The sequence below is a fragment of the Lithobates pipiens genome, unplaced genomic scaffold (genome assembly GCF_037356315.1).
Source record: "Lithobates pipiens isolate NorthernLeopardFrog02 unplaced genomic scaffold, aLitPip1_a1.2 Scaffold_13, whole genome shotgun sequence".
NCBI lineage: Eukaryota > Metazoa > Chordata > Amphibia > Anura > Ranidae > Lithobates > Lithobates pipiens.
Genome location: NW_027507718.1, coordinates 181765509 through 181909687, shown reverse-complemented (window position 1 = coordinate 181909687; position 144179 = coordinate 181765509). Strand labels below are relative to the sequence as shown.

At 43.5% G+C, this 144179-nt stretch overlaps 1 protein-coding gene across 2 annotated transcripts; it reads right to left on the bottom strand.

Moving 5' to 3' along the window:
* Positions 1 to 54283: 54283 nt before the first annotated feature.
* Positions 54284 to 127523, bottom strand: RAB8A (RAB8A, member RAS oncogene family). 2 transcript variants are annotated; one of them, XR_013272235.1, is made up of 9 exons: positions 127278 to 127523; positions 96995 to 97055; positions 92656 to 92716; positions 78861 to 78938; positions 73556 to 73645; positions 72743 to 72808; positions 69300 to 69350; positions 58789 to 59221; positions 54284 to 58714 (listed from the first exon to the last, which is right to left on the bottom strand). XR_013272235.1 is itself a non-coding variant. In XM_077475954.1 (8 exons), exons 1-8 carry the CDS (start codon positions 127399 to 127401, stop codon positions 59129 to 59131), a joined length of 624 nt encoding a protein of 207 aa, XP_077332080.1. In that variant the 5' UTR covers positions 127402 to 127523; the 3' UTR covers positions 54284 to 59128. The 2 variants fall into 2 exon arrangements, 1 of the variants encoding a protein (XP_077332080.1); XM_077475954.1 differs by having other exon boundaries at positions 54284 to 59221.
* Positions 127524 to 144179: the final 16656 nt, after the last annotated feature.

Genomic DNA, 144179 nt, shown 5'->3' with positions numbered 1-144179 from the left:
GACCCCATTTTAGAAAGTAGACACCCCAAGCTATTTTCTGAGAGGCATGTTAAGTCCATGGAATATTTTATATTTTGCCACAAGTTGCGGGAATATTACAAACTTTTATTTATTTATTTATTTTTTCCCAAAGTTGTCACTAAATGATATATTGCTCACACATGCTATGGGCATATGTGAAATGACACCCCAAAATAAATTCTGCTGCTTCTCCTGAGTACGGGGATACCACATATGTGGGACTTTTTGGGAGCCTAGCCGCGTACGGGGCCCCGAAAACCAAGCACCGCCTTCAGGCTTTCTAAGGGCGTACATTTTTGACTTCACTCCTCACTACCTATTACAGTTTTGAAGGCCATAAAATGCCAAGATGGCACAAAACCCCCACAAATGACCCCATTTTAGAAAGTAGACACCCCAAGCTATTTGCTGAGAGGCATGTTGAGTCCATGGAATATTTTATATTTTGCCACAAGTTGCGGAATATTACAAACTTTTTTTTTTTTTCACAAAGTTATCACTAAATGATTTATTGCTCACACATGCCATGGGCATATGTGAAATGACACTCCAAAATAAATTCTGCTACTTCTCCTGAGTACGGGGGTACCACATGTGTGGGATTTTTTGGGAGCCTAGCCGCGTACGGGGCCCCGAAAACCAAGCACTGCCTTCAGGATTTCTAAGTGTGTAAATTTTTGATTTTACTCCTCACTACCTATCGCAGTTTTGAAGGCCATAAAATGCCAAGATGGCACAAACCCCCCCCCCAAATGACCCCATTTTGGAAAGTAGACACCCCTAAATTTAGGGGTACACTAGTGAGACTCACAGGTAAAAAAGCACCTAGGCTGTCAGCGACTGTATCAAAACGCTACAAAAAAAACTGTTAGCGATCGCAGGGATCAGGCCTGACTCTGAGAACGCTGCAGTTATGTGTGTTGTGTTTTGTAAGTGACAGTGATCGATCGATACTGCACTTGGGTGGGCTGGGCTGGGCTTGGCGGAGGGGCTAAACGCAGGTGCTAGCAGGTATCTGGGCTGATCCCGCTAACAATGCGTTTTGGGAAACCTAAACTGCTGGCGACGCTAATATAGATCTGATCAGATACTATATTACTAAGGGAGGTGTATGCTTTGTGCGTGGGTGTTAGTGGTACTGGCACTAACCTGACGCTGCCTGGGGCGACGCAGACCTTATCTGACTCTCAAACTTATATCACCCGCCGGGTGATCAGGGGGTTAAACCTTTATTAGGTAATAAATGGCGGGTGCCCTGAAACTATAAAAAACTAACTAACCAACCAGCGTCACCTGTAATAGTTATATGGTGATCACTGGTGAAAGGGTTAACTAGGGGGCAATCAGGGGGCTTTATGCGGTAGTATATGGGGGTCCCGGGCGCTATAAAAAGCTGCGGGGAACCTAAATACCTACCTGCCTAACTAGCGTCACCTGTGACACTAATACAGCGATCAGAAAAACTATCGCTTATTAGGCTGGGTTCACACTGGAGCGATGCGGGAACGCCACGAATCCGCGGCGGGTTCCCGCATCACACTGCCCTATGCGAACTGCTGGGAGTGTCAGTGAAATGTTAATGACACCCCCAGATCAGTTCGCATATCGCAGTGCGATCTGCAAACTCGGACAGGAATCGGATCGCATGGTGTTAACACCCATGCGACCTGATTCTGCTGCGGACCAAAAAAGGGTCCCGTGCGAGTTTGCGGTGGGTGCGGCGGGTGCGATGCGAATTCAGCCATACTATCTGTATGGCTGAACTCGAATCGCACAGAGATCGGATGTGATTTGCACTGCAGTGCGGTGCGAATCACATCCGTTCTCATAAACCGCTGCAATGTGAACCCAGCCTTAGTGACACTGGCGACGGGGGGTGATCACGGGGTTAAACCTTTATTGGGGGGGTTAGGGGGGTACCCTAGAACTAAAGGGGGCTAACCCTAACTGCCCTAACAGTTATTACAGTCACAAATGACACCAATGCAAAAAAAAAAATGCAATTGGTGTCACTGTGACTGGGGGTGCAGGGGTGATTGGGGGGGTGATCGGGGGGTGAAGGGGGAGTGAGAGTGTGCCTGGCATGTTCTACTGTATTGTGTAGTGTTGGTGCAACTCACCGATCCTCTCTCCTCGGTGCCGGAACGAAAAATACCGACACGGAGGAGAGATTACATCACTTCCTCTGCCTGTGTTTACATTACAGGAGAGGAAGTGATGTCACGCTGCACTTCCATTCGTCAGGAGCGATCGCGAGGGGGTGGCCATGAACGAATGGCCGCCCCCTCATCCCGGATCGCTCCTGAACGGATTCCGACCGCCGCTGGCACCGATCGGGCCCCCCACCCGCGGGAAGGCAGGGACGTACATGTACGCCCATATGCCTGCCCGTGCCATTCTGTCGACGTACATCGTCGTGCAGTGGACGGCAACTGGTTAAAGTGCTTATATAAGTTTGTGCAAACCATACAAGAAAAAGTGCTACGTGCTTAAAAAAGTGCCATAATAACAATATCAGCTGTGCAAAAAGTGTCACGTGCTCCTAAAGATGCCACAGTACATAAATCCAGCCTTTTTTGCTTATAAAATCGCTAGATAGAAGCATGCGATTTCTTCAAAATCGCTAAATGGAAGCATGCGTTTTTTTGCACATTTGAAGTTGGTATAAAAAATCCCACGGCAGAAGAACAATAATGCTCAAATTGGAAAGTTCTGCTAAAAGAAAGTGACAGTGTGCTTCAGTATTAGTGAATTCCTGGATTGCAACGGGTGCGATTTCCGTGTGTAAGACAATTGACCGCACTCACCAGCTCCCTCTCCCCATAAGGGGTTAATGCGCCTTCACAGTGTGAGCCCCTGTGCTGCTTTACAGAGCTGATCCGGTTGTCATCCAGTAATTTTGTGTCTCTGTATATGTCCAAGTCACAGCATTTTTTGAATCCACCCCTGCCGCCGCTATACGAGAGTGTATTCACCTTATATGACACAATGGGCTAGTAATTAAGTGGCGCTTGCGCAAACCACCAGCTATACTCCTCTATGGAAAGAGAAAGACAGGAATAAAAACATTCGGTGTGTCATTATTCTAAGAGCGGCTTGATATTTTTGGTGCAGCGGAGGTGAATACAAGGTTGTTACATACATTTCAAATGGAACAGAAAACATATACAATTAAATTAAAATTGGTGACTAAAATTAAATTAAAATTAAACAAAATTAAAATGCAAGATCCCCATCAGAAATTTCCATTGCTGTACATTAAATATGAAAATGAATATAAATATGAAAAAAACACAGAATAAATAAAAATAAAAATAAATAAAAAATAAATAATAAAAATAAATGAATAGTGGCAGTTATAATGATTGAGGAAGTTGGGGGGGGGGATATGGAACCCAGAAAATGTATATCCTTGAAAAACAAAATACATAAGAAATATATAAAAGGTATATAAAAATATGTAAAATATATATGAAAACACACTATGGTGTCCCCTATTTTGCAAGCGGGACACTGTGATTTGCAAGCGGGAGATCAATTCCTACCGAAAAAAATTTTGTTGTTATATTTATGTAGGCTGAGTGATAACAATGGTACTGGAAGTTGGGAAAGAAGAGGGAAATGCCACTAATCAGATATTTATCAATTTGTATTGCACATGTTATTGTATATTTTGTGTTATATAAATTATGTGTTTTTTGGGGGAATTACCATATCAATATTAGTGTGCATAGACCTATTCCTTGTTATTACCTATTATATGATATTGTCTTTATTTAGTACTTCTATTCCTTAATTTCCATTGTTATCCAATGGGCAAAAAGAGGAAAATGAAGAAGTGAAGAAAAAAAAATAAGAAAAATGCAAACTGATATGTTGTATGTAGTAAGAATGTTGAAGTGGATATTTTTTTATCTAGCTAATATACTACATTCGACCTAGTTGAAAGAATTGCCTTCAATCCTATTCTCCAAAAGGAATATGGAGAAAAATATAATAATAAAAGTAATGAAAAATGGAAGGAAGATCTAGGGAGAAGGTTTATAAATGGGCTAATAGTTGGTTAAAAAACAGTTGAGGTCCAGATATATATATTTAGGCCTACTGGTTGTAACGTGTCTAAGAGGAATATCCATTTTGTCTCGTTCTTTGAGATTTTTATTCTTCTATCTTCACCTCTCCAATGACCTTTGATTTTGTCAATGCCATAGAAGGTTATAAGATTGGGATCTCGATTGTGGTGATCTCTGAAGTGTCTAGAGACACTGTGATTGTGGAATCCTTTTTTAATATTTTTTATGTGTTCCCTGATTCTTATGTGCAGCTGTCGTGTGGTCCTGCCGACATACTGTTTCCGGCAAGGACACTCTATCACATAAGTTACATGAGTGCTATTGCATGTGATAAGTTCATTGATTTTATATTCCCTCCCATTTGAAGAGGATACAAACTGAGTTACTTTCTTCTGAGTAGTTTTTGAACTGGTTTTGCAAGGGAGACATCTTCCACATTTAAAGAAACCTTTGAGGTTTTCAAATATTTTTGCTTCCAATGAGGAAAAAAGAAAATTGCTGGATGACAACCGGATCAGCTCTGCAAAGCGGCACAGGGGCTCACACTGTGAAGGCGCATTAACCCCTTATGGGGAGAGGGAGCTGGTGAGTGCGGTCAATTGTCTTACACACAGAAATCGCACCGGTTGCAATCCAGGAATCCACTAATACTGAAGCACACTGTCACTTTCTTTTAGCAGAACTTTCCAATTTGAGCATTATTGTTCTTCTGCCGTGGGATTTTTTATACCAACTTCAAATGTGCAAAAAACCACATGCTTCCATTTAGCGATTTTGAAGAAATCGCATGCTTCTATCTAGCGATTTTATAAGCAAAAAAGACTGGATTTATGTACTGTGGCATCTTTAGGAGCATGTGACACTTTTTGCACAGCTGATATTGTTATTATGGCACTTTTTTAAGCACGTAGCACTTTTTCTTGTATGGTTTGCACAAACTTATATAAGCACTTTAATATTGCAATAAGAGGTTTGTAGTTTCTAAAAAAATGTAAGTCAGGGTCTGTTACAGCATCTCTTTGCATATTCCATATTGGTAGAGATCCACACATTCATTTATTTATTTGTTTTTTCACAAAAAAATGTTTTTCTTTGGGAGAGATATTGTCACAAAAGCACTTAATGCACAAAAGAATTTCATTTGTGTTATACTTTTTTTTTTTGATACATACCCCTGTAAAGAATTAGGCATAAGTAATAGCAGGTGGGTCTCCTGCAGATATAATTAACAACAGGCGAGCGCCGTAACTACCACCTTAGTATCCATTTAAGTTGAAGACATGATTAAAATCCCCCTTTTACCAAGCTGGAATACTTACCTTTTTTGACCAAGTTTCACAGATGGAGTATCCACTGGAGCACCTGTGTGAGTTACCCTAAAAAATGTGCTCTGGTGTAAACAGCTGCGGAGTGTCCTCTCCTTACATTCCACTGAATCAAGTTTGCAATTCATTCTATTTTCAAAGACATCTACATAACAATGTCCTAAACTTCTTTTAATAGGACAAATTAGCATGACCAAAATGTAAGTATAACCCTGTACCAGCTAAATACATCAAATTTATTGGCAAAACGAATGATGTTTCCTACGAAAGATTACTGTGCCCATGAACATGAAAGTAGCCATTCAAACTGTACAATAGTAAAGAAAAGCACATGGAGCAGCATGCAAGTTAACCGCTTGCCCACTGTGTCCTGCACATATACATCGGCAGAATGGCATGGCTGGGCAAAGTAGCATACCCATACGTTACTTTGAATTTCCTGCCGTGCACGGGCGAGCTCCATTACTGTGCCCGCGGGCCCGCGGACTCGATGTCCGTGGGGATACCCGCAATTGTGTCGCAGAACTGAAGAATGGGGAGATGCCGATGTAAACACAGCCTCTCCCTGTTCTGCCTAGTGACAGGACACTGATCGTCAGAAGCAGCAATCAGTGTCATATCACTGCTACCCCATCCCCCAGACAGTTAGAATCACTCATCAGGACACACTTAACACTTAACTTAACCCCTTCCCCACCTCTTAGTGGTTAACTCCTTCACTGCCAGTGACATCTTTACAGTAATCAATGCAATTTTATGGCATTGATTGCTGTATTAATGCCACTGGTCCAAAAAATGTGTCAAAATTGTCCTATGTGTCCGCCATAATGTCACAGTCATGATAAAAATCGCTGATCACCGCCATTACTAGTAAAAAAATAAATTATTAATAAAAATGCCAAAAATCTATCCCCTATTTTGTAGACACTATAACTTTTACGCAAACCAATCAATATAATAATAATAATAATATAATTTTCCCAAAAATATGTCGAAGAATACGTATCATCCTAAACTGAGGAAAAACAATTTTTTTTTATATATTTTTGGGGGATATTTATTATAGCAAAAAGTAAAAAATATTGCGTTTTCAAATTTGACGCTAGGTTTTTTTGTTTTGACGCAAAAAATAAAAAACACAGAGTTGATCAAATACCACCAAAAGAAAGCTCTATTTGTGGGGAAAAAAGGATGTTAATTTTGTTTGGGAGCCATGCCATGCCGCACGACCGCGCAATTATCAGTTAAAGCGACGAAGTGCCGAATCGTAAAAAGTACTCTGGTCTTTGGCCAGTAAAATGGTCCAGGGCTTAAGTGGTTAATTATCATAAAAGGAACACACAACAAGTACTTACTTTTTTGAAGCACCTCCTCAGTTTTGTCGGACCATCACTTCCTTAATTGGTCTTTGGACTGTCGTACCCCAAACTTCTGCTCCAGGGTGTTGACAACAGTCATCATGATCTCGTCCTTTCGTAGATTGGGATGGGTGTACGGACCATGTTTCCCATCATAATCCTCCCTCTGCAAAATCCCAACCATCTCGACCATTTCATTAAAGGACATGTTGGTGGCCTTCAATCTTCTCCTCCTGGATCCGGATGTTTGGGGCTCTGGGCTTTCCTCCTCGCTAGTGGAAAAATGTGTCTCCGAAATGTTTAACCTACTACTCCTACTGTGCATCGAAGAGAGAAGAGGTGGGGAATATTCGTGAAAAAGAACGTCGGGGGTGGGCAACACGGGTGGAGTTTGACTCATGCGCAGTGTATATAAAGTTAACACGCATCTGTCGAACGTGCGATATGTGTGTGGGACGAACAAATGGAAGTGGCGAGCGAAGCTAAACGAAGGTAAAATTTGAACTTTGCCCATCACAGTGGCCTATACTGCTTCAAGATTGAAGCCTATATTGGGATAAGATTAGGAGTTTAGGCTGACATTGGTGTTTTTGTCTTATCAAGCTAACACATGTCATACATCTGATCTGTGTGCTTGGAGGAAGGATGAACGGAAGTGGTCGAGCGTCCTAAACGAAGGTAAAATTTGAACTTGGCCCATCACAGTGGCTTATACTGCTTCAAGTTGGAGGCCTATATTGGGATAAGATTATGAGCGTTTAGGCTGACATTAGTGTTTTTGTCCTGAGTATTGTCTTACAGAAAAAATTAATCACTTTAAGGACCCAAAATTTCTGTCCAGTTTTATTGAAAAGTACAGGAAGATGAGGATTCTGTGGGAGGTCAAACACAGTTTATATTACAATAAACGGAAGGCAACGCTGGAGAAACTTCTGGTATTTGTGAAGACGGGTCCCTGAAGCAAACATGACGTTTTTGTAAAATAAAATTGGGATCTCGAGGAACATGTATAAGAAGGAGCACAATAAGATCCAGGCTTCACTCAGATCAGGAGCATCAGCAGAGAATGTTTATGTCCCCAGGCTGTGGTACTTCAACAAACTGAGGTTTCTGGACGACCAGACTGAAGCCAGGGAATCTCTTTCAACCCTTCCCTGCAGCCTTCCCTCCACTCCAGCAGAGGCTTCCAGGAACAACCTGGGCCTTCCATCCTGGAAGAAGTGGATGCGCCCAGTGGAGCCAGGTATATTCGTTTTTAGACATGCTTATTGTCCTAATATTAATGATAATGTTAACTAGATGTTATAATTGCTTACAAATCAATGATTTTATAACAGAAATTAGGTATACATATCACTAGACAGTAGTGGCCAAAAATGTTGGTGACCAGCTTGAAAAATTCTGGGGTCAGAATGATAGCCTTTTCTATTTATTAACATTCAATTTGCAAGTCATGAGCTGAGAATTGTGTGTGATTGATGAAGCAAAAACTATAACTATGTCCCTTTTTTATACCCAGGATGAGCGCAGCCAGGAGTAGGGTCTGGAAAGCGTCAACCAGGAGGAGGTCGTGCCAAGCGTCAGCCAGGAGGAGGCCGTGCCAAGCGTCAGCCAGGAGGAGGCCATGCCCAGTGGCAGCCAGGAGGTGGCTGGGACCAGTAGGAGCCTCACCTAATCCCAGGTGCCTCCCCTCTGCCTTACCACCAAAAGGCTCAGGAAGGGGACAATGACGGTGGACACAGCACTGGGCCTTATTAAGGAAGCCAGCCATTTCCTCATGAGTCCCCCAACGCTGAAGAGGCCTATGCCTGCTATCTAGCCACAAGGTTGCTGGAATTGGAGAAGGGACAACGCCTCCTCTGTGAACTTGCCCATCCTCCTTCTGCCACAAGTCCACCACCAGAGCCATAGCCTCCAAGGAAGGCTGCAGGGAAGAGAAGAAAGTGATGGCCTGGGTTCAGTCTGGTCTGACAGAAGATGCAGGCTGTTGTAGTACCACAAACTAGGGACAGATATTTCATCTGCTGCTGGTCCTGATCTCTGGGATTCCTGGACCAGATTGTGTCCCCTATTATATGGACTCCTCAAGCTACCAATTTTCTTTTTCCACAGACTTGTTGATGTGTGCCATGGGGGCCAAAAGGCTTTGCAAACTCCAAACGTTTGTCCAGCGTTGACTTCCTATTTATTTTGTTACCCAGAATAAATGGATATTTTCTGCACAAAATACTTTCCTACGTGTTTTTCTTCAAAAAGGACAGTTTGTGAGTAGGCAGGTACATTTCAAAAAGACAATGCCAAATTAACAAGGGACACCAACCTCCTTGAGGTTAATAAAAAATATAAGATAATAATGTTATTGTGGTAACTTGACACTCCTAGAAACAAATTATATGGAGATCACTAGAAAATAATTTTTAAGTAATCGTAAAATAAATCTTCATGAAATAAAAAATGATAAAAGACGAGTATAAAAAATAATTGTAAACATTATTATGGATATCAGGCTTTTGAAAAATAGAATATTAGTCATGAGATGAGGATAAATAATGAAGAAAGACGTTTGTGAGAACTGTGTGTGAATATGAGCAGCAAAACAACTTCATTATTCCAGCATTCTAAAGAAGAAAAGAATGCGCTGCATTAAAAGATCACAGAATTAGCAGCGTGAGGAATGTGCTAGCTCCAATACAAACAGTAGTTTTACCACACCGAACGCTTCCGTCCCATATTTGCTTCAGAGCATGCGTCGTTTTTGGTCCGCCGGAACAGCATACAGACAAACGGTTTTCCCGATAGGAATTGGTTTCGTTGGAAAGATTTAAAACATGTTCTATTTCTAGGTCCGTCAGAATTTTCGTAGAAAAAAGTTTGATGAGACATACACACGATCGGAATATACGTTGAAACGGTTCCGTCTGACTTTTTCTGTCGGACATTCCGCTCGTGTGTACGTGACATTACTGTACAGAAGAGTGTGTTCAATTATTGGCTAACAAAAGCACGTAAGTGTTCGTGGAAGCAGACAAGGTACACGTCAGGGATCAATTTGCATCCTACTTTATGTCTCCAGCAGGACAGGTGCCATGGCAGTTTGAGGCAATTGAATAATTTGAAATCTTTATTAAAGAGTAAAGTTGTTTCTGTTTGGTAATATAACTATATACTAAGCTGTACTGAATAATAATTAAAATATGCTTTATTGATAAGAAGTCTCGTATTTTTTAAAATATATTTATTTTTATTTATTTATTTCAGGTACATTGTACATTCACATCAGTCCCTACCCCCAAGGAGCTTACAACTTAAGGTCCCTAACACACATTCATACACTAGGGTCAACTTTAGACAGGTCTGATTAACCTACCAGCATGTCTTTAGATGCTTATCTTTGTGTACAGCATCCATACAATATCCACTAGGGGTCAGAGTGTGCCCTCATCTATCTGTGACATTCTGACACCTATCTACTTGTGTGCCCCATGTAGCCTTGTTATTCTTCCTGCTGGAAGCTGCAGCGGTATCAAGTACCTGCTGAAGATTGGAAAATTATGGAGGCCTCTCTTGCACCTTCTGCTCAACACTTGGTGGAGACAGAGAGTGTGAGGGCAAGAAGTGGCACATGTCCTGGAGTAGCTGGCAACATTAATAATGTGATTGTAAGGTATTTTTTGTTTTTTTAAATAACAAACATGTTATACTTACCACCTCTGTGCAGCTGGTTTTGCACAGAGCAGTCCGTATCCTCCTCTGCTTGGGTCCTTCATCTGTACTCCTGGCCTCTCCCTCCTATGGAGTGCCCCCACAGCCAGCAGCTTGCTATAGGGGCACCATAATGAGCACATGAGCAATGCCTAGGAATATGAGCATAAACTTCTGTTTTTCTGGTGCTGAGCAAATTACTGTGTTCAAAAATAACAGATTCCTAACACCAGTAAACAATACAAGTTTATACTCATATTCCTATGCATTGCCTAGGTGCTTATACTTATATACTTACAAACAAGGAGGCAATATATTTGCCATTTAAGTTCATCATGGCCACATTCCTACACACATGCAAGTTGTGTGTACTTATATGTGGCCACAGTGAACTACAATTGCACATCTATTGTCTGTTTTCTCATGTGTATGATCATATAAGGAATGCATAGAAATATGAGCATAAACTTGTACTGTTTTTCTGGTGCTAGGAATCTGTTGTTGATGTATAGATAATGTACTAAATAACAATCATCATATCATCTCCCCATGGTGGGTTTTGTGGTTGGTTCAGTTTGCAGGGGTTTATCTTACCTTTATCATCCTTCACATGGACATTAGTGATGGACGAACTTCCGACGGGACATTTCGCGAACGCGGACCGTGAATGTGGCCGATAGTTCACGAACCGTAATGTTCGCGGCGGGCCCCATTGACTTCAATGGGAGGCGAACTTTGCAAACCTACAGGTCAAATTTGCAGCCACAAAATAATTACTAGCTGTGCAAACATAGTCCCACCACATGGCCAATGACATAACACATGTATGAGGTGAATCTGGGATCGACAACTACAAGCATTCTTTTTTTATATGTGAAATTGTTGTGACAATTCAGGACTGTGGAGCGCATGAAGGCAATGGAGGAGAGGGAAGGTCAGGGTAGGCAAAGAAGAGGGTGCAGGAGATGATCACCAGCAGCGTGACATACAGCAATGACACCTGCACCGTGATAGAGTAATCTGACACCAGCACCGTGATAGAGAGCACTGACATCAGCAGCGTGACATACAGCAATGACACCTGCACCGTGATAGAGTGATCTGACACCAGCACCGTGATAGAGAGCACTGACATCAGCAGCGTGACATAAAGCACTGACACCAGCACCGTGATATACAGCACTGACACCAGCACCGTGATATACAGCACTGACATCAGCAGCGTGACATACAGCAATGACACCTGCACCGTGATAGAGTGATCTGACACCAGCACCGTGATAGAGAGCACTGACATCAGCAGCGTGACATAAAGAACTGACACCAGCACCATGATATACAGCACTGACACGAGCACCGTGATGGAGAGCACTGACATCAGCAGCGTGACATACAGCAATGACACCTGCACCATGATAGAGCGATCTGACACCAGCACCGTGATAGAGAGCACTGACATCAGCAGCGTGACATAAAGCACTCACACCAGCACCGTGATATACAGCACTGACACCAGCACCGTGATATACAACACTGACACCTGCACCGTAAGCAGCCCCAGGAGGAAGTCAGCATAGCACAGGGATGGTGGGAGCACCTCATAATGAGCATAGCACAGGGATGGTGGGAGCCCCTCATAATATGCACAGCAGAGGTACAGCCCCAGGAGAAAGTCAGCACAGCACAGGGATGGTGGGAGCCCCTCATAATAAGCAGCCCCAGGAGGAAGTCAGCACAGCACAGGGATGGTGGGAGCCCCTCATAATAAGCAGCCGCAGGAGGATGTCAGCATAGCACAGGGATGGTGGGAGCCCCTCATAATGAGCATAGCACAGGGATGGTGGGAGCCCCTCATAACATGCACAGCAGAGGTACAGCCCCAGGAGGAAGTCAGCACAGGGATGGTGGGAGCCCCTCATAATAAGCAGCCCCAGGAGGATGTCAGCATAGCACAGGGATGGTGGGAGCCCCTCATAATAAGCAGCCCGAGGAGGAAGTCAGCACAGCACAGGGATGGTGGGAGCCCCTCATAATGAGCATAGCACAGGGATGGTGGGAGCCCCTCATAACATGCACAGCAGAGGTACAGCCCCAGGAGGAAGTCAACACAACACAGGAATGGTGGGAGCCCCTCATAATGAGCATAGCACAGGGATGGTGGGAGCCCCTCATAATATGCACAGCAGAGGTACAGCCCCAGGAGGAAGTCAGCACAGCACAGGGATGGTGGGAGCCCCTCATAATAAGCAGCCCCAGTAGAAATATGACACCGCTCAACCTCTTCAAACAGGAGGGTACGGGCATATAGTACGGTGTGCTTTTTTTGGACAAGGAAGTGAGCCAAATGAAGAAAGAAGGTCTGTGTGCTCGATTAAAAAAATAGTTTATAGACATATACATGGTCTACTGGTCACATGTGTTGAATTCCTCCGAGATCCATGCCTCATTCATTTTTAGAAATGTGAGGTAGTTAACACTGTCGTGAGCTAGGCGAGTACGCTTATCGGTCACGATCCCCCCTGCTGCGCTGAACGTCCTTTCTGACAGGACACTGGACGAGGGGCAAGCCAACAGTTCGATTGCAAATTGGGCAAGCTCTGGGCAGAGGTCAAGCCTGCCAACCCAGTAGTCCAGAGGTTCATCACTCCTCAGAGCATCCACATCGGCCGTTAACCCGATGTAGTCGGACACCTGACGGTCTAGGCGTTCCCTGATGCTGGATCCGGATGACACCTGTCGATGGGTCGGCTGAAAGAATGACCTCATATCAGAAGTCACCAACACATCTTCAAACCGGCCTCTTCTTGCGGGCGCTGTTGGATTGGTACCCGCAACTCCTTCTCTGGGAGTGGGAATTGCTCCTCTGCCAGCGCACGCAAAAGCAGAATGCAGCATTTTGCGAAGCAAGGCCTGGAAGTGCTCCATTCTGACAGCCCTCTGTGACGGCTGTAACATTTCCGCCATTTTGTGTTTGTACCGGGGGTCTAAGTACGTTGCCACCCAGTACTGGTCCTTGACCCTTATGTTTTTTATACGGGGTCCCTGTTAAAACACTGGAGCATGAAGGCCCCCATTTGCACTAAACTGGAAGCGGTGTGGTGGCCTGGCTCCTGCTCATCATCCAGGATAATGTCGTCCTCTTCATTCTTCTCTCCCTATCCACGCACAACAACAGGGATCCCAGAAAGGTTTAAAGCATGCTCTTCTTGCTCCTCCTCATCCGCCCCGGCACCATCCTCCTCTGACTCCTCTTCAGACTCCTGTTGTTGACTTGTCTCAGATAGAGTAGCCCTCCCTGGGAATTCATCCAGCATTGCGACTTCCTCATCTTCCCACTCCTGCTCCTCCACAGCTTGATCAATGACACGACGCAATGCACGCTCCATAAAGAAGGCATAAGGTACCATGTCACTGATGGCGCCATGGCTGCGACTGACCAGTTTGGTGATCTCCACAAATGGCCGCAGAAGTCTGCATGTGTCGCACATGAGCAGCCACTGGCGCGGTGAAAAAACCCCAGCTCCCCAAAACCTGTTCTGCCGCAGAGTTCATACAGGTAGATGTTAACTGCACATTTCTGCTGGAGCAGCCTATCAAGCATATAGAAGGTTGAGTTCCATCGCGTTGGACAATTGCAAATAAGACATCTGACCGGCATATTGTGTCGCCGCTGAATGTCAGCAAGGCGAGCCATGGCCGTGTAAGATCTTCTGAAATGGGCCGAGATTTTCCTTGCCTGCCGCAAGATGTCCTGGACCCCAGGGTATTTGACAATGAATCGCTGCACGACCAAGTTTAAGACGTGTGCCATGCATGGCACGTGCGTCATTTTGCCCTGTTTCAATGCGCTAAGCAGATTGGCACCGTTGTCACACACCACTTTACCAACTGTCAAATTGAGCGGTGTTAGCCACTGATCTGCCTGTGAACGCAAAGCTGAAAGGAGTGCCGGGCCAGTGTGGCTCTTGGCTTCCAGGCACAACAGACGCAGCACGGTATGACAACATCTCACCTGGCATGTCGAATAGGTTCTGGGGAGCTTGGGTGGAGCAGCGGAAGAGACGCTAGCAGCGGAAAAGGAGGAGTCAGCCGAGGAAGAGAGGGAGGAGGATGGAGTAGAAGGAGGAGGAGAAGAAGAGCCAGGCCTGCATGCAATCCGTGGCGGTAAAACCAAATCTACACGGGTGCCACGGGTTACATGCTTGACGGCCATCAGAAGGTTCACCCAGTGGGCAGTAAAAGTGATATACCTTCCCTGCCCGTGTTTGCTAGACCACGTGTCTGTGGTCAGATGTATCATGGCACCGACACTGTGTGCCAGAGATACATTTACTTGCCGCTGAACATGGCCATATAGCTCTGGGATGCCCTTCTGTGAGAAATACTTCCTTCCTGGGACCTTCCATTGTGGTGTTCCAATGGCCACAAATTTGCGAAAGGCCTCCGAGTCCACCAGTTTATATGGCAGTAGTTGGTGGGCTATGAGTTCTGACAAGCCAGCCGTCAACCGTTGGGCAAAAGGGTTATCTGGCGTCATCATTTTTTTACGCTCGAACATTAGGCCCACGGAAGCCTGCCTTTTTGCAGAAAAACGTGAGCTTGGCGTGATGGAAGGTGGAGTGGAGGACAATTGTGAGGAGAGAGGAGAAGGAGAAGGAGAAGTAGAAGACGAGGCTGGACGGTGAGCCTGGAGTGTGGCTTTGTGTGTTCTGTTGCTCCCACTGGGCTCGGTGATGGCTGCTCATGTGCCTTCTTAAGGCGGTCGTCCCTAGGTGAGTGTTGGGCTTACCGCGACTAATGCGTTGACTGCAAAGATTGCAGATGGCAACGCTATTGTCAGCAGCGGACACGTTAAAAAAAGCCCACACTGCGGAGCCATGTGCCGGTGTCATGGGAGCGCCAGATGTGACCGTACATGGTCGATGACTCGCTCCTGATACATTTGCAGTCTGCTTTGTCTCTCCTGTGCAATGTAAGTTATTCCTGCTTCTCCTCCCTATCTGCTGGTCCATATCTCCCTCTGAACTCCCCTCCTCTTCCTCTCTTGTGGGCACCCACGTGACATCACTAGACACGTCATCATCGACGTCACCTTCCCCACCGCTATAAGTAGAGATCTCGGAGTAGGCAGCAACACCGGGGACCAACCTCCTCCTTGGGCTGATCTGGGTACTGTCGTCAGACTGCTGAGTGGCGGTTGTTGCTACCTCCTCTTCCTGATCCAATACCAAGAGCGGCTGCGCATCAGAAATGTCTTGATATGGATCGGAAAATAATTCCTGTGACTCAAGCGGAAGGTATGTGGTGGTGGTGGTGTTGTTGGTGGTAGTGTCTTTGGGGGTGCACATAGCAGAAAGTGAAGAAGAGGGTGCAGATCGAGAGGATGAGGAGGGTGCAGAAGAGTAAGGCTGAGTGATCCACTCAACCAAGTCTGGTGCGTCCTTTAAAGTAATTGAACGCACCTTCTGCAACTTCACACTTTGGCTCAAGCCTGTTGCTCCTGCCCTACCCCTACCACCCCTGCGGAAGGGCCTGCCTCTTCCTCTGACTGTAATTTTTTAAATGACCCTGTGACAAAACTCTCAGTCCCTATACTGATAAAGGACTGCTGCAGTATAGGGCAGCAGTCAGCAGTAGTGCACCTCAACCCTATGTATTGTGGACCTATACCAGTCCTTACGGAATAGCAGACTGTACCTCACTCAACCCTATGTACTGTAGTACCCTATACCTTACCAGTCCTTATAAGGACCTTTGTGGAACAAGTAGGTTGTGAATGATTAGCAGACTGTACCTCAGTCCCTATACTGATAAAGGATTACTGCAGTAGAAGGGCAGCAGTCAGCAGTAGTGCACCTCAACCCTATGTATTGTGGACCTATACCAGTCCTTAAGGAATAGCAGACTGTACCTCACTCAACCCTATGTACTGTAGTACCCTATACCTTACCAGTCCTTATAAGGACCTTTGTGGAACAAGTAGGTTGTAAATGATTAGCAGACTGTACCTCAGTCCCTATACTGATAAAGGACTACTGCAGCAGAAGGGCAGCAGTCAGCAGTAGTGCACCTCAACCCTATGTATTGTGGACCTATAACAGTCCTTACGGAATAGCAGACTGTACCTCACTCAACCCTATGTACTGTAGTACCCTATACCTTACCAGTCCTTATAAGGACCTTTGTGGAATAAGTAGGTTGTGAATGATTAGCAGACTGTACCTCAGTCCCTATACTGATTAAGGACTACTGCAGCAGAAGGGCAGCAGTCAGCAGTAGTGCACCTCAACCCTATGTATTGTGGACCTATAACAGTCCTTACGGAATAGCAGACTGTACCTCACTCAACCCTATGTACTGTAGTACCCTATACCTTACCAGTCCTTATAAGGACCTTTGTGGAACAAGTAGGTTGTGATTGTGAATGATTAGCAGACTGTACCTCAGTCCCTATACTGATAAAGGACTACTGCAGCAGAAGGGCAGCAGTCAGCAGTAGTGCACCTCAACCCTATGTATTGTGGACCTATACCAGTCCTTACGGAATAGCAGACTGTACCTAACTCAACCCTATGTACTGTAGTACCCTATACCTTACCAGTCCTTATAAGCACCTTTGTGGAACAAGTAGGTTGTGAATGATTAGCAGACTGTACCTCAGTCCCTATACTGATAAAGGACTACTGCAGCAGAAGGGCAGCAGTCAGCAGTAGTGCACCTCAACCCTATGTATTGTGGACCTATAACAGTCCTTACGGAATAGCAGACTGTACCTCACTCAACCCTATGTACTGTAGTACCCTATACCTTACCAGTCCTTATAAGGACCTTTGTGGAACAAGTAGGTTGTGAATGATTAGCAGACTGTACCTCAGTCCCTATACTGATAAAGGACTACTGCAGCAGAAGGGCAGCAGTCAGCAGTAGTGCACCTCAACCCTATGTATTGTGGACCTATACCAGTCCTTACGGAATAGAAGACTGTACCTCACTCAACCCTATGTACTGTAGTGCCCTATACCTTACCAGTCCTTATAAGGACCTTTGTGGAACAAGTAGGTTGTGAATGATTAGCAGACTGTACCTCAGTCCCTATACTGATAAAGGACTACTGCAGCAGAAGGGCAGCAGTCAGCAGTAGTGCACCTCAACCCTATGTATTGTGGACCTATACCAGTCCTTACGGAATAGCAGACTGTACCTCACTCAACCCTATGTACTGTAGTACCCTATACCTTACCAGTCCTTATAAGGACCTTTGTGGAAAAAGTAGGTTGTGAATGAGTAGCAGACTGTACCTCAGTCCCTATACTGATAAAGGACTACTGCAGCAGAAGGGCAGCAGTCAGCAGTAGTGCACCTCAACCCTATGTATTGTGGACCTATACCAGTCCTTACGGAATAGCAGACTGTACCTCACTCAACCCTATGTACTGTAGTACCCTATACCTTACCAGTCCTTATAAGGACCTTTGTGGAACAAGTAGGTTGTGAATGATTAGCAGACTGTACCTCAGTCCCTATACTGATAAAGGACTACTGCAGCAGAAGGGCAGCAGTCAAGTATAATATTCTTTCTATATTTGGAAGAAAGAATATTATACGTGTACAAGCCTATTACCATACCAGTCCTGAAAAGAACCTTTGTGGACCTAATAGTAACAGCTACTGATTAAACTGACTGTCCCTCACTGCCTCACACACAGCTTCCTGCCTGTCCCTATTTAAACTGACAAAACAGAGGCTGCTGGAACAATAACTTGAATAGCACTTTTGTGGACCTAATAGTAACAGCTAATGATTAAACTGACTGTCCCTGCAGCACACAGCGTCCTGTCCCTCTCTCTACACTGACAAAAGACAGGCTGCTGCAAAAATCAGTAGCACAGCAGTGCCTCGAACCTATATCCTGAACTACACCTAACACCTATACCAGTCCTGAAAAGAACTTTTGTGGACCAAATAGCTAGCGATTTGGGTCACTGCAGTCTCTCCCTGCTCCACACAGCAACCTCTCCCTATAGTGACAGAAGAAAGAATGTAAAATGGCCGCCGGATCGGGTCTATTTATAAGTTAGGGGGAATGTCCAAGTGTCCATGTGCTGTAATGTCTCAATTGGCTGTCCTGTACCCCATGATGGATGTGTCATCATAGGTCAAAGTTCTTTTACACAGTAAACACGGAAGTCCGCAGAGCGAATGGCGGCAATAGTCCGCCGATCGGGCGGACGGCGAACAGCCGCCGGGCGAACCGTTCAGCCATCCCTAATGGACATTTCTTATGTGCCCAGTTTGTGAACACTTGGCTGGCTATCTGGTTCCATGCCCTCCTCTTGCATGCTCGCTCGCTTGTAGCTTGGATCTCTGGAATCGTAGAGGCAAGTGTGCTACTTTACCATTCGTATAAATCTTTAGGCATTTGGCTTCTGGCATTTTGGAGTGGAGATGTGAACCTTCTCCATAGAGAATAATTTCTTTTTTCCCCTCCAGCATTTTGTAGCATCAGACTTCAAGCTACAAAATACTTAGGTGTGAATGGGGCCTTAAAGTGGTTGTTAAGCCACAGCCATGACTTTGTATAATCCTGTTTGTTTCCTAAGCCTGTGTCCCCCTGTGTGTGTGATTTATTACAAAAATGCTGTATATACCGGATTTCAGTGTACCGATTGGAGCTCACATGACCGCCCGCCTCCCCCCTCTCCCGATCTGACAGCTAGAGCGGGAGGAGCCGAAAATCCCCCACTTATGTCACTTGGGAGGAGAGGAGAGAGGAGAAAGCCAGCAGGTCACGTGAGCGCCGAGCAGCACACTGAAATTAGGTATATACAGCATTATTTTTTTTTATAAAACATAGAGGCAGAGGCACACAGGCTTAGGAAACAAACAGGATTAAAAAAAACATTATCAGTTATTTCAGCAGCAGGAGGGTACAGGCACTTTCACTAGCTGACAGGCAGGGAGGGGAGGGGTAAGAGGACAGAGGAGGATGGGGGAGAGCAGACAGGAGAGAGCGTATGTCAGAGGCATGTAAATTGACCACGGTGTCCGGGCTCAGCAGCCATGATAAACCCTGGTCAGTATACAGGGCGAGGGCAGAACCAGGCAGGATCAGCCAGGTATTGCAGGGGATACAGGGGGAGCATATTATACAGCACAAGCACTGTGCTGTATAAGATGATTTAAAGGAGCAGGTTCCATTTTCTTTTTTTAGGGTAACAAATGCTTTAAGCCTGGTACACACTATTAGTATTCTTCTGTTCAACCAAGTGGATTGGAGCCTCTGTACTAATAATCTGACATTAGGACAGTGATCTCCGCCCGCTGAGCTGTTGTATTCTGACAGGGGGACAGCCCCCCTTTAGAAAACTACAATCAGCGCTCTTCAGCATTAGCTGAGAGCACTGATCAGGAGCTGCTCGGCCTCTGGTTTTCCAGCATGCGCATCTGACAGAAGCCAGCCAAGCAGCCATCTTATGTCAGTCAGGCTGGCTTACACACAGCGGAATGTGGCTGTTTTTTATTGAACTGTCCGATGTTGGCCAGCATTTGGCCCGTGTGTGCAGGACTTTACTTACACGTCCTAATACGCAGGCACCAAAAGTCAAAACATGTCAGGGCACTTGGTGTTCTATCCAATTACCCAGACGACCTGATACACTACCCATGGTGCTTCATACAATACTAAAGTGTGCACACTTGAGAAAATCTGAAGAAAAATTCCGTACGAGGCATGATTGTTTGATTTTGTATAGTGGTAGGGCGTCCCAGAGAGAGCTGCAAAAATTCCTGTTTGGGATTTATACATCTCCCAGGCTCCTCTCATACAAGCTCATAGATCTCTGATCCATAATTCAAGTTGGATCTTGGTCCTCTTCCTCAGGCCAATTTATGCTCACCTGTGACAGACAGTGCTCTCGGCCTGAGAAAGCAGACAAGTCCTGTCTGGGAATGTAAGAGGTTGGTAAAAGCTAACAAACTGTATATGTGGGAGCTGACAATTTCAGTCTGTTAATTAGGACCTGAATTTTGTATACGTAGCGCCAAGACATGGCTAGGTTTTTATTTTGCTATTATTTTTCCTGTTTACAGCACCTGTATATAGACCTTGTAAATATCACAAATAAACACCACACTGTTTTGTCACTACCATCGTGCCTGAGAGACTGTTTTTTCCAGGAAGCTTTGTACCTGCTACCTTTTCCCCGCTCACAGTACACAACTCTTGAAATCAGTTTCAGACTTTCCAAACAAAAATTTAGGAATGGACAAACTTTTCTCGGATGTGAACAGAACTAATGATTTTTTTTCAAAAATAAAAAATAAACAACAAAAAAAGACTTTGTCGTTTAAGCCTTTGTCGTTCAAGACACAAGATAAAATTAGTACCATCCTCAATTCTGACCTGCTGTAAAACATCAAGGAAAACGATTCATAGCTTGCTCTTACACAAGTTGAAGCCTGTATGAAACAGGCCTGCTTTATATTGTAAGTCTCAAATTGTTCCATTGGTTACAGGTGGGGAGTTGGTTCTGGAACCAGTCCTGTAGGAGGAGCCCCCTGCCTAAAGGCTTCTGCCCCTGAGGACAGTTTGCTGGAATGCTGTTTGGGGATCACCAAAGTCCCAGCTATAGCATAGCTGGGGGGCCTATTTCAAGTCTGGTATGGGATTTTGGTTTGCATAGCTCGCCGAATAGTTCCTGGTGGAAGATGTAGAAGAGTGTTTAGCTGTCCTGTGGCATTGTGAGTTTTTTTTCTCCCTCACTGAACAGTGCCCAGAGGGAGGAAGCAAATGATCATCTGGCATTGTGAGTACTGACCCAAATGCAGAAAGCTCTAGTGACTGTGTGCAACTCTATGCTTTATAAAAAAAAAGGGCACCAGTCTATTTTTCTTGGTTGCGTGTATCTCATATCCCCCCTCACCCTATACAAGTTAACCTGCAATAAAAAGCTATTTAGCTTGAGAGAGAGACAGAACTGCTTTGTGCCTGGCTGTATTTGCACTAGCTCAGGGTCTCCTCTGGGGGGTGCAATACACAGGCAAAAGATATTTTGACTTTGTAAAGTTTATGGCCCAGCTCTTTCCGCATAGCCCTCTAACAGTTTAGGAATTTATATTGTAAGAAGTCTTTCTTTGTTCCATTGGTTATTAAGGCTCTACTTTAATAAAAACACACACTTTCTCAATACCTAAAATGCTTTTTTAAATTGAAATGATTGTGACACCGCCACACTCAACAAAGACAACAGATTACAACAATGAACAGAACAAGACACAATAACACAACAAAATTACCAATAACAGCAGTTAGCACCATATAAAATAAATTAAAACTATACTCTAATAAACCATCCATACTATTAAAATACAACATAGAATAAACAACACAGGTTAAAACATAACAGAAAATCAAACTACCAATATGCTAATAATACACCAATATCTCTAGCATTACTCCAAATAATAATTAACACAATACCAACATACTATAAAAACTACATACAAATCCCGATCATAAACAAATTTAAATCTTTAAATCTTCACCTCCAGCCCTCACAGAGAAGAATTATATAACTTAAAGCGGGGTTTCACCCTAAAGTGGAACTTCCGCTCATCGGAACCCCCCGGTGTCACAGTTGGTACCTTTCAGGGGGGAGGGGGGTGCAGATACCTGTCTAAGACAGGTATTTACACCCACTTCTGGGCATAGACTCCCACGGGAGTTTATGCTTCTTCCTGTCCCGGCACGCTGTCTGCTGGGATACACACGGGTCCCAGAGACAGCGCGGACCATTCCCATTGCGCTGCGCAACTCGCGCATGCACAGTAGGTAACCGGGAAGTGAAGCCGCAACACTTCACTTCCTGATGCCCTCACCGAGAATGGTGGGGGCAGCAGCCGAGAGCCATCGCTGGACCCTGGGATAGGTGAGTGTCCATTTATTGGAAGTCAGCAGCTGCAGTATTTATAGCTGCTTGCTTTTAATATTTTTTTTTCCAGTGGACTCCCTCTTTAATGGCCACAGGCATAAATGATTTCCTGTGGGTTTAACAGTCTATCACCCATGGTACTCTGCAGACTGACCAACGTATTGTTGAGTGGGTGGGAGGAGTTGTCCAAGATTGAACTTATCTTGAACAACATTTTCTTCCCCAACACTATTGTTAAAGACTCCAACTTCAGTCTAACAATATCACTGGCCTTGCAAATCAGTTTAAGTCTGTTAGTGTTTGCCACACTAAGCCTGCTTACCCAGCATTCCACTGCATACATGAGAGAGCTGGCCACCACAGACTCATAAAACATCTTCAGCATCGTCCAGCAGATGTTAAAACACCTCAGTCTCCTAAAAGTAAATTAAGGCGGCTTTGGCCTTTCCTATAGAGCATCTCAGTGTTATTTCTCCAGTCCAGATTATCTATGTACACCCCCAGATACTTGTAACTCTCTACTACAGCCACATTCACTCCTCGGACGGAGTTGGAGGTCGCTGGTGCCTTTCGCCTTCTCAAATCATCAACCAACTCCTTTGACTGTCACATTTAGATGCAGATGATTATCCTCACACCATGTGACAAAGTTCTCCACAACAGTCTTATACTCTGTCTCTTCCCCATCCCTGATAATTCATCATAGTAGTGTTTATTGTCATGTGACCGGCATTTTTAAATTACTGTTCTGCCATATTTTGTTATTGCGCTAAATATAGATATATGTAGACTAGCCAATATAGTGATCCTTGTATTTGACTTAGCCTTATTGAAACTCTCTGCTTAAAGCAACACTGTCATTAAGAGAAAAATTAAAGCAGGCATACCTGGAAAAGAAAAATATAAATACTCACTGTAGAACACTGAGAAAATAATGAGAAAACATCATGAGAAAAACCTTCGCTGAAGTCTGCTGGGAAAATCAACATTTCTGGGGGTGGCTATCTGCATGGTCCTCTGTAGAACTCTGTTGTTCCTTCTAACAATCACCACATCACCACTCTGTACTGTAGAAACCTGGGGATTTGATAGAGGAACCAGTGAGGGCTTCGGGGGACCAACAAGATCAGCACTCCTGGAATTGTAGGTGTTCCAACAAACTTCTCTGAAGGTTTTATGAGTGGAGTGATGTTCTGAGGCCGGTGGGAGCAGTATAAAAGTATTTACATTCTTCTTTTTCAGGCATGTTTTCAGTTTGTATTAATAATGCAAGAGTTGCTTTCAAAACTAGAAAATCTAGCACATTTTCACTAGGCCCATTAAGCAATGTGTGGATCGAAGGTGATTATTGCGCTTACCCAAAAAAATAAAATACGAAAAATAAGCACAAGAAGGTGACAAAAATTCAGAAAAATGGTGAGAGTAAAAAGTATGGCACTAAAACAAACAAGTGAATTTGTGTAAACAAAATCACTAAAGAATATGTGTATGTATATGACCTAAAAAGGAAACAGTGGAGGTAAAAGTAAAAGTCCCCAAATAAAACAAATATAATAAAAGTGTCCATCATAAAAATGAAGGAGTATCCCGGTGAAGATGTCTTAAAGTCGTGTAGACCATCACATGGAAATATCTTTCAGGCAAATGGTATGACTAATGCACGCTTTCCGGAACAGGTGGATCCGACTGTCAGCAACAACGGATCAATCAAGTAAGGATCTGCAAGTGGACCGGACTGTCACCGATATTCCTGGAAACTTGTAGGTACGCTCTACTGTTCTCCAGATGACATTCACAAAGAAAACCAGTGGATGGATTGCAAACAATCAAATAGATGTCAGGCCGTGTAGATGAAACAGGGAGCTAGAGAGGTCCAAGGGAAATCCAGTGGAGATGAATATAGCTAATGTAAAATCACCTCGGCAGGAGTGACACAGACTCGGAGGAAGGACCCAAAAAACTTTTATCCTTAGAGCATGGAAGGAAAAAGAAAGGAGGGGGCTCCGATAGTGCAGGTCAAAACAAGTGGGTTTTAATTCATAAAAACCGACATACATGGAATAAAAAGTGATCACAGTTCAATAAAAAGCAGTATGGGGAATAGTGTACCTGGCCCAAACCAGGCCCAGGCCAAGTAAATTTTCCCAATCATGTGCAGGGGAAAAACCCAATCCTGTGCAAGGGAAATGTGAAAAAAAAAATAGTATCTTCGCTGCCATGCAAATGGAATGTTAAAACAAACACAGCTTTGTCTTTTTTTTCCACTAAGCTTTGCTAAGCAAACAGTTGTTATGTAGTAAAGCAGCAACTTAGATATACATTGTGGGAAAGAACAGTAAAACTCAATTTTTGTGTTGCACTGCAAAGGGGGAAGTAGTGATTTTGTAGATAGCAAACAAGACTTGCATACATAGATAAAATTACAATGTATATACAGTTGTGCTCATAAGTTTACATACCCTGGCAGAATTTATGATTTCTTGGCCATTTTTCAGAGAATATGAATAACACAAAAACGTTTCTCTTTCACTCATGGTTAGCATTTGGCTGAAGCCATTTATTATCAATGAACTATGTTTACTCTTTTTAAATCATAATGACAACAGAAACTAGCCAAATCACCCTGATCAAAAGTTTACATACCCCAGTTCTTAATACCGTATATTGCCCCCTTCAACATCAATGACAGCTTGAAGTCTTTTGTGGTATCTGTGGATGAGGCTCTTTATCTTCTTGGGCTGTCTTGTATAAACTGCATGTTTGAGATCGCCCAGAGTGGCTCAATGATATTGAGGTCAGGAGACTGAGATGGCCACTCCAGAACCTTAGCTTTACTCTGCTGTAGCCAATGACAGGTCGACTTGGCCTTGTGTCTTAGATCATTGTCATGCTGGAATATCTAAGTATGTCCCACGTGCAGTTTCCTGGCTGATGATGATGAATGCAAATGTTCCTACAGTATTTTTTGATAATACTACATTCATCTTGCCATCAATTTTGACCAAATTTCCTGTGCCTTTGTAGCTCACACATCCCCACAACATCAGCGATCCACCTCCGTGTTTCCCAGTATGAATGGTGTACCTTTCATCTTAGGCCTTGTTGACTCCTCTCCAAATGTAGCATTTATGGTTGTGACCAAAAAACTCAATTTTGGTCAACATCACTCCAAACGACTTGGTGCCAGAAGGTTTGAGGCTTGACTGTGCTGTTTGGTGTATTGTAAGTGGGATACTTTGTGGCATTTGTGTAGTAATGGCTTTCTTCTGGCGACTCGACCATGCAGTCCATCTTTCTTCAAGTGCCTCTTTATTGTGCATCTTGAAACAGCAACACCACATGTTTTCAGAGTCCTGTATTTCACCCAAAATTATTTGTGTTTTTTTCTTTGCATCCCAAACTATTTTCCTGGCAGTTGTGGCTGAAAGTTTACTTGGTCTACCTGACCGTGGTTTGGTTTTAACAGAACCCCTAATTTTCCACTTCTTGGTTACAGTTTGAACACTGCTGATTGGCATTCTCAATTCCTTGGATATCTTTTTATATACCTTTCCTGTTCTATACAGTTCAATTGACTTTTCTTGCAGATCCTTTGACAATTCTTTTGCTTCCCCCATGACTCAGAATCTAGAAACGTCAGTGCAGCACTGGATGAAAGATGTAAGGGTCTGTCAGGAGTCCAGAAACTCATTGACCTTTTATACACACACACACTAATTACAAGCAAACAGATCACAGGTAAGGAGGGTTACCTATAATAGCCATTCAAACCTCTTTGTGTCAACTTGTGTGCATGTTATCAGGTCAAAATCACCAGGGTATGTAAACTATTGATAAGGGTAATTTTGGTAGTTTCTGTTGTCATTATGATTTAAAAAGAGTAAACACAGTTGATTGCTAATAAATGGTTTCAGCCAAACACTAACCATAAGTGAAATAAATGTTTTTGTGTTATCATTCATATTCTCTGAAAAATGGTTAAGAAATCGTAAATTCTGCCAGGGTATGCAAACTTACTAACACAACTATATATCTAAAGCAAACTTGCAAATACTATACTTCTTCTTTAAAATCTAACTCCAAATAGAACTTTTACTAGAGAGGGAAATTGGACTAGAGAGGGAAAATGTTAGATACTCTGCCCTGTTTTATTGCTGTGTCTGACTTGATTGGGGACATTTTCCCTAACTCACCAGGACAAATATTAATTGTGGCATAGGGCACAGATAGATATTTTATTTTTATTTATTTCAAGTACCTATATTTCGTCATCAATTTGCACAGCGCTTTTCATATACTGTATAGTATACAGTCAGATCAGTCCTTGCCCTTAAGGAGCCCACAATCTAAAGCCCCTAATCGACATTCCTACATACACATAGTAGGGCCCATTTAGACAGGAGCCAATTAACCTACCAGTATGTCTTTGGAAATCTTTGGGAACAAACCAGAGTACCCGGAGGAAACACATGAAGGCACAGGGAGAACATGCAAACTCAAAGCAGGTAGTGCCCTGGTTGGGATTTGAGACGACGACCCTAATGCTGCTAGGCGAAAGTGCTAACCACTTAGCCACTGTATTAGAGAAACTTAAAGGAGCTCAAAAATCGGTTTCTAAACATACTCTTTCAATGAAAAATAAAGACCAAGAAGAGTTTACTAGTTCATGTATCTCCTTCTAATATCAATGCAGCTCTATACACATTTAGGAATACAATTTCATCTGCCTGCTCTGGGTTTTAGATAAGCATAGTGCATTTTTTGATAAGCACAAATTTCTACTAGTAATAATATTCCAATGACTAATTTAAATAAACTCCAAATTAATTGTAACCTCCCATGCAATGAGGTTACAAAAAAAGCCAGTTCCCCATAATGAACAGATAAAAATGATACTGTGGGGCAAGAAGAGTCAATGCAGAGAGGTAGAGCAGTGGTTGAATTATCAATAATAAACTCAAAAACATCACAGCTTGTCAATTCTTATATGTGATGTCTGCATCTGTTTGTTTTCTATTTAGGCTCTCTCTCTTCTATTTTCATCTGGCCAGTAAATATTTCGTTTTTCAAAGGAACAAGCTCTCTTCCAAATTTATCAATTACAGGGATAAGACAAACCATTTAGCATTGACGGGGTGCTTACAATGATCGGCTTTTATTTATTCATGTAAAACCTTTATCCCAAAAGGAAAAAAACTGTTACTGTAACTGCTTATAAAGTGTGAGCTAGAGTTTGGTTTCAAATTGTTAGTTTATCAAAATCTGCTTGTCCATCTAACACTCCCTCCTAGACTGACAATGCTGCTATCTGCTGTGCCCCCTGTGCACTTTCATTCAGAGTAGGGGCACTCTAATACAGGAGGTGTTTTACTGTCCAGATCACCAGGTGAAAGCAAAGGGAACAAAGCCTAAAAAAAGAAAACAAATGCAGTCACCACATCTAATGATTGGTAAAATGCAATATATTACATTTTTAGGTTTAATATTGCTTAGACTTTCATTGATCATTGTTTAAGCCATTCCATAAAATACATCCAAGAAATAGCTAACATTTACTGGGTGTACATGGGATGAATGTGAATCAGTGAACCATGTTTTATTACTTATTATTTTGTTAATGTACTGCATTTTTCTACACTAATATGAGGTATAAAGTTTCAAAACAGAATGCTTACACTGAACTTTGCATAGTGTACAACATTATTACAAATTCAATCTTTCTCTCCTACCCTATGGCGAAAAGAATTTCCACAATACAGTAAGGGTCACCTATAGAGTATATAATTTACATGGGCAAATTTAACAGACTTTTATATTTCTGCTATTTTTTAAAGGAATAATAAAAAGCCTATGCAAATCACAATGTTTTTTCATGAGCAGCACTAAACCAAGACTAAATCATCAGTGTCAGCATCAGAAATATGTAACTACAGGTGCATCTCAAAAAGTTAGAGTATCATCAAAAATTTATTTATTTCACGGATTCAATTCAAAAAGTGAAACTCATATATTTTATATAGATTTATTACACACAGAGTGTTATGTCTCAAGCATTTCTTCCTTTTAATTTTGATGATTATTGCTTACAGCTAGTGAAAACACAATATCCAATATCTCAAAAAATTTGAATATTACATAAGACCAATGAAAAAAAAAGATTTTTAATACAGAAATGTTGGCTTACTGAAAAGCATGTCCATGTACAATATAGTATGCACTCAATACTTGGTTGGGGCTTCTTTTGCATGAATTACTCCATCAATGTGGCATGGCGTGGCGTGGAATCAGCCTGCGGCACTGCTGAGGTGTTATGGAAGATCAGGTTGCTTTGATAGCCCCCTTCAGCACATTTGCATTGTTGGGTCTGGTGTCTCATCTTCCTCTTGACAATAACCCACAGATTCTCTATGGGGTTTAGGTCAGCCAAGCTTGCTGGCCAATCAAGCACAGTGATACCAAGATCATTAAACCAGGTAAATTTACTTTCATCCGAAAAGAGGACTTTGGACCACTGAGCAACAGTCCATTCCTTTTTCTCCTTAGACCAGGTAAGGTGCTTCTGATGCTGTCTCTGGTTTAGGAGTGGCTTGACACAAGGAATGCGACAGTTGTATCCCATGTCCTGGATACATCTGTGTGTGGTGGCTCTTGAAGCACTGACACCAGCCGTAGTCCACTCCTTGTGAATCTCCCCCAAATTCTCACAATCCTCTCAAGGCTGTGGTTATTTATCCCTGTTGCTTGCGCACCTTTTTCTACCACACTTTTTTTCCTTCCACTCAACGTTTCATTAATATACTTGGGTACAGCACTCTGTGAACAGCCAGCTTCTTTAGCAACAACCTTTTGTTAGTTACCCTCCTTGTGGAGGGTCTCAATGACTGTTTTCTGGACAATTGTCAAGTCAGCAGTCTTCCCCTTAATTGTGTAACCTGCTGAACCAGACTGTAAGACCATTTAAAGGCTCAGGAAAACTTCACAAGTGTTTTGAGTTAATCAGCTGATTAGAGTGTAACACCATGGGGTTGATTTACTAAAGGCAAAACCACTCTGCACTGCAAGTGCACTTGGAAGTGCAGTCGCTGTAAATCTGAGGGGAAGTTCTAAAATCAGGGGAAGCTCTGCTCATTTTGTTATCCACTCATGTACAAGCAAAAATGCTGTTTTTTTACTTTCCTTGGATGTCCCTCTCGGATCTAGAGTGACTGCACTTTCAAGTGCACCTGTAGTGCAAAGTGTATTTCCCTTTAGTAAATAAACCCCTATGAGTCTACAATATTGAACTTTTTTTTCAGCATTGAAATTGTCTGAGATAGAGTTTTGGGTTTTTACTAGCTGTAAGCCATAATCATCAAAATAATAAGAAAGAAATGCTTGAAATACATCACACTGTGCAATGAATCTACCGTATATTCTATAGGAGTTTCACTTTTTGATGATATTCACATTTTTTGAGTTGCACCTGTATATGTATATAGTATGTTTGCAGTATAGTATACACTTTACTATATGCTTGTTAAGTCATGTGTAACACTTGCAAGTATGTATTACCCATGAAAGAGATCAAGCTTTCTTTCTCTATGGGAGGAAAACCTGAAGAAATACTTCCTTCTGCCTACTTGCAAATTTAGATGATACTTTCTCAGCATACTTTTCTCGAGTATGCCTTCAGAAAATGTACCAGAACAATTATTTATTAAAGTAGACCTTGCGGTAAAAATACAAGGCTTGCTTAAATAATGCAGATCCTCTCCCATATCATTAACACCCTCTTTAAAGTGTATTTAAACCCAATAAAAATTTAATATGTGGCAATGTACAAGTCTTTAGACGCGGTATCTACACGTTTTCTTTTTTAAAGCCTTTTCATTTTATTTTTACCTGCCGATCCGGACTACTGTTTAGGGTGTCAACACTCCCTTGCTATATCTATAGATGTTCTATGACAGACTTGCCAAACTATTTGCTTGAAGGTCAACATTCCATGCAGTTATCACAGAGTTGAATTTGAATTTTTAATATGCATATATTTTTCCTTTCCTGGTTCCTCCTGTGCACCCCCATCCCCCAGTCAACACCCTTAGCTTGCTGTAGCTTCTAAAAAATACTGTGAGAAGATCACAGCGTGCAGTGAAACCAGAGTAAGAAATTTCAGTAAAGAAGAGAAGCCCGTACAACTGGGAAAGACTGAAAAGTTTCTGCAGACACTGAAGATAGATGGGTTGCAAATTGTTCCCTATAACTATTAGTGCTAACCACTTGCATGTATATACTTGATTGTGTATAATGGGTTTAGTTAAAGGGGGTTGTAAAGGTTCTTTGTTATTTAAAAATAAAAAAAAATACATGTCATACTTGCCTTCTCTGTTCAAGGGTTTTGCACAGAGTGGCCCAAATCTTCCTCTTCTGGGTTCCCCCAGCAGCGCTCCTGGCTCCTCCTCTTCGTTGGTGGCCTCACGGAGAGCCGCATTCCATGGGAGCACTCATGCAGGCATGCTCCCGAGTCCTGCTGTTGTGTTTATTGACACAGAAGGACTCGGCCCCATCCCCCACGTCACTGGATTTGATTGACAGCAGCGGAAACCAATGACTCATGCTGCTATCAATCTATCCAATGAGGACCCAAGACAGCAGCTGGAGCTACTGTGCTTGTCCTTGACACAGGAACAATTGGGTTCAGGTAAAAAAAAAAAGAAAAAAAAGAGGGGCCCTGGGGGGGGGGGTGCAGAAGGTTTTTCACCCTAATGCATAGAATGCTTTAAGATGAAAAACCTCAAGGGTTTACAACCCCTTTAAATTATATTTTTTGAAACAGTGGTGTAATGGGGTTTCAGATGTTTACAGAATTAACAGTTCACATAGACTGATTTGACCGACAGACCCCCCAAAATAATACAACTGTAGTATAACTCTGTTTACTGCAGATAAACCATTGTATTACAGAGAACAGCTCATAAGAAAATGTTATATAAACATATGATAGTAGTGGAACAGAAGCAACATTATCAAAAGTGGGAATCTGTCTGTTGCATACTATTACTATAAAAATGGATCCAAAATATATAAAAGCCAAAAGCTGTGTACACAGATAGAAAGCACACCCAATGGTGGTTGGAAGGTTTCTGACTTTATTCTAAAGTTGCCAAAGACTCTTGTACAGCTAAGAGATAGAGTTAGATCACGTGTCAGTAGCCTGGAACAATGCACGTCTAGGGTTTTAGGAGCTCAAGGTTACCATTGGCTATATTCCCTGTTTTTGTATTCCCATGAGAAAGCAACTGGACAAAAATGTTTTAAAAGTGGATTCTACGTTTATAAATGATACAAGATGGAGTGTTCTAAGCGTAACTCATGACTTGTACAGTACTAAAAGAAAAGTTGGAAGAGGTGACAAAAGGGAGAAACAACAATATACAGTACATCAGGTTTGTCAATTCATGCTGCAATTCAATGGGCTGAATGAGAAAAAGAGAAAGAAAACGAACTGATCCCTGCACCCACACAAATGAAATGGATGGCAGAATCCCCCATTGGGACATTGAATTCTGACAGTGGCACCACACCTGTGAGAATACACTGGTCAGCGGGCGCAGCAAAATTAGTTCCTTTGAAAGAAGTCAATCAAATAATCCACTTCTGTTGAGAGAGACCTGCCACACACTGATTGAAATTTGCCTTTTCTCTGCTGAACCAGTTGTATTTCGGTGTATGACCAGCTTTTAAAAAAAAAAAAGAAAAAAGAAAAAAACAGGTTGTTTGTCTTCAGGCACTAGTGATAGAAATCCAACCCTCCTCTCCTTCCTACACATTGCACTACTCAAGGCATGTAAAGGCTTCCTCGTATACATGCAGCAGTAGTCAATGCAAAGCAATGGAACAGCACAGAAACCGCAAAAGAAAAATGTAGCAGGTACGCAATTGAATCTTCTGCAGACTGAAACAATGTTATAATCAAGTTATACTGATTATATGGTGTTACTGAACACTGTCCAAAATTGAATTTTGATGTGCAGAGATGTTTAAATAAAGCCAAAAACACAATGCTACTGATGGTTAATGTTGATCAAAACCCGAACAGTAATTCTTAATATATTGTAGGGGTGTGTAATCCACTATATTATTGTGTAGTTGGTGCTCTCCTTGCTTGTCATATGAGTCATTTCCTGCACAAGAGAGTTATTCAACACACAGGGCGGCACAGTGGTGTAGTGGTTAGCACTCTCACTTTGCAGTAAAAAGGGTCACTGGTTTGAATCCCAACCACAACACTATCTGCCTGGAGTTTGCATGTTCTCCCTGTGCCTGCGTGGATTTCCTCCGGGTACTCCGGTTTTCTCCCACACTCCAAAGACATGCAGGTAGGTTAATTGACTTCTGTCCCAAATTGGCCCTAGTATATGAATGGGGACCTTGGATTCTGGGCTCCTTGAGGGCAGGGACAGATGTGAGTGTGCAATGTACTGGGATAGGGACAATTGCAGACACTCACTCAGGATGGACTGGTGTCTTTATTCAACCTTACTAACTATGTAGGACAAAAGTCACATATCAAAGTTTTGTAGTTGCAGAGAAAGTATTATTATTATTAATATACAAGATTTTTTTTATATAGTGGCAAAAGTAGGGATGAGCTTCGTGTTCGAGTCGAACATACGTTCGACTCGAACATCGTCTGTTCGCCCATTCAGCGAATACCGAACGTTATGGGCCGTTTGCGCCAAATTCACGTGGCGCTCACGGTCCACAATGCACTGCACCATCGCAGTGCATTGCTGGCTCATGATTGGCCAAGCATGCACTGTGACCCCGCATGCTTGGCCAATCACAGCGCCGGCAGCGAGGATGCCTGTGGCCAATCATAGCTCAGGCTGTGTAGTACACTCCCCACACGCGGCGGCCTTGTGTAGTGTGTTGGCGTCTCTAGGAGTTAGTGGGTGTTCTGTGTACCTTCAACACAGTATACACCGTTCATTATCGGCCGATTTTGCATTCTTGCTCTTCTGTAGTGGTTGTTGTCTGCGTGCCCTGACCGCAGTATACACTATTATATCCACCTATATAGCTAGCTATCTTGCTCTTTTTAAATAGAGCTTGCAGTCAATTGTAGGAGATTGTGCGTGCTGTCTGCGTGCCCTGACCGCAGAATACACCGTTATATCCACCTATATAGCTAGCTATCTTGCTCTTTTTAAATAGAGCTTGCAGTCAGTTGTAGGAGATTGTGCGTGCTGTCTGCGTGCCCTAACCGCAGAATACACTGTTATATCCACCTATATAGCTAGCTATCTTGCTCTTTTTAAATAGAGCTTGCAGTCAGCTGTAGGAGATTGTGCGTGCTGTCTGCGTGCCCTGACCGCTGAATACACCGCTATATCCACCTATATAGCTAGCTATCTTGCTCTTTTTAAATAGAGCTTGCAGTCAGTTGTAGGAGATTGTGTGTGCTGTCTGCGTGCCCTGACCACAGTATACACCGTTATATCCACCTACATAGCTCTTCTCTAATTGAGCCATCTGCCATCTGCAGGAGTTAGTGGGTGTTGTGTGTGCCTCCAGCACAATATACACTACCCAATTGCTGGCTTTCCCATCTCCCTTCAGGCCATTACCATGTCTGTAAGGCCAGCAAGGAGAGGCAGACAGGCGCGAGCCGATAAAAGAGGGCAAGCAGGCTCTGTGTCTAGAGACAACAGTGCTGGTCGTGGACGCGGTGCATCGTCATCATCAGCACGTGGCCATGGGACACGCTTGTCCTTCTTTTTAGCAGCTGGACATGTTGAGCCGCAACATGCCGAAGACTTGGTAGAGTTGATGACCAAGCCCTCTTCATCCTCCTAATCCTCTCTCACCCAGGCTCAGGGTACTAGCAAAGCAGCTGCCTGTGGAGTCTCCTGAACTCTTTGAGCACAGTGTTGGGTACATGCTCCAGGAGGATGCCGAGTGTTTTGTAGGCTCTGATGATGATACTCAGCTAGAGGAAGGCAGTAGCGTGACCGCAGAGAGAGGGGATGCTCAAGAAGGACAGCAATCTGGCAGTCATGTTCCACAAGCTGCAGCATACTGCCAGGTTTGCTCCAGCGATGAAGAGGGAGGGGATGATGAGGGCACTGACTCCACGTGGGTGCCTGGTAGGAGAGAGGAGGAGGAGGCACATGTCCAACGAGGCAGGATGCCCTCCGGGGGCCAGCTTAGGGGCAGCACACCGACTGAATCACACCGCAGAGCTCCGCCTGTGCAGGGCGCTGCCTCTGCACGTTATTCTAAAAGTTCTTTGGTGTGGGCCTTTTTTGAGACGAGTGCATCAGATCGCACCACTGCTATTTGCAACATATGTCTCAAGCGTATCTCGCGTGGCCAAAACATCAGCTGCTTGGGCACCACATGCTTGACCAGACATATGTTGACCTGCCATGCAGCTCGTTCGCAAGCGTACCTCAAAGACCTACACCAAAGAACAAAGCGGACCTCTCCTTGCTCCTCATCAGCTGGGATCTCCAACCCCACTAGACCTTCAGTCTTCTCTGAAACCTGCTCTGAGAGGAATGAAGGTGTAGAATTAGGTGTGTCACAGCCAAGTGCTTCCGGGCACTCTGCTAGCAGTACACCCACGTCCGATTATAGCAGGCAAATGTCCCTGCCCCAGCTGCTGGACCGCCAAAAGAAGTTCACTCCCAGCCATCCACATGCCCAGCGGTTGAATGCTAGCTTGGCTAAATTGCTAGCACTTCAACTGCTGCCTTTTCAGTTGGTAGACTCGGCCCCCTTCCGTGAGTTTGTACAATGTGCGGTTCCTCAGTGGCAGGTCCCCAAACCCCACTTTTTCTCATGGAAGGCGATTACGGCTCTCTAGCGCCCCGTGGAAGGCAATGTCCTTGCCTCGCTGGACAGGGCGGTCAGCGGTAAGGTGCATATTACCGCTGACTCATGGTCGGGCAGGCATGGACAGAGACGTTACCTGTCTTTCACGGCCCATTGGGTCACTCTGCTGGCAGCTGGGAAGGATGCAGGACAAGGTGCAGTATGGTTGGAGGTTGTTCCACCACCACGCTTCCAAAATGCTACTATTGGTTGTGACACACCTCTCTCCTCCACCCCCTCCTCTTCTTCTTCCTCCATGGCCTCTTCCAGTGCTCTGTCCTCAGAACCAGCGGTGCTCCGTAGGCGTTACAGGGGCTACGCAAGTGCGCAGGCAAAACTATGCCATGCCGTGCTTGCGCTGGTTTGTTTGGGGGACAGGAGCCACACTGGGGCAGATGTTTTGTCAGCTCTGCAGGAGCAGGCCGAGAGGTGGTTGACGCCACGCCAGCTTAAGCCAGGAATGGTGGTTTGCGACAATGGCACCAACCTCCTCTCCGCCCTCCGACAGGGACAACTGACCCATGTGCCCTGTGTGGCTCACGTCCTTAACCTGGTGGTGCAGCGGTTCTTGGGCAGGTACCCGGGCTTACAGGATGTCCTGAAGCAGGCCAGGAAAGTCTGTGTGCATTTCCGCCGATCATTTAATGCCTGTGCTCGGCTGGCTGAGCTCCAAAAGGAGTTGAACCTGCCCAAGAACCGCCTTATATGTGACATGCCCACCAGATGGAACTCAACGTTGACCATGCTGCAGCGGCTGCACACGCAGCAGAGGGCCATCAATGAGTACCTGTGCGACTATGGCACCAGGACAGGGTCAGGGGAGCTCGGTTTTTTCTCACCACGCCAGTGGGGCATGATCAGGGATGCATGCACTGTCCTGTCACCTTTTGAGGAGGCCACAAGGATGGTGAGCAGTGACAGTGCATGCATCAGTGACACTGTACCTCTTGTCCACCTCTTGGCGCATACGCTGCGTGGAATAATGGACAGGGCACTTGAGGCAGAACAGAGGCAGGAAGAGGAGGACTTCCTTGCCTCTCAAGGCCCCCTTTATCCAGACAGTGTTCCTGCTGTGCCACCCATCACACAGGAAGAGGAGGAAGGGGAGGAGGATGATTGTGACAGCATGGAGGTAGAGGCTGGCACTCAGCATCAGCTGCAGCAGCAGTCTTGCAGGGATGATTTACAGTCCCAAGAAACCCGTGGATTTGTACGTGGGTGGGAGGAGGTAGCTGCGGATCATGTTGTCCTTAGTGACCCAGAGAACTCCGGACCGAATGCCTCAGCTAACCTACGCTGCATGGCCTCCCTGATCCTGCAAAGCCTGCGGAAGGATCCTCGTATTCTTCGGATCAAGGAGAGGGACCATTACTGGCTGGCCACTATCCTTGATCCACGGTACAAGGGTAAGATTGCCAACCTTATGTTGCCGTCACAGAGGGAGCAGAGGATGAGACATCTCCGGGAGGCCTTGCAGAAAGGTCTGTGCAACGTGTTCCCAGAGACTGGGAGGTTACAAACTCCTGGTCCTGGACAACGTGTTGCTGAGGCATCGGTCAGAAGGAGCGGTGGAGAAAGTGGCCGTCTGACCGATGCGTTCAGACAATTTTTTAGTCCGCAGCCCCAAGGTATGATCGGTTCCAGCAACCATCACCAGCGTCTGATTTACATGGTGCAGGAATACCTAGGGGCAAGGTCAGACTTGGACACCTTTCCCACCGAAAATCCTCTGGCTTTGTGGGTCTTGAGGATGGATCACAGTGCTGCTGGTGGCTTTGTTACCGATCACAGGGTGCGCCTGTCCACCGACTCAGTTGATCGACTGACCTTCATCAAGATGAATCAGTCTTGGATCACCCACAGCTACCCAGCTACCAAGCACCTGAAGCTGATGTAACCGAATAATTTTTTTTGAAATATCACATCCCTTCAAGACTGCCTATGCTGATGCTGAGTGACTGTCCTGTTATGTTGATTGTCTATCCTCTTCCTCCTCCGCTGATATGTTGGAAGAACATTTTTGGTTCTGGGTGATGCCACCAGCCCAATTTTTCTGCCCCTGTTTAACAGGGGCGTTTAATTACAATTTTTGATGCAATGCTTTGCAGCAGGGCTCATTCCTGCACCACAACTAGAGTATATGGGAGAGGTTGCAGTGTTGTGGCACCAGCACCAGTGCCCAAGGCCCAATTTTTCTGCCCCTGTTTAACAGGGGTGTTTAATTACAATTTTTGATGCAATGCTTTGCAGCAGGGCTCATTCCTGCACTACAACTAGAGTATATGGGAGAGGTTGCAGTGTCGTGGCACCAGCGCCTAAGGCCCAATTTTTCAGCCCCCGTTTAACAGGGGCATGTAATTACAATTCTTGATATAATAGTTCACAGGAGGGCCCGTTCCTGTGCCCACCCAGAGTAACTGTGAGGACTTATAGTGTTGTGGCACCAGCACCACAACCACCAAAGGTAAATTTTTCTACCACTGTTCAACAATGGCATGTAATTACAATTCTTGATATAATCGTTCACAGCAGGGCGCTCCAGCGCCCACCAAGAGTCACTTTGAGGGCTTACAATGTTGTGGCAACACCAACACCTTGTTCCACCATTTCTCCAGAGCATATAGGGCAGGCCCCTACTTTCAAACATCCAACTTACAAACGTCTCCTACTTGCAAACGGAAGGAGACAACAGCAAGTGAGATGAAAAAAGACGGACGGATTTTTTGACTGGAGCTACACTTTAAAAATGTACCAGTTGAAAATTACAAACAGATTCTACTTAACACAACAAACCTACACAGTCCCTGTCTTGTTTGCACCGCCTGTATACTGCTGTTCTGAGTATATAGGGCCTGGGGGCACCGCGCCTTTCCTTTTTTTAATATGGGTACGGGGTTCCCCTTAATATCCGTACAAGACCCAAAGGGGCTGGTAATGGGCGGGGGGGGGGGGGGGGGGGGGTGGGTTACCCATGCCATTTTTCTCAATGATTTTCATCCATATTGCCAGAACCAGATATAACATTAAAACCGCAAGCAGTTTGAAATTACTTTTTTCCGTTAAATGTCATTTTGTGCAGGGACTGTTCCAAACACGGGAAACACGTGGCACTTCACAGGCATACTATAGACACCCCCCAGGCACGATATTTAAAGGAATATTTCACTTTTTTTTCACTTTAATCGTCATTAAAATCAGTGCTCCCGCCAAAATGGCCATTTTTAATAACATTTTAGGCATTGACCCATGTCCCCTGGGGCAGGAGCCAGGTCCCCAAACCCTTTTTAGGACAGTATCTTGCATATTAGCCATTAAAATTAGCACTTTTAATTTCGAACGTTCGAGTCTAATTGACTTCAATGGGGTTCTAAAGTTTGCACAAATTTTCGGTCCGTTCGAAAGTTCTGGTGCGAACCCGAATCGGGGGGTGTTCGGCTCATCCTTAGCCAACAGTTTGCACAGCCCTTTACAATCTAAAGGAGGACAGTACAGTTATATTACAGGAGTGTTAAGAGGGCCCTGCTCATAAGAGCTTACAATCTAATAGGGTGGGACAAGAGACAGATTTAGACCTTGGGGGCCCAGGGCACTTCAGGTACGAGAGGCCCCTTATGCACACAGTTGGTTTACATTCTTAGTGACAGTCACACATTTTTAAAATGCATGACGTCATTTTGAGGTCACACATGCCCACAACCTGGTTTTGTTTGAGCCACCAAAATAAATTTTTGAAAAAAAGATACATTATACCAGTCCAGAGTGTTACAAAAAAAAGTTTATTGTACATTTAAATTTTTTCAATATCATTTTTGTATAGAGGGGGACTCCTTCTGTCAGAGGGGCCCAGGGCAATTTCCCCTTTTGTCCCCTCATAAATCAGGCCCTGGCAAGTGGTACAAAAGGGTAGAACTGATGAGCTGCTGTAAGAGATAAAAGTTCAGTTAATTGTAAGCGTCATAGGCTTCCCTGCACAGATGAGTTTTCAGGAATCGCCTAAAGGCAGCCAGAGTAGGAGGAGATAGCTAAACAGATAGAGATAGTGAGTTCCAGAAGATGGGAGAGGCTCTGGAGAAGTCCTAGAGAGGAGTATGGGAGGAGGACACAAATTAATTTGATTGGTGATGCCACTTAGGGCAGAGTTTTGGATAGTACCAAGCAAAGAAAATTAGATTTACTCAGTCAGTAAACTGAACTCCACCACCCCATTTTTTTGTTGCCTGTGTTAGAGGGTTCCATGTCAAGCTTGATCCACCACCAATTGCCTGGAAGGTTCACAGTAACATTCCATTACTTGGTGTTCTGGGTATGATATCCCTCTCATGCACTCAACATTCTACAGTGGTGCTCGCTGGTATGTGAAAGCAGCAAAAGCCATGTAAAGGATCAAGGCCGGTTTTTTAGGCTAGGTTCACACTGAGGAACAGAGCGGCTCACAGCAGGGGTCCGGTGTGTCTCCATTCAATGTTTCAGGTCCGATTTCAGCCCAAATTTTTGGCTGAATTCGGACATAAAATAAACCAGAAAATGCACAGGACTCCTGTGCAAATCCCTCCGGAGCCGCTCCACAGATGTGTGATTCAGCTCCGTAGAGAGCCGATCAAAATCTCCTGCCATGCCAACTGGACGCGTAGAAACCTGCATCCAATTCGCACTGGTGTGAACCCAGCCTTAAGTGTCTAGCATGACTAGAGCAGCTGGTGCTTTAAAACCAAAAGGTGCTACCTACCCCTGCTGGGAGGAAAATAAGGCATTGCCCTCCAGAATGCTGCAGATCTTTTTTTCAGTCAATATAAACACTTCGGGAAACAAAATTAAAAATACAGAAACAATGGCAATACAAAAAATATGATTTATTGCTTCAACTTCAATTACATAAGTTGTAGTAAAGAAATTTAGTTTTATTATAAACTTTAAGTTTTCATATTTTCACAGCTGCAGTTGAAACCCGCTGATCTAGTTTTCATGTCTGGAACTCTCCATTTAGCAGAAAGAGAAAAAATATGACAAAGGGAAGTCGCTGTAGGTTAAATTGTTTTGTATGGTGCAGTAGTAAGAATGTTAGACATAACTCTTTAATACGGAAACTATGTACAACTTCTGACATTTTTTTTCTAATCATGATTTCATCATACTATTTTTTTTTTTCTTTGGTTCACATTTTACCTATCACTTCACATTGTGACTAATGATCAGTAATGAAGAATTGCTGTTTTACTTTAGGCCCCTTTCACACATGCGGATGAAATACGGACATACATGCATCCCTATGGGATAGCGGGTGTCTGCGCATGAACATCCGCAGACACCCGCTATTGTCCGCCTCCGCAACTGTCCGATTCTGCAGACAGAGGAAAATCCTATTTTTCTATCTGTCTGCAGAGTGAATCGGATGAACACGGACAGACGGTCCGTACTCACCCGATCCCCATAGAGGAGAGTGGAGAGCTGACAGGGCGGTCCCTGCACAGTGTGTGGAGTCTGCCCTGTCCGCCGCCGGCTCAAGCGGATCATCACGGGGGGACATTACTGATCCGCCCCGTGTGAATGGAGCCTAAAGTGTAAATGTTTTTTTTCAGGTTTCATGTTTAGTCAGTACCAAAAAGAGTCCCAACTTGTTTTGGTTTTGTCGGTTACTTTGATGGGTAGGCAAACAATATCATGTGTTCCCTCTGGCCATCCTAAACGGATATCATTGCAAGTGAGTAGGAGTCTTGCATGATCTATACTTAACCCCCACTATTTACAGCCATGTGATGCAAATCCCATGGAGTACAATAGGAAAAATGTCCTTTTTATATGGCTCTGAGGACAACATAGAAATTACACAAATTGTTTACTCTTGTTCACTCTTCCGAGCAACATTGATTATTGCTAATCCTCATTCTGCTAGCATTAGTAAAGAGATAGGAAAGTAAATCATATTATTTGCATGTTTTAAAAACTTTTTTACATTTCTTCAGTTACCTTATTTATCGGCGTATAACACGCACCCCAAGTTTAGGAGGGAATTTAAAAGAAAAAAAAACTTTTAGGAGGAAAAAAACTTACATTTAAATGCCCATCAATGCAACCTTGTCAGTGTCATATGCAGCCTTCCATTGCAGCCTTCCATTGCAGCCTTGTCTCCTTGCCATTTTAAAAATGGCGCCGCCGAGATACAGAGCGGATGTCCTGTGTATCTCGGTGGCGCTCGTTCTCGGCGGCTTTTGGATATTTCCGGCCGCACCCGGCTATATTCAGCCCTTCTCGCCTATTTTCGGCCGCACTCGGCAGCTTTCCGAAAGCCGATGCTAACGTCCGAAAATACCTTAAAGCCACCGAGAACGGCAGAAAAGGTTAGGGAAGGTTTGTTGATTTCTCAACAAAATAAAGCATGGAGACATGGATGGATGGGGGAGTTTGCTTTAAAATATTGAAAATGAATTAAAGTAGTGTTTTTGGTTTGTGGTGCTCAGATGCAGTGAAGATCCACATTGAAGCTTAATGCACACTAAGCAGCAGCAGAGAAAAAAAAAAAAAGCATAATTTAAACGCTCAGAAGTGTTCAGAAGTGTTTTTCCCTAAAACATTGGAAAAATGTACACTTAAAAATGACTGATGCACTTAAATACCGCATTTAGGAGCATCAAGCAACTTTTCTGCTCAAAAGCTCCTCTCAAAAACACGCTTGTGTTGGGGGATTTTTTTTTCAGCCTGTAAACACCTAATGTGCATGGACACATATGCTAACAGAGTTGCTTCTACGAGCTTAAAGAAGAAACTACTATACAAGCAGAATTTTTTAGGTCCAGTATGCATGAGGCCAAAAGGTTCACCTTCATGAAAAAAAAATGCATGCACATTTTTGCCAGGAAAAAAAAAAGTGCATTTATTTTTATATACATTTTTAATTCTTTTTTTACAGGGGCATTTAAAGCATTGCATAATAATATGATAATAGGTGCAATGTCAGGCTCCTACAGACCAGTCCTCTAGCTCTCTGCCTGTACTATATGGACTGTCAGAGCTGGAGGAAGATTCAATGGATTACGAGTGCCACACTCATGGCAGATGAGTTTTGTAGTTTATTTAGTCACAGAACCATGTGAATAAGTGATACATTTGCCACACTGTGTACCAGCAATGTCTGGGGAGGGACGTTTACAAGCTGGAAGAAAGCCAAATCACTTGTGCATTTTTGAGAAGAGCCTTTGCGCATTAAAAACACTCAAAATTGCATTAACATGCATGAACGCTAGGTACGTTCTCGTGTTAATGGCCAGAATTTTGGCCAATAAATTGCATTAACACCCATGCAAAACGCAGCCATTTATCACTTTTTTGTTGCTGCTAAACTCCTGCAGGAGAAAAAAGTCAAGAGCATGCAGTGTACCTAAAAATTAAGTGCCTGTACTGTAATTCTAGGGTCTCATCCTGCTGTGCACATGCTCAGCTGCTTTCCATTTTTCTCATTGTGTTGAAAAATCAGAGCCACTAGTGGTCGATCAGCTGACAGCCTAAAAATGTACTGCTGCTTAGGGGCTCCGGGCTTCAGCAAAATAGCAGCCCCTGACAAGAAGATACAGGAGGAATTTACCACGCACACTAATTTTGGTAGCAAAATTATTCATGTGAAATGTATGTTCCTTGCTAAAGAACAATATATATATTTTTTTTTATCAAGTTGTTATGGGTAACGATCCACTTTACGTTTTGACAACGTTATCGCAAAATAGGCCCATAGCATAAAACGCAAAAATTGCCCTGCTCCATAAAGGAGTATAGAGATGCGAGAGCCTAAAAAAAAGAAGTCCAGCCTGAACTTCTCCTATGGGTCACAGGAGTGCAATTCGTTTTGCATTCCCATGATCCCTTTTCAGCAGAGAGCGGTCCGATGTCCGTCTCTGCTGACGTCACTGGAATAAGTCCAAGCACGACAATAAAGTCTGGATCCGCTAGGTGCCTGGACTAATGCTTGGCTCTGCGAGTATCTGAGAGCCCGAGCCGGCCACTCCTCCACAGCTCAATGCTTAAATGAGTGAGGAGTAGCAGAAAGAAGAGCTGCCGATTGACAGATAGCAGCTCTTCTCTCAGGGATCTGTGAGAACCGAGCCATCGGTGATGTTCGATGGCTCAGTTCTCAGTGTAGAAACGCATACTGCAACCACCCAAGTATAAAAAGGAAACACCTTTATTTTTATTTATTTTTTAAAAATACTTCTATTTAAAGGCAAGGCTAAAAATAGCAATAAAATGAAATGCGTTTTGTGTTTTGAGAAGTAAAGAAGCTAGTGTTGTGAAACCTAAGAATTCAATACACCCAATGTGACACTGCGCAATTCCAAATAAGTTAAAACAGCAGCCAACACGCTAAAACAAGGATATTTTTAGCCAAAAATGTGTAAAATATAAAGTGTAGCGCTAAATGTGCATTGACAAAATTGTGACAAATTATCATATACAAAACGAGAAAGAAATTGAAAAAAATATATGTATAAGAGAGTACGTGGGAAACCCTCTATAATATTAAATGCACCCAAGCATTTATACAAACATTGACTTATTGTAAGAATAATCCATGAAGTGACTACATATAGTCCATATCACAAATCCGTTGTGCATAAAACCTCCCAGAAAGGTGCATCCAACAAATTTACCGCTGTGCTGATACCATCACCATAAAGAATGCAAGCTTACCGGACATTAATGACCTGATTAAACAAACGTTCAAGGGGTCAGAAATCGCTTATTGCTCCAGGTTATGGGGCACTGGCTTGGCAATCTCCGATCTACTGGGTCTCGCTATAGAAGTAGCCCTTTCTCCAATGCTTGAGCATGGGTGGTTAAAATATTTGAAGAGACATCTCTGACATCAACCAAAATTAACATGTAATGGAAGGATAAAGCCAAAATAGCATAATACCGTTTAAAATAAAAACAAAATAATGAACTCACATTTAAGTAGTCATTAAGAAGCATATCAATAAAAAGTAGGCAGTGGTAGAGTCTTCCCGACGCTTTTCGTCCGCTAGGACATCATCTGGGGTATACTGCTACCACTGCTGTACTGCCTTATATAGGATACATACCATAATACAATCAGAATCAATCAGAATCCACCCCTCTGTGTCACAGGTGTTCACTTCCGCTTTGTAAAAGATGGCCGCTGGGTGTGCGTTCCACGCCTCTATTCCATATAATGGTTATGTGTTCCACCCATACCTCTCCACTAATCTGCCGTCCCTGCACTATACAACTAATTATCAACCTATTATGAAAACACACAGCCTCAAAATGATGATGATATTATAGAGCATTGAACAAATGTAATACATTTTAAGTTTTTTAAAAGTCGGGCAAAGTATCGAATATCGGCAGCTACACCACTTCCGGGATAGCGCCAGTACATAATACTGCTCGAGGGGGGCGGTGCCGCAATCCTTGAGACGTCACCTCCAGAGCTCCATTGTATACGTGGATACTCCCAGAGATGCCCCAACAAAACAAACAACGTCACATCCGGGAACGTGCAGGAGAGCACAAAATAAAAACAAGGCGTGCGCTCCAAGCTTCGATTTAAACATGAACTAAAATCATAAGCGGAAGTAAACAGACATCACTTACGAAAGCACGAAAAAGAGGCTTGAATATCCTTTCTTTACAATAATAATAACCTCACGCTCTCCACAGATTCCAGGTAAAGCAACAGGGAACAATAGGAGAAATACATTTTTCCTTATACCTTAAATAAAGGAAAAAAAAAAAAGAGACCGAAAAAAGAGACTCTGTGCCATTCCAGTGTATCATCCATGTTCTTTTTTTGGGTAGCTGGTTGGTGTGAACTAAGAAGCCCACCAGGACCTCGCAATTTGTCATTTTTTTTCAGTTAGTGGAATTTGGCCCAAAAAGTCATGGTTATATATTTACTTATTTTTTATCTATACTTTGCATTGTGAGACATACACATATCTCATACTTATGCATTGTTTAAAATCTATATTTGATAATTGGCATTATATCTTGCATTATATCTTGCAGAGGTCTATAACTTTTGCAGGATTATCCCTTATTATAATATAGAGATTATGATAAATTGGTTTTGCTCTGTTGCCTTTCGCATTTATCTTTCCTATCTGCGGTCTATCGCATTGTTAGGTGGATTGGGAACTTTTGGATTGGGAAATTTTTTTTTTTTTATATTCCCCCCCCCCCCCTTATTCGGTCTCTTTTTTTCCCTTTAAGGTATAAGGAAAAATGAATTTCTCCTATTGTTGTTCCCTGTTGCTTTACCCGGAATCTGTGGAGAGCGTGAGGTTATTATTATTGTAAAGACAGGCTATTCAAGCCTCTTTTTCTTGCTTTCGGAAGTGATGTCTGTTTACTTCCACTTATATGATTTTAGTTCATGTCTAAATCGAGGCTTGGAGCGCACACCTTGTTTTTATTTTGTGCTCTCCTGCGTGGCCCCGGATGTGATGTTGTTTGTTTTGTTGGGGCGTCTCCGGGAGTATCCACGTATACAGTGGAGCTCCGGATGCGACGTCTCGAGGATTGCGGCACCGCCCCCCCAAGCAGCATTATGTACTGGCGCTATCCCTGAAGTGGTGTAGCTGCCGATATTCAATACTTTGCCCAACGTTTAAAAAACGTAAAATTCATTACATTTGTTCAATGCTCTATAATATCGTCATCATTTTGAGGCTGTGGGTTTTCATAATAGGTTGATAATTAGTTGTATAGTGCAGGGGCGGCAGATTAGTGGAGATGTATGGGTGGAACACATCACCATTATATGGAATAGAGGCGTGGAACGCAAGCCCAGCAGCCATCTTTTACAAAGCGGAAGTGAACACCTGTGAAACAGAGGGGTGGATTCTGATTGTATTATGGTATGTATCCTATATAAGGCAGTACAGCAGTGGTAGCAGTATACCCCAGATGATGTCCTAGCGGACGAAAAGCGTCGGAAAGACTCTACCACTGCCTACTTTTTATGGATATGCTTCTTAATGACTACTTAAATGTGAGTTCATTATTTTATTTTTAACGGTATTATGCTATCTTGGCTTTATCCTTCCATTACATGTTAATTTTGGTTGATGTCGGAGATGTCTCTTCAAATATTGTAACCACACATGCTCAAGCATTGGAGAAAGGGCAACTTCTATAGCAAGACCCAGTAGATCGGAGATTGCCAAGCCAGTGCCCCATAACCTGGAGCAATAAGCGATTTGTGACCCCTTGAACGTATGTTTAATTGGGTCATTAATGTCCGTTAAGCTTGCATTCTTTATGGTGATGGTATCAGCACATCAGTGAATTTGTTGGATGCACCTTTCTGGGAGGTTCCTCAGATTATTCTTAGTTTTTTTTTTTTTTTTTTTTTTGGGACTTCATTTTATGGACAACGGATTTGTGATATGGACTATATGTAATCACTTCATGGATTATTCTTACAATAAGTCAATGTTTGTATAAATGCTTGGGTGCATTCAATATTATAGAGGGTTCCCCCACCTACTCTCTTATACATATATATATTTTTTTTCTATTTCTTTCTCGTTTTGTATACAATTTGTCACAATTTTGTCAATGCACATTTATACTTTACACAGTGTTGTGAAACCTGTCATGAACTACACCCTGCGAGCCACCCCCCCATTGACTATGTATTGATGAAAGTTGCATAAATGGTCAGATGTGGTTACCACCTAGTCTTGTGCTACAGTATAGGACCAATTAAGCAGCTCTCTCACAGAATATTTCTTTGCTCATGGATTCTTTAATATCAGCAACAGGTCTACAACACTGAGAGACCATTTAAACATTTTAATAAGTCGAAGCAGCCTTTATTTATTTTTTTATGCAGTAGGATATAGTAAAACTCTTTTCTTAAGAACAGCAGTCTTTTAGCAGCACAATTTAGTCTTAATTTGTTCTAGGTTTGGGTCTAGCTGGGTCAGTAAGCCATACACATAACAAAATTGGAATTCAACTTTAAAATTTGCTTTAATGAGCATTACATTTTTGCTGAAGTGCAGTTGTCATTGCAAACAACGCCAGGAAACGAGCAGGATATAGAGGTTTGTTTTAATGGAAAGTAAACATAAAAAAAAAAAAAAGACGGACATTCTTGTCTGCTGGTCTGAATCATCACGTTCAGCCCTTTGCATAAACAAAGCTGTAAACAAAGACACTAAAACAGGCAAAAAAAGTGACCAAAAAAGGTGCTGTATAAAATTGTGGTTCTAACACACTGACCAAACCAAGATAAAAATGCAGATGTTTCTTAGTATGGCAGAAAATTCAGGAGTGTAAGGACACATTAAGTAACAGTCAATAGTAGTCACTGTTTAACCAGCACTCACAAAAGCATGTTGCATGACTGCAAAAGAAAAATTTAACCACTTAAAAAGGACTGAGCCTCCTTTTGAGATTTGTTTAAAAAGTTTTTTTTTTTTTAAAGAAAAATTACTTAGAAGGAAAAAAAAAAAAAAAAAATGTATAAAGTTTGGGGGTTCTAACACCCTAGAGAATAAAATTGCAGTCGTTGCAATACTTTGTCAAACCATATTTGCGCAGCGGTTTTACAAGTACTTTTTTGAATAAAAATAAAAAAAATAAAAAATAAGACAACAGTAAAGTTAGCCCAATTTTTTTGTGAAAGATAATGTTACGCAGAGTAAATTGATATCGCACATGTCACACTTCAAAATTGCGCCCGCCTCGTGGAATGGCGACAAACTTTTCCCCTTTAAAATCTCCATAGGCGACATTTAAAAACATGGTACAGGTTGCAAATGTTAAGTTACAAAGGAGGTCTAGGGCTAAAATTATTGCTCTCCCTCTACCGATCGCGTCGATACCTCACATGTTTGGTTTGAACACCATTTTCATATGTGGGCGCTACTCACGAGCTCGGCAGGAAGGGGCACGTTGAAAAAATAAATAAAATTCTCATTTATTTTACGCCACGATAAAAGATATCTTGCGGAAAATCCACTGCAGAGACCACCATTATAGGAAACCGGACCGCCGGGGTTATGGCAGCTAGCTGCTGCCATAACAATATTCCTCTTCAAAGTTAAGACGGTCCGAAAGTGCATGAAGTTTATCTATAGAGAATAGGATTTTTAGTACTCACCGTAAAATCCTTTTCTCTGTAATTCAACGACCGACACAGCTCCTCTTAGCCATTGGGTTGTTACTGCCCTATTACTAAGAGATACTAGGCATTAGTTGTAACACAACACTCAGAACTCTTAGTTCCACCCAGGGGGCGGTCCCTTACGCAATAACCCTCCAGTCTGCCAAACAGACCTCAGTTCTTCAACAAGCAGTATAATGTAAAGAGAAAAAAAAAGGAGGGGCGGGTGCTGTGTCGGTCGGTGAATTACAGAGAAAGGGATTTTACGGCGAGTACAAAAAAATCCTATTTTCTCTTATATTCGACACAGCTCCTCTCTTAGCCATTGGGACATCCCCAAGCAGTGCCAAACGAGGGGTGGGAAAACCAGCATAGCAACTTCATCCACCACGGCAAGTGGGAACTAGTGAAACTTTACCCACAAAAAACAGCGCATGGAAAAACCACCACAAAAACCAGGAGTGATTACCCAAAACCGCACCAAAAACTGCAGAAGTAATGCAACAGTGCATTAACTTAACAGTACGGTTTTTATAAAAAAAAAAAAAAAAAAGGGAATATATATTGCATATTCAACTGCAACTATACGGCCACCTGCAAAACTTTGCGGCCAAAACAGGCATCAGCTGATGCACTGGCGTCTGCCTTGTAGAACTTGGTAAACGTGTGGACCAGGTCGCCGCTTTACACACCTGAGCGACAGACGCTTGGTGTCGAAGGCCCAAGACGTTTCGATTGCCCTCGTGGAGAGGGCTGTGACCGGAAAGGGGGGACACCTGCCCCTTCAGGGCGTAGGCTTGCACTACAATCTGTCTGATCCACCTAGAAATGGTGGCTGACGAGATCACCATGCCCTTCTTTGGACCAGGTCACCGAAACAAACAGTGAGTCTGACTTCAGAATGGGAGCCGTGGCAAACAAATACACCTTTAGAGCTCGAACCACATCCAGAGCAGGAAGGGCCACCTCCTTCGGGTGCTTCGGCTGGCGACACAGAGATGGTAATACAATGCCCTCATTGATATGAAAAGCCGAGACCACTTTCAGTAGAAAAAACGGTTGCGGACGCAACACCACTTTATCCTTGTGGATAACCAGATAGGGCGACTTGCAGGACAATGCCGCCAGTGCCGAAACCCTCCTGGCCTATGTGATGGCCACTAGAAAGACCACTTTCTGGGAAAGAGTCAACAAAGGAATCTCCCTGATTATTTCAAACGGCGGTTTTTGAAGCACCGACACGACAACACCAGGTTCAAATCCCAAGGGGGCAACAGTGGACGCACCGGAGGGACTACTTGTCGTACCCCCTGAACGAAGGTACTAAGGAGTCGCTGGAAAAAAAAAAAAAAAAAAAAGAAGAAGGACAGCCAAGGCTGAAATTTGCCCCTTAATGGTGCTTAACACCAATTTCTGGTCTACTTCTTGCTGAATAAACAGCAGGATCCTGAATATAGAAAAGGAACGCGGATGCCATCCTTTCTCCTCACACATGGAGATGTAGGCCTTCCAGGTACTATGATATATCTTCCGAGAAGAAGATTTTCGTGCTCTCGACATAGTTGGGATCACGGAGTCCGACAGACCCCAGTTCCTCAACACCTGGCTCTCAATAGCCATGCTGTTAAAGCCAGCGATGGTAAAGCAGGATGGAGAATCGGACCTTGAGACAGAAGGTCCTCTCGCAACGGCAGTCGCTAGAGAGCGTCTGCCACCAGACACACCAGGTCTGCCTACCAAGGACGCTGAGGCCAATCTGGGGCCACCAGAATCACTGGGATCCCCTCAGTTTCCACTCTGCAAAGAAGGCATGGTAGTAGTTTCAGTGAAGGAAAGGCGTAGATCAGTTCATACTGATCCCACAGAGCCACCAGCGCGTCTGACGCGTCTGCCCACAGATCTCTTGTCCTAGACACGAATCTTGGCACCTTCCGATTGAGACGGGAGGACAGCAGATCCATGTCTGGTGTGCCCCACTTCAGGCACAGTAACCTGAACGTCTCCGGGTGCAATGCCAATTCTCCTGGGTCCAGCATCTGTCGACTCAGATAGCCCGCCTGCCAGTTCTCTACTCCCAGAGCCAATACCTTGGTAAAGACTCGGGGGGGGGGGCTGATGCCAGACCAAAAGGAAGAGCCACAAACTGGTAGTGGGCTTCCCCGACTGCAAACCACAGAACTTTTTGATGCCGCAGGTATGCATCCTGGATGTCTGAGCCCCTGTACACACGGTCGGAGATTCTGCCAACCAAGTCAGTCGGATTTTGCCCATCAGATTTAGTCCGACGGATTGTGTCCGAAACTGCTGCATACACACGGTCGGGCCAAGTTGGCGAAAAATCCAATCTTTCAGAACGTGATGACGTAATTTCGTTACGATGGGACTACATTCAGGCTAGTAGCCAATAGCTTTGATGTAGGAATTTGATCTGAGCATGCGTGACACTTGGTCTGATGAAAATGCTCTACACATGATCGGATTAGGTCCGTCCGGCCCAGTTGGTCGGGAAATATTTCCAACATGTTGGAAAATTGGGTCGGACGGAATCAGTCCGATGCATACCACACACAGTCGGATTATCCGATGACACGGTCCGATAGGACACATTCCGACGGATTCTCCGACCGTGTGTACAAGGCTTAAGGACGCCAGGGAGTCCCCTTGATGGAGTGCAGCTACTACTAAGCGAACCGATTCCATTCTGAACCTCTGCCCTTTGACAAAGTGATTGAGGGCTTTTAGGTCCAAGATTGGACGTACCCCTTCCTCCTTGGGAACCACAAACAGATTTGAGTAGAATCCCTGGAAGAGTTCAGATTCCGGAACCGGTATAACCACCCCGCAATTCAGCAGGTCCCTTACTGTCCCCAAGAGGGCCTCCCGGCGAGCCGGGGGAAACTGGTATGCTGGAGGGGAAGAATCTGTTTGGCGGGCCAAGAGAGGAATATCTTGTAGCCTGTGGAAATCAGATCACAGACCCATTGGTCAGATAGCCCAGAGGACCACCGGGCTGCAAACTCCCGAAGGCGACCCCCCACCTGAGACATGGGTGGGGCAAACCTTCATGCGGTAGCACTTTTATTCGCAGGCTTGCGGTTCCAGGGACGTTTTTGACTGTCCTTTGTCGTCCGGTCGGGCTGAGGGCATTTTGCCAAAGCTCCAGGGAGACGAAAAAGCCGTCTGTGAGCGGAAAAAGAGGGCCCTTGCCTACGGCGTGGCTCCTTAGCCTTCCTGGCCTGTGAGAGTAGGGTACTCTTACCACCGGTGGCATTTTTAATAATGCCATCCAGAGAGGCTCCAAAGAGCCGGTCGCCAAGAAAGGGAAGATCCGTCAGGACTCTTTTGGATGCCTGGTCAGCAGACCAGCATTTTAGCCAAATCAGGCGCCTCAGCACCACAGCTGACACTGAAGCCCTGGATAACAGAGGGAGAGTATCCAGGCCCGCGTCGCAGGTCTGCTAGTTCCATGCAGATAGGAGAAGCCCGTTGCTCCCCCAATTCGCAGTGCAAAAGTTTTGCCCACTCAGTCAGTGTCTGCGACACAAGTGCGAATGCAAGTACTGGTCGCACGGCTGATCCCAAAACTGTAAACAAGGAACGAGCCACAGCCTCGGCCTTCCTGTCCGTGGGATCCTTGAATGCAGGAGTCCCCTCAACCAGGATCGTGGTTACCTTATTTAACCTGGAAACTGGGGGGGTCCACAACTGGAGGAGCCGACCATTTTTTTGAGAAGGCTCTCCTCAAAAGGGCAACGCACCGCCATGTATTTGGGGACCGAAAAGGTCCGTTGCAGGTGACCCCATTCCTTGTAAATGAACTTGTCAAAATAAGTCAGATACACGAACACCTTAGGTGAACGTGCTGGCTTGTGGGACCCAAAAGGGACCGGTACATCAGCAGAGGGATCCACTGGCTCCTGAATTTTCAGGGTATCACGCACAGCTGTGATAAGTGCTCCAACAAGCGCTTTGTCGCGCCCCGGACCCGGACTCATCCTCACTGTCCTGGTCAGCCTCCTCTGACAAGACAGAGCAGTGTTCACCAGCCTCAGCAGGACCAGAGTCTGCGTCAGAGCTCTCCCCAGAGGACGGGGAGGCTGGGGCCGCTTTAGTGCGCCTTTCTTCCCATGCATCGCCTCCATCTTGGCAAAGAACAAATTGAGGACTGCCGTCAGGGTGTCCATGGGCGCTGCGCAGTCCGCAGGTGACACGGTTGCAATTGCCTGGATTTCGGGGGAAGAAGCACCAGTTTCTGAAGCCCTGCTGACCCTACCCTGTCTGCCACCTGAAGGGGACTCACTGTCGCTGGCTGAGGGGCTCTTTCCCGCCAGACTCACCACCCTGAGGAGTTCTGCACTGTTCCACAATTATTGCCTGTAGTCCCTATGTGCTCCCAGGTGCAGAGGAAACAAAAGCTGTGTCGGTGGCAGCTGCTGTAATTAGCGCCAACCGCTCTGAAATGTGCTCAGGCTTCAATAAAATGGCCGCCCAACATCCAGTACAAAGACATAAAACACAGGGAAAATGGCGAGAGTACATGAGCCATGCTGCTGCTAGAGAACACTGAAAAAATGTGTTCAGGCTTCCAGAAAATGGCTCCCAGTGTGCTGAATAGAAGATCACTAGGAAAATGGCAGCTGAAGCCCAGGAAGGCATGCTGCCCTTGCCCACACCTAAAATGGCCGCCAGCAGCTCCATGAGGCACAGAAAGAAAAACGATGGCAGAAAACATAGCGCCGTACAAGACATCAGCAAACCCTCACAGGCATGAAACACAGGACCCAGCCCACCAGAGAGCCCCTGTATAGGTGCACACACACACACACCGCTCAGAAGCCACATGCAGCATCCCCCCAGGAAGGGGGGAGGGAAGATGGGGACAGGGAGAGAAGAGAGGGAGGTGAGGGACCCCTGAATCGACCTCCCAGGGAATGCCCAGCTGCTCAGCCCCACGAGGCAGGGAGAGCTGTACTTACCAGTCCTGAGGAGCTGAGACATTCCATTACAGACCCACTCACTGATCAGTACAGGGTGGCTGCTGGCCTCAGCCCACTGTGATGCAGACATCAGTAGCCCCGGTCATATGTGTGCCCCGAAGCATAAAAGCTCACAGACGACCTCTGGAGCTGAGGTTTCATTGTGGCCGACCCAGCGCGGAGCTCTGGTCTGCACACGCTCGATGGCCGGACTGGGGAGATTACAAGAATAAGGGTATCCAGCCTGTCACCCAGCCGGCTGTTGATAGCGGATCACAGGATCATTCATCTTGCGCAAAAAGCCAAGCTTCTGCATAAAAAAAAGCACGGACCTATGGGCCCGCAGGGTTCCTTCTCCTTCACAAGGCAAAATAAAAACTGGAGGTCTGTTTGACAGACTGGGAGGGTTGTTGCCCAAGATACCGCCCCTTGGGCGGAACTAAGAGTTCTGAGTGTTGTGTTACAACTAATGCCTAGTATCTCCTAGTAATAGGGCAAACAACCCAATGGCTAAGAGAGGAGCTGTGTTGGTTGGTGAATATAAGAGAAACATTTTTTTTACAACCTCTCTAAGGATTGTAATATGCAGTCTGCCATTGCTGACCTCAATGCTGATCAGCACGTTTCCAGGTCAGCAATTTAACAGGCCACTGGAACAAAATGACAGCCATGCAACTAGAAGGTTTTACAGAAAAGCTCAGTCAATGCAGCCTTCACACATTTCTCATTAGGAAAGCTTCCTTTTAACTTGAAACTCCAATGTGCTAGCTTTTTTTTCACATCCAAATTTTGGTTAGAGTTGCAATTTAATTAATAACAAAAGAAAAATGGTTTTACAAATTTTATTTCTGTGAACAAGTAATCAATTTCAAAACATATCCACCATTTTTACTAAAGAAACTTCAATAGCCAAATCACTGTTATAAATATTTATTTTTATCTATTGAACAATAGGCAATAAACATGAAGTGCAAGCTGCATGTATTGCAAATTCTGCTGTACTGCTAACTGGGAACCTTGTTACCCTATCTGGCATAGTCCAACAGTCCGCAGTGTTACTGTGATGGAAGCCATAAACATTTGGTGAAAATAAAATTAAAGAGAAAGACAAATATAGGTGCATGCAGTTTTCTCAAACAATAACCTAGACAAAAAACAGACTGACACATGAAACCTCATGTAGATTCTAGTACTGCAAAAACAGCGAAGCGCTGTTTTTGGCAAGGAGGCTGCCAAGCAGATATGAAATTGGTTATTTGGTCAGTGTGAATAAAGTACACATCACATGTGAATGCCACTCTAGAAGGAATACCTAGAAAGTGTGTTTTAGCAAGAAGTATTTAATTAAAGGGCCAGTAAAGCTAAAAATACAAATCAGGGTAATTTCCCAAGACTGGAGCAGCTATGGATGGCAACCAATCCGTCTCTACGCTTCAAAATGCAACTGAACAAACTGAAGCTAGAAGCTGGTTGGTTACTCTGTATAGCCAGTTCAGATTCTCTCTGCTCCAGTTTTAGTAAATTCCCCCCAGTGCGTTTGAAGGTATAGAGATTAGCAACATTTATGGCTGTATGGAAAAACCCTAAGGGTTCTAGACCTGAAGATAGATGGCAAAGATGAAACTGTGTGAATTTTTGGACATATCACTGGCAGACTCCCAACGGTTCTATTAAATGTCACTATAGGCCAGTGATGGCGAACCTTGGCACCCCAGATGTTTTAGAACTACATTTCCCATGATGCTCTTGCACGCTGAAGTGTAGTGGAGCATCATGGGAAATGTAGTTTCAAAACATCTGGAGTGCCAAGGTTCGCCATCACTGCTATAGGCAGTCACTTGACGTAAAAGTTCACTTACACTGAATCTAAGTAATAACTCCCAAACCTCTCCATGATCTCTGTGGCCCCCATAAGTGCTTACTGGTCCTCTTGCCTGAAATATTTTTGAATGCTGGCTGCACCGGTATGGTAACTCGCCAGAGACACGAATGGGGACTTGTACTAGCATCTCTAGTGTATTGTGACTTTCAAGTTTAAGGGGACTTACTGTGCAGAGTGGGCATGAACTGAAACACCGGAGAAGGCTGCTGCTATCATGGAGCGGTAAGTAAACACCTGTGAGGGAGGGTTCTGGGTTATATTAGAAAGCTAGCGAGACTGGGCTTTTTTGTAAACTGAACTCATCCTTTCAGATTTTTAAACGTAAACCTGTCATGAGCAAAATCGCTCATGAACGTTTACAAAAACTAGGGGTCTGGATTAGCTGCGGATCTGAAAGCCTCCCATTGCTTTCAATGGGGCTGCCTCCCACAGCTGATAGCTGGGAACCTCCGCTAGGGTTCATGCATGTAAACAATTTTGAGCCCATTCGCAGGTGTGAATATGGCCTAAGCCTGAAAATATGGAACAGGCTGCACTCCTCTTTACTACAAATGTAAATACAAGTCATCATATGTATTTTAGATTAACTGGTCCTTTAGCATTGGTATTGGTCCTATACTAAGATAAAGTAAGAAAAATAAACTCGTGAGAGGCTGTAAATCCACCAGTTCCACTCTTTGGTCATGGTAATCAAACATATAATTTGGTATAATGCACACCAAACACCTTTTACATACAAGATGTGGTGTATGGAATGAATACAAAAAAATAAGTTATAGCACTTTACAGCCTGAAGTACACAGTGAAATCACTGGAGTGGTTAGCGGTTTCATACACAGCCAAGACACATAGGTAAAATTTGTAATTGCAATACATACTATACACCTGAGCCATGGGCAGCCATGACATTTTGATAACCATCAATATTGAGAACGGATATAAACATTCAAGAAAGAAGAAAATACTAAAAATAAAGCATTTGAACATGGCTATAAGGGAGGAGCAGTTTAGGTTACTGAGTTATAAAAAAGTCATTTCTATACTCTAGGGATTCAGGTCTGGCTCTTTTTTAATAAAAATATATTTTTCCTGAGCATTGCAGAGAACACTCTGTAGAAAATGGCATTTTATGACATTCATCAGCAAAATTTCTGCCTAAAGTATTCGCATACAGACAGAATATTTATACAGATGGAAGTTTTATGAAGGAATGGTAGTCACTGCAGATTTCAGCATGTTACAAAAGGACAGAAGAGGTTATGACCAAGATGTTAAAGTTGATCAACTTTCATGGCAGTCGTTAGGGACAGCACCAAAAAAAGCTGCAGGAATTATCTCATTTCCAGCTTTGGGGCTTATTCACTGCAATGGTAGAAAATGAAAAACAGGAGTGCCCGCAGTAACCAGTCAGGTTTTGACTTTCTGAGCAAAGGACTGAATGGTTATAAATGCAAATTCCACTTTTTTTCTCATTTTCTTCCTCCAGTTGTAATGAACTAGATCACCATACTACAAATGAAATGTGACCACATCCATATCCTCTATATTTTAGGGCTGTTAATATTTCTGTTTCAAATTACAAGCATTTAATTAAAATAATAAACCATGCTAATTTAATTAATTACATATAGAAGGTATACATTAAAGATTATTTTCCTCTTTTGATGACTTACTAGATCATGAAAGATATACAACCTTTACTAAAAAAAAAAAAAAAAAAAAAAAAAAAAAAAAAAAAAAAAAAAGGAACGGGTTATTTCTTAACAGTTTCCAGGAAAACCATTCCAATAAACAAGTCATCTGAAAGTGTAAAAATCAAATTGTGAATCAACAATCCAAATTTTCCAAAGAATCCAATGCAACGATCCACTGTTGGTCCATTTATAAATGTTTTACCTAGATTCACACTTATTTTTTTTGATTAGAACACAGTTCAAAAAAAAAAAAAAAAAAAAAGAAGAAGTGTGACTCTTGGGCTTTTGTGAATCCTGCCTAAAATATTTAAAGACCCCTATGTGTTCAAAGAGAATATTTTGTCAATTCAAACTAAAGTTCAACCCAAATTTTTCTTCTTCGTTTTGGATACAATGGAGGAAGAATTAGAACATGTCTGATTTTTACAGCTATCTAGAACTTTACCAAACAGGAAGTCTGGAAGGAGAAGAACTCTCCCATCAGCAACACAAGCAGAAATAAAACACTTCCATAGTAAACATGAAAAGAAAATATAGAATTGTGTCAAATGATTTTGTTCTTTGTCCGTTGCTGATTTTTCCTCGCTTCCTTTCTGAAAATGAGGGTAAATCTCCCTAACCGATCCCCAGAATGTCCGTAAAAACCTGACAGATTAAATTTTTCTTTACTCTATCCAAAACAAAAACAAACAGTTTAGCTTTAAAATATAAACGCAAGTACAACTTTTTTTTTCTGTAAGTGCATATATAAGTTAGCTGTGCATTTGAGTTCCCATCTACCTCTCTAACCACTAGGAGATGAAAGCAAGGGCAATAAAATAATCACTGTAGACACCTGTATTATGTCTCTGCTTACACTAGAAAATGCTTCTGATGTATGCCTTTTCCCCCCAGAGAGAAAGGTTTGCATTTACTGTAAAATGCTGTGTCTTTACAAAAAGTTCAGAAGTAACTGAAGATCACTTTACAGTTGTTGATCATTGACTACTTCAATGCCTGAATGAACATGATTTGTAATGCATACCATTTGCAAACCCATGTGTTTCATTGCCATTTCTCCTTCCAATACCATATTGATCAGAAAGTTGGAAATATTCTATAACAAAAGGATATCTATTCCTCACAGTCTTCTTTGTGCATCATAGCCAAAGAGATATTACAAGGAAAGGACCTGCAGCAATTTTAACATTTTCTTCTGGGTTATTTCTAGTTAGTCATACTACAAATTAATGCACATAATGTCAGTTTCCGATATTGCCAGTCTGTAAATCAGATCTGTAAACTTCAAACATCTGTTAGTACTCTTTTTAGAACTTTAAGACAACTAAAATTTGGGGAAGTAATCGTCCTAGTCACCGTATATGACTTGGCAAAAAAATATTCATAGAGTTCTTTGACCCTCTAATTAGCTATAGCTTTTACATTGCTCGCTTGGAACGTTCATGTAAAAGTCAAGATTATGAAAATGACTATTACTTTTATTCTCTGGATGTAAAAGCTTTTATAGGTCAACTTAACAGGTCATATTTCAAATCTAAAGATAAGAAAGCATGACAAACCATATGACTTATCCCTGTACAAATGCCAGTTTACATTGAAAGAGGGCTATATTTCAGACACAACTAACAGGGTCTTATTTATGTGTATTATTTCTTAAAATTATTACACAAAATTCTAGATCTCCTTAAAGCAAAAAATAAATTTTGGTTCTACCATCAGATATGACCAGGAAGACTAGTTTTGAAATAAAATGTAAAAGGTGCACATTTCTACATACATATATGTGCATGTATGGGTAGATAACACACGCCTTTGTATTTGTGCACGTAAAGATCATATGCACGTACCCATGTATAAAGCAATTACATTTAGAGGTTAGTTAAAAAAAAATAATAATGAAATATGGCTCTATATGAATGCTTGGATTTATAGACAACAGGCCTTGAATTAAAAATAAAAAAAAATATCTGGTTTTCATCTCAAAAAAGGAAAATAATGAAGAAATGTACAAACTTAGAACATATTCCAGAACTGCTTAGTAAAACAGAGCTCATCACTCTCATTCAGGTAGCCAAGGTTTGGCAGAGCTGGTGCTTTAAGGTTCTAGGTCTGTGATAACAGGAATTCAAATACAGGCACAGTCCAGTTTGATGGAGCAAGAAACTCCATTAAGGCAAGGTCCCTCACAGAAGAACACATCGAAAGAAACTGCTCTTCTTCTGTTGTTCTGGGGTTATTTTCACTCCTTGATTACTGCCCTGGGAACTGTTTCCCTCCTGGAAAAAATATAAAGGCGTTAGATTTAGACTTATCACAAGCTTTTCAGTAGTCCCCTTATTTAAATTCATGTGCATTTTTAACCACTTGCCGACCACCTCATGTAGCTTTACTTCTATAGGGCGGCTCAGATGTGCAGAATCACGCAAATATAAGCAATTTGCCCATCCAGGCTGTGCTGTCACTCACTACAGCACAAGCCAAACAGCTGGTCCTGGCCTTTGATTCATGGTCAGAACCCACTGATCACCTGAGCAAATGATAGAAGAAAGCCCCTCTGTTGAGCTCTCTGACAGCAGCAAAGTGCCTTTTTTTTTCTCCTTGCAAAGCCGGGAGCAAAAACTGCCACATTGCTTAGTAAAACACCACACAGTACACACACTTAACCCCTTGATTGCCCCTAAAATGTTAACCCCTTCCCAGTGTCATTAGTACAGTGACAGTAATTATTATTAGCAATTACGAGTTAAATTAGCACAAAAAAAATAGGCTTTTTGTACTCGCTGTAAAATCCTTTTCCATGAAGTTCATTGACACACAGCTCCATTAATCTTGACCGTCGGGTTATTACGCCACCTTCGGGAAAGGACTAGGCAGAACATGTAATACATGGGAAAAACAACATAACTGTACAGTTCCGCCTGCTTCCCGAAGCTCAGTACGTCAACAAGCAGTATAACGTAAATTAATAGGAGGTGCTGTGTCCGTCAATGAACTTCAGAGAAAAGGATTTTACGGTGAGTACAAAAATCCTATTTTCTCTTTCGTTCATTGACAGACACAGCTCCATTAATCTTGACTGTAGGGACATCCCCAAGCAGTGTCATAACGAGGGGTGGGAAAAGCAAAACATAACTTCACCCACAACCAGGAGGTGCTCCCCAACGAAGGAGTCACCATCTGAACCAACCATCAGAATTTGCGGTCAACATATGCATCAGAATACACGGACAATCAAAATTTAACTTTCTCTAACAAGAAGAAAGAGTGTAAATTGCAACATTAGAGGCCCCCTGCAAATCTCTGCGGCCAAAGCAGGCGTCAGAAGATGCGCTTACATCAACTTTGTAGAACTTTGTGACAGTGTGAACGGACGACCAAGTCGCCGCCTTACACACCTGGGAGACTGATGCTAGATGTCGGAAGGACCAAGAGGTCCCAACTGCCCTGGTGGAATGGGCCGTGACAGGAAAGGGGGACACCTGTCCCTTCAGGGAGTAAGCCTGGACCCCAATCTGCCTGATCCACCGTGAGATGGTGGTCAACCACAACGCCAGCCCTTTTTTTTTTTCAGACCAGCAACCGAAACAAACAGAGAATCTGACTTCCGGAAGGGAGCTGTGGCAGACAGGTATACCCTTAGGGCCCGGACCATGTCCAGGGAATGGAGGGCCACCTCCTTAGGGTGTGCCGGTTTAGGACACAGAGATGGTAACACAATGTCCTCATTGAGATGGAAAGCCAAAATCACCTTTCGACAGAAAAGAAGGTTGCGGACGCAACACCACCTTATCCTTGTGGATAACCAGATTGGGCAACTTGCAAGACAAGGCCACCAGCTCAGAAACCCTCCTGGTTGTAATAGCCACTAAGAAGACCACTTTCTGAGAAAGAGTCAACAAGGGAATTTACCTGATGTTCTCAAATGGCGGCTTCTGAAGCACCGATAGCACCAGATTCAGATGTCACGGAGGTAGGGGTGGTCGCACCGGAGGGACTACATGTCGAACCCCCTGCACAAAGGGTGCTCACTAATGAGTGAGACGCCAGGGGTCGTTGGGGGAAAAAAAAACAAAAAAAAAAAAAAAAAACAGCCAAAGCTGATATCTGTCCCCTGATGGTGCTCAAGGCCAGCTTCTGGTCCACTCCTCGCTGTAAGAACAGCAGGATCCTGAAAACAGAATAGGTGCGTGGACGCCACCCCATCTCCTCACATGTGGAGATATAAGCTTTCCACGTACGATGGTATATCTTCCGAGAAGAAGATTTTCGTGCCCTCAGCATAGTGGAGATTACCGAGTCAGACAGACCTCGGTACCTTAGCACCTAGCTTTCAACAGCCATGGCGTTAAAACAAGCAATGGTAAAGCAGGATGGAGTATCGGACCTTGCGATAGGAGGACTTCTCGCAGCGGTATCCGTCACCAGGCATACCAAGGACATCAAGGCCAATCCGGGGCAATCGGTATTACTGGAATCCTCTCGGCCTCCACTCCGCGGAGCAGACGTGGTAACAGTTTGAGCGGAGGGAAGGTGTAAATCAGCCGGTACTGCTCCCATGGAGCCACCAATGCGTTTGATTCGTCCACCCAAGGATCTCTGGTCCTGGACATGTACCTCCCGATTGAGCCGAAAGGCCAGAAGATCTACATCTGGTGTGCCCCACTGCAGGCAAATGAGCCTGAACACCTCCTGATGCAATGACCATTCTCCTGGGTCCAGCATCTGGCGACTTAGACAGTCCGCCTGCCAGTTTTCTACTCCCGGGATGTACAGTATATGGCTGACAGGGCCAGTACGTGTTGCTCTGCCCACTGAAGGATGTGAGCAACCTCACATGCTGCAGCAGCTTCTTGTTCCTCCTTGATGGTTGACATATGCTACCGCTGTGGCGTTGTCTGACTGCATTCTGATCGGACGCCCTCGTAGTCTCATCGACCATGTGGAGAGGCATAGCCTGATCGCTCGAAGCTCGAGCACATTGATCGGCAACTGGGATTTCTCCCTTGACCAGAGGCCCTGGGTTGATTATACTCCCAGTACTTCACCCCAGCCGGTCAGGCTGGCGTCCATTGTGATCACTGGCCAATAAAGAGGCAGGAACGATTTCCCGGACCAAAGGGCCAGAGATCTCAGCCACCAGAGAAGAGAGTCCCTGACTAACTAGCTCACCCGAATCTGCCGATCCAGGGATGACGGAGTCCAGCAGTAAGCCTAGGTACTCAGTCGCTGAGTCGGCACTAGTACCGACTTTTTGAGGTTCAACACCCACCCAAACTCCTGTACAGTTTGCATGGCGATTGCCACATCCTCACTTAATTCTGAGGTGGAAGCTGCTCTCAGGAGGAGATTGTCCAGATACCCCACAATTGCGATCCCACGTTGTCGCAACAACGCCAAAGTTGGAGCCAATAATTGGTAAAGACTTGGGGGGCTGAAGCCAGGCCAAAAGGGGAGAGCCAAATAATGGTAGTGCTCTTCCCCCACTGCAAATCGCAGAAACCTCCAATGCCTGAGGCATATGGGTATATGGTATGCAAGTCTGCGTCCTGGATATCCAAAGACGCCAGGGAGTCCCCCTGATGGAGTGCAGCGACTACGGAGCGAACCGATTCCAACCTGAACCTTTGTACTTTCACAAAGCAATTGAGGGCTTTTAGGCCAGGATTGGACGTACCCCTTCCACAAACAGATATGAGTAGAACCCTTGAAACATTTCCGGTTTTGGAACAGGCACTATTACCCGCGGCTGAGCAGGTCCCTTACTGCCCCAAACAAGGCCTTCCGGCGAGCTGGGAGTAAGGGTATGCTGGAGGGAAAAAATCTGTTTGGTGGCCAAGAGAGGAACTCTATCTTGTAGCCCGATGAAATCGGTTTGCAGTCCCATTGGTGGGACAGCTGGGAGGCCCACCGAGCTGCAAACTCCCAAAGGCGACCCCCCCACCCGTGTCGTGTGGGGCAAACCTTCATGCGGTAGTACTTTTGCTTACAGGCTTGCAAGACCGGGGGCACTTTTGTCCCTCCGCAGTCGCCCTGTTGGATTGGGAGCTCTTACCTGAAGTCCCGGGCGGATGAAAAAGCCTCTTAACCAGAAAAGGAGAGCCCTTGCCTGCGGCGTGGCTCCTTACCCTTCTTGGACTGGGGGAGCAATGTGCTCTTCCCACCTTTGACATTCTTAATAACGTCATCTAGCAAAGCTCCAAATAGCCGCTCCAAATCACAAGGAAGGGCAAATCTGTCAAGGCTTTCTTAGATGCCTGGTCTGCAGACCAGCATTTGAGCCAGATTAGGCGCTGTAGCACCACTGCTGATACCGATGCTCTGGAGAACAGTTGGAGTGTATCCAGGGCCGCATCACAGACATACTTAAGGCCGTGCACCAACTGGTCTGCTAGTTCTACGCAGACTGGAGGGGACTGTTGCTTCTCTAATTCACGGTGCAATTGTTTTGCCCTCTCAGTAAGGGTCAGAGACACCAATGCTATGGCCAATACCGGTTGTAGCGCTGACGCCAGCACTGTAAACATGGACCGGGCCACTGCCTCAGCCCTCCTGTCGGTAGGGTTCTTAAATGCAGGAGCCTCCTCTACCGGAATCGTGGTTACTTCATTTAACTTGGATACTGGGGGATCCACGACCGGGGGAGCCCACCATTTAAGGAGTCTCTCTTTAACGGGGTACCGCACCGCCATCCTTTTTGGGACCGAAAAGGTCCGTTGCGGGCCCCCCCATTCCTCGTATACGAACTTATCAAAATAAGTCAGATACGGGAACACCTTATGTGTACGGGCTGGCTAACGGGACCCAAGAGGGACCGCCACCTCAGCAGAGGATCCTGCTGCATCCTGTATTTTTAGGGTATCACGCACAGCAGTGATAAGTGCTCCAACTAGCGATTTTTCCTGCGCGGACCCGGACACGGGATCATCCTCACTGTCTGAACGGTCCTGGTCAGCGTCCCCTGACACATCAGAACAGGGGCCGCCAGTCACAGCGGGCCCCGAGTCTGAATCAGAGCTCTGGGGGTGGGGGGGGGGGGGGGCAGGGGCTGTTTTTACCCCCCTTACTCCCACACGCCGCCTCCACCCTGGCAACGAACGTTTCAAGGACCGCCGACAAAGCATCCAAAGGCACTGCACTGTTTGCAGGTGAGCCGGTTGCAATTGCAGGGAGATCTGGGGAAGAAACGCCAGCTTCTGACGCCATGCTGACCCACCCTGTCTGCCACCCTTGGGGACTTAGGACAAGGTGCTCAACCCCACCCTCCTAGCTGCTACAGACTGAGGGGCTCCCACCGCAGGACTCACCTCGGCCAAGTGCTGCGCCGTGCTGTCGCTGATCACTGTGTCAGCTCACAAGTGTCCAGGAACAAAAACTGCACTGTTCTGAGGCACAGGAAGCAGCGCTGGGGGAGGGGGGGGGGGAAGACGACGACGACACGCGCTTGGTCTAAAAGAAAATGGCCGCCGTCCGTCCTTGTATAGCATAAAAAAAAAAAAAAAAAAAAAAAAAAAAAAGGGAAAATGGCCACCGAACTTTGAGAAAATAGCAGAGGAATCATGCTGTACACAGAGATACACTGAAAATGGCGGCGGTTAGCGATATGGCAGCAGCACATGCAGAGCCCACAGACACCAGCAAAGAGACAAATGACAGCACAGGGACACAGTTAGCCAGCGCAGCCCCCAATCAAGGATCAGAGTCCCCCGGCCCAGGTACACAAGGCACTACAGCCCAGTCATGCAGCATCCCCCACGGGGGGAGGGAAAACAGGGACAGGGAGAGAGGAAAGGGAGAAGAGGTACTCCCTAATCACCTCCCAGGGAATGCCCAGCTGCTCTGTCCTGCCGAGACAGGGAGAGCTGTACTTACCGTCCGGACGAGCTGGAGGCATCCCATCACAGACCTACACCCGGGCAGTAAGGGGTGGCTGCGGGCAATGGCACACTGTGACAAAGACATCCGTAGTCCAGTCATATGTGTGCACGGAGCATTGCGCTCACCGGCCGCCCCTGGAGCCTGAGGGGCATGTCGTGGCCGACCCAGTGCATAGCTAGGGCCTGCAAACGCTCCATGGTCAGGCTGGGGAGACTACAGGCAAGCAGGCTGAGGGGTTATTGCCAGAGGGACCACCCCTTGGGCAGAACTGTACAGTTCTGGTTTTCACATGTACTACATGTTCTGCCTAGTCCTCTCCTGAAGGTGGCATAATAACCCTACACTAAGATTAATGGAGCTGTGTCCGTCAATGAACAAAAGAGAAATAGCAAATATCAAAAAACTGGCCTTGCCGTGAAAGTGGAAAAACCTACCAGAGCTGAAGTGGTTAAGTGAACAACCTCTAGTAAATCAAAATCGCATAGTAAGAGAACATTGGCCATAAAATATTCTGCATTAGGTTACCTCCACTGAGGTGCAATAACTTGCACTGCGTAATAAAATGAGGTGGTTGAGTGTATTCTGAATGTGGTCAGCAGAGATTAAAGCAATGTTCTCCAAGAAAAAGTGACAGTAAGAAACTTTTTTTTTTTTTCCCATACATCAAAAGACACAAAAAAAGGTGAGTATTTAAATAGATAGCAATGACAAAAAGCAGTCCAAGGGGTGGGCAAACACAGCAAGCAACAGACTAAGAGCTAAGAGGCCCGTGATAACCAACAGGTAAACTGAGGGGGCTCAACAGATTCTACAAAACCTCCTGAAGAACCTCATCATTGGAGCGGACATCAACTGAGGGTTAGAGGTCTACCTGGTAAAAAAAAAAATAAAAAAAAAAAAGACAGCAGTATTAAACTGAAAACCAAAAGCGGATTATATTGCAGCTTTCCAATCATTAGATGGTGGTTGCATTAGTTTTCTTTTTTTCCGCCTCAGTTTTCACCTGTGAATTGGCCAGTGACACACTTCTTGTATTAAAGTGACCCCAGTCTGGATGGAGGCACAACAGAGACACCTTTGGACGGCAGTATTGTTAATCTGGGGGAGAAAGGGATGTGCTAGCACAGATGTACTAGCAAATTTTGATACTCTAACAAATTGAAGCCAAACGCTACCCAACACTTCATAAGCAGGTACAGCAACAGTTTTTTTTTTTTTCCTTTTGGGACAAAAGTTTTACGTAAGTAAACGGTGCTTAAAATGATCAGCTTTCAGTCAATGGTATATGGTTTAGCTCAATACTCCAATTGCTACATTTGCAGGATTTCTTGCTCTCTTAAAAAACAGGACTTACTGACCAGATAACCAAATGAAAATAAAAAGGAAAAGAAAACCTAGCTAACATAGCCATCACATCTAAGAACTGGTAAGCCGCAATAGAATAAAATGCTTGCCTTTTAGTTTAATACCACTTTAACAAACATGTTAAGAACAGACAAGGCGGCAGTCCTATTAATATGAGAAACAACTGTCGGATATTGAAAAGCCCAAGAATCACTTCTTAGGAAACTGGCCTAGTGAAGTACACTCTGCACTCAGAAGTAATGTCAACGTGCATGCAACCTTGCAAGTAAGAGTGGACAGAGTATATATGTGTATGTATAGATACAAAGAGTAATTTTGAATAACCAACAGAACCAAGCCAAGAGCTAAGGGAGTCACTAGGCAACAAATGTGAGTGACACTCTGCACAAAGGCCTTTACTGAGGAGTGATAGGCAAATGGTCTCTAAAAAGGAACTGCCAAGGATAAGATTGACCCCTGATGCTATACATGGCCAAAAACACCAAAGACGGGATTCATCCCAATGAGTACTTTAGAGGATGACATTTCCTGGGCTTGCACCAAGAGAAATTTGCCTTCCAAGTACAAGGGTACACTTTGCAGGGAGTCAATTTCCTAGCTTTCAGGAGTGTAGGTATAACCAAGCCCCTGTGCCTTAGAACCTGGGCATCAGTAGCCAGGCCATTAAAGCCAGTGACTGAGAAGCAGGCCAGCAACCAGTCCCTAGGACAATCTATAAAGGGCCACAGAGTCTGCCAAGGTTCCATGTCCTCCTGGGCCATGTCGGTTCAATGAGAAACACCAGAAAGCCCTCCCATCTCGATCCTGCAGATTAAATGAGGAAGCAATTGTAAAGGAAGTAAAGTGTAGATCAGGTTGAACTGATCCAACTCAGCCATCAAAGCATACACTGTGATGGCTAGAGGATCCCTGAACTTGGTAGACGAACTTGATCAGTTTGCTGCCGAACCTGGAAGCCAGGAGGTCTATACCCAGAGTTCCCCACCTATGATACATCTTAAAAAACACTTTGGGATGAAGAGACCATTCTTGGGATTCCAAATTTTGACTGAGGAAGTCGGCCTAAAAACTGTCCACATCTGGAATATAAACAGCAGACAAGCCTGGAACATGAAGTTTCACCCAAGAGAGAATCTGGTTGGTTAACGTATGCAAATGTCTGCATTGTCCAACCGAATACAGATTGAATGACCTTGCAGTCAAAAAGGCCAGAATATTGATGGGGAGACAACCTTCCTACAGCGACCAAGTTCCTTGTACTGGAAGGGTATCCAGCACTCTACAGAACAGGCTGGCATCCATTAGGAGAACCTTCTAGATCTAGACCAAAGGGGAGAAAAGGATGCTCCCAACTCCAGCTCTAGACTTGTGACCCACCATGCCAGTGCAAGTCTTGTTTGACAAGTCAAGTCTATGTAACCGTCAAGGGACTAAGCCCCTCTGCCCCACACAGCCAGACTATCGAGTTGCAAAGGTCTGCAGTAAAATTGGACATACATAACAGTCTTAAATAAGGCCACTATTAAGCCCAGAACTCCCATGCAAAAATGAAATGTTGGTTGCTGCTGGACTGCAGGATCCAGGCAGGTCTGAAGCTTGTCCTGAGGGACCAAAATTTTAGACAGGGTCTTATAAAATTTAGGCCCATATACTCTGAATGATGAGATGGTTCTCTTGACTGTCCAGATATCCCACTACAGAGATATCCTGAGAGAAAAGTAAGAAAAGAACAGGGGCTACCACCTTGGTGAAAATCTAGTTAAAAGTGAAAAGGACCAGCTTTATACAAGTACATGGGAGGAAGTGGGCAGAGACACTCAGCTGTCATTGTTCTTGTAATCCAGCTCCACATCAGGGAGGGAGTAAAACACACCAATTTAACTTTAAGGCCCCATTCACACCTAACGTAGCAAGAGTACACTTTTTCGGCCTGTTTTTCTTGCAAAAAGCACAGGGAAGCCCATTGATTTTATTCGGCTGCCCTGAGTGACAAACGTGGCCATATAACTCATGTAGCATCTTGCCACGTTCCAGTTTGCACTTTTATACTGCGTGTTTTGTTGCATTTTCCATGAGTTGTGTGTGCCAAAATGTGCGTTTGCTTCCGCATTTGGAGTGCCATTAACAAAGCACAACCTGTATATCTGTGTGTGTTCCAAGAACGCGTGCAGAAATGTACCCTTGTGCATTTGTTCCCAGAACAAGCACATGTGCACAGAGTCTCGCGGTAAAATCATCCTGGTATTTAGCAATGCACCTTTAAGGCCCTCCCACTGTTATTGCAATTTGGTCACTTCAGGGCTCTGAGCAGGCAGACCACAGAAGTGTATGTAGATGCAGCAGCTGTTGCATATCAAAGTTTTCATTTGAATGAGCCCCAAAACCATTAATCTTAATAGAGCAAAGTACTTCAGTGGTGGATGGAACTAAGATGCTGCAGAAGTGGAGATCCATGAGGCTGAATTTCTTTAATCACCTCAACATAGGGCACTTACACCCCCCTTCCTGCTCAAGCCACACTTTAAATGACAATTGCGTGATCATGCTACACTGTAACCATGTGAATTTTTTTAAAGACTAAAATTTTGAGAAAAAAAAAAAAAAAGTATTTCTTAGTTTCTGTCAGTACATTTTGTAAAGAAGTAATTTTTCTCCTTCACTGATGGGCACTGATGAGGCGACACTAAATGAGGTGGTACGAATATGCCGCACTCATGGGCAAAGATAGGCGGCACTAGTGGGCATTGATGGGTAGCATTGATGGGCAGCACTGAATGGCATCGCTGATGGCCACTGATTGCTGGCACTTGTGGGCACCGATTGGCTCTCCTCTCCTCACACTCTGTCAGTGTGAGGCGAGGAGTGCCGATTACCGGCATCTTCGTGTTTACATGTGACCGACTGTGATTGGACACAACCGATTACATGGTTAAAGAGCTGCGGCTCTTTACACAGATCAGGGGTCGTCACCGCACGCCCCCGGTCATTCTGGAGGGTCGTCATATAACGTCCACCCAGAAAAAAAGAGCCACGCCATCATTTGGTAATAAAAGGATATTACAGGCTAGTACTCGAGCAGTTAAAAGCGATTTAGAAAACAAAAATTTTGCTTACCATTTTTTTGTCCATTTTTGCTTTGATGTCTCGTGCCAATGTAAAAAAAGCCTATGAAAGAATGATTATTAAAGCATGTGTATATCTCTCATGTTTCCCAAAAAGAAAGGGAAAAAAAGAAAAATATTAATACTCAAATTCACAAACTTCACAGCACACCAAACCATATGCAAATAGATCTATGAGTACTGTAGGTTGGGCATCACTAAATCGTGGACCGCAGTCCGGATCTGGATCCAGTAACAGTCCTATCCGGACCGCAGCCTAATTAGTGTCCCGATTGTCCTCTCCCCGCTGCCATCCCCCTCAATTAAGGGCACAAAATGGGAGGCGTGGCAGGTCTGTCTCTTTCAGCACTCCTCTTCCCACATTGTCCTACCTTATTCACATAAGGCAAGAAGCACGACTGATTTGAACAAAGGGTGGGCCTTTTTCAAGTTAAAGCCGGGGACTGGTTGCTAGTAAATTTTCAAGTTTTCTTTTAGCTGCTGGAGAGAACGCACCTAACCATTTCTTACTGCTCTCTTGAACTTGGACAGACTTCAGGACTTGAGTTCTGAAGCCATCAGATCAGCATCTTAGTATGTATGTATGTATGTATGTATGTATGTATGTATGTATGTATGTATGTATGTATGTATGTATGTATGTATGTATGTATGTATGTATGTATGTATGTATTACACAAAATTTAAATAGGTGAAGTGTTAACACCAAAAATAGGAAGAGAACCACTCACTTGTTGGTTAAGCATCTAATAAGAATATCCTAAAGGAGTGACTGAAGCAATCATACTACCCCCCAACAGATACAATTTTAAAATGAGACAATCCACCCAAAGGCTTTATGTATACAAAGCCTTAGGTTTTCACCGGGGGTGTTACAATGACATATGCAATGTTAATAAGACTGATGCCCACAAGATTTACTTCATAGAGTGACTAGATATTCGTTTTTTCAAGCATGTCATCTATTTTGGATACCTGTTAACAGTCAGTACAATGTGCAAGAAGAAGCAAACATGTCATCTAATCATTGTATTTGTAGCTGCAGCAAATCTGTACATCTGGAATTTAAGGAGTTTAAAGTAATCACAGAGAATGCTCATGCAAAGCCTTAAATTGTCTATCAGTGCTCCCTAGTGGAGACTTCATGTAAACAAATACATTTTAAGCAGAACTCCAAGCTCATAGAAAAGCTATATTAAATGTGGCTATGTATTCATTAATAAATATGTAATTTTTTTATGCAAGTATAGGTTTAGCAATTTAAATTTGGTATCAGCCCCTGATGTACCAGCAAGGAAACTAGCATTTGCAGAGTGTAAATCAGCTATACTAGTCCTCTGGAAATGTTCTGCTTATCCATTTTAATGGCAGGCTTTTTCTGTCATTTTTTTTTTTAAGCAGAGACCCTAGAGCAGTGGTGGCGAACCTTGGCACCCCAGATGTTTTGGAACTACATTTCCCATGATGCTCTTGCACTATACAGTGTATTTGAGCATCATGGGAAATGTAGTTCCAAAACATCTGGGGTGCCAAGGTTTGCCATCACTGCCCTAGAGGATAACATTGTTGCAATTGTTTTCATGTCACAAGGCATTTGTAAACTAATTTTATTTAGCAAAAAAATTTGGGGGGAAAAAAAAAATACATTTAATGAATTGGGGAAAAAAAAAAAAAAAAAAACACAATATATACCCCGATTTAAAAAAATTTTTGTAATGTAAAAGATGCTACGCCGAGTAAATCAAGACTTCTAAAACCCCAGGCACCAGGATGCCATGATAACAAGAAGTTTCGTCCTGGGCTGCCACTCTATGCTCCCCACACCCTGCTATGCATGTATCCTGGGCTCTGGTAAGTGTGCTGCGGTATGTCCCGTCACCGCTTCGGAAAAGCATTTCAGCGGCCAGCTGTAAAAACGATACCAGGGTTATGGCCGATATCTTCAGCCATAATCCAGTACACCACTTCAAAGCCACAACGTATATATACATATTGCGGTCTTGAAGTGGTTATTCTACAACACCAGCATTGTTTGCAGCACTAATCCTGGGGTTTTATAGTGTGTCATAAAAGCTAGCACATTCTAACACTTTGTTACAGCAGAACTACAGCAATTATTTGTATTGCATACTTACATTGGTCCAGATTGGCACAATGCAAGTATGCATGTCTCATACCTGATGGACTGCTGGCTGGGGAAGCTGAAAATCACTGGAGTGGTCCTTACTACTACAGTACTACCACAAGCTACCAGTCCCTGCTCAGTTTCTTTGCAAGTGGCTTCTCCCTTTGCACACAGAACACAGGGGATTGGTTGCTCAGCACCACCACTATTCATGGTACACCTTGTATTTTTTTCACTGTATTAAATTAGTTTTTTGTTTGGACAAGGTGGAGATTGTGACATTGCCAATCCTCTTCTCCACGTTGTCCAACCAATGAACTCCCTGGGGGGGGGGGGGGGGGGGGGGGGGGGAAGACATTCTACAAATGGCACAAATGCAGAGGTCACGGGGTCCTGTGGTCACTGTGCAGTGGGGCAGCCAATCACATAGAACCTGAGCAAGACTCACGAAGTCACAAATAGCACTGTAGTAGAGCCAGCTACTGCAGTGAATTTCAACTACCCCAGCAGCCCAAGTATGGGTTATGCACACTTACATTTTACCAAGCAAGACCAGTGTAAAGTATGCAATACAGATCATATCAGAGTTCAGCTTTAAAGTGGTTGTAAACTCTCCATTCCAACTTTGGCACATTGCAATCCTCATTAGTACAGCTATTGATTGCCACCTATTAAAATCTCCTTGCTTGTTCCCTCTTCTTGCAATGGTCAATTACGTCACCAACACATGTGCTTCTCGTCCCTTGATTCACAGCACGCTCTCCCCCTTAACATCATGTCTTGCACGGTCCCTTGTCTGTGGCACATCTTAGAAGCCTGGACTGGACTAGACTGGAGATTTCTGGTACTCCCCTTGTGACGTCACTCAGGGAGTAAACCAGGGGATCTGAGAGACATCCATAGCGGCAATAATCTGCAGCTTGCAACTTTAGTGACAGCCGCAAAACCAAGTAAATAAATCTTAGATTTAGGTACAGAGAGAATGGGTTACAACATGTGTCAGGTTTTTACTGCCGATTATGACTCCAATAATGGGATTTTTCTGTGACACAGGACAAAAAATGCAGAGAATGGGAGTCACCAGTAAAAGGATAGCAATGACTGCAACAAAAACCTAACAGTTTACAAACTTTTCCCACTTTACTAAAATAAAAAAGTATTTCTGCACCCATTCGAGAGATTTCCCATCATTTCCTGTCCGCCTAATCCCCTTCAGCAGGGCAGAAAAGGCAAAATCTTCTCAATGGAGATACAGCAATGAAAAGCTTATAGAAGAAAAAAAAAAAAAAAAAAAAAATCACTTTACTTACATTTTCAACATTAATATTGGCCTTTGCACTAGTCTCCATAAATTTAATTCCATATTCAAGTGCCAGCTGAAATAAAAATTAACATTCAATAACTGGAGCAGAGTCCTTTCACTTTATAACAGTAAATGTCCATATGAGGTTACAGTTGATTTACAATCGATTTAACTATCTAGACAACCAACTGGTTGAACTGGCTTGTTGCACTATAGCAGTGATGGTGAACCTTGGCACCCCAGATGTTTTAGAACTACATTTCCCCATGATGCTCTTGCACGCTGAAGTGTAGTGGAGCATCATGGGAAATGTAGTTTCAAAACATCTGGAGTGCCAAGGTTCGCCATCACTGCACTATAGAGACTGTTACAGATTTCCAGTTAAAAATTGGCAAAAAATTTTTTCTAATCTTAAGAGAAGAATGAAACCGTACCATTCCGGGGCATAATTAGAAGATGTAAAAATAAATCTAATTGATGGCAAGAAAAATTAACAGAAGAAGCCTTAAAGTGACACTAAAATTGCCGCTAGCAACCATTCAGCTTCTGATTCTCACCTTCCCAGAAGTAGTACAGAATAAAATCTGGTGGCTGTAATTAAATACACAACCTTTTTTTCACTGTATAAAACTGTGTATACTACAATATAAGAAAGGATAGTTTGATTTGGACTGTTTAGATTATATATATATATATATATATATATACACACACACACATATATATATATACATATATACACATACACACACACACACACACACACACACACACACATATATGCAGTCTTACAAATGGATTTTTAACAAGGCTCTCCTACCTTTTCCCCCTTCTCCTTCGAAACTTGCCGTTTTTCATTCACGTCACATTTGTTTCCAAGAATCATTTTTTCAACATCAGCGGAGGCATGCTGAAAAACATACAAAGCAATAGTCATACTTCCATTCTATAAAAAAAAAAAAAAAGGGGGGGGGGGGGTGAGAAGGACAGCCACGGTTGGCCATGCATTTTACAATTTTCTTGTACAATTCTTTAGATTTACCAAAACCTAAAACACTTTCAATCAGGTAGGCCCTTGCACTACAAAGCTGAAGGTAAATCTAAAGGAAACTGAAGAAAACTGTATAATGTATGGCCACCATTAAGTAAAGCACAAGACAAGATTCCAAATAAATTGGCTCCTATATGTAAAGTTTATTACATTGTATGCTTGTTGAATTTACTATACCCCCTAATGTGTGTGACGCACATCCTATAGCTTTTATATATGCAGTTTACAAAGAAGTGTGGTTTGCTAAACAAGATGTGTGAACTGCAAAACAGACTTTACAGGGAGAAAGCCTACAGAGACTGGGTCAAGGTTGTATCATGGAAGAAAGGTGAGATTGCGCTATGGAATATAGTAATGGGTAAGAGCTTCCTCTACTCGATAGGTCCAACCCGACTGGGGGGGACGTATTTAAGTATGAAAGAAAATTCGGTAGAGTTGGCGCTATACCTTTATACCGTGAAATTGCTACTTTGTGATGTGCTAAAGGATATTTTCATGTGCTATTGAAATACTGATATATATGGCCTATCAAGGCCTCGTGTCTTATGTGCTACTTTAAACCTTAAAGTGGAGGGCCACCCTGAAAACCAAAAAATGTTAAAAATGACAAAAAAAATCAAAAAAAAATAAAATGAGAAAAAAATTTTTTTTTACTTACCAGAAATGCCTGTTGCTAGGCACTTTATCCTAATCTTCCTCTTCCTCCTCCGCGGAGATCTTCTGTCTTCGTCGCGGCGTCTTCTGGGTAATGGGTCGCTCTGTGTTCTGGGAACTGTGTGTTCCAGAACACAGCGCGTCCCATTCAGAAAGCGCTGCGGGACTCGCGCATGTGCAGTAGTTCCGGGACTCGCGCATGCGCAGTAGGAAACGGGCAGTGAAGCCGTAAGGCTCCGCTGCCTGTTTCCCTTACAGGGAATGGCGGCGCCGAGAGCCGAGGGACGGCTCGGCCTCGGGCGGCCGACATCGCGGGCGCCCTGGACAGGTAAGTGATTTTATTAAGTCAGCAGCTGCAGTGTTTGCAGCTGCTGACTTTTTTTTTTTTTTTTTTTTTTTTTAAACTGGCCCTCCTCTTTAAGTGCACCTTCCTCCTATGTGCTTCAATTATATATACATACTATATTATCTCTCACATTGGAGAGAAAGAAAAGAAAAAAATATATATTAACAAGTATAAAAAAATATTAGTAAGTGTAAAAAATATTCCTCGATGTTACGTGTCACTAGTCAGCGTTTTAGTAACCAATATCAAACCACCAGGTGATTACGCTATAATAATACACGAAAGCCATATAAAGATATATTTAAATAAACGAGTGAATTATAATGTGCAAATAGTCCAAATCCAATATTCTTTCCAAATGATGACTTGTGCAGACTGCCAGAACAAATTCCTGGTGCGCTTTGGTAAAATCAAATTGTATTGCGCTCACCAGATCCCTGCCCCTGGTTGTATCATGGCAACCTCCCAAGGTTGTATCATGGCTCTGAAATTGGAAAGTAGCCTGCAGGTAACCTTACACAAGGGTCTGAAAAGCACCACAATATAGAACACAGCACCTGAAGGTCACAATCATTCCTGTTTATCTTCTTCCATCCATTGGTCTACTCACAGAGTGATTCTTCAGAGACTGGGTCATACCCGAAGGCTGTGCTATGACTCTGGACCTGGAAAGAGCTCTGCAGCCAAGTAACACAGTAAACAAAGGTGTGTACAGCACCACAAGCAAAGCGTTGCACCCAAAAGGTCACTTTCCAGGCAGGCCCTTCAATTTTGGGTCTAGCAGGGTATTCGTAAAACCTCCAAACCTAATGTGGATTCAGATAGCTGCTGTGTATACACCAGCTCAAGCACTGTGAGAGACAAGCATCCAGGAAATACTGATAATGTTGATAAAATAAAAAAAATTAAAAAATGGGAGTTTTCTTCAGAGTTAACAAAAAAGCACCTAACCTCCTAGGCCACTAACAGAAAACAGAAGAATGGATGTTATGAAAGGGGTTATACAGGAACTGGTCTTGTTTTGTTTTTTCTGTTTACCAGTGTCCACCTCCTGGAGGCAAGTGCCTATAACCCAATTGTCAAGAATTACCATCTGTGTCCCAAACCATTCTGCAAGATTGCCAACATAGCTCCAAATTACCACTTAAGCAAAAGTCCACGTTAAAAGAATTTCCTTTTTTTTTTTTTTCGTTTTTTTTCCCCTGGTGATCTGGCCAGTAACACACCTCCTGAATTAGTGTGCCCCCATTCTGGATGAAGGAGCACAGGGGGCACATGTGGACTGAAGCATTGCTTGTTTGGGGGGAGTGTGAGAAGCGCTAGTAAATTTTGATACACTAACAAATTGAAGCTGAACTCCAGCTAATACACTATAAGTAGTTACAGCAACAGTTTTCCTTTTGGGATAACGGTTTTACATAATACATGAAAGCTGATCATTGTAATTACCCCTGTCCAGATTAGATAGGATTAGATTAGATAAACAGTTTAGATAGATCTGGGGCCTGTAGTAGAGTGAAGAACCAGAAGAGCTGCTCCAAACTCTGACTGATAAACATACCAAAAGAAAGATTTATTAGGTGTAGTAATTTTCGTTAGTGTTGTTTAAATGAACAATATGTGACAGAGCCTAATTTCCCATTGTCACACATACAACAGGATCTGGAATTGAATACAACTGTGGCAATTCAGGATTATTCCATAAAAGGCGATCAGGTAGCTTTTAAAATTCTCATTAACATACGAGTGTAGCTACAGGATCTTAATGTATGCACACTGTTAAGAGTGAGGTTGCATGGGGCTAGTCACACATCGAAGGAGGTGTTGCAAGTCTTCAAAAGAACCCAATTGTGCCATCTCTAAAATTACAGCTGAATCGTTGGTCTTAAAACAGAAATATACTCACCAGTTCTCCATCCCTAATCTCCCAGAGCTCCCTGCTGGCCGCTGTAATCTTCAACCAGACAACTTCCAGGTACCAATCCCTGGCTGTTTCCATGGGCCAGGCTGAGATGACAACTTCTGTGCATGCACGGGAGTTCATTCATCCCGACATTGTCTAAACTCTATACCGAGCTGGGCATATGCAGCTCAGTGTACAGTGCAGTCAGAAAGGTATATGGAACTTTAAAGCAGACAACAAAAGTGAAGTGAATACAACCTTAAGTAAAAAATGTCCAAACTGGTCCCAAAGTGTCAATATTTTATGTGGCCACCATTACTTTCCAGCACTGCATTAACCCACTCCACCTTCTGTTTGAGGATGCCCCACAGATGCTCAATAGGGTTCAGGTCTGGAGACATGCTTGGCCAGTCCATCACCTTTACCTTCATCTTCTTTAGCAAGGCAGTGGTCGTCTTGGCGGTGTGCGTTTGGGGTCATTATGTTGGAATACTGCCCTGCCTCCCAGTCTCCAAAGGGAGGAGATCATGCTCTGCTTCATTATCTCATAGTACATGTTGGCATTAATGGTTCCCTCGAACTGTAGCTCCCCAGTGCTGGCAGCACTCATGCAGCTTCAGACTATGACACTCCCACCACCATGCTTGACTGTAGGCAAGACACACTTGTCTTTGTACGCCTCACCTGGTTGTTGCCACACACGTGTGAAACCATCTAAACCAAATAAGTTTATCTTGGTCTCATCAGGCCACAGGACATGGTTCTATTAATCCATGCTCTTAGTCTGCTTGTCTTCAGCAAACTGTTTGCAGGCTTTCTTGTGCATCATCTTTAAAAGAGGCTTCCTTCTGGGGTGACAGCCATGCAGACCAATTTAATGCAGTGTGCGGTGTATGGTCTGAGCACTGACAGGCTGACCCCCCCACCCCTTAAACCTCTGCAGCAATGTTAGCAGCACTCATACGTCCATTGCCTAAAGACACCCGCTGCATAGGACGCCGAGCACAGGCATGCAACTTCTTTCGTCGACCATGGCGAGGCCTGCTCCGAGTGGAACCTGTCCTGTTCAACCGCTGTATGGTCTTGACTACCATGCTTCAGCTTAGTTTCAGGGTCTTCTTATACCCTTGGCCATCTTTATGTAGAGCAATTTTTTTTCAGAACCTCAGATAGTTCTTTGCCATGAGGTACCATGTTGAACTTCCAGTGAGCAGTACGAGAGTGAGAGCGATAACACCAAATTCAACACACCTACTCCCCATTCACACCTGAGACCTTGTAACACTAACGAGTCACATGACACCGGGGAGGGAAAATGGCTAATTGGGCCCAATTTGGAGATTTGCACTTAGGGGTGTACTCACTTTTGTTGCCAGTGATTTAGACATTAATGGCTGTGTGTTGAGTTATTTTGAGGGGACAGCAATTTACACTGTTATACGAGCTGTACACTCACTACTTTACATGTAGTAAAGTGTCATGTCTTCAGTGTTGTCACATGAAAAGATGGAATAGAATATTTATAAAAACGTGATGTGTGTACTCACTTTTGTGAGATATTGTATATGTATACCAGTACCGGTTGAAGATTCAAGGCCATGTAATCAGGAACTACAGTAGTGAATCTGACACACAAGTATTTAAAGGTGTAATCCCCTGATAGGACACAGATGGATCTGCCAGTGCTTCTGCATCTGGGTCCAAAGGCATAATCTGAAATTTGGTCCACTTAACGTTAAAAGATAAGTTCACGTTTTCGGTATTCAGCTGTCACAAACTAAATATAAATACATAAAAAAATAAAACACCACACACACACGCACACAGTTCTCATTGAGCTGCCACTCCGAGTGCTCTGGCAGTTCATTGAAGTTTCAGTGTGTAACTGCCAGCCCATTCGCGCAGACAGCTTACACGGACCGTCTGCAAGAGCCCTGCAGTGCACCCACGATCTGTGGATCGCAATGTTTTGCAGGCTCCTAGTTTTAAAAAAATTTAAATAAATGCACATTTTTTACCTCCAAAAAGATGTTTTTTTTTTGTTTTTTTTAACTACAGTTAACTTATCCTTTAAGGCCCAAACAAATAGTATATTAATCCAGGAGATATGCAAGGCACCATCAGAGTTATAAAATCTCTCTCAACATTTTTAACTGCCATTTCATAAATACCTCTTCAATATTTCGTATCCAGTTTTTTATATTGTCGAATGACTTTTCATTGGTAATATCATATACCAGCATAATACCCTAAAATAAAAAACATGCAATAGTTAAGAATTTTTTATATATAAAATTTACACACACGTACAGTGGATCAATAAAATGCACACATTATATGCCAATGTCTTAAACTTTATAAAGTGCATGGTTTTCATTACACAAAAGAAACAGATAAAGGAGGAAGTAGATTACAGCATAATTCTAAAATAGTACATGCCAATATGAAACAAGGTTTTGGCTGCTTAAAGTATTACCAGAAGATAAAGACACTGGTTAACCACCCCCTTCTAGGGGATCCAGTGGACATGGTCCTATTCAAACCTGTGCATGGATTTTCATACACAATTATTTATTGCTGTCATTGCTAGCTGTAGTGCTATCCCTTGCTGAAACCCTAAATATGAGCATTCCTATGGGGGAGTTACAACCACCACTGAGCAGGTACCCCTTTCATTCTGCAACCACTTACTCATCTCTCCTCTGCACCCTTCTTTGAAGTAACAAAACAGAGCTCCAAACAGCTAAGCACTGTAAAAATGTCCCACAAATACCATCCATTGCAAATACTTTTATATTTCTCGATGCATCCACACGTCTATAGCAATCCCTTTCATCACAGCTCCAAAAGGTCAACTTCTAAATCTTTTTCTCTGCAGTAATGGATAGTTAAAGTTGCAGACAATTTCAGGTAAGAGTGATTTTCAGGCTGCTCTAGATATATTTACATGGCTCTGGAAGTACAGCTCTCCCAATGCCCCCCGCCCCAACCACTATCCCAAGTGTTTGCTTTACTCCCTCCGGAGGAAAATCCAAAATGATAACAGTTGGGGGAAAAGAAAAACCCCTGTTTTTTGCACTATGAAGGAAAATCTATTCCATACCACAGGGTAAATGTTTTTGTGGCCATCTTTCTACTACTGTGGATGGTGTCAGTAACTTGGTCTAAACTTCCCTTTTCTTTTAGGATTCCGCCAGGCCTTCAACTGTCCTTGGGCGGCGTACAGGCCTCTGCCAAAGAAGGTCCAGCCTGACCAGAAGAGGTCAAGGCAAAAGAGGGGATATTCTCTGCATCTTCGAGAACCAAGCTCTTGAGCTGTACTTGGGCAGATTTAGCTCTGGTAAGACTCAAGGAATAAGGCTTAATTTAGACGTGTGGATGGGAAGGTGGGCTGAAAAAAAATGTGAGATTGAGCCATGTTCTTTCCACCCACCCCTTAAGCTGCAATAGGCAGTGTAGAATGGTGTTTACATGCTGCACTCGCAATGCTTGAAGCCTGTGGCAAAGTTTACCCAACATGTAGCGATCTCTACACACCTGGCCTGCAGTGATCATTATATGTTCAAGCAAATGGGGGAAGCACTGTAACTGCTCCACAACCATGTGCATGGCGGCATGTGTGTCGGTAAAAATGGAGTTAAAACAGGCGATGAAGGAGGTGTCACGCATCGCATCCTCACCACCTGTCAGTAGCCTTCCAAAGCGCGCAGACCAGGCTTCAAAAGGAAAGGGAGATTTAAATGCACATCTACAGTGCCTTGCAAAAGTATTCAACACCCCCCCCCCCCCCTGGATTTTTACCTATTTAGTTACATTACAGCCTTTAGTTTAATTTTTTTAAATCTGAATTATATGTGATGGATGAGAACACACAGTCTAAGTTGGGGACGTAAAATAAGAAATATATATACATAAAACTATTTTTAAGAACTAAAAAAAAAACTGATCATTGGTATATGCGTATGTAGTCACCCCCTTTGCTATAAAGCCAACAAAAAGCTCTGGTGCAACCAATTACCTTCAGAAGTCACATAATTAGTGAAATGATGTCCACCTGTATGCAACGTAAGTGTCACATGATCTGTCATTACATATACACACCTTTTTGAAAGGCCCCAGAGGCTGCAACACCTAAGCAAGAGGCACCACTGACCAAACAATGCCATGAAGACCAAGGAACTCTCCAGACAAGTAAGGGACAATGTTGTTGAGAAGTACAAGTCAGGGTTAGGTTATAAAAAAAAAAAAAAATCTGAATCTTTGATAATCCCTAGGAGAACCATCAAATCCATCATAACCAAATGGAAAGAATATGGCACAACAGCAAACCTGCCAAGAGACGGCCACACACACACACACACACACACACATAAAACAAACAAACAAAAAAACAACAACTCATGGACCGGGCAAGGAGGGCATTAATCAGAGAGGCAGCACAGGTACCCAAGGTAACCCTGGAGGAGCTGCAGAGTTCCACAGCAGAGATTGGACAATCTGTACATAGGATGACAATAAGCCATACACTCCATAGAGTTGGGCTTTATGGCAGAGTGGCCAGACAAACGCCATTACTTTCAGCAAAACACAAAATGGCACGTTTTGAGTTTGCGAAAAGGCATGTGGGAGACTCCCAAAATGTATGGAGGAAGGTGCTCTGGTCTGAGGAGACTAAAATTTAACTTTTTGGCCATCAAAGAAGACACTGGGGTTTATTTACTAAAGGCAAATCCACTTTGCACTACAAGTGCACTTGGAAGTGCAGTCACATTAAATCTGAGGGGAATCTGAAATGAGGGGGAATCTGAAATGAGGGGGAATCTGAAATGAGGGGGGAATCTGAAATGAGGGGGGAATCTGAAATGAGGGGGGAATCTGAAATGAGGGGGGAATCTGAAATGAGGGGGGAATCTGAAATGAGGGGGGAATCTGAAATGAGGGGGAATCTGAAATGAGGGGGAATCTGAAATGAGGGGGAATCTGAAATGAGGGGGAATCTGAAATGAGGGGGAATCTGAAATGAGGGGGAATCTGAAATGAGGGGGAATCTCTGTTGATTTTATCATCCAATCATGTGCAAGCAAAAAAATGCTGTTTTTTTTTTTTTTTTTCCCTGCATGTCCCCCTCAGATCTACAGCAACTTCAATGCGAAGTGTACTTGCAGTGCAAAGTGGATTTTCCTTTAGTAAATAAACCCCATTAGGTCTGGTGCAAACCCAACACATCACATCACCCAAAGAACACCATCCATTTTTCAGCAGTCGGGACTGAGAAACTGGTCAGAGTTGAGGAAAAGATGGATGGTGCTAAATACAGAGAAATTCTTGAGAAAAACCTGCATCACTCTGTGGGGGTTATTTATGAAAGGCAAATCCACTTGGAAGTGCAGTTGCTCTCAATCTAAGGGGTAGATCTAAAATGAGTGGAAGCTCTGCTGATTATCATCCAATCATGTGCAAGCTAAAATGTTGTTTTTTTATTTTCCTTGCATGTCCCCCTCGGATCTACAGTGACTTTACTTCCAAGTGCACTTGCAATGCAAAGTGGATTTTCCTTTAGTAAATAACCCCGTGTGCGATTTGAGGCTAGGACGGAGGTTCACCTTTCAGTAGGACAATGACTCCAAACACACTGCTAAAGCAACATTTGAGTGGTTTAAGGGAGAAACAAGTAAATGTGTTGGAATGGCCTCGTCAAAGCCCATACCTCAATCCAACAGAAAATCTGTGGTCAGACTTAAAGACTGCTGTTCATAAGTGCAAACCGTCCAACTTGAAGGAGCTGGAGCAGTTTTTCAAGGAGGAATGGGCAAAAATCCCAGTGTTAAGATGTGGCAAGCTCATAGAGACTTATCCAAAGCGACTTGGCGCTGTGATAGCTGCAAAAGTGGCTCTACAAAGAATTGACTTTAGGGGGGTGAATAGTTAAGCACATTGACTTTTTCTGTTATTTTCTGTTATTTTGTCCCATTTGTTGCTTGCTTAACAATAAAAAAAAAAAAAAAAAAACACACCATCTTCAAAGTTATGGGCATGGTCTGTAAATTAAATGATGCAAAGCCACAAACAATGTTAATTCCAGGTTGTGAGGCAACAAAACACGGAAAATACCAAGGGGGTGAATACTTTTGCAAGGCACTGTAAATCTACCCATAGAGATAAAAGAGGGAAAGCATTTACCCTCATGAAATCCCATTCCTGGACAGGACATTGAAGTCCCAAGTCCTTGAAGTCCAGGCAGCGTACCTCGCCCTAATTGCCCTATCCAAACAGATCAGAGGGAAAGAAATAGAGAATGGACAAGGCTGCAGTGTCATACATTCATTGTCAAGGGGGAACTCACAGCAGCTTCCTCCTGAGAGAGGTAGAGCCCATCATACTGTTTGTGAAGAGGAATCTGTTCGATCTGAGGGCAGTTCATCTCCCAGGTCACCTGAACATGGAAGCCGACCTCTTGTCACCAAAGTTGGTGGACCCCGACGAATGGTCACTGCATCCGAAAGCCTTTGATTGGTTAGTAGACCTCTGGGGTCTTCCAGAGCTGGACCTCTTTGCCGCAGCAAGCAATACGAAGCTAAGGAGATTTATCTCGAGTCTTCTACACTCTCTGGCAGTGACAGCGGATGCCCTCTCCAGTCCATGGAGATGCAGTCTAGTCTATGCATTCCCTCCCTCTGCAGGTTCCTTGCGAGGCTTACAATAGAGGACACAACAGTAATAGCAGTCCTTCCATACTGGCCGAGGCGCCCTTGGTTCCCGACTACAATGGTCGAGTACCCAAGCTCCAATCATAATACCATGGCTACCTTGCCTTCTTTCACAGGGTCCTGACGTGCACTCAGGCCGACCAAGATTAAACCTTCACATTTGGATGCTGAAAGGGAGAGGCTCCAGGCATTAAGATGCTCATCTAGCATCATCTCAACCCTGCTCAAGGCCAGAAAACCGTTAACAAATGGTTTTTACGAGGATGGAATAAGTTTAAATCTTTTGCGGTTGATAGAAACTTCGATCCGACCTTACCCGCTCCCTTTCAGTACTCGATTTCCTGCAGACAGGCCTAGACCTAGGCCTAGGATTAAGCACTGCCAAGGTGCAAGAAGCAGCCACCAACAGAAGATGTGCTGAGGATTCTATGATAATTCAGTTTTTCAAGGCCATTAAGAAAATACGTCCACCTAAAGTACAGAACTTCCACACATGGAACCACTTGGTCTCCCTGGATTCCTTAAACAACCAACCTTTTGTTCCAAATGAATCAACATCTCTGGGAATTTAACCTTGAAGTTATCTTTCCTCATCACTGTGGTGTCAGGTAGAAGAGTATCAGGAGTTACAGGCCTTGAGTGCAGACCATGATCATATCAAGTATTTTCCGAACAGGGTAGAGCTTAGCACAGTTTGTGGGTACATGCCCAAGACAGCTTCCACCGCTAGAATCTCTGAACCTTGGGCTCTACCAACATTCTCAGCTCCAGAATTCGGCTCCCTTCATAATTTGCATATCGCATCCATATTAACATGCAGGCCACAACTCCCTTCAGAAAATCTTTCAGACTGTTTATACCCTGGGGGCAAAAATAAGGGTAAGGAGGTAACTTCTAGAACGATAGCCTCGTGGATGGATAGTGAAGCGAATTCAAAGGGCGTACAGGGCAAGGAGACTCAAAGCCCCCTTGGTGGTCAAGGCTCATTCCACCAGATCCGTTTCTGCCTCCTGGGCGGCAAGAGCACTTGTGTCATTAGAAACCATATGCAGGGCAGCAACTTGGTCTTCTCAACATACGCTTTTTGAAGCGCTACAGAGTAGACCCGGAGGCGCTCTCTTTGGTAGAATTCGGCAGGCAAGCCATCAAGTCAGCATTTGCATACTCAAAAGGAGTAACTTTTTGTTCAAAATAAAAATTACTTTCCAAGCATCAGCCCACCTGTTTTCAGCTTGTTATTTGTAATACCGTATATACTCGAGTATAAGCCGAGATTTTCAGCCTCTTTTTTGAGGCTGAAAGTGCCCCCTCGGCTTATACTCGAGTCACCGCTGTCTGACTGCTCGATCAGCGTATCGAGCAGACAGACGGCGGACATTAAAATTCAAAAGCCGCGCCTCCTTCTCCGCCTCCGCCTGTGATAGGCGGAACACTGAATTTCCCAGCAGTCAGTGTTCCGCCTATCACGGACATCCGTTCATTCTCATACTACGGACGAGTATGAGAGGATGTCCGTGATAGGCGGAACACAGGCTGCTGGGAAATTGAGTGTTCCGCCTATCACAGGCGGAGGCGGAGGCGCGGCTTTTGAATTGTAGAATGGCCGCCGAGAAGAGCGGCGATCCTGGAGCGGCGATCCATCGGCACGGCACGGGACGGAGGAGGCACGGGACGGAGGAGGCTCGGGACGGAGGAGGCTCGGGACGGAGGAGGCTCGGGACGGAGGAGGCTCGGGACGGAGGAGGCTCGGGACGGAGGAGGCTCGGGACACAGGTAGGCTGGACACACACACAAGGCTGCACGGACACACACACACACACACACACGGATGGATGGATGGATACACACACACACACAGGGATGGATGGATGAATACACACACACACACACACACACACACACACAGGGATGGATGGATGGATGGATGGATACACACACAGGGATGGATGGACGGACACACACACAGGGATGGATGGATGGATGGATGGACACACACACAGGGATGGATGGGACGGACACACACACAGGGATGGATGGACACACAGGGATGGACAGCCATGTCTCACCCTCGGCTTATACACGAGTCAATACGTTTTCCAGTTTTTTGGGGGTAAATTGGGGGCCTCGGCTTATATTCGGGTCGGCCTATACTCGAGTATATACGGTAGGTATGCTGCCATGGAGGCACCAGGAAAACAGAAAATTGTGCCATATTTACTATAATTTTCTTTTCCTGGTGCCTATCCATGGCAGCATACAAACCCACCCTTGGTATTCTATATTACAGAGAATGTTGGGGGTACTCTAAATCTATTATTTTATCATATTTACTGATCCTGAGGGAGGAGCCAAGGCACAGCTTATCATATGTATGCTGCCATGGATAGGTACTAGGAAAATAAAATTACGGTAAGTACGATACAATTTTCTGTTTATACAAGCTCTAGAAATATCTTTCCAAGGAAGATAAAATTGGGACAGCCTCTCCTCACCGTATCTCTGGTGCGATTTGGACTCCCCACTGTATCTCTGGCAGATTCAGAAGAAATAAAGAAGTCCAGCCCCTGCATTTGTTTTAATATACATTTTTGGGCTCCTGACCTTTTCCTGCTTGATGTTGGTGAACTAAATTCTGAAGATTAAACTCGATTCCAAGATTTCACCCAAATGGTTCTCCTGGCCTATTTAATCAAATGATCTATCTGAAGCACTGTTCCCACTGCTGCATACAAGGTAGGTAACTGCACTACCTACCACTGACAAAGAATCTAAAACCTGCTTGTTTGTGGCCTTTTGGGGCACATGCCGAGACATGCGCTTAAGCCAGCAGTCCAAATTCCTGCCCATGCAGGTAGACGTGAATTTCGGTACCACAGCCGAACAACAAACATCCCAAGTTTTTAGGCTTCCTGTCCAGCTGGTCTTTGTTTTTGTCCAAACAGGCAACATTAAACACATGGCACTGGCAAAAATCCTCGACCCGGGTAGGTCTAAGAAATGTGGTTGCTGAAAAAAAAGGGAAGAAGGAAGATCATAAGGTGGATGCAGTATTGGTCTGATGCTGCATCTGTCCCCCACCTCCTCTAAGAGAACCGAGTAAATGCTGTTGAGTTCTCAGACTTCAGCTCTCTGCTCTACCCCTTCAGCGCTCACTAGAGTGCCCGACTTAAAGGGGGTGGGTGCGGCTGGCTCAGGCTCTCAGCCGAGCGGCTAAACCAGCTGACACTCAGGCATTTGGGTGGATCCAGACATTAAAGTAGAAGTTCAGCCTAAAACAAACTCACTCTAAATCTACTGTCAGACACATTCTAAGACTAATCTAACACTGTAAAGCAAAAATCACTTATACATACCTTTTCTGCAGCTGATCCGGTCCCACGCTGAGCTGTCAGTGAAGGCATGTGCAGGAGAGCAAGCAGACAACAGAAGCCCCATAGTAACTCTAAGGGTGATGTCACTTCCCAGCCGTTGTCGGCTGTCTCTTCCACACATCTGCCGCTGGAGACCGCAAAAGATCGGCTGCAGAAAAGATATGTATAGCGATTTTTACATTACAGGGTTAGATAGATTAGACTTAGAATGTGGCCGCCAGTAGATTTAGAGTTAGTTTTAGGCTTAACTTCTACTTTAAAGTTGGATCCCTTCAGAGTCTGGACTGCTGAGTGACATCAGCAGACAGCATACTTTAGCCTGCTGTTGGCTGAATATGGGTCACAGGAGTGCAGAACTAGCTGCATTTCTGTGACTCACAGGAAAAGTAGGGCCCAAAAGAGCCTTTGCTCTACTTCTCCTTTAACTAGTAACTGCCCCCTCCCAAACGTCAAATGGCGGCGGGGTGGTGTGGCTCTCGTTCTGGGACAACGTCATGATGGCATCCCAACATTGTGCGACCCCCGATCTCTAAAGAGCCACGTCCTCAGCTCTTTAACCATGTGACCGGCTGTGTCCAATCACAGCTGGTCACATGTAAACACGGAGATGCCAGTAATCTGTGCTTCTTGCCTCACACTGACAGGAGTGTGTGGCGAGGACAGCCAATCAGCAGAATCTCCACGCAGGGGGACATCTACATATGTAATCAGGGCACTGATCACAGTGCCCCAATTAAAATATAGTGGCAACTGTGTCACCAATCAGTGCCCACCAATTCCCATTAGTGATGCCAGTCAGTGCCATCCATCAATATCACCTATCCGTGCCCATAAAAGCGGCATATTAGTGTCTCCTCATCAATGCCCACCAGTTCAGCCCATAAGTGCCGCCTCATCAGTGCACATCAGTGAAGGAGGAAAAAATTACTTAGTTTCTGTCAGTACATTTTGGTAAAAACTAATTTATTTTTCAAAATTTGATTTTTTTTGTAAAAACAAAAAACAAACACCCAGCAGTGATTACATACCACCAAAATAAAGCTCTTTTTGTGGGAAGTACAGTGTAGCATGACCGTGCAATTGTCATTCAAAGATGAAAAATGGCCTGGGCAGTAAGTGCCCTGTAGGCAAGTGGTTAAAGTGGAATTCTAGGTTATTTTGCAATAACCTGCTGAACTTGCTGACAGTTATTGCCTGGCGATTTCCTGTTTGCAAGACCGCTGGCTGCTATCCCTCCAGTAAGCTCAGCCTGCAGTCTGACACGCCCCCTTGTAGTCTTCTGAAAGTGAGCAGGGAATCGTTTTTCCACCTGGCTCGCTGTAGTGGGCAAAGGGGGTCTTGCAGCCTCTGGTCTGCGCCGCCCATAGGAGGTGGTGTCCTCCTCCTCTGCTCCCCCCACCACCACCCGCCATCTCTCTCTTTCCAGTGTGGGGAGAGTTACAGATAGTCGGGACAGAGCGGATGTCGGGCTGACAGATCTGTATGTGCAAACACCACTCGTCATACAGCTCCACCTCCCTGCAGATTAGAACAGTGCACTCCGCACTGTCTATCACAATTCCGGTGCAAGGAGGCGGAGAGCTGTAACAATGTTCTCACATACAGATCTGTCAGCCCGAGATGCACTCTGTTATACAGAGGATCTGTAACTATCCCTGCTCTGCACTGATAGGCACAGATAAGGCACTGGTGACACCGCACTGGGTGGTCCCCGACATGCGGCACTGGTTTGCATTTATATTATATAATAATATGCATTTATATTAAACATTTTTACATATATAAGGCTGTAACCTATCATAATGTGTGTTATGTATGGCTTCCTGGCTGCAGAATGAGGATTGGGATTTATGTTAAAGTGGGCGAGTTCACATTTACATGTACATGTACAAGCCTAGTGTACCTCCCACATTCACTCCCATCCCAAGGATTCATGGAAAATGTAGTCCGATTACAGTTAGAGAGAAGAGGATATGATGCAATCCCTGTTCTAACACCTCCTACCTGCCAGAATACAGGCTGCATTTTTTGAATCACAAAGCGGACTTCCTGAAAATTCAAATCGACATATCTCTTAAAACGGTAAGAAATTTCACAAATGTAATAAGTGTTTGGTGTGTGTGTGTGTGTGTGTGTGTGTGTGTGTGTGTGTGTGTGTGTGTGTGTGTGTGTGTGTGTGTGTGTGTGTGTGTGTGTGTGTGTGTGTGTGTGTGTGTGTGTGTGTGTGTGTGTTTTTAAAATCCCAAGAGTTCTGCTTTAAGGTTTTTCACCTTAATGCATTCTTGAATAAGGGTCACAGGAGTGTAGAACTACTTCTGTGACCCACAGGAGAAGTAGGGCCAAAAGAGCTTTTGCCCTACTTCTCCATTAAAAGAAAAAAAAGAAAAATAAAAAAAAGAAAAAAAAACACGAAGCTTTAATGTCGTTTTAACTGCTTGCCAACCGCCTCACGCCGATATACGTTGGCAGAAGGGCTCGTACAGGCAAACTAATGTACCTGTGCATGGCCCTTTAAGAGGCAGCCAGCGGCAAGCTCAGCGAGTCAGGTCACGGGTCCTGCTGACTCAATCGCCGCGGGGATACCCGTGATCGCCTCAGTGCCTAGCGACACTGTAACTGATCTCTGCTCCCTGTAATTGGGAGCAGAGATCAGTGACGTGTCACACGTAGCCACACCCCCCCCCAGTTAGAAACACTCCCCAGGGCACACTTAACCCATACACTGCCCCCTAATAGTTAACCTCTTCAAACTTTTTTTTTTTTTTATATATATATATTTTTGGGGGATATTTATTATAGCAAAATGTAAAAAATAATGTGTATTTTCAAAATTGTCGCTCTTTTTGTTTATAGCGCAAAAAATTAAAACCGCAGGGTTGATCAAATATCACCAAAAGAAAGCTTTATTTGTGGGTAAAAAAGGACATCAATTTTGTTTAGGAGCCACATCGCACAACCATGCAATTTTCAGTTAAAGAGACACAGTGCTGAATCGCAAAAAGTGCTCTGGTCAGGAAGGGGGTAAATCCTTCCGGGGCTGAAGTGGCTAAACCTGCTCCCACCCCCATTCTAAAATGTATTCTAGCTGCCCTGTGAAAGGAAGATGCTTATACTTACCTATTTTGAGTGCTCTCCAGATCAGCTTCCAGCGCTGGCGGCTTCAGGGGTGAGGAGGGACAGCCAACAATGGATGCCCTATAAGCACAAGGGGCATCTGTAGCAAGCCTATGGGTGACGTCACTGCACTTGCATTATTAATTAGTCACATGAAGCAGGCTTCTGGGGAGATCACTTGAGCATAAAACTCAGATAATCTATTAGTACAAAAAAGTCACAATGCTTAGAGTAGTTGGTGGCTGAGACAATAGGTGGGTTTGAAGGACCTTGAAACACCACCTTCCTACAGCCGCCATTCCTTTACCAGAGTGAAAACCCCTCAGTCACCCCCAAGTCCCCTTGGTGTTCCCCAAAAGATGTACTCCCGCACAGAATTCCAAAGGACTCACCATTCAGATCTCAGTTTGGGCATCATCTCTGCCACTGCTTTTCCATCCTGAATGCCCATCGTGGAAATGAGTGGCTCTTTCCCTGCACTGAATATAAAGGGGTGGGTCCTGCGCAAAATCGTGCCACTCAAATAAAATACACAAATTCAAAATAATATAAATATGTGCATACATACAATGCCGTGAAAAAAAATATAGTCCAAAAAACAGCACGCATAAAAATATATAAAAAAAATTGAAAAAAGGTTTAATGATAGAACAATAATAAAATGTCCGCTACTCAAGGCTCCCAGAACTCTCACCTTTAAACGAAGTGAATAAGCAAATCAAACAAACTCCAGGATTCTCTTATTTCATTCATAAATAATAAATAATAGCCATCAGGAAATCCAAAGGAGGGATGCAATGATACAATTCCGCCACTAGAGGGCCAGTCCCAGCTTCCAGAACAGGTGAAATGGATCTTCACTTCTATTTCACAGTGTATGGCTCAAAATAAGAGAGGAGGGGGAGAGAGAGAAACAGGAGACTTCCATAGTGTAGTAGTTTTTAAAAAACGGCAGGTAGATTTATTAAAAAGCAGTAAAGCCTCTCACATTTTAATTGCAAAAACAAGCACAATCAGGAAGAGGGTATAATGACAACTTCCTCCCGCCTTACTCTACTTCCGGTTCGTCCTCTGGCCAATCCCTACGCGTTACGTCATGTGACTTCTTCATGGGCATCCCCATGAAGAAGTCACATGACGTAACGCGTAGGGATTGGCCAGAGGACGAACCGGAAGTAGAGTAAGGCGGGAGGAAGTTGTCATTATACCCTCTTCCTGATTGTGCTTGTTTTTGCAATTAAAATGTGAGAGGCTTTACTGCTTTTTAATAAATCTACCTGCCGTTTTTTAAAAACTACTACACTATGGAAGTCTCCTGTTTCTCTCTCTCCCCCTCCTCTCTCTTATTTTGAGCCATACACTGTGAAATAGAAGTGAAGATCCATTTCACCTGTTCTGGAAGCTGGGACTGGCCCTCTAGTGGCGGAATTGTATCATTGCATCCCTCCTTTGGATTTCCTGATGGCTATTATTTATTATTTATGAATGAAATAAGAGAATCCTGGAGTTTGTTTGATTTGCTTATTCACTTCGTTTAAAGGTGAGAGTTCTGGGAGCCTTGAGTAGCGGACATTTTATTATTGTTCTATCATTAAACCTTTTTTCAATTTTTTTATATATTTTTATGCGTGCTGTTTTTTGGACTATATTTTTTTTCACGGCATTGTATGTATGCACATATTTATATTATTTTGAATTTGTGTATTTTATTTGAGTGCCACGATTTGCGCAGGACCCACCCCTTTATATTCATTATTTGATAGTTTGTGCTCACTATTTTGTCCTGCTGCATTTTTTAGTTAGCATTTGCACTTTATATCACTCAGGCTCTTTTTCACAGCATCTGTGTTTCATTATATCTGATTTTGGATTTTGTTCCACTTTAGTCACTTATTACCACTTAGCGGCGCGAAGGCTGACCACTTTTATCTTTCCCTGCACTCTCATGATCAGTGGCACACAGCCAGAAATTCTATTACCTCTCCGGATCAAGGCTTGGTCCGCATGCCCATCCTCCCTAGCAGCCGGCTGCCATGAGTCCCAGAGCCACGCTCATGTTTCCCCACAGGGAAGGAGGACAGGGTCAGAAGCACAGGGGTTTTCAAGAGTTGGCATTTCCGCCAATGGGACCAAAATCCTGGGAGAAAACAAGCAACAACGCTGCTCAGCAATCCTGGCAGAGATTTGAAAGAGACCAAGTACCATGTGCACTTGGTTTCCATGTGAGGCTCAGTAAGCTCTTTTGTCTGCTGGTGATACTACTTCAAGTGTGCACCAGTTAAAAGTGGAAACGTCTAACAAATACAACTGTTGGCACGTCACAAAATGTTTACAGAATTTATAATCCTTTGCAAAATGGGATGCAGCCCAATTTACAATAGGTGCCCGATTCTAGATGTTAATTGCTTGAAAAAAATGTCCTATAAAATGTATTTTGTGAGTTAAATGTTAAGCCAAGCTATAAGGCCCGATTCGCATTTCTGCATTGGTGTGCGTTTCAAAACGTGCATTTTGACATGCATTTTTGTGTACTGATGCATATTTAAAATATTTGTTGATGCACATTTTTAAAGCTTAGAATAGTTTCTATAGGAGGGACTCCTCAACCAAAGTATTAAAAGGCAGTGCATTACCAAGCATGAAAATGGATGTATTTATATTCTTACATCTATTCATATAAGCCCTGTAAATGTAAGTTTGTGCACTAAAATTATGCTTTAACTGCAGCTCAGCATAAACATAAATCATATTGGTTAAAGAGTTTTGGTACCCACCATTGCTCCTCTGTAATATGCCGTGGTAATTGTACGAAACCTCTCTTGTCCAGCAGTATCCCTTAAAAAAATAAGAACACCGTGAATATTAAAAAGCATCAAAGAAATTATCTGACAATATAATTATAATATCTCACTACAAAAGTAGTCAGTTGTTAGAATAAAATAAAATAAACCCACACACCAGCAAGAGGTCAAGATCCTAACTTAAAATTATCTTATATATCGGCTGATTAGCATTAAAACCGTATACAGATGACTTGAATGACCAAGATACAACCACTTTTAATGTCAAGCTTGCAAAAGCAAGTAATGCCAGTTTTAAAACATACATCAAAGTCAGAGCAGACTGCTGTATGTGAAGGAGGAGGAAGTCCTCAAAAAACAAAAAAACACGCAGTACCCAAGGGAAATTACTGGACCCGATTTTAAAGAGAAGATTTGTGCTATGCATAACAACCCAGAATGAGCATTTGTAAGAGTCTGAAAAAACATTGTTATAAAAGTGTAGCTTTGTCTTTCAGTGATAGGTGTGTGTCTCATTAACCGCTATCTTCTCCCATCCGAAAAGAACGAACGGTCAACCTCGTCCCAGACTAAGGCTCCCATGGAGGATGACCCATCTTCTGCCTGGGTTCAGTACCTACAGTGTATCAAAACACACTTTAATACCAGCCGGTCCAGCAGCGATCGGATGAATTTCGATCCATGTATGGGCAGAGAGGTTGTACAGAAGTTGATCTGCCGATCAAATCCTGTACAACCGCCCTGTCAGATTTCAGTGCTTGATCAGCACCACCAGATATAGCCAGCAGCGTTGATCAGTGTATTACAACAGTGTCTAGGCCCATCCACATTGAGTCTTTTTTTTTCCCCCCCATTCAATCCACTAAGGCCCTAACACAAAAAAAGCGAAGTTCTGTTTTGTTGCAGAGAACAATTAGAAATGTTAACTGTGCCTAAGAAGTACCCTTAAAAATAAACTTTTCCTGGAACACCTGCTGGAAATAGCCATGCATTTTGGTGCTTAGGCACTCCTGTTCTGTAGCCACACAGCTGTATATATGCAGTGTGAGATCTAAGGCGCTGCTGCCTCTGACTGCTAGTCTCGTGAGGTTTAAAGTGAAATTTAGTGAACTCACTACTATTCTGTTTTTCTTGCTAGAGGCTCTGATGTGAGGAATCAAAATCTGCTTCTACCAATATGGCTGCCTCCACACAGTGACACTGTGCAGAACAAGGCACCACGTAACGGCGTAATTAGGAAGAGATTACAGGCAATACCCTCTGCTTTTTATTTTTATTTTTTTTACAGCTTCCAGAGTTCAGTTCCCCTTTAAAAGGTCAATAAAAGCACCACGTGAACATTTTCAGTGCTCTCATATAAAGCTTTGTGCATTTTGTACACAAACTCATGCAAAATAATTGCAATAAAACAAAAAAACTGAATATATCTTATGTGGACATTATCAGTAGTTCAACTACAGGATGTTAATTTTATACAACTAAAGTGTGAGAAAGAAAAAAAAAAAAAAAAAAAAAACTAAAAAAACTATTCTGAATGATATACATTTGAATTTACCATACCACGAAGTATTCATCAGTTACAGCACTTCCTGATATTGCTGAATTTGAAACCACTATGACTTCATACGGCTGTATAGTATAAGTAATCTGATGAGCCACTTGTAATTAAAACCTGTATGCAAAGGGTTTACATCTGTCTTGTAGTATTGACTGCACAATGTACAGTTGTTTAACACCTTCAGCCCCGTAAGAATTTACCCCCTTCCTGACAAGAGCACTTTTTGCGATTCGCCACTGCGTCGCTTTAACTGACAACTGCACAGTCATGCAACGTGGCTCCCAAACAAAATCGACGTCCATTTTTCCCCACAAATAGAGCTTTCTTTTGGTGGGGTTTGATCAAAAAAAAAATCGCAATAAGCGATTGATTGGTTTGCGCAAATTTTATAACGTTTACAAAATAGGTGATAGTTTTATGGCATTTTTATTAATTTTTTTTTTTACTAGTAATGGCAGCAATCAGCAATTTTTATTGTGACAGCGACATTATGGCATACACATCGGACATTTTTGACACATTTTTGGGACCATTGTCATTTATACAGCAATCAGTGCTATACAAATGCACAGATTCCTGTGTAAATGACACTGGCAGTGAAGGGGTTAACCACTAGGGGGCAGTGTATGGGTTAAGTGTGCCCTGGGGAGTGTTTCTAACCATTGGGGGGTGTGGCTACATGTGACACGTCACTGATCTCTGCCTGTGTCACTAAGCAGAACGGGGAGATGCTTGATCGTGAGTATCCCCGTGGCGAGAGATTCCTCAGGACCCGTGACCCGCTGGCCACTTCTTAAAAAGGCCACGTACAGGTACGTTAGTTTGCCTGTATGAGCCCTTCTGCCGATGTATGTCGGCGTGAGGTGGTCGGCAAGCGGTTAAATTTTTTTTTCCTTTACATTAATTATACATACAGAGCTTTGAAAAAGTATTCATACCCCTGTGATAGTGATAGGCCAACACAAAGTGGCACATAATTGTGAAGTGGAAGGAAAATTATGAATTCACCGACACCTATAGGAGCTCAGCTATATCCTCCAGGGAGCAGTTTTTGCGTTTGCCCACGTTTAAAAAAAAAAAAAGAAAAAAAAAAAAAAAAGGTTTTAGGCCTGAAGTGCACCCGTAAAATGTCCAAAACCTCCAGAACCCTATATTTTCTATAGGGGACACTTTAAAAGCCCTCTATGGGTCATCAGTTTAGCGTTATTGCTCTCATTTCGGCATGCGCAGCGATATGTAAAGTGTATAGCGATCAACGTTTTCATGCGTAGGTGCCCCCCACGTGTGCGTTTACGTTGGCATATTCGTATATGTGGGGATGGGGCCTCACAATTTTTTTTTTTTTTTTTAAATAGCTCAGATACCTCTTATCCCACAATTATGACCATAAATATCACATATATGGCCCATGTACCAGGGCAGGGTAACTGAAGAATTTGAATGAGTTATTTATTTAGTACAGATACTGCTGACTGCAGTATGTAAACTACAAAAAATAAATGCACATAATTAAAGGAAACCGCATATGAAGTCTTAAGTGCAAACTGAAGAAGACTAGCCGCTATTGAACATTGACCAGGTCTGAGCTATGGTGGGGATATAAAACACCCTATATAAAATATAAGCACATAGGAAGGGCCTGCTGCAGAAGCATGCAGCCAGCAACGTTCCCATCACCTACATACTTGTATATAAGCCTAGGTTCACACTGCTGCAGGTTAGAAATCATGCAAGTTCAGCTGAACCTGCACGATTTCAAACTGGGAATGCAGCCCAAGACATCTGTGCGGGATCATGCAGAGGTCTAATCAAATTGCCCCCGAAGTCACCAAAAGTAGTATGGCGCCGCACCTATTTGGGTTGTGCCACTGCGATTACGCACATTATATCAATATTCAAAGTGTAACATGTAACAATCTGCCGCACTCCAAACCAACCCAACCCATAAAGTCATTACATTTAACCAGTCAAGAAAGGAAAATCTGTCAAGACCCCAAAACTCCCTTTAAGAAGCCCTAGAAAGAGAGCGCAACAGTGCCCTACCCCATTAAGCCCAACACCAAGGGGCCCCAGGTGACATATTACAGGATAGGTGAAAACAAGTAGGTACAGCAGCCTTCAGCTTGTGTCCTGCTGGTGACAAGGGCGTCTGTATCCACCCAAGTTCCAGTTTGCATAGAAGAATCCAAAATGCAGCATTAGCTTTTACACCTGTAGCATTCTGACTGCCATTAAAGCACTAGCTGGCCCCTTCGCCGTGAACGAGGCTTGGAACCAGAACCCCCAGAAATGATGCTCTTCGCCTGGATCATGTACTGGTCCATGCACCTTCCTGATTTAACCCGCAATGAGCAATCAATCCTTGACTTTTATTTACCCACATAATGCTGCCATCTGTGGTTAGCTCCCCATGCAAAAACTGAAGGAAAGCTCTGCCCTCCTAGACCAGCTGGCTTGATTAGAGCAACTCTATACTTGCACAATGTACAAGAACATCAGACATTCTGGACTGAAAGAAAAGCATTAGAACTATGATCGTTTTCACTGTAACCTCCCTGTGTAAATTAACACTCCCTAGCAGAAGCACAGTACACAGAAAATGAGTTTCTGAAAAATGATGCAGCTTCTAACACTGCAGCCTTGAAATCCTGTCAATAAAACCTGACAATAATGGCTGCCATAATATCCTCGACTTGTGTGAAGAATACATTTTTTTTTATTATTTTGAAGTGAAGACATGTAAAATAAACTTACCATATCTGTAGCTTAATTCGCTTGCCATCTAATTCTATAGTTCTGATTTTAAAGTCAATACCTGCAAGAAATAAATATTATAATGAATAACTACAACCAAAATGGAATCCACAGACCTTTTAAAGTTGACTTTAAAATTCAGGCAAAGATTTTCTACAGCCTCCGATTGCACGCCCAAACAATTACACCTGATTTGAGGTCTATTGTTTTTGTTAATAGCGTAATTTCATTTCCTCAGGACAGCTTATGCCGCGTACACAGGATCGGCCTTTCCGGCGGACTTGGTCCGGTGGACAATTAGATCGTGTGTGGGCTCCAGCGAACTGCAATCTGATCTGGGGGTGTTATTCATTTTGTATTGACACCCACAGAGGTTCGCAGAGGGCAGTGTGAACTGTCTGCAAGGTAGATGCAATGCGGGAACCAGCACGATGCTGGTGCAAGTTCCAGCATCGCAATAGTGAGAACCCAGGCTCAAAGCGTAAGTGATGCAACATTCTTTTGCTTCCGCTGTGTGAGGAGATACCTGGCTAACAGGTGGGGAGCCTAACTTTCGTCATTCACTGCGTGCGCTGCTAGTGATATGGAGTCATGTCAGAGCTTACAAAGTTTCAAAGAGGGAAAATTGTTGGTGCCCACTTAGCTGGTGCCTCTATGACTGAAGTTATCGATTTATCTGTGGTGTCGCAAGGTGCAGTATCAAAGATTATGGCAGCATATACAGTTACCAGGAAAACAGTCTGAGAAGCATAAGTGCAGGCGACATGGTCAACTGACCGAAAGAGACAAAAAGGACATTGTGCAAGATTGTGACCTGGATTTTTGCACAAAGAGTGGTATCAGATTCCATTATCCACCATCCAAGACACAATCCCAGGAGAATTCAGGCTATCTTGGATTCCAAAGGCAGTGCGGTCCAACTCATAATATAGTATACATACACTTTTTTTTTTTTAAATATATTAAAACTTTATTAGCAACCATAATGTAGCTTTTAAGTGTATTCAGTGAACAATAAGGCCTCATGCACACGGATGTTTATTAGCGGAAAATACCTCAAAAAAGGTAAAAACCCTGGTGCTTTCCCAGGGAGTCACAGCTGTCGTATATAGCTACAATGAAAGTAAATAAGCAGCTGTAATCGTGTAAATGCTGATAATTTCTAAATCTGCGTTTACCTGCACAATTTGCATACGGTGCATTTCCCCAAACAAACACAAAATCAGTGTTCATGTGAGTACAGCTATTCATTTGTATTGGTGGCTGTTCACAGAACTTGTGATTCAATGGGCATGGGAAAGTGATTGTATGCTTCTGTTTTCAGCTAATAAATGTCTATGGTAAATGCCATCTACTATATCATTCACACCAATAAAACTGAAATTGTGCTTCAGTTATACCCAATGACTAAATGCATGGGCTTCACAATCACCAAATACAAAAATTAAAACACTGACACCAAGTAAGGGAAGGAAAAGAATAAACGAACAGTGTTGTAAGCAAGACACAGGAGAATTGCCCAACTCCGGGCAATTAAAAAATGACCCCTTGTAATGGGGCTGTAACTGCCCCTCTGTTCCTTCCAGCTGATACAGTTCCCTCACACTGTAGCGGTCTAAGATCCTGACAAGAAGATTTATGCAGGGTCCCTAGCACAGATATGGATGTGTTATTGCAGAAGAACAGTCTACCACCCACCAGAGCATAGGTGAGCACCATCTATTGAGGAGCAGAGAGTCAGGCAAGTAAAAGTGTTTCTCCTCTGGTCCTAGACAAAACAAGTAACTAACCCTTACAGGGCAGGAGCAGCCCCACTGGGAGGCATACATTTTAAGTTTCAGGTTTCTTATGTTTGTAAGGACATTTTTTAAAAACATAACATGCATAACATATGATAAAATACAACTATAATATACAGTTGTGCAGTGCTCATAAGTTTACATACCCTGGCCCAATTTATGATTTCTTTGCCATTTTTCAGAGATTATGAATGATAAAAAAAACATTTTTCACTCATGGGTAGCGTTTGGCCGAAACCATTTATTATCAATCAACTGTGTTTACTCTTTAAATCATAACGACAACAGAAACTACCCAATGACCCTGATCAAAATTCTACATACCCTGGTGATTTTGGCCTTATAACATGCACACAAGTTGACACAAAGAGGTTGTTAAAAAAGGTAACCATCCTCACCTGGGATCTGTTTTATTGTAATTAGTTTGTGTGTATAAAAGGTCAATGAGTTTCTGGACTCCTGACAGACCTTTGTATCTTTCATCCAGTGCTGCACTGACGTTCATGGGGAAAGCAAAAGAATTTAAGGGATTTTCGTTAAAAGGTAGTTGAACTGTATAAAACAGGAAAGGGATATAAAAAGCTATCCAAGGAATTGAGATTGCAAATCAGCAGTGTTCAAACTCTAATCAAGAAGTGGAAAATGAGAAATTCTGTTGAAACCAAACCACGGTCAGGTAGACCAACTAAAATTTCAGCCACAACTGCCGGGAAAATTGTTCGGGATGCAAAGAAAAAGCCACAAGTAACTTCAGGTGAAATAAAGGACTCTGAAAACATGTGGTGGGGCTGTTTCAAGATGCACAATAAGGAGGCACTTGAAGAAAGATGGGGGTGCATGGTCGAGTTGGAAGAAAGCCATTACTACACAAATGCCACAAAGTATCCCGTTAACAATAGGCCAAACAGCACAGAGACAAGCCTCAAACCTTCTGGCACAAAGTCATTTGGAGTGATGAGACCAACATTTTGCTTTTTGGCCACAACCATAAACGCTTCATTTGGAAAGGAGTCAACAAGGCCTATGATGAAAGGTACACCATTCCTACTGTGAAACACGGGAGGTGGATCGCTGATGTTTTGGGGATGTGTGAGCTACAAAAAAAAAAAAAAAAAAAAAAAAAACAGGAAATTTGGTCAAAATTGATGGCAAGATGAATGCGGTATATTATAAAAAAAATACTGGAGGAGCATTTGCATTCATCTGCCAGAAAGCTGCGTGTGGGACGTACTTGGACCTTCCAACATGACAATGATCCAAAACACAAGGCTAAGTCGACCTGTCATTAGCTACAGCAGAATAAAGTGAAGGTTCTGGAGTGGCCATTTCAGTTCTGGGGTATGTAAACCTTTGATCAGGGTCATTTGGGTAGATTCTGTTGCCATGATTTAAAAAGAGTAAAAACAATTCATTGATAAAAAAAAATTGCCTCAGCCAAACACTAACCATGAGCGAAAGAAAAGTTTGTGTTATCATTTATATTCTCTGAAAAAATGGCCAAGAAATTAAATTCTGCCAGGGTATGTAAACTTATGAGCACAACTGTACAGTAGTGAAAACAGGTTTTTAAAATGCAAAAGCACAAATGGGCCTTTACCTTCAGTTAAATAACTCCAGCTTGCTCTAGCTGGTGTAAATCGCCATAATTTTGTTTTGGAAAAGCTTTCACTGCAGGGAAAGTATATGCATTTATCATTAAATATACTCATTCCATGCTGTATTCCTTGCCTCACAGCCATATATGCTGGGACAAAATATATGGACAAGTAGATGCTTGCTACTCACTTTACACGTTGCAGTTTCAGCTAACTATGCATTTCCTGCTGACTATGCAGCTACGGAGGAAGTGACCAGACCCATCCAAACCCTTTTGAATCTGCTTTCATGGCAACACCCCTATAGACAGTATGTTGTAATCAGAAAGACACTAAAATAACCTGATAAAATACATTTGAGTTATTTTATGTGGACAATTAACCAGATTTGCATACATGAACCATGCACTACAGTAACCAAATATTACAAGCAAGCTTGCTTGTAAAAGCTATCAGCTATAATTGTATTATAACCTAAGTACTGTAGTGGGGAAATGTTACCAGGAGTACCCCAGTGCACAGTATTGGTGCTACTTATTTTTTCTATAGACCTTCTTTCCCACATTACCCAGAGTGTTAGAAGAGGAGCTTCACCCTGTAAACAAAAATGTAAAAAAGTCAGCAGCTACAAAATACTGTACCACACACACTTACATGTCCCAGGATCCAGTGATGACCTCACCCCCAACCCAGCTCTTTGCCTGTCTTCGGGTGCAGGCGCCTCCATATTAACTGTGGGCAGTCAACTGCATGTGCAGGCCATACTGCACCTCGTGAATGGCCCTGCAGTCTGAAGTGTCCCAAGAGGCTGCGGGGAGGGGGGGGGGGTACTCAGCCAGCAAGTGATCTCAAAGGGGACACATTCAGGCATGAAAAAGTAAATAAATGAATGAATGAAAAATGTGTCTTTAGTAGAATTTGAAGGACTACACTAGGAAGATTTATCCTTAATTCTTGATATACACTGGCCAGGAAGGGAGGGGCAGACAGCAATGAAATCATCACTGAGCTTCTAACCCAGTCAGTTATTCTCAACCGGGGTACCTCAGGGATTCTCTTCCCAATGGCCACCAATGTAATTTTTCCCACTGACCCCCAAATGGATTTGTTTAAGCTGGGGTTCCTGAAGACTTGAAAATATTTTAAGAGTTACTCTGGGGTAAAAAGCTTAAGAAAGTCTTTTCTAATCCTTCCCCAAAACAGCACAGAAGTAGAACATGGCAATGGTTTCATATCCAGTAATTTTTTTCCCCCAATAAGGATTACAAATCAAAAGATAGGGTCCTACTGGAAGATATGGAAATCATCATAAGGCCCCCTTTCAGAAGGAGCCGAATCGGTCAAGCGAATTTGCCTGCTCAGCAGGGGATCTCTCCACTGAGCAGGCAATTAACAGGTCCAGTGTCCGCTCTACTATGCGGAGTGGACATAGATATAGCCCGCTGTGTTTCTATGGAGTGGTCAGATACAAAAACGGACTGTCTGTTTACATCCAACTGTCATCCGATTCACAGGACAGATGGCAAACATATACCGATCCGTCATTTTTTTTTGCAGATCGGATGCCGGCTCCATAGTGAACAATGGATGATCTGATCAGGTCTATCTGGAAAAACGGACAGGCAGACCCAATCGGTCCGCTGGTGTGAAAGGGCCTAAAGAAATCAAAAAAGTTTATTTATCCAAAACCAAGAACAAAAGTGTATTCTGTTGCGACTTACCAGTCCTTAGATGTGGCAGCTATTGGCTTTATTTTTAGCTCACAATTCTGCCAGCACACTTTCTAACATAGGACGACCAAGGCCTAATTATTGTACTGGAGAAGGAGCGTTGTCATCCAAGGACAGGGTTACAAAAATGTCCCCCTGTTCTCTGTTGCAGGACTACAGTAACTGTCCCCTCTCAAGGTTTCTAATAACCTCCCATCTCCATAATATAGAAGGGAGGGGTTCTGTAGTCCTCAGGGATAAACTGGAAACAAACAATGCGATAGGTAAAAGTCAACACAGGCAGAGAGCACAGGAAAATATCAGCTAACAGGATTTCTAGAAGTATCAACCGGGATTTTTTTGGCACTGAAGAGATATAGCATAACATTTCCAATGGTATCGTTGATGGACCAAATGAAATATGGTTAAAAACCCTTTAAAGTGACCACTTTAAACAAGCAGGATTCAGAATGCCTTGTTTGTGGAAAGCTTGCTGAAGCCTACTAACACAACATATAGGAGAGCATGGTGGTGACAATTAGGGCCTATTCACCCCAGCAATTAATAAATATACCTGTGGCACTGAATACTAAATTACATCATCAAGTATATATCATTCATTGTTATTAAAGCATTAAAAACATAGGAAGAAAAAAAAATAATAATAGTAAAACCCTGTAATAAAAAAAAAAAAAAAAAAAAAAAAATAGGAGAGATAATTAAAGAAAAAAGCCCCAGTGATCCTCTTTAAAGATGGGTAACCAAACCTCCGTGCACAAATCTAAATCGGTGTTGAAAAGACTTCCAATCTGCGATACACCTCCACCTTCCAAAATGAACACTCACCAGAAAACAATCAAAAAGCCTCAGTTTATTCCTGGATCAGTTACTTCTCTCGTTGGAATGCATCTCCAGGAATCAGCGTACGGTGCAAGCTTTGGTTTCATGCGGGTAAGGGACAGGATGTGACATCGGCATTACTCAGAAGCCTCTATGCCTTTCGTATCAAGTTATGCGTCATCAGGAAGCTTCCTGAGGATGCAGGACGTGTACAGACTTCTGGGTAACGCAGACATCACGTCCTGTCCCTAACCCCCCCAAAACCAAGGCTTGCACCACACGCCAGTTCCTGTAGACTGAAGGGCAAGCACAGGCTCTAAACAGAACGCTGGATAGACTCAGTGCCAGTCTTAAGGCACCATACCATGTGAGGGCAACTTTTATATATGTTTTTTTAAGCAAAATAAAGCAAGGAATCTTGCGCAAAGATGGCCGTTTGTTTTCTATGAGATTTTAAGATCACTCAAAAGGTGGAGACATATGGAATGATTATGGAGATACAGGTTGGGAAACTCCAGATACATTCCAACAAGAGACATAACTGATCCAGGCATAAACTGAGTCTTTCTAATTGTTTTCTGGTGAGTGTTCATTTTGGAAGGTGTAGGTGTATCACGGATTGGTGGAAGGCTTTTCAAAGCGGATTTCGAGATTTGTGCACAGTGGTTTGATTACCCATCTTTGAGGAGGATCACTGGGACCTTTTTCTTTAAATTATCTATAGTTTCTCCCCCCCCCCCCCCCCATGTTAATTAACAATGAATATCTATCATTTTTTAAATCAGAAAAATATTTTATTGAACTTGACAGGTTACAACATCCTCCAATGTGCATGTACATGGTAAAAAAATCCATGATCATCAACTTGTACATTATTGCGTCACTGCCCCACAACACAGCATCTCCAACATATCTCTTCCTTCCCTCCCTCCGGTCCTCCACCAGCACAGCCCACCAGATTTATCCATAGCACATCCCATACGTACTATCCCCTCTAGGGACACAACAGCAGTCGGGACATCACAAGCTCATTGGGGCACAACCCAGGCGTATCCAGCCATTGTGCCCATATACATTCAAACCTGCTTGGGCATCCCCTATGTTGATAAATGTATTTTTCCATAATCAGGGTTCTCCCCATATGTGTTATCCATCAGGCGCCAGTAGGTAGTAAAGTTGACTTCCATCCCATCAGTAGCACCTTCCTGGCTTGAAACAATGCCCTCAAAAGTGCAACTCTGACCAGTTCCTCAGGGATTACCTCCTCCAGAATCCCCAGTATGCAACACATTGGGTCCTTGGGTAACTTTGTTTGGAATACCACATTTAGCGTGTCTATCACCTCGGTTCAGTACCGATGGAGCTTTGGACAGCGCCACAGGAGGTGGATGAGGTCCCCTCCCTGTCTCCGGCAGCGGCAGCACACAGGGTCTGCCAACCTGCCCATCCTGTGCAGTTTCTCAGGGGTGTAGTGTACCCTCAATATTATGTATAGTTGGGAAACCTTTTTGGGCTACATTTAAAGAGCATGTGGTTATTGACTGCAATGCTTCCTCCCATTGATCCCCTGTAATTTGACCTAGGTCCTTCTCCCATACTTTCACTGCCCTGCAAGGAAAGGCCTTTAGATGCCTGGCGAGTAACATTTGATAACATTGGGATATAGTTTCCTTAGATGAGTTGCTCGATTGCAGCACATGAAACACTGGGGTGGGTGAAAGCACCAATTCCCCTGCATCCCCCCAAGCCGCAAATCGCATGCCGTAGCTGGAAGTAGGAATACCACATATTGCCCGACACATTGAACCTGGTCTGCATTTCAGAAAAGGAAAGCAATGTACCATTTTCAAATATGTGAGCCAGCATAACCACACAGTGTGCCTTCCATTTGGGCCCCTGCTGTAGCTTGGCCAGCTCCACATACGAACGATTGCCCCAAATGGGGCTATTGTCCGTGAAGCCCTGTACCTCCTGAAGTTGCCTGCTTTTATTCCGTATCTTTTGGATTAATGATAGTGTCGGAGTCAGTTTATTGGACTTCGCAAATGCTTGTGCCTCCAGTCCCATTGGGATAGTTTCCGCTCCAGATGCAAACAGCAACGGATATCTATAAATTGATGGATGCAATTAGTATTTACTGCCACAGGTATAGTTATTCATTTTCGGGGTTGGGGCAGTTCTCAACTATAATACATTGTTGATTTATCCCATAACAATGGTGAGGAATTTACGACACATAAAATTAGAAAAAACATATTGCACATTTTTGAGCAGGTGACACAAATTTCGCACTATTCACCCCAGCGGCCACTGGTATGCGCTGTAAATGGAGCAATGCTAATGTGTTACGGGACAGTTTTTTTTCCTACTTTAATTTTTCATATTTATTTTAAATGTCACAATTTGACATTTTATTCTATATAAAAGAAAAGAAAAATCGCGCTACAGACTATAAATCAAAAAATTCGAATCCCGTGAGTGCTGCAGTTCTATTATATACCAAAAATATATATATGTAAAAAAACTAAACCAGAAAGAACCACGCTCCCTTCAAACAGTGCTAGATACACACACCTCCCACGTGATACCAATGTCCCAACCGGGGAGCTGTGTATATAAAGAATATAAAAAATGAATGAATACAGTGCAAAGTGATTAGACAATCGTAATAAATGTGACTGCCAATAGCTCATAATACGAATTTCAATTGTGAGTTGAATATAAACCTGGATACATGTATATAAACTACTATTCCAATAGTTAGAAAAAGAGCCTAAATACACATGTAAATAAACAATCAAAAGTGTCCTTAATAACAGTTGAAGGTGTCCTTATGTGATAATCCTCAAAACGAATCCAACTTATGAAGTCAATTATTTTCAGATGCCAAACACCACGTGTTGATTATAGTGTCCAAAAATAATTCTTTGCTTCATATTCCCAAATCGTGAAACATGCCACAGTGCACCACCAAAGGTCAAGATTGGCTCCTTACCAGATGTCAAAAGATAATTCGCATATCAAAGGATCAGGCCAAGCTATATATACTCCTCAATCCTCCAAAACTCCACCCTCCTTCAGGGTCATGGTTCAAAAGGGCTCCAGTTTGTATAAATTATAGGATCCACCATAAAAGAGGGAGAAAAGGCACTCCAATAGTGTAAAATTGCTTATTTAAGAAAGATCAAAAACGAAAATAAAAACACACTTACAATCAAGCAGTGAGATATGGCATAACAAGTGGGAAGCGTCTGCCGTACGCAAATCTCCACAGGCCTCTCCTTCTCCAGCTGGTACAGTTCACAAGGCAATAAACAGCTGGTACAGTTCACAGTGCACCAAGACGATGTGAAGTATCACGAAACGCGTAGGGAGGTGTGACATGCTGTTTATTGCCTTGTGAACTATACCAGCTGGAGAAGGAGAGACCTGTAGAGATTTGCGTACGGCCGACGCTTCCCACTTGTTATGCCATATCTCAATGCTTGATTGTAAGTGTGTTTTTTTAGTTTTTGATCTTTATTAAAATAAGCAATTTTACACTATTGGAGTGCCTTTTCTCCCTCTTTTATGGTGGATCCTATAATTTACACAAACTGGAGCCCTATTGAACCATGACCCTGAAGGAGGGTGCAGTTTTGGAGGATTGAGGAGTATATATAGCGTGGCCTGATCCTTTGACATCTGGTAAGGAGCCAATCTTGACCTTTGGTGGTGGTGCACTGTGGCATGTGTCACGATTTGGGAATATGAAGCAAAGAATTATTTTTGGACACTATAATCAACACGTGGTGTTTGGCATCTGAAAATAATTGACTTCATAAGTTGGATTCGTTTTGAGGATTATCACATAAGGGACACATTCAACTGTTATTAAGGACACTTTTGATTGTTTATTTACATGTGTATTTAGGCTCTTTTTCTAACTATTGGAATAGTAGTTTATATACATGTATCCAGGTTTATATTCAACTCACAATTTAAATTTCGTATTATGGGCTATTGGAAGTCACATTTATTACGAATGTCTAATCACTTTGCACTGTATTCATTCATTTTTTATATTCTTTATATACACAGCTCCCCGGTTGGGGCATTGGTATCACATGGGAGGTGTGTGTATCTAGCCCTGTTTGAAGGGAACGCGGTTCTTTCTGGTTTAGTTTTTTGACATTTTATTCACCTTCTTTGCAGCCTTTCGTGATGCAGTGCAAAAAAAAAAAAAAAAAAAAAAAAAAAAGGTACTGCATGTCCTAGCTTTCTTCAGCACACAACACTGCAGTGAACATATGGGACTCATGGCATATTGCCTTGTCTATGCCTTGGGAATGTGTCGGGCTGGGCTTGGCTGAGCAGCCTTGCCTAAAGCATATGGTGTGAACAGACCCCGAAAGGGAGTCTCCAATGACCTTGATGGTATCTCTTACCTCTGCTTGAAAGCTACAGATCATATAGCTTACAGAAATTACATTTCTCTTCTTATTCGCAATTTAAGTGTATACAGGGCGATTTACTATTAGAAGTCAATTTCCTAATGAGCAGTTAATCCATTTTAGAAAGGTTATGTAAAACTTTGGATTTATATAACTTGTGAAAAAAATAAATAAATAAAAAATTTACAGGTAAAACTCAGACTCCAGCCTAACCTTCCTTGCTTGCTACCTAGCTATACACCAACCTGGTATCCTACTGGAAGCATTACCACTGCACCCAAGCTCTCTTCATTAGTATAAAAAGAAGGAGCGTAAAGATGGAAAGACCAGCAATACTCACCCGAGAGATTAGCATAGAGAAGGGTGTCCAACCTGCAACCCAAGACAGCCATAAATTCAGCCCAACACAAAATCGTAAACTTACAAAAAATTGTGACTTTTTGCTGGAATTTTTTATAAAAATGCGTTTACACTTAGCCAACACGTGCAGCCAAGAAAGATTTTATCGCGTCTCTTTACTGGACTTAAGTTTTTATCTTCCCAAAGAACAATCTCCCACTCTTCACAATCACGCCTTATTTACGTCGTCAGTTTTTGAAAGCACCTATATTTGTGAGCAACTATTTTCAAGGATGAAGCACGCGAAGGGCAAAATTAGAGCACCTTCAGAGAATTGCTACTACATCCATCGATATTGATGCATTTGTTTATAAAAAACTGTGTCAAATATCACACGGTTGCCCTTTTTTACAAAAAAAAATAAATAAATAAAATGAACATTACTGATATAGATAATGTACCTATCTGAGTAATCATTAACTTGTGATCTGCCCCTCTTCTTCCAATGTGGCCCAGGAAGGTCAAATGGTTGGACACCCCTGGTATAGAGAAACCCAGCAATGCTCTGTGGCTGAAGAAACATCTTATTATAGGCTGGCCATAAAAGGCTTGAATTTCAACTGATTTAATATGAAATTCGAACTTTGCATGACCCTGTCAGCATCGGCTAGTACAACAAAAGTACCGTAGATTTCAAAATTGAAGGAGCTTCTGGAAAATTGTCAGCTGAATAACTGCATCCAACAAAATAAAGGGCCTGTTCAGTTATTCAGGCAGCTGTGGGCGCCGTGGTTGTCAGAACACAATAGCCAGCAGGGTCGATTACTTCATCCACACTGTCTAGCATGGACAGAGGTGCTTAAAGTGTTTGTAAAGGCAGAAGTTTTTTTTTTTTTTTTAACTTAATGCATTCTATGTGTGTGCAGCAGCCACCCTCAGCCCCCATAATACTTGCCTGAGCCTCCTCTCTATCCAGCAATGTCCACAAGTGTTTCAGCCATCCAGGACTCTCCCTCCTGGTTGGCCAAGACACAGCAGCAGTTAGTCAATCAGGAGAGAGAGGGGGTGTGGCCAAACCTCTGCACCGAGTCCAAATAGACACACAGGGCTGCAGGTTGGGGGAATTCTGTCAGCATTGTCTATTGATGGGGGGATTGTGCAAAATTTCTTTCCAACAATCCGTGCAGGAAAGAAATTTGCACCATCTATAGCTTGCCATATATTATACAATGTTCTTATATTTCTCATATAAACCAACTCCAAATACGTGTATGGGATTTTTAAGACAATACAGATCATAATATATATATATATATATATATATATATATATATATATATATATATATATATATATATCTTACAATACTTTTTTTTTTTTTTTTTGCAGCCTTTGTGAAGGAAAGGGACAAAAAAAAAAAAAAAAAAAAAAAAATCACACCACCACATACAGTCCTATAACTACAGTTGATCCAGAGGAAGGCTGGTTATTGGTTATGGGTAAGAACAGAATTATGTGAAACACGTCAACAGCTAGTCTGTATCCTTTGTTAGTATGCTGTCTGTCTTTGATAACTAGTGGAATAAATTATTGAACAGTCCCTTGGTGGCATGCAGTCATAATTTTCCTATCCCGTTGTACATGGTGGCAATCACCTGCATGGGAGGTCTGCAGAAGGTTTACCTGGAGCAGTGTCTTTTTGCCTGCCTTCAAGGATCTGTGGGAAAAGGTAGTTGTTGAACTGTATAAAACAGGAAAGGGTTATAAAAAGATATCCAAGTAATTGAATGCCAATCAGCAGTGTTCAAACTCTAATCAAGAAGTGGAAAATGAGGGGTTCTGTTGAAACCAAACCACTGTCAACTAAAATTTCAGCCACAATTGCAAGGAAAATTGATTGGGGATGCAAAGTAAAACCCACAAAACTTCAGGTGAAATGCAGGTCTCTCTGAAAACATGGTGTGGCTGTTTCAAGATGCACAATAAGGAGGCACTTGAAGAAAGATGGGGGTGCATGGTCGAGTCACCAGAAGAAAAGCCATTACTATGCAAATGCCACAAAGTATCCCGCTTACAACACGCCAAACAGCAAAGAGACAAGTTTCAAACCTTCTAGCACAAAGTTATTTGGAGTGATGAGACCAAAATGTAGCTTTTAGGCCACAATCATAAACGCTTCACTTGGAGAGGAGTCAACAAGGCCTATGAAAAAGGTACACCATTCCTACTGTGAAACACGGAGGTGGATCGCTGATGTTTTGGGGATGTGTGAGCTACAATGGCACAGGAAATTTGGTCAAAATTGATGGCAAGATAAATGCAGTATGTTATCAAAAAATACTGGAGGAACATTTGCATTCATTAGCTAGGAAGCTCCACATGGGACGTACTTGGACATTCCAACATGACAATGATCCAAAAACACAAGGCTAAGCCGACCTGTCATTGGCTACAGCAGAAGTAAAGGTTCTGGAGTGGTCATCTCAGTCATTAAGCTACTCTGGGGAGATCGCAAAACGTGCAGTTCATCCAAGACAGCCCAAAAATGTACAGAAACTGGAGGCTTTTTGCCAAGAGGACTGGGCACTTTACCATCTGAGAAGATAAAGAGCCTCATCCACAATTACCACAAAAGACTTCAAGCTGTCATTGATGTTAAAGGGGGCGATACGAGGTACCGTGTTTCCCCAAATATAAGACCGGGTCTTATATTAAAATTTGGCTACAAAAAACGCATTGGGGCTCATTTTCAGGGGAGGTCTTATTAATCCCCTGTCTTCTCTCCCCCTCTTCCTCCCTGTCAGCCTCTATAATCCCCAAAAATAAACCCTAGTTAAATCATTTAATCCGAAGCTCTTCTTCCCCGCTCCGAGCACTGCTGAGGGAGCTGACATTAGCCGTGCTCCGAGCGGGAGGAGAGAAGAACTCCGGTGGGTCATATGAGCATCCAATGACACTGTAAATAATGTATTTTCGACAATAATGTTACATAAAGACACATACTGGACATGATATAATCCTTTTACAGCGTGGATTACATGATTTTTACAAGGACTTTAAACTAGGATTTATTTTCAGGGCTTATATTGCAGCCATCCTAGAAAATCAAGATGGGCCTTATTTTTGGGGAAACACACTGTATTAAGAACTGGGGTATGTAAACTTTTGATCAGAGTCATTTGGGTAGTTTGTTGCCATTTTGATTTAAAAAGAGTAAACACGGTTGATTCATAATAAATGGCTTCACCCAAACACTTACCATGAGTGAAAGAAAACTTTTTGTGTTATTCATATTCTCTGAAAAATGGCCAAGAAATCTAATTCTGCCAGTGTATATGAAAAAAAAAAAAAAAAAAAAAGATAGAGAATATATTATATCTCTGAAACAACTAATAGATTATGAAAATAGTTGTCAACTAATCATAATTGATTAATCGGCCAGCTGATTAGTTGGCCTGCATACACAGAATGCATTTGTTTACATATCAGAAAATATAGTGAAGCACACATACAGCTCAGTACACCATCCATACATGTCAGTAAGTGCCTAAGAACTTGTAAATGTGTGAGGAGCAATACCTCATGGGACATGTAGTTCTGGGCAGGAAGTGAGTGGTTCTAAAAAAGGCAGAAGTTTTTTTTTTACCTTGCTAAAGGGTTTACTCCGATGCCAGGAAGAGCCAGAAGCATCGGTGGGGGAACCCCAGAAGAGGAGAATCAGGGCTGCTCTGTGTAAAACCCATTGCGTATAGGGAAAGGATCAGGGACTTTTTTCCAACGCAAAATTGTGCTTTTTTTAAAAAATTTTTTGCTTGTTTGCTTTTCTGCAGTTTCTCAATTGAAGTCTGTTGAACCAGAGTTTTTGCCACAATTTGCATTTTTTAATCTGCCCAACATCAATTTGGCCAAACATTTAAAAAAAAAAAAAAATGCAAAAATGCAAATCGCAGCATAGGTGTGGATAGCATAGGTGTGAACCGAGTTTTATACTTGCCATACACATATTGATTATTCATCCGAAAAATCTCTGTACATTCGCTGAATGAAAGAATGTCATTTAAAAATGTCACTTGCTTTTAACATTCAGTTTTAAAATGATTGTAATTTCTGAATGAACCCCACATACACTGTCTGAAAACGCCATTAACCAAGAAGTTTTCTGTTTTGTTCCTTTGAGTTTTCTCATCACTGTGGTTGAAAACGAGCGTCGATTCGACCCCACTAACGATTAGAAAAATCAAACAAAAAACTTTCTCAAAATTTAAATTTGTTTGTAGGAAGACATTGTTTTTTTATGGCCAGCATATGTGACAGCAGGCACAGGGAGCTTTTTACCAAGCCACCTGCCTATGACAAGGGAGTCTGTCATACATATTATATTACAATTCTGTCTGAAAATCAGCAAAACAGTCTTAATTTATTTTTTTATTTTTTAAATAAAGAAATGTGATCCGAGTCTGATATTTACCAGATTTAACCTCTAACAGTATATTGCTTCTGTCTGTTATTCTCAGAGTGGACTCGAGATTTTGCTCCCCAACTATATTGTTGGTCATTTATATTTACAGTATCATTACATAGAGATATTTAAGAATAAATTGCCTTTTTTTTAAACTTCACATATTAAACTAAATTAGGTAAATTCGATAACTATTAAATGCTTTCATGGGTGGTTCTGTGTGGAATATTTGCGGCGTATATGGATTTATATACACACACAAATACTTCGAGAGAGAGAGAGAGAGAGAGAGAGAGAGATCGAGAGAGAGAGAGATCGAGAGAGAGAGAGAGATCGAGAGAGAGAGAGAGATCGAGAGAGAGAGAGAGATCGAGAGAGAGAGAGAGATCGAGAGAGAGAGAGAGAGATCGAGAGAGAGAGAGAGAGATCGAGAGAGAGAGAGAGATCGAGAGAGAGATCGAGAGAGATCGAGAGAGAGATCGAGAGAGAGAGAGAGAGAGAGAGAGAGAGAGATGATTGATTTTCATGTGTATGTGCATTCTTTCTATCATGTATTTGGTTTAGCATCTTATGGTTTTATCATGTCCTTGAATTGTTTTTAAGAAGTCTTTAATAATAAGCATTTTACTGAATTTGTTATACAGTGATATACCGTATTTAGCAGCGTATAACACGCACCCCAAGTTTAGGAGGGAAGTTTAAGGGGGAAAAAAAAAAAAAAAAAACACCCAACTTACATTTTAAATGCCCATCAACCTTGCAGTGTCCACCTGCAGCCTTCCCCAAAATTGCAGCACGTTTTCATTTTAAATTTAGCGCCGACGCCTTAGTCGCGGAGATCTTGGGCTCCTCTCACCGCCGACATAGACCGAGCTGAGCCGAGTATGCTCGGCTCCACTCGCAGTAACGCTCCCGTCCCGCCCCTTGGCCTGGGTCCTATGATGGACACAACTCCAGTCCAATGGCGGGACGTAAAGGCTAGGAGGCGGGACTGGGTGTGACTGCGAGCGGAGCCGAATACACAGTACACTCGGCAAGGTAAAATGTCTGTGGCGCACAGAGCGCAGATCAGCATATAACACGCACCCATGATTTTCCCCTGATTTTATGTGTGTTATAAGCAGATAAATACGGTATGCCATTTATATTGGTATACATACATGTTTTTTCGCTAATTTTTCTATTTTTGTTTTTAATACATTTCTTGCTTACATGTTTACATCGTCTTTTTTGTTTTGACCAATTTGTGATCAGAGGTTTTAGCATTTAAGAAATGTTTTTTATGTCAGTGAAGTTTTGTGTTGATTGCTCTTTAACTACAGGTTTTTTGTGCTCGTGTTTGATATAAACCTTTAAATAGTTTGTATTGTGAGCATTTAAATTGTAGTAAACAAGCACGGTTCTTTTTGTGTGAAACGCGTCAACTGATCATCATTGCAATTTTGTCTGGCTCATAACAAGAGAAAAAAAAAAATTTCTACAGCATCTTTTGGATTGGATTGAAGCGTGCAATCAATCTTTTCTTCTCTTCCCAGTATTCTAAAGCCGCGTACACACGGGCGGACTGTATGGCCTACTTAGTCCGTCATACAATCCGACGGACAGTCTATCCTACTTTCGAATGAACGGACTTGACCACACACGGATGCACAAACAGTCCGTCGAAAGCTTGCGCGATGACGTGTACAGCACGTACGATGGGACTAGAAATAGGAAGTCCAATGCACAGCAATGCAACCTTTCACCGTGTAAATCCTTTCTGAGCATGCGCCATTCTTAGTCCGTCAAACTAGCCTACTGACGAGCAGATTGTCCGCTGAAACCAAAGTATGACGGACAGTATTTCGAAAAATCCGAAATACTGAGTACGCCAGACTGCACGCTGAAAAAGTCCACTGAAGCCCACACACGAACGGACTGTCCGCTGAAATGTGTTTCGACGGACTAAGTAGGCCATACAGTCCGCCCGTGTGTACGCGGCTTAACACATGCGCTAATCACTGAGTCATTGTGATGCCCAGTTAAATGTCAGTAAAGTAACTGACATAAAAAGAAGTACTGGTAAATAAACGTCCCTTTGCAACGTAAACAAAGTTAGTATTGCTGCTTGTGATCTCAGTAGTAATAAAGAAATGCCAACTAAAGATCGTTCAGGATCGATTTCTTAGTGCCACAGTTGTACACCACGGTATTGATGTATTTTTTTCCCCACAAATAGAGCTTTCTTTTGGCAGTATTTGATCACCTCTGCGGTTTTTATTTTTTGCGCTATAAACAAAAATAGAGCGACAATTTTGAAAAAAAAACGCAATATAATAAAAAATAAAAAAATATGAATAAACTTTTTTTTTTTCCCTCAGTTTAGGCCGATACGTATATCAACATATTTTTGGTAAAAAAAATAACAAAAAATAAAAATAAAAACGCAATAAGTGATTTGTAGACGCTAATACTTTTGTGCAAACCAAATAGGGGATAGATTTATTGCATTTTTATAAATTTTTTTTTTTTTTTACTAGTAATGTCGGTGATCAGCGATTTTTATCATGACTGCAACATTATGGTGGACTAGGGGTGCAACGGATCAAAAAAACTCACGGATCGGATCGTTCCCCGGACCAGAGTCACAGATCAGATCATTTTTCGGATCAGCAAATAACTGAATTTGCAAAAATCTGTGAAAATTCCACCACCATATAGTCCCCACTGTAATATACATCTCCCCACTGTAATATTAGCTGAGCATGGCTGGGTATCGCCGAGTATTGCAGGGTGTGGCTGGGTATGGCCAGGGTATGGCAGCGTATGGAGGGATGGCTGTGACTGCACTTGTCACAGAACAGCGCTGTGGGCACTACAGATGCAGCCCACAGCGCTGCTGCCATCCGATCTCTCCCCTCCACTGTACAGATCTGTACACAGAGGGGAGAGAGGAACTGGTGTCACCATGCTGCCGGTTTGTTTACATGTGGATGGGTGCACCAAGATGGCCGCCACTTTGGAACTAGGCTGAAGTCACGGCCTTTCCTAAGGCCGAGACCGCGGAGCGCTATGTGGTGTGTGCCGATCCGAAAGGGGTGACCCATTCGGATCACGGATCGGCGATGATCCGTTGCACCCCTATGGCGGACACATTGAATTTTGACATTTTTGGGACAATTGGCATTAATACAAACGCTCAGAAGATTGCATTGATTACTGTAAAAAAAAAAAAATATTCACTGTCAGTAAAGGGTTAAGTGTGTCCTGGGGTGGGTTTATAACTGTGTGGGGGGGGGGGGGGGGGGGGGGGTAGGCTAGCAGTGACACAACACTGATCGCTACTACCAATGACAGGGCGCAGACAGTGTCCTGTCTCTAGGCAGTTCTTCAGCTCCGTGACACAATCACTGGTATCCCTGCGGACATAGAGTCCCCAGGTCCCGTGGGCACGGTCACAGAGCTCGCAGCAGGCGCACGCGTGCATTCTGCTGACGTATATATACAGGTGGTGGTCGGTAAGTGGTTAAAAACACCTTTAATTCTTCATAAAAGAAAACGCCACAGTACAGAAATGAGGATACAGTGTAACCAGCCAATATGATTCACATGAAGGCTCCATGCACACTGGAAGCTCAAAAAAACTGCAGTTTTTTGGGAGTTTGGACTTTTTTTATTTTTTTAAACAGCCCATAAACTCCACTCTCTGTTATCCCACGTGACCATGCACACATGGACGTTTTTGAACTTTTATCAGCAGTGGAGTTTATGAGCCATTTTCTGACCACAAAAAAAATAAAAATAAAAAATAAAATAAAATAAAAACAAACACCAAATGCTCATAAACGTTGATAAACGTTCAAAAAAATTGGCTGACCAGCATTTAACATTTTTGGGCTATTGAAAAAAAAAATTTAAATAAAAAACGCTAATACGGAAAGACGCCAACACTATTGTAAAAACTTTGTAAGACTTACCGCAAAGCTACTGCCGTTTTTATAACATTATTTTTACATCCAGCGTGCGTGGAGCCTTAATCAGCACTTAATCGTGGCTCACAAAGTCATTTCAAGCATAGATATACAGTGCATCTGGAAAGTATTTAGCGCTCTACTTTTTCCACATTTTGTTTTGTTACAGCTTTATTCCAAAATGGATTAAAGCAAACCGTCAGCCATTTTTTCTTCTTTAAATCTATTAAGTCTTCTGCCCTTGTTGTTTTAACTTTGGATAGTGAAACATTTTTTTTCTGACAGTAAATACAGCCAACTCACTGTTTGTCTGGTAAAAAGCCTGGGCTTATGACATCATGCACGGCTCTCTCACGCTTGTGAGAGTCTATCAGGAAAGGGGGGGGGGGGGGGAGTCATAAGAGAGCCAATAAGAGCTGCAGAGCTGAGGCGTGCCTGTGTAAATCCAGAAAGTGAACAGGCAGCAACTTCAGCTGCCCAGTTAAAATGGCTGCAGCCAGACTCAGTGGAGGGAGATTTCTTCAGCATATTTGGCAAGTACAGAATCATAGTATACATGAAAGTATGCAAAGAGGTTGGAGAGAAGCTTTAGAATGGCAAAGATGTTTTTATTACCCATTATGTGAGCAGACTGCAATTGCCTTCAGAAGTCACCCAATTAGTAAATAGAGTCCACCTGTGTGTAATGTAATCTCTGTAAAAATACAGTTGTTCTTTGAAGCCCTCAGAAGTTTGTTAGTGAACAAACAGCATCATGAAGGCCAAGGAATACACCAGACAGGTCAGGGATAAAGTTGTGGAGAAGTTTAAAGCAGGGTCAGGTTATTAAAAAAAATAAAAAAAATCTCAAGCTTTGAACATCTCCAGGAACACTGTTCAATCCATCATCCAAAAATGGAGAGTATGGCACAACTGCAAACCTACCAAGAGATGGCCGTCCACCTAAACTGACAGGTCGGGCAAGGAAAGCATTAGGAGCTGCAGAGATCCACAGCTCAGGTGAGAGAGTCTGGCCACAGGACAATCATGAGTCGTGCCCTCCACAAATCTGATCTTTATGGAATAGTGACAAGAAGAAAGCCATTGTTGAAAGAAAGCCATAAGAACACCTGTTTGCAGTTTGTAAGAAGGAACAGTAAACATGTGGAAGAAGGCGATTTTGGTCAAACGAGACCAAAATATAACTTTTTGGCCTTAAAGCAAAACACTGGTGGCAGCATGTTGTGGGGATGCTTTTCTTGAGCAGGGTCAGAGTTGATGGAAAGATTTATGGAGCTAAATACAGGGCAATCTTAGAAGAAAACCTGTTAGAGTCTGCAAAAGCCTTGAGACTGGGGTGGAGGTTCACCTTCCAGCAGGACAACGATCCTCAACATACAGCCAGAGCTACAATGGAATGGCTTAGATCAAAGCATATTCATGCATTAGAATGGCCCAGTCAAAGTTCAGTCCTAAATCCAATTGAGAATCTGTGGCAAGACTTGAAAATTGCTGTTCACAGACGCTCTTTATCCAATCTCACAGAGCTTGAGGTAATTTGCAAAGAAGAATGGGCATAAATGTCACTTTTTAGATGTGCAAAACTGGTAGAGACATCCCTAAAATACTTGCAGTGAAAGGCGGTTCTACAAAGTATTGACTAAGGGGAGCTGAATACAAATGCACGCCACACTTTTCACATATTTGTTTGTAAAGAATGTTGAAAACCATTTATCATTTTCCTTCCACTTCACAATTATGTGCCACTTTGTGTTGGTCTATCACAGTCTTCCTCAACCTTTTCAACACAGAGGAACCCTTGAAATAGTTCTGCGGTCTCAGGGAACCCCTGCTAAAAATGAGAAATCTACAACTCATGATACATTAGTGTGATGGTCAGTGGGAAGAATGGTTCTTACACTTGTGGTCATTGGGAAGAATTACCTTCTTACAGATAGTTAAAAAGATCAATGGTGTCAGTGGGAACTTATCTGAAAGGCAGAAATTGCCCAATGCTGAAGGAACCCCTAGCAACCTCTGGAGGAACCCTGGCTGAGAATCGCTGGCCTATCACATTAAAATTAATTTATGTTTTTGGTTGCAACATAACAAAATGTGGAAAATTTCAAAGGGTATAAATACTTTTTCAAGGCACTGTAGACAGGTGTGAGCTTTTCCAAATCATGTCCAATCAACTGAATTTACCACAGGTGGACTAAAAACATCTCAAGGATGATCTGCGGAAACTGGATGCACCTGAGCTCCATTTTGAGTGCCATGGCAAAGGTGGTGAATACTTATGTACATGTGATTTTTTTTTTTTTTTTTTCACTTTTAATAAATTTGCAAAGATTTCAAAACAAACTTCTTTCACATTGTCATTATGGGGTATCTTTTGTAGATACAGACCCAGTGGGAAGGACGTGAGATTGTTACTTTCACAGAGAGAGGAGGCAAATTAATAGTTTAGTGTTCTGGACAAAGTGGTGCAAAACAGATAGACATTCCCTACAGGGCTTTAAATTGTGAATAATGAACGAGTAGGACTGTGCCTAGGACCACAAGGTAAGAGGAGGCGTGCTCACAATCTGGTGCAGCTGTGCATGGTAGCCAATCAGCTTCTAACCTCAGTTTGTTCAATGAAGCTTTGGCAATATAACCTGGAAGCGGATTGGTTTCTCTGCAGAAGTGAGCCTAATTTTGTACTCTCCAGCTTTAGTAAATAAATCCCACAGTCTGTGAAAAATTGTTAAAGGAGACGTGTGGAAAACAAAAATAATAAACATACATACATACTCGCCTATATGGCTGTAGCATCAATCCAATCCACCGGGCAATCTAAGACACCTGATCACTCAGTTATCAGGTTTGCTCTTTGCACAGAGATGTCGGACTGTCAGTCTCTGGCTCTCTGCTCTGCCCTGCCCCTCCAGCGCTCATTAGGGCACGGCAGCAGCTTGCTCAGGCTCTCATCAGCACATTGTGAGGATAAGCCAGTTGCCTGTCAGACAACTGGATTGATCCCAACACTAAAATTTGGATCTTTGCAGTGCCTGGAGGCTCTGTGACATCGGCTGATCGAGGGCTTTAGTCCACGGTCAGTGGAATCTGGGTCACGGGGTTGCACTTATTTCTGTACTTCTGTGACCCAGAACAGAAGTTTGAATGAAAAATATTTGGCAATGTTTCAGAAGCAGAGAGGAAAATCTACTGAGACATGCTTCTGTATGTAATTCTAATATATAGCCATCTCTTCATGCTCTTGATTGGCGATCTGTACAGACATCAAACTCCCTAAGGCCTCTTTCACATGAGCGATCCGTTCAGGTGCGCCTGTCAGTTTTTTAGGCGGACCTGAACAGACGCTCCATAGACCTCTATAAAGCGTCGGATGTCAGCGCCAACCCGCTCCGATCAAGTGTGACAGAGGAAAAACCTACTTTTCCATATGTCTGCGGATCAGATCGGGCGACGACGGACTCTGCGGTCCGTCCTCATCCAATCCCCCATAGGGGAAAGCGGTACTCTGACAGGTCCGTCCCTACACAGTGTGCAGAGATGGACCTGTCATCTGCCTGCTCAGCTGGGATCGATGAAGCGATCCCACTCTGAGCAGAGCGGGCTCCGTACACAGACACGTCCATGTGAAAGAGCCCTAATGCATCGTGGTTGGTTGGGGTTTAGCAAATGCAAATTATTTTCTTTATGGCCCCTTTCACACTGGGGCGGTGTGGCCACCGGCGGTAAAGCGACGCTATTTTCAGCAGCTCTTTACCGTCGTTTTAACCCCTGCTAGCTGCCGAAAAAGGGTTAACCACTTGGCACCCATACTACATTTATTGACGTCATGGGCTTTCGATGGTTATATCTGAATGATGCCTGAGGCCACAGACATCATTCAGATATCAGCATTTTCAGCCGGCGATTCCCTGCACCATAGGAATGATCATAGCGGCCTGTTCCAACGCTTGATCGTTCTTACGGGTGGCGGGAGGGGACGCCACCCCACTCCCGCCGCCCTCCGGTGCTTGTACCGACTCACCGCTTCCATCGGTGAGTCGGTGACAGGATCCGCTGGCCCCCGCAAGTTACCATAGAGATTTCCAGCGGACCAGATCGTCCCTGGAGTCTCTATGATCGTTCGGAGGCCGGGCACGATGTTATGACGTCACGCCCGGCCTCTGTATTCAAATTAACGGCGCCGATCTGGCTAGGAAGCCAGGATCGTTTTTTTTTTTGTTTTTTATTCTTCCCAGCCTAGAGGTGAGATGAGATATGGGGTCTTATTGACCCCATATTTCACTGTAAATATGTCCAATCGTGCCATATTCCTATTACAAGGGATGTTTACATTCCTCGTAATAGGAATAAAAGTCAATTTTTTTTATTTATTTTTTTTATAAAAAAATAAAAATAAATAAATAAAAAATGTAGAGCGCCCCTGTCCCCGTGAGCTCGTACACAGAAGCGAACACATACGCAAGTCCCGCCCACATATGAAAACGGTGTACAAACCACACGTGAGGTATCGCCGCGAACGTTAGAGCGAGAGCAATAATTCTAGCTCTAGACCTCCTCTGTAACCCAAAATATGTAACCAGTAAAAAAATTTAAAGCGTTGCCTATGGGGATTTTTAAATACCAAAGTTTGGCGCCATTCCACAAGCAATTTTGAAGTGTGACATGTTGGGTATCTATTTACTCGCCCTTCCTCCTCTTTCACATTATGCAAAAAAATTGGGCTAACTTTACTGTTTTTTTTTTTTTTAAGCATGAAACTTTTTTTTCTGAAAAAAACGTGTTCGAAAAATTGCTGCGCAAATACCGTGCGAGATAAAAAGTTGCAACGACCGCCATTGTATTCTCTAGGGTCTTTGCTATAAAAAAAAAATACAAAAATAAAAAAAACATATATAATGTTTGGGGGTTCTATGTAATTTTCTAGCAAAAAAAAAAATTTGGAATTTTACATGTAGGGGAGAAATGTCAGAATTGGCCTGGGCGTGAAGTGGTTAAAACCACCCACAAAGTGCTGCTGCAGCGGCGCTTTTCCTGGCGGTATAGCCACGCTGTCCCATTGATTTCAATGGGTAGGAGCGGTTTAGGAGAATACACCGCTCCTTTCACAGCTCCAAAGATGCGGCTAGCAGGACTTTTTTACCGCCCTGCTAGCGCACCGCTCCGGCTTTCACACCGGAGTGAAAGGAGCCGTTTTTTTCAGGTGCTACACAGGCGCTATTTTTAGCGCTGTAGTGCCTGAAAACCGCCCCAGTGTGAAAGGGGCCTACTTGCTAGTCCACTAAAATTTGATTGGTCTTATTGCTACCCTTGACCCTGTTAGGGCTCTTTTACATGGGGTGGATCCGTGATGATCCTCCCCATGGACATCTGCTTACTCAGCAGGGATCGCTCCGTCGATCCCTGCTGAGCAGGAAGATAACAGGTCTGTCTCTGTCAGAGCACCGCTCTCCCCTATGGCAGATCGGATGATGACGGACCGCAGAGTCCGTCGTCACCTGAACCGATGACAGATGGAAAAGTAGGTTTTTCCTCTGTAACACTTTTACGGATCGGAGCGGGTCAGATGTCAGCGGACATGTCACCACTGACATTCCACGCTCCATAGACCTCTATGGAGCATCCGTTCAGGTCCGCCTAAAAAATGGACAGGCGGACCTGAACGGATCGTCCATGTGAAAGAGCCCTTAGAGAGATTTTACCTTGCTTTCTGTCCTGAGACAGCACAACAAGAAATGAAGGGAACAGTACCGGGATAAGAAGATAACTAATAACCTGATAGAGGTTCCAGTCCAAACCCATTTTCCTAAAGAAGTGTTATGTTGCAGGAGGTGGAGACACTGGATTTCCCATAATTTCTGTCCTGAGGGGAAAGGAGGGAAATCTCTCCAATGGGGGTTTACAGACCACAACAAAAAATAAATAAAATTAAAAAAAAAAAAAAAAAAACTGTCCAGGTTCTATGCCAAATATACAAAAAGAAACTATAATGTAGCGCTAAAATAATAAAAAAATAAATAAATAAATCCCAAGAATTAAGTAAATCAGTCCTTGGATTCCATGTGAATCTCGGATGATGTGGTTCATACAATGCATAAGCAAAAGGAGAATCCAGAAGACATCCGAGGTAATAACATCAGAACGAAACGTGAAAAAGGTGGGTACTCTTACCAGAGCCACAGGACCTGTATGTGGGCAACACCAGGTCAAACGAGCATGGAAGGATCCTCGGTCCTACAGGACCTGTACGACAGATCTCAGATGGTCCATCAGCCAATGGGGGGGCTGTGGGTCTTTCAATCAGTAGAAGAGCAGTCAGCACTGTCTCGAGGGTTCCAATCTTCCTTCCAAAGGTTCCAATCAAAAAAATAAAAAAAATGGTCTCCCACCGATAACTCAACAATGGAGAAAAAAACTCCTCTGCTGCAACGTCTCCTCCCAACGTTTGTCTTATTTTAGCGCTACATTATAGTTTCTTTTTGTATATGAATTTTGTCACATTCGTGTGTAGCAGCTTTGTTCACTTTTTATATATAGGTTGGCGCAATATTACTACTTGTCTTCTATCCTAAATATGCTAAAAACTAAAAATAAGAAAAAAGTTTGTGTCTGGAGTAGGGCTTTAGTGGTTTAAAGCTGGTTGACAGCCATTCGGAGGCAATTTTGCCCTGTGTGTCCCTGATCTGCACTGGCTGGAGGAAGAGGAAACATCAAAAGGTCTACCAGACCCCAAAAAATGTTTTGTAACCAAAAATCTGGATTTCCTAAACATTTCTTGGTGGACCTTTTTCACCACTGCCATTGTCTATGTTCTAGCAGCTACACCATGTACTCCAAGCATAAGAGAAACAAAAAGTACTGATCTGCATACCAGTGGTAATGACTAGGAAATGTACAACACAGCACCTGATATCCTCTTCAATAAAACCAAGCAGCAAGTCCAAAGTTTAGCAAGTCATTCACACAATCAGACCACGTTGGCATTTTAGATCTGCTCTACAATGTCATCCATTAGAATAGATGCAATAAATCACCCTGCACACAAGTTTACTGTAAAAAGGTTCATAGAGGAAAATGACATCCTAGAGCAGTGGTGGTCACCGTTCTTGATAAAGGGGGCTTTGGGTGAGGCCCCTGCATCATCCAAGTGCCACATATAATATTTAGTGAATATAAAACCTCCAAAATCTGTTGTAAACCTGCCGACAACTTATAGGATACAGTCAAAGACTACCTGCTTGTTACAAGGGATGGTCAGAGACTGCAAAGATGCTATAGTAGTTGTTGAGGAATTGGGGCATAATTCAGGAGACATAAAGCACAATTCACAAAGCTAACACCAAAATAAAGCCCTCTTCACGCATACATATATCCACATACGCTGGATTTCTGATTGCATTTACACTTGGGCACCCATTCCTAACCAAAGGCAACCATTTGGTGTGCGGCTACATGCCAACAGCATCGGCTGCTGCCTGCCTGTCAATACTTTATAAGGCTGAGTGGCCACCACTATTCAAATAGACCTGTCATTGAAGCTGCAAGAATCACCAATATACATAACAACCTGATTGTACAATCTCTGTTGGATATACCAACATAAAGGTAGTGCAAGGGCGTGCCTGACTGGGGATAAAATAATTCATACATTAGGTATGCAATTGCTGAAATTACATTGCTTTGGTCAATTTAAAGTTGATTGTATAGTAAATGGTGTGCTGCACAATCGGATTATACAATATCCTCTAGATCTACCATCAACTATGCAGAGCAAGGGTCTGCCTGACTGGATACTGAGTAACTGGATAGATAGGCGTGTCCACATATCATAGTTTTGGTAAACCTAAAGAAGATTATACAATCTGAATGTATAATCTCTGTACAATGTATGGTCACCTTGAGGCTCATCATAAGCGATGCAATCTGACTGCTGCAATTTCTGTACAATCAACCTTTGATCTACCAAAACAATGTAACATGAGCTCCTACTAGGGGTGCAGCGGATCGTCACCGATCCGAACAGGTCACCCGCTCGGATCGGCACACTCCGCGATCCGCAGAACGCTCCATGGTCTCAGCCTTAGGAAAGGCCACGGCTTCGGCCTAGCTCTGAAGCGGTGGCCATCTTTCTACACCCAGGCCATTTACACTGTGATCGCTCCGTCAAATGACAGAGCGATCACTTGTAAACAAACCGGCGTCATGTCATGACGGCAGTTCCTCCCTCCCCTCTCTGTACAGTGGAGTGGATAGATCAGTGTCAGCAGCGCTGTGGGCTGGATCTGTAGTGCCCACAGCGCTGCTCTGTGACAGCCATACTCTGCAATGCCCAGCCATACTCAGCCAATATTACAGTGGGGGAGATTGTGGATATTACAGTGGGGACTATATGGTGGTGGAATTTTCACAGGTTTTTGCAAATTCAATTATTTGCTAATCCGAAAAATTATCCAATCCGAGGAACGAGCCGATCCGTGAGTATTTTTGATCCATTGCACCCCTAGCTCCTACCCAAAATAACCAATCAACCTGCATTTAATCAGGCAGGCCCTGCCCTATATTGTTGTTGATAGATCTAAAGGAAATTGTAAAAATAGGTTGCAACGTATGCGATGACCCTAAGGCACACCACACAAGTTACAATCTGACCTTACAATTTACTTTACATCTGTCAAAACTATGCAACATGTGGACTTACCTAAACTATCCAATCAGTCTGTATACAATCAGGCAGACCCTTACATTACATAGGTGTTGACAGATCTAACGGAGGCTTTGCAATCAGACTAACATGTGTTGTGAGTGTAAACCAGGACAATAGTCACCTCAGCTCCAGCGATGTGGCACCCCTGAGCTCCCCGCTGACATCTTCGGGCGGCTGGCTTCTGGGACTTGATTGACAGCAGTTGTCATTGGTTGGGCAGGGATGACGTCACGCATTCGCAGGAGTCCAGTCAGATTCAGCATTGCCGGATTTGCACAGTGAGCTGCGTGTGCGTGGCTCACAGTACAAAGGTGGGCAGGCAGGCAAGTAGCTTTAAACAAAGTACGGTATGTCTCTTCTGCATTAAAAAATCCTGCCTGTCCGACAATTTTTATTCAGTAACCTAAAGTTCCACTGGAAAAGAAGGAAACATTTTCTGGTGACTACTATCTAAGGCTTATCATATACATTACAATCAACTCTAGATTTAAAGTGATATTAAATGCAAGTTTTTTTGTTTTGTTTTTTCAAATAACAAACATGTTATACTTACCTGCTCTATGCAGCGGTATTGCACAGAGCAGCCCCTCATCTTCACAGATTCCTTGCCCATGCCGCCTGGCGAGTGCCCCCAGAGCAAGCAGCTTACTCTGGAGGCTCCCGAGCAGCTCTATTTACACACATAGCCCTGGCCCATCCCCTCTCTATTCTCATTGGCTGTGACTGGCAACAGCAGGAGCCAATGGCCAACAGGGAACCAAGCCTAAAAAGGTGTACCTGCCATCTGAGACACTAATGTCCACAAAAAGAAAAAAAAAAAAAAAAAAAAAAAAAGAAAAAAGTTTAAAACGCAAACACACCTACCTAAAAAGTGGTATAACCCATTACCGCTATTTAAAATGAAAGAAGAAAAAAAGTTTTGACTTTGGATATACTTTAAAGCCCCATTCACACTTCTGTGCCATGACACACATAGGACGGCCCAATCATTACAACGGGGTGCCCTGCATGTGCCAAAGAAGATGCTGCACCTTTTTTAAACTTTGTTCGTTGGGGTGCCCCCCCTTAACAATTAAATGGCAACACAAATGCAAGACGTGTTCAGGTGTGAAAGGAGCCTTAAGACCCCTTTCACACCACACCGCCCATAACGTAGGCAATAAAACGCCACTATTTTTAGCTGCGTTTTACCGCCGGATTTGCGCCGCATTTCGGCCGCTAGCGGGCGCTTTTACCCCCGCTAGCGGCCGAGAAGGGGTTAAAACCGCCGGCAATACGCCGCAATAGCTGCGTTTTGCCGGCGGTATTACAGCGCTGCCCCATTGATTTCAATGGGGAGCAGCGGTGGAGTAGCGGTAAACACACTGCTCCTTCACCGCTCCAAAGAAGCTGCTGGCAGGACTTTTACCGCTCCTCCACCGCTGCTCCCAACTGAAATCAATGGGGCATCGCTGTAATACCGCCAGCAAAACGCTGCTATTGCGGCGTATTGCCGGCGGTTTTAACCCTTTCTCGGCCGCTAGCGGGGGTAAAAGCGCCCGCCATCGGCCAAAATGCGCTGCAAATCCAGCGGTAAAACGCCGCTAAAAATATCGGCGTTTTACCGCCCGCGCTATGGGCCGTGTGGTGTGAAAGGGGTCTTAATGCCCAACATAAACGTCCTGCTGCTTTCCTGGGGAGACACAGGTTGCCCTGTATAACTGGTCATAGACATGAATAGCGCTACACAGCAGTATTCTTGTAAACGCTGATGATTTTTTTTTCATTGGGGTTTACCTGCGCATGCACACCTGATGTATCTCCCAAATATGAAAGTATCGCATTCAGGAAACATATCAGATACAAAGAACAAGAATAGCGCTGCATACAGCTTTTCACTTGTATGGAAGGATGTGTAGAGCAGTATGTGTGCGGAGGGAACTTGCCCTAATTCATAAAAAATCTCTCCATACGTAGGAGCCCTTAAAGAAATGATGTGACTTGAAAAGAAACCCCCGAAAAGGATGCTCCATCTGTCACACACAGACACGGGGGCTCAGCAGGGTACCAGGCGTTGGGTCATTTGACACACCAGGAAGTGTAGGATTTAGCAGCAAGGCATTTGGGACTTACCACCCACTAACATGGGAACTCAACCTGTGTCCCTCTGGCTGTTGTGGAACCACAAGTCCCATCATGCCTCTGCCTTTGGGAGTCATGCTTGTAAGTGCTATGCCTCATGGGACTTGTAGTTCCACAACAGCTGGAGGGCCACAGGTTGTGTACCCATGCATTAAGGAATATAGTAGTTTGTTTTTCCCTTTAGCATCTGGTTCCATGTGAAGGTGCCTGCCTGAGCTCCCCAGCAGCCTGAACACGTAGCCTCCTGCCCTGAGTTTCCTGAGTGTGCGGCTGGCTGGCTGGCTGGCCGCAGCACTGCCTCCCCTGTCAGTCCCACCAGTTGCTCCCCGCTTCTCACCTATGGTGGAGATGAAGGTAGAGTTGAAGGCATCCTCTGAGAATCTGAACAGCACGCACGTCTTCCCGACCCCCGAGTCTCCGATCAGAAGCAGTTTAAACAAATAGTCGTAAGTCTTCGCCATATTAAAAACTACTATACAGGAAATACCAGCGCCCGGATCCTATTGGCAGGCGGGCTTATCAATCTAGCACGGCGAAAGACGCGACTGGTTACTGTCCCTCTGACGTCACTCTGGGCCAGCCCATCTCCGGGGACCCCCGGGGCCGATCCCAGCATAAAGTTTATCTGGCTAAGCGGACGAGTCAAACTGAGAAGAGCGAGCTGATTGGTTGCACGCACGTCAGAGCGGCAGCTTGTGATTGGCTGGGAGGGAGGTTGAAGTTTCTGTAATGTCATGGGGTTATCGTTTAAAGGCGCAGTCTTTTGGTGAGAGCTTATGTTACACTGGGAGGAGATTCCAATTATCTGTGCAGCTTGCAGGAGGATGCACAGAACCAAGCACGATCAATCTTCTCATTTTATCCTTCTTTATAGAGAACTTTATTCAACTTCCAGCATTTAACATGAAGCACAACATGCATATTGTCTGCACCAAGGAATGGGAGTGGCCACACTGCGCTGAACTTTGGGCGTGGCTCAACATAGTATTAAACCCTCTGCGATTTTTATCATAACCACCTCCTGCTCGCCGTATAGTCAAATGACGGCGGGTGTAGAGTTGCCACCTCATCTCTTTAAACCCGAACACATATGAATTACATAGGTTCTGAGGCTAATTTAATGCAGATAAGGCACCGATAGGGATGAGCCGAATACCCCCCGGTTCGGTTCGCACCAGAACCTTCGAACGGACCTAAAATTCGTACGAACTTTAGAACCCTATTAAAGTCTATGGGACTCGACCGTTCAAAATCAAAAGTGCAAATTTTAAAGGCTAATATGCAAGATATGCGACAGACAACACCAGCAATAAGGAGTATCTATAGGTGTATACTGTGCTGGAGGCACACAACACCCACTTTAACTCCTGCAGATGCCTGTATTAGAGAACACCAGCGATAAAGGGTAGAGCACACAACACCCACTAACTCCTGCAGATGCCTGTTTTAGAGAACACCAGCAATAAAGGGTAGATACAGGTGTATATTGTGCTGTGCTGGAGGCACACAATACCCACTGACTCCTGCAGATGCCTTAATTAGAGAAAAACAGCAATAAAGGGTATATACAGGTGTATGCTGTGCTGGAGGCACACAACACCACTTTAACTTTAAGATGCCTGAGAAAAGAACACACTGTCCGTGCCTATCTAGCTCTTTCCCTGCACGCCTGAACACACTACACAAGGCCGCCGCACTGGCAGCCTTACATAGTGAGGGGCGTGTACTAAACCCCCTGAGCTATAATTGGCCACAGGCATCCTGCCTGTGGCCAATTATGGCTCTCCTCGCTGCCGGCGCTGTGATTGGCCAAGCATGCGTGGTCACAGTGCATGCTTGGCAAATCATGAGCCAGCAATGCACTGAGATGGAGTGCATTGTGGACCTTTCGCACCAAATTCGTGTGGCACGAATGGTCCACAAAGTTCTAAATTCACAGAACAGCCGATGTTTGAGTCGAACATGCGTTCGAGTCGAACACCGAGCTCATCCCTAGGCACCAAGTGAGTTTAATTACCACCTTAATCAGCCACCGAACCTGTGTAATGAATACGTGTTCGGATTTAAAGAGATGAGGTGGCAACCCTAGCACCGCGGGGGGGATCCCCTCCCATTCTGGAATGACGTTGCCCCAGTCTCACCACTGTCGCGTGCCTGCAGGGGCATGCAGCGCAGCAATCGTGGACGCACTGCGTCCCTGACCCCAATCTTGGTATAGAGCCAATGACGCGGCTGTGATCGGCTGTGTCCAATCACATGTAAACATGGAAGTGCTGGTAATCGGCTTTCCTCACTTCACACTGACAGAGACTGAGGAGAGCAGATCTGCGGCATCTCCTCTCAGGGGAGACCTGTACAGATAATCATGGCACTAACCATCAGTGCAGCCCCAACAGTGTCCAGCAGTGATGCCCATAAGTGCTGCCTATCAGTGCCTATCCGTGCCACCTATCAGTACCTCCTCATCAGTGTCGTCTCATCAATGCCCATATTTGCTGCCTCATCAGCGCACATCAGTGAAGGAGAAAAATTACTCATTTACAAAATCTTCTCACAGAAACTAAGAAAAACATATTTTTTTCAAAATTTTCATTCTTTTTTCATTTTTTTTGAACCCTTACAGACCACTTTTACCTAGAGGTAAGCCTAGATTAAAGTGGTGTTCCCATCCAAAATAAAAAAATGAGTAAAAAAAAATTGGAATTTTTTTAACTCACCTCTAAATGCCTGTTGCTAGGGGGTCCCTCATAGTCTGCCTCATTCAGTGCCCGGGCAGCCGACGTCACTTCCGCTCAGCGCAGTCAGTCATCTTGGACATGGCAGCTTCCTTGGCTGAAAACGATAGGGGAGTTTACTTCCACTTTAAGTTCTAGTTTAAGGAAAAGACTGCTGTATCTATGGCTGGCATGTTCCAATTTTTAACAAACTTTTCATCCATGGGATATAAAAGAGAAAAAAAAAACTTTTAGGAGGCAAAAGTCCAATGGAGCATACACACGGTCGCATTTTCGAACCAAAAGATTTCTTTAGACTTTTTCTGGCGGAATTTCTGCTTATGTGTACGGGAACAACATGCCAGGGAGGAGGCCATAGCAAAGTGGATTGGGCACATCAGATTACCAGTCAGAATGATTGATGATAAGGACTTTGTTAGCATGATGGAGACAGTAGATAGGAAGCTGACTGTTCCAAAGAAAACTAAAATAAGCAATCTGATTGACAAACAGTATGAAGATGAAAAACCAAAATTCAAAAAGAGACTGGCTGCTGCTCAGAGAGTATCTATTTGCACACTGATTTGTGGACAAAAAAAGGACTCTCAGCTTCCTTCCTTGCCATAAGTGCATGCTACTTTTGTGTCGAACAACATAAACCTGAACACATATTGTTGGCCCTTGAACAAGTAGCCCACCCATACACTGCACAGTCAATCAAATCATGTGTGACAAATGTTTGCAAGAGTGGGACATACCAAAGAGGAAGATCCTTACAGTGATAACAGACAAAGGGAACAATATGATGGCAGCATTTAAACAAACCACAGCAGCAGAAGAACCAGCCAGCTCTAGTGAGGAAGACCCCCTCATGATGGAAAGTGACTCTGAGGCTGAGACCGAAATTGTCGATCTGCAGTGAGCCATTTTTATTATTATTTTACATGATGAAATGGTTGACACCAGTCAATTATCACATGGATATCAGATGATTGATATGGGGGCGCTATCTGCTCTACTCTTCTGGTGCACATTTTGATTATTTTTCCACTTTATTTTTGTAGGCGCCCCAACAGGTCATGTTTTCAGGATTTTCCTCAAATGAAATGGCTGTGGTAATTACTAAGGCAGTGAAACAGATCAAATCACCTGTGCAAAATAATGGAAAGCCTGAAAACATGACCTGCTGGGGCGCCTTGATGACTGGAGTTGAGAAACACTGCTTTATACTTATTTGTGTGTGCTATGAGCTCCACTTGTTAGATACCAACAGATCGACATGGACCAGACACCATGCGTGGTGCATACCTTGCAACTTGTGGTCCACATGGTGCAGAAGGAGGCCAGTGTGAAGAGATTACTAGCTACAGTAAGATCAATAGTGAACCTCTTCCGCGAGTCTTCAATTGCAACACAGAAGCTATTAGAGCATTGTGGCCTTATTCTTTTAAATGACTGTCTCACACGCTGATCAAGTACATTCAACGTGATGGCAAGACTCCTCAAACTGAAAGAGTTAGTCTGCCAAATCGCAAACAACATGGAATGAGACAGCTTGCTCCCCAGTGAATGGCAAAAGCTCACATCATTGCATGACCTACTGCTGCCCTTTGCAGAACATACTAAAACCCTCCAGAGTGACACCATGTCCATGTCCCTGGATGTCCCTGCCCTCTTTGATCTGCTCAGCCATCTTGAGGACTTTAAACAGAACACTAGCTACCAAGACCTTGCCACAATTGTGCAGAAAATTAAAGGGAGTGTGAACCAGCGCTTTGCTTCATTCTTAAATCTAACTGACAAAATGTTCTCTCCACTTGCAGCAGCTGCTTGTTTTGTCAACCCTACAGTCTGTGAAACCCTTGTTGATGTGGCAGATGAGAATATTCAGGAACTGCTTAAAAAGGCAGAGGAGCATGCCTCAAGAAAATTCACATTGCCACACACATAAGATGATGAATTGTCTGAAGAAGATGAGGTGCTGAAACTATTGCAGGAAGTGGAAGAAGCACTGCCACTGGCATCCACATCTAAGCAGAACATGATGATATTATCAAGGTACACTAGCACTTCTACCAAGTTCATATCACCCACAGTGTTCTCCATCAGTTTCTGGAAAGTGGCGGGGGCCCCTGGTAATCCTTGTGGCATTCGGTCCAATAAAAAAAAAACCCTATAGGGCTGATGAAGGCTGTCTTTTCTTGGTCATCTGTAATAATGGGTATTTTGTAGTATCCACTCTTCAGATCCAGCACAGTGAACCATTTGGCCCCTGATAAGCATTGCAGGGCCTCTTCTATCGGTGGGGGGGGGTTAGGTACTGATCTGCAATGATCCTCTGGTTCAAGGTTCGGTAGTCAATACACATCTGGAGGGACCCATTCTTCTTTCTCACTACCACTATTGGGGAAGCATTAGGGCTCCTGGACTCCTTGATGACCCCTGACTTCTTCAGTTCAGCCAACTGTTCTCGAAGATCCTCCAGATCGCATAAAGGGTTTCGAAAAGGCTTATCTTCAGTTAGTCTAATTCAATGTTGAGCACTCCGGGCACAGCCCACATCAAATCATTCTTGGAGAACATTTTCTCCCATCAGGCTGTTTGAGCTTTAATCCTCTTCTCCCATCCAGAGGGTAGATTTGGGCAGCGGACTGTAGTCTCTCTTCCATCTCCCTTTTTGACTAGCTCATCTCCCGTCACAGGAGCGGCAGTGCTCACTTTTCCAATCACCATCCTGGGCTTTAGGCTGATTGGGTGAGTAGTGACATTCCTCACACTGACAGGAATTCGACCCCGCTTCTCAGTAAGGCCCTAGTGGGTATGATCTCTGGTACCACCTCTATTCCAGCTTCCTCCTCTTTTGAATCAGCTTCCACCAGGACAGCTTAACCGTGGCTTTCAGGCAGGCTCTCTTGCCTGGATGCAACCCCCTTTCACAGGTATCCAATCGCCACAGTCTTCCCACTCCTTCCTCTGGGGCCTCCTTCTATTGCAACACTCTTGGGAAAGCCTTCCGCAGCTGAGGATGGATCTTTCCTACTGGGGCACCTTCCGAAGCCATTGGAGTGAGTAGTCTTTGCGCCAGATTAGTATTGGTGCCTATCAACAAGGAATTCCAGCCTGCCCCAGGAGGTCGGGGTCAGACAACTGCCAACGTATCAAAAGTCTCTGGTTTTCCAGTCAAGGCAGTGTCAAATGTTATCTTGATGGGTATGTATCCATCATATGGGCACTTCTGGGTCCTTATGCCCCAAATCTCTAACACCTCGAGTTTGCATAAAGGGATGTGTCTTGTACTTGTGGTAAAAGTCTGAGTACAGCAATGTCACCTGGGCTGCAGTATCCAGTAGAGCTTGAGTGTGGATACCCTCTACTTGTATTGAGACTATAGGGGAGGGCGCCAGTAAGTTCTTTGGTAGGTTCCCAGCAGGTGACTCTATAGATTGTGCTCAAATCCGTCTCTTTGAAGGCAGTGGACTTGGTCTAACTATTCGCTTAGTAAGGTGTTGTCAGGAACCGTGTCATTACTCAGTTCACCTGCTGGGTGCACTGCTGTGTTTAGCACCTAGGGGTGTAGTTCTGATGGCCACCAGCGGATGTCTCCCAGCCGAGATGTCAATTGACGATCAAAACACACCTGATGTGGGACTGCTGGACTATATAAGCCCACCCTTCACCAAGGTTCAGGGCTTCAGAATTCCCCCTGCAAGCCTTATTCCTGCCTGAGCCTGATCTGTTCCTTGATCTGTTCCTGTCTGTTGTCCTGGACTCTGCATCCTGTATCCTGACCCTGAGACCTGTCCCCTGTTACCTGCTCCCTGCTCCCATTACGGTCTGTTTCCCTGTTCCTGGCTTCTGTTCCCCTTCTCCCTTATCCCTGCTATTTGCCTTTGTGTTTTTCCTTCATTTGTATAAAGGGTTTAGTTAGCTAGTTAGGTGTTATTTGGGTTGCTGTGTTCTTTGTATTCATCACTTGTTTATGGTTTGCTGTTGTTTGTTTTGCACGTAAGTCATTATCTTAATAAATATACCTTTTTTTCACTTACTGATTTGTTCCTAATTCCTTAAGTGCAGCCCATCGATCTGATCAACCCATTCTAGATGCCTGTGTATGGCATCCCTGACAGGCGTGCATTGATTTCTTCCCCCGTCTTAGCTTCCCTGAGGGTTTTGTTTCTTTTGGTTTTCTCTGTAACTGAGGGGAAAGGGCAACAGGTGACTTGCGTCCCCTTTTCTTCTTAGATCTTCTCTTGACTTTGAAGTGCAATTTTCCCTCAGGATTCTCAACTAGCTCCTTCACCCCTGAAGTTTCCCGCCGTCTTTGGGAAGAGTAACTTCCAGGGGTGGACTGACAACTCATGGGGCCCCCGGGCAATAGGAGATTATGGGCCCCCCAGGCAATCAGAGATTATGGGGCCACAAAGTATACACACACACAGTATACACATACATGTACACACAGTATACACAGACATGTTTCTATTGGCTGAGAAGGTACTGGAGAGGTGGGGCAGCTATAAGCTCAGGATTTTTAGACCAAAAGGATGTCGGTAAGGGACATTTCAGAGACAGATTTAAAAAAAAAAACACCGATTTTTACATACTGTCCCTGGTTTTACTGAGGCTGGCAACCCTGATGTGGCCCCCTAGTGGCCCAGGGCCCTCGGGCAGTGCCCAGAGTGGCCAAATGGTCAGTGCGCCCCTGGTAACTTCTGTAAGGCTTTCAGAACCTCCGTGAGTAACTGAGGGCTGATTCTGGTCTTGAGACACTCAGCCCAAAAGTGTCCACTTTCTCCACACCTGTAACATCTCTTTTCTCGCCCTTGGTAAAGTTTTGATTCCCCTTGATGAGTCCCTTGTTCTTGAACCTTCGCTTGGGTCTCCATCACTCGCATTAAAGAATTATACATCTGGGTTTGGGCCTGAGCTACCCGGGCCATCGTTTCGGTTTGCCCAATTTCACTTACTGGCTTATTAGTGTCAGGAATGACCAGTCCCGCAGGTCCAGACTTAGTTCCACTATCCTCATCCGAGAAAACCATCTCCGCATGAACATCTCAAGCCACCACTTTCGCTCTATTTCCAGCGATAGAGCTCAATTCTCTCGACCTTTGGCTTTTCTCCTCTAGAAGGGTCTCCTCTTCACGTACTTCTCTTATCAAGTTAGGGTACAGTGGGGATCGAAAGTTTGGGCACCCCAGGTAAAAATGTGTATTAATGTGCATAACGAAGCCAAGGAAAGATGGAAAAATCTCCAAATGGCATCAAATTACAGATTAAACATTCTTATAATATGTCAAAAAAAGTTAGATTTTATTTCCATCATTTACACTTTCAAAATTACAGAAAACAAAAAAATGGCATCTGCAAAAGTTTGGGCACCCTGCATAATTTATAGCATGCACTGCCCCCTTTGCAAAGCTGAGACCTGCCAGTGTCATGAATTGTTCTCAATCATCGTCTGGGAAGACCAGGTGATATCAATCTCAAAGGTTTTAAATGGCCAGACTCATCTGACCTTGCCCCAACAATCAGCACTATGGGTTCTTCTAAGCAGTTGTCTAGAAAACTGAAACTGAAAATAGTTGACGCTCACAAAGCTGGAGAAGGCTATAGGAAGATAGCAAAGCGTTTTCAGTTGTCAATATCCTCTGTTCGGAATGTAATTAAGAAATGGCAGTCATCAGGAACAGTGGAAGTTAAAGCAAGATCTGGAAGACCAAGAAAAATATCAAACAGAACAGCTTGCAGGATTGTGAGAAAAGCAATTCAAAACCCATGTTTGACTGCACGATCCCTCCAGAAAGATCTGGCAGACACTGAAGTTGGGGTACACTATTCCACTGTAAAGAGATACTTGTACAAATATGGTCTTCATGGAAGAGTCATCAGAAGAAAACCTCTTCTACATCCTCACCACAAAAATCAGTGTTTGAACTTTGCAAATGAACATATAGACAAGCCTGAGGCATTTTGGAAACAAGTTCTGTGGACCGATGAGGTTAAAATAGAACTTTTTGGCCAGGATGAGCAAAGGTATGTTTGGAGAAGAAAGGGCATAGAATTTAACCACTTGACCACTGGGCACTTAAACACCCTTAATAACCAGACCAATTTTCAGCTTTTGGTGCCCTCACATTTTGAATGACAATTACTCAGTCATGCAACACTGGACCTATATGAAATTTTTGTCCTTTTTTTCACACAAATAGAGCTTTCTTTTGGTGGTATTTAATCACCTCTCAGTTTTTTATTTTTTGTGCTATAAAAGAAAAAAGACCGAAAATTCTGCGAAAAAATGAATTTTTATTCGTTTCTGTTATAAAATTTAGCAGATTAGTAATTTTTTCTTCATAAATTTTGGCCAAAATGTATACTACTACATATCTTTGGTAAAAATAAGTACAAATTGGTTTATATTATTTGGTCTTTGTGAAAGTTATAGAGTCCACAAGCTATGGTGCCAATATCTGAAAATTGATCACACCTGAAGGACTGACTGCCTATTTCAATTCTTGAGACCCTAACATGCCAGAAAAGTACAAATACCCCCCAAATGACCCCTTTTTGGAAAGAAGACATTCCAATGTATTTAGTAAGAGGCATGATGAGTTTTTTGAAGTTGTAATTTTTTCCCACAATTCTTTGCAAAATCAAGATTTTTTTTCCTTTTTTTCCACAAAATTGTCATATTATCAGGTTATTTCCCACACACAGCATATGCATACTACAAATTACACCCCAAAACACATTCTGCTATTACTCCCGAGTACGGCGATACCACATGTGTGAGACTTTTACACAGCGTGGCCACATACAGAGGCCCAACATGCAGGGAGCGCCATCAGGCGTTCTGGAGCACCCAGGACAATTCTGACATTTCTCTCCTACATGTAAAAATCATTATTTATTTGCTAGAAAATTACAGAGAACCCCAAAATATTATATATTTTTTTTTAGCAAAGACCCTGGAGAATACAATGGTGGTCGTTGCAAATTTTTATCTCACACGGTATTTGCGCAGCAATTTTTCGAACGCGTTTTTTGGGGGGAAAAAACAGTTTTGTGCTTAAAAAAAACAAAAAAAACAGTAAAGTTAGCCCAATTTTTGCATAAAGTGAAAGATGAAGTTATGCTGAGTAAATAGATATCAAACATGTCACTCTTCAAAATTGCACATGCCCGTGGAATGGCGCCAAACGTCGCTACTTAAAAAATCCCCATAGGCGACGCTTTAAATTTTTTTTACTGGTTACATGTTTTGAGTTGCAGAGGAGGTCTATTTTTTTTTTATTGTTCATTTTACTTTATTTATTTTAGTTTGACATTTTTTTCCCCAAAAATAAATTTTTGATCACTTTTATTCCTATTACAAGGAATGTAAACATCCCTTGTAATAGGAATATGGGGTGACAGGTCCTCTTTACAGTGAAATCTGGGGGTCAATATGACCCCACATCTCAACTCTAGGCTGGGAAGCCTGAAATAAAAAATAAAAAAAGATTCTGGCTTTGATCGTACTGGCGAGTTGGTAGAAGCACCGGAGGGCGGTGAGGGGTGGGGGGGTGTCTATGGCTGGGTATTGCAGGGTATCACCGAGTATGGCTGGGTATGGCAATTTATGGCAGGGTATTGGCGGGGTATTGGCGGGTATTGCAGAGTATTGGGGGGTATTGCAGAGCATTGGGGGGTATTGCAGAGTATTGGGGGTATTGCAGAGTATTGGGGGGTACTGCAGAGTAATGGCAGGGTACTGCAGAGTAATGGGGGGTACTGCAGAGTAATGGGGGTTACTGCAGAGTAATGGCAGGGTACTGCAGAGTATTGAGGGGTACTGCAGAGTATTGAGGGGTACTGTAGAGTAATGGCAGGGTACTGCAGAGTATTGGGGGGTACTGCAGAGTATTGGGGGGTACTGCAGAGTAATGGCAGGGTACTGCAGAGTAATGGCGGGGGTACTGAAGAGTAATGGCGGGTACTGCAGAGTAATGGCGGGTACTGCAGAGTATTGGGGGGTACTGCAGAGTATTGGGGGGTACTGCAGAGTAATGGCAGGGTACTGCAGAGTAATGGGGGGTACTGCAGAGTAATGGCAGGGTACTGCAGAGTAATGGGGGGTACTGCAGAGTAATGGCAGGGTACTGCAGAGTATTGCAGGGTATTGCAGAGTATTGGCAGGGAATTGAGGGGTTAAATTCGGTGAGCAGCGATGTGGGCACTGCAGATGCAGCCCACATCGCTGCTGACACCAATCTCTTTCCCCTCCACTGTACCGATCGGTACAGAGAGGGGGAGGGAGGAACCGGCGTCATAACATGACGCCGGTTTGTTTACAAGTGATCACTCCGTCATTTGACGGAGCGATCACGTGGTAAATGGCTGCGTCGAGCGGCCGTTTACCATGATCCGTGATGGACCCGGCGGTCACGGATGATCTCGTGTGCGCGCCCCAGGGGGCGCGCGAGAGCAGAATTCTGGGAGGCCGTTAATTAACGGCCTCTCAGAGTTAAACAACCGCCCTGAAGCCGTTAATCTGCAATGGGCGGTTGTTAAGTGGTTAATGAAAAGAACCTCTGTCCAACTGTTAAGCATGGGGATGGATCAATCATGCTTTGGGGTTGTATTGTAGCCAGTGGCACAGGGAACATTTCACAAGTAGAAGGAAAAATGGATTCAATAAAATTTCAGCAAATTTTGGATGGTAACTTGATGCCACCTGTGAAAAAGTTGAAGTTAAAGAGAGGATGGCTTCTACAAATGGATAATGATCCTAAACACACATCAAAATCCACAGGGGACTACATCAAGAGGCGTAAACTGAAGGTTTTGCCATGGCCTTCACAATCTCCTGACCTCAACATTATTGAAAATCTATGGATAGACCTTAAAAGAGCAGTGCATGACAGACAGCCCAGAAATCTCAAAGAACTGGAACACTTTTGTAAGGAAGAATGGGCAAAGATACCTCAAACAAGAATTGAAAGACTCTTGGCTGGCTACAAAAAGCGTTTACAAGCTGTGATACTTGCCAAAGGGGGCAGTACAAGATATTAACTCTGCAGGGTGCCCAAACTTTTGCAGACGCCATTTTTTTGTTTTCTGTAATTTTGAAAGTGTAAATGATGGAAATAAAATCTAACTTTTTTTATATATTATAAGAATGTCTAATCTGTAATTTGATCCCATTTGGAGATTTTTCCATCTTTCCTTGGCTTCGTTATGCACATTAATACACATTTTTACCTGGGGTGCCCAAACTTTCGATCCCCACTGTACATAGACACCACCTTGGTTCTCTTCAATAACAACTTTAACACGATAGGATGGTTTGGCCGGGCCCCTTGCAAAACCCGATCTAGACATGCTTGATCAACATCCTTGGGATCAATACCCCTTTTGAGGATAATTTGATGCAGCATTCTGTCTACTCGAAATACGTATTCAGACAGATTCTCCCCTTTTTGTCGGTGAGTGTGATTAAACTTGTACAATAGATCTGCGGTGGTTTCAACCCTCCTGATTACAGCACACAGAGTGTCTATGTAGTCCATTACAACACAAGTTTTCTTTCCCAATTTCGAGTTACGTGTTGCGTACTGTGTAGTAGAGTCTGACTTGTAGGAGGAGACCTCTCTTACAGCCCTGGCTCAGGAGCCACTGGAGTGGGAACAGTGGACTAGAGAGCACAGTGAGGTAGGAGTGCCTGTGGGCCATCCATCCGTGTAGGCCACGGATGGATGGATGATGAGCCACCAGGTCCGGGATGCCGGTGTCAGCTGAGGCAGATGCAGGTCAGCAACCTGGAAGCTGGCAGGTACAGACTGGAGATGGGTAAGACAAGCCGGGTCAAACACAGGTAAACAACAGAGTAGATCAGTAGGCTGGAGCAAGGTGAGACAAGCAAGGTCAAGCACAGGTAGTCAGGCAGATTGGGCTGTAAGCTGAAGCAGAGTCAGATGAACAGGCAGAGGTCTGCAACAGGATATCAACAAGGAAGTCCTTATAACAGGGTCAAGGCAAGCTGAGGTCATGGTTGGAGATATCGGGTAGACAAACGGAGCCAGATAAATACATGTAATCAGAAGGCAGGTACAGGTTTTCAGGACTGCAGATCAAACAGCACTGCACTTCTGCAGCTGCTGTCCTTTTAAAAGCCCAGTGGCACCAAGCAGTGTCTAACTATCACTTGTAGAAACCTTCGCCACCTTAAGCCTTCTCTTCTCTATTCTGCTACTGACCACCTATATGATATAATCTCTCCCCTGTCCTGTCCTGACCTTGCCATCTCTGTCTACAATAGTTCACTTTCTTCATCACTAGATGCACTTGCTCCTCTAACCACACGCAGAATCAGGCCCCGACCGTTACAACCCTGGCAAACTGACAACACTAGAAATCTCAAGAGACGTTGCCGTGCTCTTGAACGGCTGTGGCGTAAAACCAAATGCCTCCAAGACTTCACCATATATACAGTGGTGTGAAAAAGTGTTTGCCCCCTTCCTCATTTCCTGTTCCTTTGCATGTTTGTCACACTTAAGTGTTTCGGAACATCAAACCAATTTAAACAATAGTCAAGGACAACACAAGTAAACACAAAATGCAATTTGTAAATGAAGGTGTTTATTATTAAAGGTGAAAAAAAATCCAAACCATCATGGCCCTGTGTGAAAAAGTGATTGCCCCCCTTGTTAAAACATACTATAACTGTGGTTGTCCACACCTGAGTTCAATTTCTCTAGCCACACCCAGGCCTGATTATTGCCACACCTGTTCACAATCAAGGCATCACTTAAATAGGAGCTGCTTGACACAGTAAGGTCCACCAGAAGATCCTTAAAAGCTACACATCATGCCAAGACCCAAAGAAATTCAGGAACAATTGAGAAAGAAAGTAATTGAGATCTATCAGTCTGGAAAGGGTTATAAAGCCATTTCCAAAGCTTTGGGAATCCAGCGAACCACAGTGAGAGCCATTATCCACAAATGGCGAAGACATGGAACAGTGGTGAACCTTCCCAGGAGTGGCCGGCCGCCCAAAATTACCCCAAGAGCGCAGCGACGACTCATCCAAGAGGTCACAAAAGACCCCACAACAACGTCCAAGGAACTGCAGGCCTCACTTGCCTCAGTTAAGGTCAGCGTTCATGCCTCCACCATCAGGAAAAGACTGGGCAAAAATGGCCTGCATGGCAGAGTTCCAAGGAGAAAACCACTGCTGAGCAAAAAGAACATCAAAGCTCGTCTCAATTTCTCCACAACACATCTTGATGATCCCCAAGACTTTTGGGACAACATTCTGTGGACCGATGAGACAAAAGTGGAACTCTTTGGAAGGTGTGTGTCCAAGTATATCTGGCGTAGAAGGAACACTGCATTTCATAAAAAGAACATTATACCAACAGTAAAATATGGTGGTGGTAGTGTGATGGTCTGGGGCTGTTTTGCTGCTTCAGGACCTGGAAGACTTGCCGTGATAAAAGGAACTATGAATTCTGCTGTCTACCAAGAGATCCTGAAGGAGAATGTCCGACCATCTGTTCGTGTACTCAAGCTGAAACGAACTTGGGTTCTGCAGCAGGACAATGATCCTAAACACACCAGCAAGTCCACCACCGAATGGCTGAAGAAAAACAAAATGAAGACTTTGGAGTGGCCTAGCCAAAGTCCTGTCCTGAATCCTATTGAGATGTTGTGGTATGACCTTAAAAAGGCTGTTCATGCTCGAAAACCCTCTAATGTAACTGAATTAGGACAATTCTGCACGTTATCGCAAACGCTTGGTTGCAGTTGTTGCTGCTAAGGGTGGCCCAACCAGTTATTAGGTTTAGGGGGCAATCACTTTTTCACACAGGGCCATGATGGTTTGGATTTTTTTTCACCTTTAATAATAAACACCTTCATTTACAAATTGCATTTTGTGTTTACTTGTGTTGTCCTTGACTATTGTTTAAATTGGTTTGATGTTCCGAAACACTTAAGTGTGACAAACATGCAAAGGAACAGGAAATGAGGAAGGGGGCAAACACTTTTTCACACCACTGTAAATCTGCCCTTCTAAAATACAATTCCTGCCTCCATGCTGCCAAACAAGCCTACTTTGTATCTCTTATTAATACTTTTTACTCACTCACTGCCCAAGAGATTGCCAATCACTTCAAAGACAAGATTGATGCAATTCGCGAGGACACCTCCGCTGTGCGTACATCTTCCCCACCCAACATACCTGGCCAAATAGCACATTCAACACTCTCCTCTTTTGAATTGGCTACTACTGAAGAGGTTGCAAAACTTTTCTCAGATGCTCATCTAACCAATTGTCCCTTGGACCCTGTTCCCTCACAACTATTAAGGTCACCCTCTAATTCTATCCTATGCTCCCTCACTCACATCTTCAATCTCTCTCTCTCAAGTGGCACCTTCCCCTCCCCTCTAAAACATGCGCAGATCACCCCCATACTTAAAAAACCCTCACTGGACCCCACCAACCTGAACAACTTAAGACCTATCTCATTGCTCCCATTCACCTCTAAACTTGTAGAACGCTTAGTCTACAACCACCTTAGCTCCTACCTCAGTGAAAATAACCTTCTTGACCCATTACAGTCTGTCTTTCGCTCTCAGCACTCCACGGAAACTGCCTTATTAAAACTTACCAACGATCTACTAACTGTTAAACCAACAGCCAGTACTCCATACTCCTACTACTTGACCTCTCTGCTGCCTTTGATACTGTTGATGACCCGCTCCTCCTCAATAAACTACATTCCCTTGGCCTCCGAGATTCTGCTCTTTCCTGGTTCTCTGCCTACCTATCACAGCGCTCCTTCAGTGTCACCTACAACTCTGTATCCTCCTCTCCATTGCCTCTTTCTGTGGGGGCCCCCCAAGGCTCTGTTCTTGGACTCCTTCTCTTCTCTATTTATACCTCCTCCCTTGGTCACTTGATAACCGCCCATGGCTTCCAATACCACTTATACGCCGATGACACCCAAATCTATCTGTCTACTCCTCACCTCACTCCTTCAGTCTCCTCTCGCATTACTAACCTACTAACTGACATATCAGCATGGATGTCACACCATTTCCTTAAACTAAACCTCTCTAAAACTGAGCTATTAATAATCCCCCCTGCACATGCCCCCCTCCATGACTTTTCCATCAAAATCAACAATGCAACCATCAGGCCCTCCCCTCACGCCAGGGTACTAGGTGTAACCCTAGACTCTGACTTGTCATTTCAGCCCCAAGTCCAATCGTTGTCAAAAGTTTGTACAAATGAAACCACCAAGCTCCTCATTCACTCCCTTGTTATCTCTCGCCTTGACTATTGCAACTCCCTTCTCATTGGCCTGCCTCTCCATAGGCTATCTCCTCTTCAGTCTATCATGAATGCTTCTGCCAGACTTATCCACCTTACCAACCGCTCAGTGTCTGCCAACCCTCTCCTCCAATCCCTACACTGGCTCCCAATCACCCAGCGAATTAAATTCAAAATACTAACCACCACATACAAAGCCATTCACAACTCCGCTCCGAGCTACATCCCCAATCTTGTCTCCAAATATCACCCAAATCGTCCTCTCCGCTCTTCTCAAGACGTCTCTACCGAACTCGCTACCTCCACCAGTCCGGCTATCCCCTACTCTTGCCACCTTCAGGCGATCCCTGAAAACTCATCTATTCAGGGAAGCCTATCACGTCTCAAACTAATCTCCTACCACTTCCATCAACTCATTCCCGACAGTTATAACCTTCTGTACCACCTGCCCCACCCTTTTAGATTGTAAGCTCTTCTGAGCAGGGCCCTCTTAATCCTCTTGTATTTAATTGTATTGTAACTGCATTGTCTCCCTTTTATATTGTAAAGCGCTGCGTAAATTGCTGGCGCTATATAAATCCTGAATAATAATAATAATAATAATAAGGTGCGTGCACACGTATCCGACGTGTGCCCCGCGCACGCGCTGCCGTCCGGTTTTTTGTACTGGCACCCATGTGCACATGTGCATACGTACGCACCTCTGTCTTGCCACAGCAGGTCCCTGACAATACGGATCACATCAGCCGCTGGGCTTCGAAGGCTCTCACTGAGCCTTTGCCACTTCACAGTCTCTAAAACACTCCACTCTTTCATGGCTTGAAGGGCCTGGCTCATCCAGGTTTTGAATTCATCTATCCCCACAGGGTAGGCAACTGCCCTGAGAAAAACCTGAGTCTCTGATAGCTCTGGTTGGCATTTCTAGACCCATTCTTCAACTAGCTCATATATGTGTGAAATGAGAGGGGGGCATTGGCCCCTTGAGGGTCGAGAGTCAGCTCCCACAGATACGGAGCCCTTCTCCCGAGCTCTGGACTATGGCTGCCTCTCAGCATGCTCTCCCCCCACTTTAAGTGGGATCATTCTAGCAATTACCCCTTTGGCTAGACATACCTCTTCCTGCTGAAAGCACACAGGTATCTCTTCCTGCCATTCCAAGAGAACCCTGACTTGATCCGGGCCGTGCTCAGCTTCTGTTTCCATGATG

What these genes read in the sequence shown, in the direction of transcription:
- RAB8A (XM_077475954.1), bottom strand. Translation starts at nt 127,401, where the DNA reads ATGGCGAAGACTTACGACTATTTGTTTAAACTGCTTCTGATCGGAGAC. An exon ending in CATATTACAGAGGAGCAATG is followed by an intron (nt 78,939 to 92,655) that starts GTGGGTACCAAA and finishes TTTTTATTTTAG; the next exon opens with GGTATTATGCTGGTATATGA. An exon ending in CGAAGGAGAAGGGGGAAAAG is followed by an intron (nt 72,809 to 73,555) that starts GTAGGAGAGCCT and finishes TTTTTATTTCAG; the next exon opens with CTGGCACTTGAATATGGAAT.